This window comes from Coenobita brevimanus, chromosome 62 (genome assembly GCF_032717465.1).
Source record: "Coenobita brevimanus isolate Jiangsu-jjx chromosome 62, ASM3271746v2, whole genome shotgun sequence".
In the NCBI taxonomy this organism is placed as follows: Eukaryota; Metazoa; Arthropoda; class Malacostraca; order Decapoda; family Coenobitidae; genus Coenobita; species Coenobita brevimanus.
The window spans coordinates 24,733,865-24,878,043 of record NC_137015.1 but is presented as its reverse complement, the minus strand read 5'-3'; the positions used below and the strand labels follow the sequence as shown (position 1 = coordinate 24,878,043).

The window sequence follows — 144,179 nt, the reverse complement described above, 5'->3', positions numbered from 1 at the left end:
TATATATATATATATATATATATATATATATATATATATATATATATATATATATATATATATATATATATATATATATATATATATATACATATATATGATCCAAGTTCACGATCCGATCATTTCGAGATGCCTGGATACACTGCGTCTGAAAGACTGGAGATCATAGGCAGCAGGAAATACAGACAGAGAGAGACAGTTCCAGAGTTGACCTGTTGCATAATTAAAGCCTGGGAGTAACAGTTAACTCTCGATTTAAAGATGGAAAGAAAACGGATGAGAAATGATTGCTAGACGGGTGCTTCGTGCCCGCCATAGTGATGGAGGGATGCAAGCAGACAGTTCAGAGGAGCAGTGACCACTGAAGTACCGACAGAAAAAAGATGGAGATGCAACAGTGCCGCAAAGAGACAGAAGGTGAAGGGAGCCAGTAAGAGGAGGAGATTTAATGAGACTAAAGGATTGGACTCTACCTTGTTGAGAAGAGCTGTATATGAGAAGCCTCCCCACTCATGATAGTTGTACTCTACACAGGGGCGAATAAAACCCATGAATGAAGTCAGCAACTGTGCAGGGGTACAGAAGGCACGGAGTCACCTTAGCACACCGAATCTCTTCGAGACATATTTTACAAGAGAGGTTATATTTTCTTTCCAAGATAAATCTCGAGAGAATGAAACCCCAGGTATGTTCAGAGGTGATGAAGAATTGAGCCGGGTATTGTTAAAAATTAGAGGGTACTCCTATAGAAGATTTTACTGGGTTGTTAGATGTAAGAACTAAGATTTTGATGCATAAAAAACAGCAAGATTACATTTACCCACAAAAGAGATATGAGCCAAGTCAGACATTAGGTGTGCCAATGCATCATGCCTTGTTTTTTTTTAAGTAACTGCTGAGATGGCTACTGCACGAAGCTAATGGAAAAGTGAAAAATGAAGTCATCAGCGTATGAGTGGGTAGGGTTAGATGTAGTGTTTAGAAGGTTACTGATGAGTAAAAGGAAGAGTTAGTGATAATGAACCCTGGGGACCACCATTATTGATAGCGGTAGAAGAACAGTGGCTGTCTACAACAGCAGCTATAGAACGACCAGAAAGGAAGCTAGAGACAAAGGCACAGACAGGAGGATAGAAACGGTAATAGGACAGTTATGAAATTTAAGATTTCCACCAGACTAGATTAGACAACTACATGAGGAACGAGGAGGACGAGATTCCCAAACTCAGTGAGGACCACTTGCTTTTTAACTGGCAGATAGTGCTGAAGGGTTGGAAGCTGCTTGAGCAGGTCTCATCCATCAAAACCTTCACGGAACATTTGGACAAACCGTTAGTAGAATGCCAGGACTTTGAACTATGCTGGGTCTTAATGGTGCAAGAAACCATGGAAGTTCAGTTCCCCATTATCTGGCTTGCGAACATGCAAGCCAGAGCAAGGCCTTTCAGGACCAATGCCACAGCCATCATAGACGCCTACAGTGATGCAGTGACTGCCGTACCTTCCACTGAAGAAGACAGCATGGTGCAGCTAATGGCTTCGGAGGACAACACTCTCACCATTGATGGTGACACTTTCCTTTTCCTGGGTCAAATGGGAACTTGACTTGCACGACATTTGGAAAGGGGTGGTTTTCTCAGAGTAGTTCGCCCTCTTATTGTCGCTGGCCTGCTTCCTGTCATATCTGGAGGAGTGGCCTAACTCTCACAAAATTTCCCACAGAGTCATGCCTATCTGATTCCCAGTATCGGTATAGAACAGGGAAACTGCCAGCATTGCTCATCTCTCAGGAGCTTAACTCCCATCACCAAGCTAAGTACTCAGGTTCTGTGCTGGTACGGATGAACATTAGTTCAAAGGACTTGCTAATAATCTGCATTGCAGAGTGTGAAGAAGTGTATTAATGCTAGAAGCATGGCATTCATCACAACGGAACCAGTGGCCAGGGAAGGAATCATCAGGGAGGCTCCCTTTTTTCCTAACCAGGTCCTGGATACATACGTAGAGGAGGCATATGCATGCCTTCCACGCACCATACACTTCCTGCCCTTTAATCAAACCTCTCTCAGGTGGTGAAGGTCGCCTTCTCATCATTACAGGCTCTCCAAGTGTACCAGACTGGACGACAAGGCACCAGCCTGTCGTCACTGAACTTATCCGGCATGACAAAAGGGCACCAAGGCCCCCACTTCTCAAAACTTAACACTAGCAAAAGAGTGTCACACAACAAGCACTGATCCAGAAGGCTTACCAGTCAACATACTGGCCTATCAGTCTTTGCCTAGCTCGTCGTGTCTTCATTAGACCAACAAAGGTGCTGATGCATCATCTGATGTCAGAGGGGATCTACATATTAACCCGTCACGTCCCGAGGTTTTCCGCACCTCCGACATCCCCCAGTCCCGAGGTATTTTCGACAAAAAATTTTTGGGCTAAAACCTTCGCTTTTGGTGAGAAACATCGAAAATTCATAGAGAAATCGCTCACCTGAGGTTTAAAATACCCAATCCAGGTAGGAGTTCCTCCTTACCTGACTGGGTTTTCTAACATGCTGGCACCAAAGAAAACGAGTTCTATGGGAGGGTAACTATTTTATCCACTCATAAACGGTATTTATTTATTTACTTGGTACGAATGTATATGTAGTATGAGAGTATATTGGTTTTCAAGCAGTAATAATGGCATTATAAGCATTGTTTCACTCACTAACTAATCACCATACCTGATCTTTTTTTGCCACATTACCTGATCATTATTTCTGGCTGTTTCTTCTTCTAATGCTATGTAAACATTGTCCTCCAGATTGTCATCGATTGGGGAATCACTCTGGCCCTGAATATCTTTACTAGCCAGGTCACTGGTAACAGGTCCATTGCCGAGACAATGACGTGAGAGGGGGAGGGGGGAGGTTATGCGGTGTAAGGCATTGTCCCTGCTTGGCATCTTCTAGAGGAATAGAGGAAGATGTCCCATGTATACATACGAAAAATCACGCGCGAAAATTGAAAATTGTGCAAATTAGGGACCTTGCAATTGCACGACGTACTGGTACGTCGCCAGGACTGGCAAATGCAAATCGTTGCAACGTACCCATACGTCGACGGGACGGGGCGGGTTAACCCTTTAACCGCGGGCATTGTTTTGCCCCGACTGTCCTCTCCCGCGGGGGTTTCGACCAAAATGTAAACAAACTTTAAACCTTTATAACTCCGCACAGAATAAATCTAGAGCGAAAAATAAGGTACCATTAGAAAGTACTAACCTTCGGCTTTGCAATGATGTAGGTTTCATGATTTCGTTGACTATCACTGGATGGGCAGTGCCATTAGAAGTGAGCGATCTAAAACCACTATTTTTCGCTCACTCACCAATACCTTCGCTCATACACCATTACCAAATGCCAACCTCATTCTGATAATAATACTATAAACATATATGAACACTGCACATACGATAAACACCCACTCTGTGTTCACTGAGGCAGGTAAAAGGCACTGTAATTGCCCGCACTTCACTGCCATATCAGCGGTGTTGTAATCACTATTTTTCGCTCACACACCATTACCAAATGCCAACCTCATTCTGATAATAATACTATAAACATATATGAACACTGCACATACGATAAACACCCACTCTGTGTGGCTGAATCGGTAGAGAGGCGGCTTGCAGTCCTGATGGACCCAGGTTCGAATCCTGGCTGGGGCAGGGGACAGTTTAAGAATTTGAATTTCATTAAAAGCAGACTTTCCTGATCTACCAGATGACCCGCCGACATGTCGTAAAAATACCCCCGCTAATACCAATACACCAGTCCTGTATGAGACAGTCCTAGCATGTATTCAATATGGACGGTGGGTGTTAGCGCCGAAGTGGTGACATGTGGAGGTGTAGGAGGACTACTGGACCTTGGGATAGGCTACTGCCCCCAAGTTATAGGCCCTGAAACCTTTGCCCAGAGTCGGACACATAAAAAAAAAAAAAAAAAAAAAAAAAAAAAAGGAGGCAGGTAAAAGGCACTGTAATTGCCTGCACTTCACTTCCACATCAGCAGTGTTGTCACTCACACAGCTGGACAGATACTGATGCGTGTTTGGTCCGGGGTGGGGTGGGGGGCCCAGGGGGTGGGAGGTGGGGCCCCAGGGGGGAGAGGAGGGAGGTGGGGGTCAGCTGGAGTGAAAGAACTTAATAGCTACTCTCCCTTGAAACAATTGGCGCACGGAAAAAACGCGGGGTATTCAAAATATTCACAAACATTCGAGAATGATACCCGCGGTTTGGTCCAGTTTTTGCAATGTCATTCTGGAATGACACCCGCGGTTAAAGGGTTAATGAATCTCAACGACTGGCTCCTTGCAGCAGCCACCAAGGAGGAGTGTCCTGAAAATACATGCTAAGTAACCAACTCAGCTGCAGAGCTCGGCTTCATAATCAATATGGAAAATGTTTCTTGACCCTTGTGATGCAAATAATTTGGTTAGGTCTGGAGTAGGACACCAGGCGAGTTTGAGTTTGCCTTTCCCTGGACAGTGCATGTTGCCTTCGGAAAAATTTATTTTGTTTAGGACAGTTCATGCCAATCTGAAGTCATGTAGACATTGGGAGTCACTGCTGTGGTCACTGAACTTAGCAACAGATGATATCTTTTCCCTTGGCAGGTTGTGCTATTGCCACCTACCATGGGAGGTAAAGGTGATCCCAGCAGACAGGACGCTGCACTCAAGACATGCTCCATCCAGTCCCTGCCAGCCTCAGGAGACTGCGTTGATTGATGGTGCCAGACCGCCTTAGCTCATAATCGTAACCAATGCCTAAACCTTGGGCTGGGGCATGCCGTCATGAGAGGGGTACCAATATCTGGGGCCTGGACAGAGGCAGTGTGTCAAGCACATAATTGTCAGGGAGCTAAGGGTAGTCCAAAGGAACAACCTACTGGCGATGCATTTCATTGAATAGTATGGCATGTCAGTGTCTGAACTCTTCCTAGTACAGACAAAACAAATCCAGTGGCCCACTCACCATCGCCGATGAAACCTGTCAGCTCGGGATTTTCTGGATAGAAGAACCATAGGGCCAATGCACACCTCAGGTTTACGTTGGCCTCAGTTGAATGAACTCTCTAAAGTGATATATTCAACTCATTTGTTCTCAGGTGGGGCCACTTGCAGGTGGACCTCTTTGCCACTTAATACATGTTGCAGTTATTGCACCACGTATCCAAGATGCACTGTATGCCGGCAAGTGGCCCAGTTGCGTTAGAGGAGGAGGACTGGATGATGTGGTCACTCATATACCTGTTTCTCTGACCTGCATCCAAAGTTCTGCTAAATGTAGTTAGCAAGTTCAATCTTGTTTGGGAGAAATCTGCTCTTAGTACCAGAGTGCTGCAAAGGGTATGCCTCAGCCCATTGCCTTTGAGAAAGGCATGCCTCAACAACCTCTTAAGCTGCAATCAGTAATGAATCTTTATGCATTATATTTCTCTGTCGAGTTCTAATCTCCGCCTAATTTCGTGGAGGATATGCTACAAATATTATGGGCTTCCTTCAACAATCCTTCTGGGCTGCTTTCCTCTGTTTCTGAGTGAAATAGGGAGACCCTTTAATAAAGGAGTCCCTGGTTCTGTAATTTCTATCGAGTTCAGTGCAGAGGAAAGGCAGGATGGGGACTGTCTCAGATTTGTGCACCGTTTCCAGCATGCCTTATCTTTGCACAGGATGGATTGGCGGTGTCCCTGTTGCCATCTCCAAGGACGCTTGCAAAAAAACAAGAAAGAACACTTCAGGCTTGCTTCTTTCACAATCCCAGCCAGTAGGATATGTATTGGCCACCATCCTCTATGCCCAGTAGCAGCGCTTAAGCAGTGCCTGGAAATTTCACTAGGCACGTGAGACACTGTTTTCAAATTTGGGTGCCCCCTTTTTCAGTGAGGGTACTTTCAGCTACAGTGATTCATAACCTGGGGGTAATTACCCCCAAAGGGATAATTTTGCTTTTACAAGGGGGTAATATCGGTAAAACATTACTCGATGATTTTTCAATTTTCCTCGTTTAAGATCATAAAAACATTATGAGAAGGATCTGACCACTTTCTGGATAAAGCTGTATGTAGTTGCCTTTTGTAACTACATACCGCTGTGAAGTGGGCATTTCAATGCTTAAAAAAAAAAAAAAAAAAGTAAGCTTATTGACTATGACATGCGGTGCATATTGTCTGTAACTGAGTCATGCATAGAAGAACTGATGAAAGAAAAAACCAGTTCACCCACCACACCAGAAGTCTAGCCAAGCTTATGTTCCACTGAGAGTCTTAATGTAGTTGAAAACCACATACTGACTTCTTTTTGTAGCTTGTATAATCACTTGGAAAATACATTAACAATACCAATTTGTTTTGCTACTTTTTCTCCAGGTTTAAGTGGGATGAAGTATTAACATCCTATCTTGGTGTGCTAAGGGGAAACAGTGACAAAAAGGTTAAAAACCAATGCTCTACTATCACCCGTGAAACAATAGTGTTAGCAGACTTTTTCTGATGATCCGTGAGCACACGACCTTCTGGGAATAGTGGCACATCTGGCGTTTCTCCACACACACACACACACACACACACACACACACACACACACACACACACACACACTCTCTCTCTCTCTCTCTCTCTCTCTCTCTCTCTCTCTCTCTCACTTGTACAGAGATATGGCCATTGAAGTTTAGCGACAGCCTTCATCATGACATACAAAAATCACGCCCTGGGGGTTACCCCATGAATAGCACTAAGCTTTTTCCCAGGCAGTAACCGAGAAACAACAATGCGGTTCATGCCCTTACAGAAGTAACTCATGCTCACGCTTTCTCTCGCAGTCATACTGCTCCATACCAGCTAGGAGCCGCCCGTGCAGCATGCTCCAATGCCGCAATTGGGTGAGCAGGACAGCAGGCGTATAGGCATCACCAGAGGTAGTGTGGTGCACCCCCCTTATGTTCTCTAGCTCAAGATTGTTTCTCAAATTTATTTGTGATCTTGGCAGCCAAAAAAAAAAATAATAATAATAATAATTGGAAACATATGAAAGTGAAACTATGAAAACAAAATATAGGTGATAGAAAGTGAAATAGTTAATATTAATATGTGCCAACTGGATTTCTCTTGTGTGCTGTGCGATCTATCAGTGTAATCACTTTGCCACAGAACCCTTTACCATGCACATGCCTTGTATCAAACCAGGCACTGAAAAAAAAAAAAAAAAAAAAAAAAAAACTTTTACGAACGTTGTCCACTTGCAAAAATAAAAGGGGGGGGGGGAGGGGAGCCTGCGAGCTACAGTCCGTGATCCTCAGTGTATATGTTCCTGTCAAGCATTAAACCTTTCAAAATGAAATAGTGTTCTTTATTATCTCTTTCCATCCTTTTGGTATGCAGCTAACTAAATGCAAACTCCCCAACCTTGTCATAATACGAGCTTTGGAGATGATGTGAAAAGCCCATTTATGTCAGAGCAAGGGGGGGTGTTCGCATTTATCATATTACCCACCCCGCTTCACATCCTCCCCATAGGTGATGTGGTGTTATGGGAATGACCTGTCTTGCAAGCACCTGCGTTGAGCAAGGGAAGGGCAGAGATGGGGTAAGGGGAATAAGAGTATCGAGAGGATTGTGCACGCGTTTGCCGGTTTTGCCGATGGTTTGGCAAATTCGAGGGTATAACTCGCTGTTACTTCCAGCAAAAGTGAAGAGAGCAAACCCCTCAGCTAACTAATGCGAACACACTTTTTGGCAAAAATAGGTGTTTAGTCTTTAGTTTGAAAGCCAGTATTTACATCAGTGACAGCAATTTGAGGTAAAGGCATTTGTTAACTTGATACAGAGGTGAATTATATGGATATGGATATGAACCTTTACTCTGGATACAATAGCTGTACCTTCAATGCGTTTGGATCCACTTGGAAATGTTTCTTATTGTATTTCCAATGAGAAACGTTTTTTTTTTTTTTTTTCTTTTTTTCACGAACTATACGATAGGTGGGCGTTGCCACCATCCATTTGCTCCATGTGACGCATCCTTCTGGTGACAATCCAAATGGTTTCTTCTAATTCAGGAAAGAAATTACCATGATGGTCAGTAACCATTTAACCAAATCGACGCTTTGTGGTTCAGGCGTTTTAACTGGACGGGAACCATAAAGGGTTTCAGTCTAAAGGTTGTTTGGGGATCATTGCTAAAACGATGCCACTTGGGTTTATCAAGGCTTGTCACCCTTGCCTTAAATGCCGGTACGTAGTATCTTGGCTCAGGACCCCAATCTTACTGATGAGGAGAGGAATATTGCATAATAGATAGGTGAACTTTGTACATAGCTAAACATCTGATTACCCTCACAGATTTTGGACCCAAGAATGATGAAACGTGGTCTACTGCTGATCGTCTTCATTGACGCTGCATATGGTGCAAGGACATCACTTCTTACACCTTTTGCAGGTACAGTTGCTTAACGGACGCACACACATTCAGTGCACACATATATCTATATGCATTTATAGAAATTCTTCCAAGATTATCAGTTAATTGCCACTCACATATAAGCCGGTGTTACGCTATACCTTCTTGGTGTCAGTCAACACGTATCTAATTTTATTGTGAACCTGTGTACTGGATCCTTTTCCCCCATGGCCCTGTTTCCTCAGGAGCTTTTTTCCCTCATGGCCAAATTATCTGACATTTACCGGGACCTATTTTGTGCCACTAACCCATTCTCTACATGGTACTTATACCTCCCCTCATACCAAATCCCTCTCTGGACTAATTTTCGTCATGGAATTACTTCACTTCATGTCCTGATTACTACATAGACCTATTTCTAATCTGTGGAGACACTTTTCCACAGGCTTATTTTTCTTGAATGGACTTTTCTTCCTTCATGGGTGAATTTCCTCGAATAAGTAGGTTTCCACATGAGACTTATATTCCCACAAATCTATTTCCTCTCCATGGAATAATAATAATAATAATAATAATAATAATAATAAATATAATAACAACAATAATAATAATAATAATAATAATAATAATAATAATAATAATAATAATAATAATAACAATAATAAATAATAATAATAATAACAATTAGTAGTAGTAGTAATAGTAGTAGTAAGAAGAAGAAGAAGAAGAACACCATAAAATTTGATGAAAAATTTCCCACAGGCATTGCCGACTAAAAGCCGAACTATAAAGGGGCCATGAGGTCAAGGTCACTGAAATTGTGCTTTTCACCTTAGGCATCACAATTTATTACTAGCTCAAGCTTGGTGGCTGTAGCTCTAATCCTTCATGGAAAATTATGTGACCTGCAGAATAGAAGAAAACGTTCCATTATTTTACCCCAGGCGATCTCAAAGAATAGTCAAATGATTAGAACCATTTTCCTTTCCTGACTGTGTCTGCCTTAAGTCTATGTTACAGTATAATTTTCGCTTTTCCTTAAGCGGTTCTGGAGACAGGGAGGCTGAATCACTCTTCTATGTACAGGGTAACATCCGGAGGTCTGGTTGACTGATTGTCCCCATACTTGGCCAAGAGAAGTGGACAGCTCCTTGGCCAAGTTGACTATGTTGAGATTTTTTTTTTTTTTTTTTTTTTTTTTTAATGTGTCCGACTCTGGGCATAGGCTTCACAGCCTGCTTTCAAGGACCAGTAGTCCCCATACGTACCGCACACTTCTACATGTCACCACTTCGGCGCTAACACCCACTGTCCATACTGAATACATGCTAGGGCTGTCTCATACAGGACTGGTGTATTGGTATTAGCGGGGGTATTTTTGCGACATGTCGGCGGGTCATCTGGTAGATCAGTAAAGTCTGACTTTTATGAAATTCATATCCTTAAACTGTTCCCTGCCCCAGCGGGATTTGAACCTGGGTATATGCCAAACAGCCTTTGAAATATCACTTTTGTATTTACGTAAAAATAAAAATAATAATGGTAGGTTGGGGCGCCCATCATCCACCCACTTCATGTAGTGTTACTCTGTTTTTAAGGTACCTCTACATTAAGTGGCAAGCCAAATGATTTCCTTTAAACCAGGAAAGCATTTACAACGCTGAGTGTTAACCTTATAACCAACCGACACGTGTTCCCTAAATGACAGCAAGTGCATTGACGGAGAGTTAGTGCCCCTCCCCGGAAAAAACCTAACTAAAAATACAAACAAGAAGCCTCGGACCAGGACTGACCAAAAGATGACGACTAAGGACCGAACAAAGGACATGATATGGATGGCGAAGTGAAATGTAAGGGGTGCAAACGATGAGGTGAGAGAGAGAGTCTCCAGGTGCTTGAGGGTGCGAAAGTGGATGTATGTGGATTAAGTGAAACTAAATGGTAGGAGACAGTGTGAGAGAATGGGAGTATGGATGGGGTATATGTGCGGGAGTTGGTGAGAATGAGAGGGCAAAAGAAGGAGTGCGTTTCGTTGTGTGTAACAGATGGAAGGAGAATATAACAGAGTATGGATCAGTTGGCTCAAGGATTGTGTGGGCAAGATTGAAAGTTGGAATACAAGTGTGGGCGATTGTGTGCATGTATGTGCCAATGCAAGATCATGCAAGCAGAGTGAGAGAAGAGTTCTGGACAAATGTGGAAGTATGCATGGAAAAGTTTGAAAGGAATGAGAGAGTGTTTTTGTTTGGTGATATGAATGGTAAAGTAGGGAATGTGAAGGTGGATGGAATAGTTGGTGAGTGGGGTGTGCCTGCTGAGAAAAATGAGAATGGCAGTGCTTTAGTGGACGTTTGTCCCGGGAAGGGATTGGTGATAGCCAATACCCTCTTCAGGCACAAAATAATCACAGGTATACATGGCGAGTGATGACAAGGGTGGGTGGTGAATTGAATGAAAGGAAGGCAATGATTGATTATGTGTGTGTGGATGAAAGGATACGAAGGTGTGTAATGGATGCAGGAGAATATAGAGGTTGGGGGAGTGGACTTTCTGACCACCACCTGGTGGTGGTCAGAATCAAGGTCCAAGTAAAATGGAGAAATAGAAGAAGGGAAGGACGGGAGGAAGTAGATGCAAGGAGAGTGGAAAGGTTACAAGAGGATGAGAAAAAGGCAGAATATAAGAGAGAAGCGGAGGAACGATTGGGTAAATATGGATTGGAGCAGATGGGGGATGTAGAATGTAGGTGAAGATATTCACAGAAGAAATATGTACAGTATGTGAGGTGGTGTGTGGGGTGAAGGGAAAACGAAAGAGGGTGCAAGGAACAGCATGGTAGAATTAAGAGGTGAGACAGGCTGTGTCATAAAAGAAGAAAGCATATCACGAATGGATGAGAAATAGGGGCGTGGAAGAAGTTGAGTGACGGAAGAGAGGGTTATATGTAGAAATGAAGAGAGAGGTGATATTATTAGTATGAGAGAGTAAGAAGAGAGTGGATGAGGAATTTGGAAGGAATTTGAGTGTAAAGTGGAGGGACTGTAAGAAAATATTCTGGAAAGAGGTAAAGAGAGTTAGACAGGGTGGCAATGAAGTAAACGGGGATTGAAAGATAAAAATGGTAGATTAGTAGTGGAGAAGAGAGAAAAAGTGAGCAGATGGAGAGAACACTTTAAGGAATTGTTGAAAATAGAGAATGAAAGTAATGAGTGCATAAGTGGCTTGGGAATGGCTCGGAGAAAGAGGGAGGTGACAAGAGAGGAAGAAATCAGTAGGACTGAAGCTGTGGAAGCAATGAAGAAAGTCAAAATGAGGAAAGCCCCAGGAATTGATGGAGTGTGTGGCGAAATGCTGAAGCATGGGGGAGAGACTAGTAGAATGGATGTGGAAGATCCGCAGATTGGCCTGGGAGGAAAGTAGAGTCCTGGAGGATTGGAAGTTAGGTATAATTATTCCCTTGTACAAAGGAAAATGGGAAAAAGAAGTGTGGGGCAATCCTAGGGGCATTTGTCTTCTTAGTGGAATAGGAAAAGTATATGGTAGGATGCATTTTGACAGAGTTTGGGAAATAACAGAGGAATCAGGTGGAGAAGAACAGGGAGGTTTTAGGAAGGGAAGAGGTTGTGTAGATCAATATTCATTCTTAGATCTTTAGTGAGAGAAGGGAAAGAAGTTGTATGCAGCCTTCATGGATATGGAGAAAGCATATGACAGGGTGGATAGACAAGGATTGTGGAAAGTATTATGAATATATGGAGTAGATAGGAAGTTGTTGAATGCTGTGAAGAGTAGGTATGACGGTGCTATGGCTGTTGTGCATGTGGATAGTAAACTGGGTTAATTTTTCTATCTGAAGGTTGGGTTGAAACAGATATGTGTCATGTCTCCATGGTTGTTCAATCTGTACATGGATGGACTTATAAAAGAGATACAAGGTAGGGCAGTGGATGTTGGAATGGCACTACAGAGAGAGGGCAGTGTTTGGAAACTCCCTGTACTGTTGTCTGCAGATGATACTGTGTTGTTAAGTGAGGACAAAGGGAAGCTGCAAGGCTTGGTGGTTGAGTTTCGGAGACTGTGTAAGAAACGGAATCTAAAGGTGAATGTAGGGAAGCGTAAAGCTATGGTCTTCGAGAGAAGTGAAGTCAGTGAATGTTCAGTGAGGCTGGGTGAGGAGGAAATAGAAAATGTGAGTACGTTAAGTATTTGGGTAGTGTGATAAGTAGGGATGGAAGTATGGAGAGTGAAGTGCTTGAAAGGGTACAACAAGGAAGAAAGGTTGCTGGTTCCTTGAAAGCAGTGATAAGAAACAGGGAAGTGAGCGTGGAAGAGAAAAAGTTACTACATGACAATACTGTGATACCAACTTTGACGTATGGATGTGATGCTTGGACCTTGTTGGAGGAACACAAGTCAAGAGTGAGAGCAGTGGAAATGAGTTATTCGAGAGGTGCATATGGAGTCACATGCAGAGACAGACTGACAAATGAGGAAGTGAAGGAGCGTTGTGGTGTGGACGTGCATGTGACAGAAAGTGTTAGGAGAAACACACTGAGGTGGTTTGGCCATGTAGAAAGGATGGAGAGTGAAAGACTGACGAGGCGAGTGTATGTGAGTGAGGTAGAGGGGGAGGCCAATGATGAGATGGAGGGATGGAGTGGAGAGGTATGTGAGAGAAGGGGGTGTGAGCTGGGAGCATGGCAGTGAAATGGCGGAGGACAGGGCGGCGTGGAGGCAATTTGTTTGAGACCACCACGTATGGGATTGAGGCATCTGGCAATAGATAGATAGATAGAAAACAGAATTTCTCACAGGGATGTGGAAAGTTTTAATAAAAATTATTTGCCACAGGGATCTGTCTTTAGAGTTTTACATATTTGCATTCGCATTTGGGCCTAATTACCTCAAGAACCATTTTCTTCACGGGCCTACTCAAGCGGCGGATCCTTTATCAACGATCCTATTTCCATCTGGGACCGAATTTCACACACACACACACACACACACACACACACACACACACACACACACACAAAAGAGTGGAAGAGAGCAAATGTGGTACCAATTTACAAGGGAGGAAACAGGGAAGAACCCCTGAATTATAGACCAGTGTCTCTAACCAGCATGGTCGCAAAATTGTGTGAGAGAATCCTGAAAGACAGATGGATAAAATATCTGGAAGAGATGAATATTTTGGCTGAATGTCAGTTTGGATTCAGAAGTGGAAGGTCATGTGTTTCAAACTTGTTGAGCTTTTACTCAAGAGCGATTGATGTGGTACAGGAGAGAGATGGTTGGGTGGATTGTGTGTACTTAGACTTAGAGAAGGCCTTTGACAAGGTACCTCATAAGAGACTAATGTGGAAACTAGAATATATAGGAGGACTAAAGGGGAAACTTCTGGAATGGATGACAGACTTTTTGAGAGACAGACAAATGAGGACAGTAATAAAGGAAAAGATGTCTGGATGGAGGGAAGTAACAAGTGGAGTCCCTCAAGGCTCAGTGTTGGCGCCAGTAATGTTCCTGATTTACGTAAATGATATGGTAGATGGAGTGAACAGTTATGCAAGTCTGTTTGCTGATGATGTAAAGATCTTGAGGAAGATAGAGGTTGAGGAGGATTGTAAAATACTGCAGGAGGATTTGGATAGGATACACAATTGGAGCCGGACGTGGGAAATGAAATTTAATGTAAAGAAATGTAAAATATTGGAAATGGGTAAAAGTACCAGGAGACCATCACTGAATTATTTTTGGGGTAATGAATTAATCACAAAAAGGAGAGAAGAGAAATATTTGGGAGTGCTGGTCCAAGATAGTTTGTCAACAGAAAAGCACATTAACAAGATAGTTGGAGAGACTTATAAGCTCTTGACTAACATAAGAGTAGCATTTCATTATATGGATGAGGAAATGATGAAAAAATTGATAGTGGCCATGATCCGCCCCAGGTTAGAATATGCAGCGGTAGTGTGGTCCCCACACAAAAAGAATGATATAAACAAGATTGAGAGAATACAAAGAACAGCAACCAAGATGGTCCCCAGTCTGACAGACCTGTCAGACAGAGAGAGGCTGGAAAAACTGGATTTGCCTTCGTTAGAGGAAAGGAGAAAGAGGGGAGACATGATTGCGGTGTTCAGGACCATGGTGGGAGTAAATAAAATTGACAAAGAAGATCTGTTTGTATGGGATAAGAGAGCAACAAGAGGACATGGAATGAAATTGAAAAAGTCAAGCTGCTTGAAGGATATCAAGAAATATAGCTCTCCTTACAGAAGTATAGACTTATGGAATAGCCTGGACAAAGAGATCGTCCAGTCTAAAAACTTAAACGAGTTTAAAGTTAAATTCGACTTATTGAGAAACAGCGACGGAAACCCACGAGCATAGTACATTCCGTGTATATCACAATTAGGTATATTAGGTAAATACTTAAATATTTGGAACGACTTAGACAAAGAGGTGGTGCATGAGAAAAACATTCATGTGTGTAAAGGTAGACTTGATAAATGTGGATATGGAGACAGGACAACACGAGCATTGCTCAATTCCTGTATACTACAAATAGGTAAATACAAATAGGTAAATACACACACACACACACACACACACACACACACACACACACACACACAAACATAGAGAGAGAGAGAGAGAGAGAGAGAGAGAGAGAGTGAGTGAGTGAGAGAGAGAGAGAGAACCAGATGCCTCAGTCTGGTAAGGGGTTGCCACAAAAAAATTGCCCCTATGTCGCCATGTCCAGCACAATTTCACCACCCTGCTCCCAGCTCACACACCTCACTCTCATAAACCTCTCCACTCCATCCCATACTCGGCCTCCCCCTACCACTCCCCTCCTCCACCGAACTCGCATACACCCTCCTCGTTAGTCTCTTATCCTCTCCACATGGCCGAACTACCTCACTGAATTTCTCCTAACTCTTTGTATCACATCCACATCCACACCACAAAGTACCTTCACTTCCTCATTTGTCAGTTTGTTTCTCCATGTAAAACGTTACATGCTTCTCTCAAATAACTCATATCCACTGCTCTCACTCCTTGACTTGTGTCCTTCCAACAAGGTCCAAGCTTCACTTCCATATATTAGAGTTGGTATCACAGTACCATGATGCAACGACTTTTTTTTAGTTCCATGCTCACTTCTCTGTTCCTTAGCACTGCTTTCAAAGAACAAGGAACCTTTCTTCCCTGTTGTACCCTCTCAAGCACTTCACCCTCTAAACTTCCATCCTTACTCATCACAGTACCCAAGTACTTAACCCGCCCCATCCCGACGTTTTCTGGGCAGTGGTACGCCCCAGTCCCAACATTTTTGGACCTTTTTTTTTTTGGCTCAAACATCCGCTTTTGGTGAGAAACATCGAAAATTCATAGAGAAATCGCTCACCTGAGGTTTAAAATACTCGATCCAGGTAGGAGTACCTCCTTACCTTACAGGGTTTTCTATCAGGCTGGCTGCAAAGAAAACGAGTTCTGTGGGAGGATAACTATTCTACACCACTCATAAACGGTATTTATTTATTTTTTTGGTACGAATTTATATATAGTACGAGAGTATATTGGTTTTCAAACGGTAATATAGGCATTATAAGCATTGTTTCACTCACTAACTCATCACCATTCCTGACCTTTTCTTGCCACATTACCTGATCATCATTTCTGACTGTTTCCTCCTCTAATGTTTGTCTTCCACATTGTCATCGATTGGGGAATCACTCTGGCCCTGAATTTCATACCGTGGTGTGACATGGCTTTACTGGCCAGGTCACTGATAACAGGTGAATTGCTGAGAAAAGGTTATGCAGGGGGGGGGAGGAGGAGGTCATGCTGGGTAAGGCATTGTCCCTGCCTGGCATCTTGTAGAGGAAGGTGTCCCGTGTAAACGTGCCAAAAATCACTTGCGAAAATTGAAAATTGTGCAAATTAGGGACCTTGCAATGTTGCCGCATTAATTTACGTCTCCGGGATATGAGTGCACATCATGTGAGGACGTGAATTCACGTCTCCGGGACAGGACGGGTTAAACACATTAACATTTTCCATTTCCTCCTTATCCAGTTTCACGGTACAATTAGTGGCTTCATCTCTCTCGAAGACCATAACTTTACTCTTCTCTATATTCACCTTTAGATTCCGTTTCTTACACGCTGTCCAAGACTCATTCACCAAGCGTTGCAATTTCCCTTCATCTTCACTTAACAATACAGTCGCTCACGGGAGGACAGTTGCTCACGTGAGGTCAGTCTGTTCAGACGTCTTCTGGCGATCCTGATGTAGCTAGCTGTACCCACCTGTTGTGAGAATTTTCAGTGAGTTTATTACTGTTGTGTTATTCTGTTGTAGTGACCTGTGATAGTGTTGTGCTAGTGACCTGTGACAGTGTCGTGTTAGTGTGTTGTAGTGACCTGTGATACCTTTGTGTGAAATTATGCGTGATGGCTTCCTCTACGGAGAATTGTGTCCCTGCTTTAAGTTTTGAGAAGGATTACCTTGAGATAAAGGAAGAACTTCTCAAACTGAAGCGGGAGGTGCAGGTTCTCAGGTAGAAGTCACAAATGAGGGAATTGTTGGAGGAGCTTTTAGAAGAGAGAGGGAAAAAAGCTGAAGGTTGGACATATGTTCACAAGGGTGCAACAAGGTTCACCCTTAAGAAACAAGCGGAGATAAAAACCACAAATATTTTCGACACATTATGGGACGAATATGAAAGGAAGGCAGAGAGGGAAGTAGAGGAGAAGGATGGTGATAGAACTTCCCATACAAGTATGCTGAGATCAAGAAAGGTAAAAAAATGGTTCTCATTGTTGGAGACCTCCAGGTAAGATATCTAAACAGAGCAATGTATACACCATTCACTAAACTTGTGTATCTTCCGGGGGCCAGCGTGGGTAATGTGATAGAAAAAATTTCAAATATCGTGAAGGATAGTGGAGACAAACCCACAAGGTGCCTCAGTGTAGGAGGCAATGATATTGGTAGGCATAAGAGTGAGGTACTGTGGGAGTGTACAAGGTTATGTTGGAGAAGGTTAGGGAGAGGGTGGGGACCCCAGTACTACTCGGTGTTTTGCCTAGGAGGGGAGTTGGGAGGGAATGGTTGAGCAGGGAGATAGTTTTAATTGCTGCCTTGAAATGTATTGCAAAGATAATGCAATATCTTTCACAGACAGCTGAGATCGGTTTTATGGACGGAGTGCCATGTATAGTTGTGATGAGACTCATCTTAGTAGGCAGGGAGTTACTGTTTTAGATGGAATGATAGAGAGTTAGAGGTTAAGGTAGAGGTTTCGAGCTTAAGAATTGTATGTACAGGAAGTTGAAGCAACTACACTCAGAAATCATTGTCATCAGGTTTGGAGAGATGCATCGAGACTTGCAAAAGTAAGAACAACAGTTTAACCATTCGTGTAGATACATCCACTCAAGCACCTCAAAATGAGCAAGCAATGATAGAGGACAAAACAAGCTATGATAAAGGGGCGATATGTGATAGTACAAAAAATTGTTATATTAGGAAAGAGTTCCCGAGTTGGGAACAAAATAAAAAATAGTAAGTCCCAAAGTAGAGGTATATCTACTCGTAATAACCTGACAGTGTACTACACAAACATCAGGAGTTTACATATTAAAATGTATGAACTGAGGGCTTTAATTTTTACAGAGAATATAGACATTGCCGTTATTAGTGACACTTGGATGAATACAGAGGCTCGAGAATTTTTAGCAGAATATCACCTAAAGGGCTATAATATTTTTGTGTCAAACCGTCTGAGAAGAAAGAGGGGGTAGCTATTTATGTAAATGATTCATTAAAATGTTAAAATAAAACCAACATTAAAGTAAACAGGGACAAAGAAAGTGTCTGGGTTGAAACTAGTAACAATAAGGAGAAATTAGTCTTATGAGCTATTTACAGATCTTCAAAATTAAGTAGACCAGATACTAAATACCTTTGGGAGGAAATTAGGAAAGCGTCACGGTTCAGCTTATTAATAATTGTAGGGGACATTAATCTGCAAAGGATAGATTAGCGACATCAGACAGGGGATGCAGAGCCAGAGGAATTTCTAGAGGTAGTACAGGATAATTTCCTTTATCAGTATATCAGGGAGCCCACCAGATATGATAATATACTAGATTTGGTTTTAGCTAATAAAGAAAGTGCCATTAGTAATCCAGAGGTTGGTGGACGACTTGGTAATAGGGATTATGAAGAAATTAAGTTCAAATTTATTTGGAATGTCTGTTCAACTGAAAATCCCTCCACCGTTCCCAATATTCGTCTAGATTTTGATGGATTGAGCAGATGGGGGACTTGGAAGTTGTGTGCAGGATATTTACAGAAGAAATATGTGCAGCATGTGATGTGGTGTGTGGGAGGAAGAGAAGACGGAGGGGGGTACAAGGAACAGTGTGGTGGAATGAAGAGGTGAGACAGGCTGTGGCACAAAAGAAGAAAGCATACAATGAATGGATGAGAAATACAGGTGTGGAAGAAGTTGAGAGGCGAACGAGAGAGTTATATGTTGAAAGAAAGAGAGAGGTGAAAAGATTAGTAAGAGAGAGTAAGAAGAGAGTGGATGAGGAATTTGGAAGGAATTTGAGTGTAAAGTGGAGGGACTGTAAAAAAATGTTCTGGAAAGAGGTGAAGAGAGTAAGACAGGGTGGAAGTGAGGTTAACAGGGGAGTGAGAGATAAAAATGGTAGATTACTAGTGGAGAAGGGAGAAAAAGTGAGCAGATGGAGAGAACACTTCAAGGAATTGTTGAACATACAGGATGGAAGTAATGCGAGTGTAAATGGCTGGGGAATGACTGGGAGAAGAAGGGAGGTGAGAAGACAGGAAGAAATCAGTAGGATAGAAGTTGTGGAAGCAATGAGGAAAGTTAAATTGGGGAAAGCCCCGGGAATTGATGGAGTGTGTGGTGAAATGCTGAAGCATGGGGGAGAGATTGTAGTAGAATGGATGTGGAAGATGTGTAGATTGGCCTGGGAGGAAGGTAGAGTCCCGGAGGATTGGAAGTCAGGTATAATTATTCCCTTGTACAAAGGAAAAGGGGAAAAAGAAGTGTGTGGTAATCATAGGGGCATTTGTCTTCTTAGTATAATAGGAAAAGTGTATGGTAGGATACTTATTGACAGAGTTAGAGAAAGAACAGAGGAATTAGTTGGAGAAGAACAGAGAGGTTTTAGGAAGGGAAGAGGTTGTGTAGATCAGATATTCATTCTTAGATCTTTAGTGAAAAAGTTTCTAGAGAAGGGAAAGAAGTTGTATACGGCTTTCATGGATTTGAAGAAAGCATAGGACAGGGTGGATAGACAAGGATTGTGGAAAGTATTAAGAATATATGGAGTAGATGGGAAGTTGCTGAATGCTGTGAAGAGTATGTATGATAGTGCTAAGGCTGCAGTGCGTGTGGATGGTGAACTAAGTGAATTTTTCTCTTTGAAGGTTGGGTTGAAACAGGGATGTGTCATGTCTCCATGGTTGTTCAATCTGTACATGGATGGGGTAATAAAAGAGGTACAAGGTAGGGTAGTGGATGTTGGAGTGGCCCTGGTGAGAGAGGATAGTGTTTGGAAACTCCCTGTACTGTTATTTGCAGATGATACTGTGTTGTTGAGTGAAGACGAAGGGGAGCTGCAAGGCTTGGTGGATGAGTTTAGGAGAGTGTGTAAGAAACGGAATCTAAAGGTGAATGTAGGGAAGAGTAAAGTGATGGTCTTTGAGAAAGGTGAAGTCAGTGAATGTACAGCGAGGTTGGATGGTGAGGAATTGGAGAATGTGAGTAAGTTTAAGTACTTGAGTAGTGTGATGAGTAACGAAGGAGGTTTGGAAGGTGAAGTGCTTGAAAGTGTACAGCAGGGAAGAAAGGTTGCTGGTTCTTTGATAGCAGTGATAAGAAACAGGGAAGTGAGCATGGAAGTGAAAACGTTACTACATGACAGTATTGTGATACCAACTCTAACGTATGGAAGTGAAGCTTGGACGTTGTTGGAAAGACACAAATCAAGAGTGAGAGCAGTGGAAATGAGTTATTTAAGAGGAGCCTGTGGGGTCACATGGAGAGACAGGCTGACGAATGAGGATATAAAGGAGCGTTGTGGTGTTGATGTGGATGTGATAGGACGCGTTATGAGGAACACACTGAAGTGGTTTGGCCATGTGGAGAGGATGGAGGGTGAAAGACTGACGAAGAGAGTGTATGTGAGTGAGGTGGAGGGGGGAAGAGGGAGGGGGAGGCCGAGGATGAGATGGAGGGATGGGGTGGAGAGGTATATGAGAGAGGGGTGTGTGAGTTGGGAGCAGGGCAGTGAAATCGCGGAGGACAGGGTGACGTGGAGGCGTTTTGTTTGTGGCCACCCCAAACGGGATTGAGGCATCTGGCAATAGATAGATAGATTGAGAACTTATTTTAGAACGGTATTCCATGAAGAGACTAGCTACTTTAGGGAAAGTCATGTCAGTGGGAAATCCCAGGTGTGGGGCAGGAAATGGGTAAGACTGTGCCCCAGGTCTCTGGAGAGGGTCAGGTCATAAGTGGAGTGTAGTTCAGGTTACGGGGATTAACTCAGGTCCAGTACTAAGCCGTTTGGGGAGTGAGAAATATATTGATTTAGTAAATATAATACACAGAGGCCAAGATAGATATATCCCTTCAAAACAGTTTAAACGAATAATTCAGAACCAAGATGGTTAAGCAACATATTAAAATCTCTCATAGGCCAAATAAAAGGAATATATAGGAAAATAAAACGTGGAGAGGAACACTTACGTAACCGGTACGCGATTTTGAATAGAGAAGTAAAAAGGGAGATACAAAAAGCAAAGAGAAGTTATGAAATTAAGCTTGCTAGTGAATCGAAAACTCCAAAGGTTTTTATCATATATACCGTGCGAAAAATAAAGATAGGATAGGACCACTCAGCACAGAATCAGGTGACATTACCAGACTAGTGAAGATTAGGAAATGTGCTCCATCCTAAATAATTATTTCATATCAGTATTTACGAAGGAAAATCTAGACATGGTCCCTCATGCATCAAATATTTACGATGATAATATTGAAAATATTCTTAGTAAAATAACCCTGGGTAACGAGGACGAGTTGAAATTAATGAGTTCATTCCTCAAAAATCGCCAGGTATGGACGATATACCTGTATATGCAAAAATTATAAAAGAAACCAAAGATAAATTAAGTCAGTCACTTTTAACGTTATTTAATGACTTTAATTTCAGGAGAAGTTCCAGAGGCGTGGAAGACCACAAAAGTATTGCCCATTTTAAAAAATGAGATAAAGCAGCTGTGCCTAATTATCGTCCGATAAGTCTAACGTCAATATTAGGAAAAAATGCTAGAGTCAGTTTTGGAAATAAGATTAGAGAACACTTAGAAAGATTTATTCTTATAAATGAAAGTCAGCACGGATTCATGCAAGGACGATCCTGCCTCACAAACTTCTCATTCTTCTCGGAGGTCTATGAGGCCTCCGAGAAGAATGACAAGTTTACAAAATTATAGATAAAGCTTACAAAATTATCAGTGTTGGGCAGGTGCACTGTTGCGCTCTGGTGAATATCGTTTGCGCATTGCTCACTGCACGAGACCATGCGCAATATTGCGCTTTCGCACGAACCTGTCCTGTGGATTGTGCACTGCGCAATCCAAGGGACACGTGGTCTTGAGAGCTTCCTGTATGTCTGGACAAGGGATGGGGGAGGCTCGGGCGGGTCGCGAGGGTTCTGCTGAGGGGAGGCGGGAGGGACGGAGGATAGTAGCATTTCTTAAAATGCTTCAACAGAGATAATGTATTTTAATATTTTTTTAAATTATTATTATTAGTAAATATTAATAAATTAAAAATACATTGTTAAGAGTAGCATATGCAATTCCTTACAAAAATCATTTACCATATTACTTAAATAGCCACAGCCTAATAATTTATTAGGCGGTGGATATTTGATTTAAATAATACATTTTAATGTTTTTGTAAGGAATTACACATGCTGTTGTATATCTATATTAAGTTATTAAATAAAACGTCTTGCGAAAATGCAGATAAAAATAAAACTGGCAACATCACAGCCTTTGTTTCCCTGTCCCTCCGTTCCGTAGCCCCCTCACTCCTCTGTTTGAACTTCCATGAGTGAAAAAGTTACTACATGACAGTATTGTGATACCAACACTAATGTATGGAAGTGAAGATTTGACTTTGTTGGAGAGACAGAAGTCAAGAGTGAGTGCTGTGGAAATAAATGAGTTATTTGAGAGGAGCATATGGAGTTACATGGAGAGACAGACTGACAACTGGGGAAGTGAAGGATCGTTGTGGTGTGGATGTGATGGGAAGCGTTAAGGAGAAACACACTGAGGTGGTTTGGTCATATGGAGAGAATGGAGAGTGAGAGACTAACGAGGAGAGTGTATGTGAGTGAGATGGAAGAGGGGAGAGAGAGGGGGAGGCCAAGGATGAGATGGAGGGATGGAGTGGAAAAGTATATGAGAGTCGGGGGTGTGAACTGGGAGCAGGGCAGTGATATGGCAGGGGTCAGGGTGACATGGAGGCGATTTGTTGCTTGCTTGTGGCCAGTGGCCACCCCTTACGGGATTAAGGCGTCTGGCAATAGATAGATAGATAGAATAATAATAAATAAAAGTATGTATGCTAATTTATTTAAATATCTCAATATTTTACAGTAATTCCCACAAATATATGCAAATGGTTTGCACTAGCACTTAGCGACATTGCGCAACCTAAGTATTAGATTGTGCACTTGTACAAATTACAAATAATAGAGAATTATAATAATAAATAACAGTAAGTACGCTACTTTATTTGAATATCTCATTATTTTACAGTAATTCCCACAAACATATGCAAATGGTCTGCGCTTGCGCTTTGCAACATTGCGCAAGCTAAATATTTGTCAGATTGCCACTTGCCTTGCGCAAGGTAGTGAACTGTGGATTGCGCATTGTGCTTGCACAAGGTCCTTCTTCGTTTGCGCTGACCACCACTGGAAATTATGTATCTTGACATTAGTACAGCTTTTGATTGGGTCCCACATGAAAGGTTAGTTAGAAAGGTTCGAGCACACGGTATAGACGGTGATTGTCGCAAACTACCCAATCACCAAGTGGACAGGGTGCACGGCCTGAGTAAAACCACGATAGAATGGTAATTAAGTACGACAAGACCATATTGTACTACTTAGATCTCGAGTTACTTTAGCGTATGAACATTTAAGGAGAGTCAAAACACCACGTACAAAATTAACATAATCTATTACACTACCTTAACTTACAACCAATACAGTGGGAAAACAAAACACAAAACATCACCCTGCCTACTGGACAAGAGCATAAACTTGCTAAAGTCCATCCTACATCCCTAACCAAGGACATACACCAACCTTAAACCTGGACGACCCAGAGATAGCCGGCGTCACTGACAGGGAAAAAGAGAGAGAGAAAGAGAGAGAGAGAGAGCTCCGAGCCTCTGCGCCTGGGCTCATATGCAGGCCTACCACAACTTCATTGGGTCGCCAGTTCGTTAATTTAGTAACACCTTAACTAGCTAGTTATACACGTGGCGCGAAGGGGAACAATTAACTACACAAAATATGCGTCCACGTGACACCTCCCCCCCAAAAAAAGAACTTTTTACCAAGCCGGAAAAAGTTACTCTAACATGTACAAACATTAGAGGTACAAAAGTAGGTTTACTTCAATATTACAAAAATTCCTTAACCCTAAAAACATAGAACGGGTAAATAACATGGGAACCTACACTCTGTTCACACTCTTGACAATGTATCTGCAATGGTATTGTCCTTGCCACGAATATGCTGCAGTTTTACATTATACAGTTGCAAGGCTAGAGCCCATCTCAGCACTCGAGCATTCTTAAACTTGACCTCTTCAATAAACACAAGGGGGTTGTGGTCTGTGAACACTGTGATGGGGAATGCGCTACTAGACAGAAATACTTAAAATTTTTCTATTACCACGACAATTCCAAGAGCCTCCTTTTCAATGGTGGCATAAGCCTTTTGATAAACCTTAAACTTATGGGAAAAGTAGCATACGGGATGTAACACTTCACAATATTCTTGCAAGAGCACTGCCCCCACCCCTGCATCACTTGCATCGACTCTAATGATGAAGGGCCGATGCGGGTCCGGGGTTCGGAGCACAGGAGCACAAGCCAGGAGGGCCTTCAAACCCTCAAATGCCCGCTGACATTCATTTGTCAAATGGAACGTCTTCTTGGAGCTAAGTTGATCCGTGAGGGGAGCAGCGACCTGGGCAAAGTTCCTGCAGAAACGACGATAGTAACCCACCATCCCAAGGAACCTCATGGTAGACTTTCGGTCAGCTGGTGGTGGGTATTGTAAAATGGCATCCACCTTTGCATCAACAGGGGCTAGCTGGCCCTGCCTGACCACATGCCCCAAGAACATGACGTGGGCATGCCCAAACTCACTCTTGGCGAGGTTCACAGTGAGATTGACCTCCTCCAGGACATCAAAGAGCTTTCGCAGCCTCTCAAGGTGTTCCTCCCAATTGTCACTCCAGAAAACTAATTCATCTAGGTACACACGGACGCCAGGCAACTCTGCAATCAAATTGTTCATTAGTCTTTGGAATGTGGCCGGGGCATTCCACATGCCAAAGGGAAGAACTAGAAATTCTCAAAGGCCGCTTGGAGTGACAAAGGCAGAGATTGACTTGGCTTGCTCTGTCAAAGGCACTTGGTAATACCCTTGGAGGAGATCAAGCTTAGTGACGTAGCAGGCCACGCCTAGGTCATCAGTAATGTCATCCATTCTGGGTAGTGGAAAGGAGTCGGGCAGGGTAACAGCATTGACTTTCCTATAATCTACACAAAGGCGGTAACTTCCTCCAGCCTTGGGGACTAATACTACAGGTGAGGCCCAGGGACTCATACTTGGACGGATCAAACCTTGCTCTTTTAGTCTCTGCACCTCGGACTGCAGGAATTCCCTCTTCTCGGCACTGAGACGGTATTGAGCTTGTCGGATCGGAGGGGCTCCTCGAACATCCACATCATGAGGCAGCAGGGTACGGAACCGAGGGGTGTCACCAAAGAGGTCTGGATGCTCCTGTAGAAGACAGTCAATATCGCTTGCCTGGGTGGGGGGCAGATGCTCTAATTTACTCATGAGATTTGTTAGAATTTCACGATTTGACAGCTTACTGCCTACGAATGGTGTAGGGTCATTTTCCTCTGACTTTTCCACTACTCTAGTTCCTGTTATGGTGACCTGTTCCACTTCCCCTCCTTGTGATTGGTCACGAGAGTGATACATTTTCAACAAATTGACATGGATACTTCGCCTTTTCTTCCGCCTCTCTGGCGTAGCAATGATAAAATTAAGGTCTCCAACCCGCTCGCTTCAAAACATGATATGCCCAGAGTACCGAGACTGAAGAGGCTGCTTTGGTACTGGTAGCAGAGCTAAAACTTGATCACCAACATGAAAAATGCGGGATTGTGCCTTGTGAATTTTGTCATGATTATCTTTCATTCATACTTGAGCATGACTGAGATTAGAATGGACAAACTTTAAGGCACGCTGCAAGTTGGAGCGGAACTGAGTTACATATGCAGCAATCGGTACAGTACTCTCGTCATTCAACCAGCATTCTTTCAAGACTTTGAGAGGACCACGGACCTGGTGTCCATAAATGAGTTGAAACGGGTGAAGCCTAGACCATCATTTACACTATCTCTAATTGAAAACAATAAAAGATCAAAGGCCTCATCTCAATCCTGACCCATTTCCAAACAATAAGTACGTATCATAGTCTTAATGGTAGAATGGAAACGTTCCAGGTCTCCTTGACTCTGGGGATGGTAAGCGGTTGACTTACACTGACGGACTCCCAGGTCCCTCATCACTTGCTGAAACAGCCTGGAGGTGAAATAAGACCCTTGGTCGGACTGCACGATGGCAGGTAACCCAACCTGTGTGAAGAACTTGATCAGGACCCTGACAACATTCCTACTAGTGATACTACGGAGAGTTATGGCCTCAGGGTAATGAGTGGCAACATCCATTATGGTTAATAAATACTGATTCCCACGTTTGCTCCTTGGGAGAGGGCCCACACAATCAACAGTTACCTTACTAAAGGGCTCCTCTATGACAGGAATGGGCTTAAGGGGTGCAGGATTGACTTCAGTGCCTGGTTTACCACTAATCTGACACACATGACAGGTATGGCAATAGGTACTAACATCTTTCATCGACTTCGGCCAGTAAAAATGAGACAAAATCTTGTGGTAAGTCTTACGGACTCCCAGGTGTCCACCCACCCCATCATGTGCCACCTTCAATATCTCAATACGTAGAGATTTTGGGACGACGATCTGATGGACTGTCTCCCACGTGTGATTGGCAGGAGCCTTAGGTGGTCTGAATTTACGCATCAACACACCCAAATTGAGATAAAAACAGCATGGAACCTCATCTATTTCATTACCTTTAGTAAGCTGTGCAAGAAACAACTTACATTCGGGGTCACTAGACTGTTCCTGAATTAATCTCTCCCTTGTGATAGGGGTGCTACCAAAGTCAAGGAGACCAGAACTAGACTTACTGAGTGTATCATCAAACAATTCCGCAAGGGAAACATCTCCCTTGGGTGTGTTTTCCTCTGGCTCTACAGCAGGGGTATGTGCATCCAACAACCTCTGGCTCTGACTACGAGTAACAGCACAAGTTGGGCAGAGATTAGGGTGCTTCAGCTCTAGGTCAGTAGTGTTGTTGATATCAACAGGTTTGTCTGAAATGATGGGGTTAGCAGTAACCTGGGAACCAGCTAAATCATTGCCGATTAATGCTGAAATGTTCCTAACGGGGGGGTGATCTACTACAGCTAGTGTTACTGGGCCTGTGACAAACACAGACCGAAGATACACTGAGCAAAGGGGATATCTAGCCTCTCCTGGCAGACCAGACACTAGTACAGTCTCACCTGTATAACAATCAAAACTGGGAACATCTTCCTTTAAAATGAAAGATAGATCAGATCCAGTGACACGCAACACAACAACAGGAGCCGAGAATCTACTGGTCTCATGTTTTGATACTACTCCTCTTGAGCAGAATGGTTTAAATGATGGGGGTACTTCAAGGGAATCACCTGAATGTTCACATGGCCCCAAAACAAGTAAATCACTAACCTGTGGGTCACTCACCTCCACTGGTTGGGTGAGTGCACTGGCATGGAGAACTGCATTGCCCTGGGTGGGGCTGTGCTTACTGGCCAACTTCCTACAGTCTTTTATGATGTGGCCAGGCTTCTTACAGTACCTACAGAAGAGAGACCTCCTCACGTCTTGGTTAGTAACTCCACGAGTCTCCTCACCAGCGCACTCACCAGTGGGATCAAGCTTAAAGGAAGGTCCCTGGGACTCCGTTAGCTTCTTATTCAGGGGCCTTTCACTCTGTGAAGTGCTGGCTGGCTTATGCTGGGGAGCAGTCAACATGTACTTGTGGAAGAGATCACTATTAGTTAGGGAGAAATGATCGGCAGCAATGCCAGCCTCAGACAACGTACATAACTCTTTTTCCTCCACATGTGACCTTACTCCAGCTGGGAGGCAAGATTTCACTTCCTCCAGCACAAACAACTCCAGCAAGCCCTAAACTGTCAAACTAGTCAACTTTTTACAAAGTCGTTGTTTGCGGCGGATAAATTCTACATAAGTCTGTCCCTCTGTCTTACAGCAATGGCGGAACTGTTGCCGATAAGCTTCGGGCACTTTCTTGTATGCATGCAATACAGTTTTTTTTTTACAAAATAATAATCCTCAATTTGAGTGGCATCCAGTGGGTAAACACTTCCTGAGCTCTACCAGTAAATGAGCTATGTATTAGCAACACCCACTTATCCTGGGGCCAAGAATGGAGTGCAGCCGACTTCTCAAAATGGGTGAAAAAATCTTCTGGATCCTCCTCATTGAATTTAGGAACAAACTTTAATGCTGCAGCAATTTTGAAGGAATCTGGCTCACACTCAGGCGATGTGGGACTACGAGAGAGACGGATTCTATCATTGTCCGCTTTCATCCTCTCAACCTCAAGCCTTTTTTCCTCCAGCTCAATTTTCCTCAAAGCCATGAAATCACCAGGATGTTCCAACATTTTCACTTCTTCCTCACTGAAAATTTCCTCCCTCACCATGTGTGCAAGTACTAACTGCTTTATATCATCTTTCTTCAACCTAGGACGAAGCTCAAGCTTATAATAAGCTGCCAGCGCTTCCCACTGAACCTTACTCGTAGTTAACCTAGAAAGGGCAGTCACTGTAGGATTAGAAACAAAATCTTCCAACACAAACATGATGGCGGCGAGAAGGGAAGGACAACGAAAATAAGCTAGCTAGCTAGATAGTGTAATCACTCAAATATCAGTAAACCACTTCACCTAGTGGGACAATAAACCTTCCACCACACACGGGAACGTAGCACGCACACACACACACTACAAAAATTACGTGGGGAATACAATGTCACCAGTAAAGTGGGAGTACTAATCTCTGCTGTACGTGGGTATGTAATAATCTCCTAATAGATCCAAGTAAAACAACTGGTATAGTAAATATAACCATAGTGGTGTGTATGGAGCTAAGACAACAAAACACTCCGCAAAACACTATACGCCACACTATCAAATAATACAGATCATACAATATACATGACCCATATGCCCAAACAGTGGAACAAATAAGAGTTGTAAAGCAACAACACTCTAGGAACAGTTTCGTGAACGGAACACAGCTCTTGAATGAGGTAACTGAGCAGGAATTAGCTACACGCGTATACACTAGTGCACACAATTAGGACTACCAGAGAGAACACTTGTTTCATAAAGCAAACTCAAATATGAGGGAAACAGATGTTGCTAAAGGCTGAATTGCAATGCACAGGGAGTACACACAGGAACGTGTAATGTAGCTAAATATACAGGCTAATATACATATTCAATCCCGGTCAGGCCCCCATTTGTTGCAAACTACCCAATCACCAAGTGGACAGGGTGCACGGCCTGAGTAAAACCAGGATAGAATGATGATTCAGTGTACGACAAGACCATATTGTACTACTTAGATCTCGAGTTACTTTAGCGTATGAACATTTAAGGAGAGTCAAAACACCACGTACAAAATTAACATAATCTATTACACTACCTTAACTTACAACCAATACAGTGGGAAAACAAAACACAAAACATCACCCTGCCTACTGGACAAGAGCATAAACTTGCTAAAGTCCATCCTACATCCCTAACCAAGGACATACACCAACCTTAAACCTGGACGACCCAGAGATAGCCGGCGTCACTGACAGGGAAAAAGAGAGAGAGAAAGAGAGAGAGAGAGAGAGAGAGAGAGAGAGAGAGAGAGAGAGAGAGAGAGAGAGATCCGAGCTTTTTTTTTTTTTTTTTTTCCTGGCCTATCAACCACTGGGGCCGAAGTCCCTGGTTATTAAGGCCTAATATATATCTATGTATATACATTTAAACATATATACATATATATAAACATACACACACACACACACACACTCACACACACACACACACACACACACACACACACACACACACACACACACACACACACACACACTTCCATGCATACATACAGACACACTTTCATGCAAACGTACATATAAATATATATATATATATATATATATATATATATATATATATATATATATATATATATATATATAAATATAATAATTTTAATTTTATTTATTTTTTTGTATTTTTATTTATTTATTTTTTTTTTTGGTTTTATATTTTTTATACCTTATATTATAAAGACAAACTAATCTAAAGACCCTAAAACTAATCATCTAACATACAAATCGCTAACTTATACTAAATCATACAGAGACAAATAGCTAGACTTACACTAATGGTAAAAATGCCTCGACTAACAGAACACCATCGACTGCAGTTATGTAATGCCTTTCTACATGACATACCTGCACTCATCACCTGGTGACTGTCAGTCGAGGCACAACCTAATATAGGGGACATCAATATATGAAAGGGAACCAGACGAGTCAGGAACATTTCCATATACGTCAGCTGTCGGCCCTAATTAGAATAACTTAAGCAAGATGGTATAATGTATTTACATAATTTGTACAAAAAATGAAGAACCTCGCCCAACAGATCACCATCGACTGCAAGTGCCCAATACCTTTCTATATTGAACACTTACACTAATCAGCTGGTGACTGTTAGTCGAGGAACGGGGTTTAATGTAGGGGACATCAATATTAGAAACAGATTAGTGGGTGGACGAACTATTTCAAATACGTCAACTGTCAACCCTAATTAACAGAACTAGATATACATATTTACAGGTGATAAAAACTATAACCATACAGTAAAAAAGTCACATAACTCTGATCAGTCCACTCTCTCTCAGGAAAGCCATCAATTTATCAGTCATAACAATGTCCCCATCACCCAGGATGGTGGAAAGGGCGAAGGGGACGTCTGCTGCACCGCAGTAATTTATAAGTGAAGCACGTTCACGAATATATCGCCGACAGCGCAGGATGATATGGCTGATAGATAACACCGCATTACAGTTGTCACAGTGCGGTGTGAAGCGTCTTTCCATATATGGTTTCATGTGAGTTATAATGGTGGCATTAACCCTTTATCCACGGGTGTCATTCCAGAATGACATCGACAAAACTGGATCAAACTGCGGGTGTCATTCTGGAATGTTCGTGAATATTTTGAATAACGCGCGTTTTTCCTGTGCGCAAATTGTTTCACTCAAGAGTAGCTGTCGAGTTCTTTCACGCCAGCCCTCCCACACCTCCCTCCTCCCACCCCCCAGGGGCCCCCCCACCCCTGCCCTGACACGCATCAGTCGGTATCTATCCAGCTCTGTGCATGATAATGGCGCTCCGTCCCGAGTCATCGTTGCTCGCTTCCTCCTTGGAAATTATTAGTGCTAGTGTGTCTTCGACCTCTACACCGAGGAAGGAACTGCCGACGGCGAGGCAGAAGGGGTTGAGCACCCCAGAAATTAGGACAGAACTGGATAAAACTGTAAGTACAACTCTGGATTGTGGCAGTGAGAGTGATACACTTACAGCAAGTAATAGTGACGACTATGCAGTGATTGGTGGTGAACCGTTTAGGACTGACAGTGACAGTGATGAAAGTGAACATGTTGTTTCCCCCCCACCGCCCCCAACTTACTCTGGGAAAGGGAAGGCGCCTATGGGGAAAATCGGTGTAGCACGTGGGAAGGGAGTGAAGCGTAAACTTACGTCTCCTACACCAGGCCCTAGCAAGCATTTCCCACCACTTTCCCATTCCCCTAACCCTATTGCCCTCACATCATCTTCATCTTCTGCCGTGCCCTCTCCTCGGTCTACATCATCTGAGGAATATGAATTCCCAGAGCCTGCACAGCGAGGGAAGGCAGGCCGTGCAGGCCGTGCAGGCAGGGTAAGCAGGGCAGGCCGGCCTAGAACAAAGGGGATGCGTGGCAGTAGGAGGGCAAAGCGGGGTGATAAGCGAGGTGATAAGCGGGGAAGAAAGGGTCAGATTTCACTACACACCAGGTCAGTAACCCCCCCGCCTGCCCCCCGCCCAGCTCCCTCACCCTCGCCACCCCCCCACTCACCCCCCCACTCACCCCCCTCACCCTCACCTCCTGCCTCACCCATTGCCTCACCCATTGCCTTCACCTCAGCTCCTTCTCACGGGGAAACGAGTGCAATGCGACCTGCCACTGCCTCTGAACCATGCACCGGGAAAGTGGATGCATTTGTTTGGTCTGACGGTGCTGATTTTCAGCCACACAGTCCGCCGTTTGACATGACAAATGCGGGAATACAGCCTGCCTTCCCATGCAACGAAGGAGATGACTTTGTTGACTACTTCCTGGCCTTCATGGATGACGAAATCGTGCAGTTTGTCAGCGATGAGACCAATAGGTATGCAGCTCAGTGTGCAACAGAAGGGCTGGGACCTATTGGCTCACCAAAGCAAGTGTCGTGGTTGCCTGTCGGGATCAGAGAGCTGTATGTGTTCTTTGCTCTCATGTTCTTGATGCCCCATATCAAGAGATATGAGTTGGAGGAGTACTGGCCGGTTGATGACATCACTTCAATCCCAACATTCGGCAAGTACATGTCACGAGATCGGTTCCGACAGCTGCTAGGATACCTGCACTTTGCTGACAATGGAAACCCGTCCCAAACTGACCCTTTGTGGAAAGTGAGGGATTTCCTCAACAGGATTAGGGATCGATTTATGCGATTTTTCCGTCCTATGCAAAAAGTTGTCATAGATGAATCCCTGGTATGTTCAGAGGATGTCTCAAATTCATGCAGTACATCCCCAGCAAACGCCACCGCTTTGGGATAAAGTTCTTTGTGCTGTGTGACTGTGAGACGGGATATATCCTTGATTTCGTGATCTACTCTGCAAGTACAATGGACGTGGACAGGAAAGACCCCCTTGGCTTCTCTGGCTCCGTTGTAAAAGTGTGATGGAGAGGTATTTTGGTGGGAATCATGTGCTGTACACAGACAATTACTACACAGCACCGAAACTCGCCAAATACCTGGCTGAACATGGCATCGGCACTGTTGGCACTGTACGGAGCCATAGGAAAGAATGGCCAAGTTTCCCTGAAGCATCATCATCATCCAAGGGAGATGTGCACCTGAAGAAGTCTGACAAGCTTCTGGCGATCAGGGGGCACGACAAGAAGGTCGTGAATATGCTCAGCACCATCCACAAGGGGGAATTGCAGAGAACTGGGAAGGTCAGCTACAGGATGGGAGAGCCAATCATGAAGCCCGATGCCGTCATTGACTATAATATCAACATGAGACTTGTTGATAAGTCTGACATGATGATTGGCGAGATAGACTGTCTCAGGAGAAACACCCGATGGTACAGGAAGGCTTGCCTCCATATGCTCGATATGTGCATGCTCAACGCCTTCCTCCTCTACAAGACACAAGTTGGGGGCATAAGGCAACCATCACTGAGACAGTTCTCCAAGACTGTCGTGCAGCAGCTGCTTGCATGATTTGGTCAGGTGACGGCATTGGTCCCGAGGCGACACTCTGACACACAACCTGACCGTCTTGAGTGCCGCAATTACATGAGCCGGCACCAGCTTGTGAAATTGCCTCTCACCGCAGGTGGCAGGTTGTCACAGGGCCGCTGCAGAGTGTGTCATAACACCACACAGAGGCCTTGGACGAGAAAAATGAGCACACACCTGTGCCAGGAATGCCAAGTCGCTCTCTGTGTGACTCTGTGCTTTGCCGAGTACCACTCTCTGAGTAAATACTGACAGTGACAGTGATATACAGTGATGCGACAGTGACGTGCTTTACCAATAATTGTATAAGGGATAATGTAGTAATAAGGGATATTTTGACTAGAAAACAATGTAAATATTGATCAGTATAATAAGTGATATTGTAAGAAGAAATTCTGTGGCACTGCTGTGATTGTGATTTGACATTGACGTGCTTTACCAGTAATTGTATAATATAGTAATAAGAGATATTTTACCTAGAAAATTATGTAAATATGGCCAGTATATAAGTGATATGGTAATAAGAAAATCTGTGGCACTGCTGTAATTCTGTGATGCGACAGTGACGCAATATAGTAATAAGTGCAGTGTAAATATAATGTATATTGCCCAGATTATATGTAAAATAGTAATAGAAGTTAGAAATAATGAAAACATCGCCGCTAACCAAACGTCAGTGAGCGTGTGGTGCTGCAGTGAAGTGCGGGCAATTACAGTGCCTTTTACCTACCTCAGTGAACACAGAGTGGGTGTTTATCGTATGTGCAGTGTTCATATATGTTTATGGTACTATTATCAGAGAGTGGTTGGCATTTGGTACTGGTGTGTGGGGCGTAAAATAGTGATTTTACACCCCTCACTTCTAACGGCACTGCCCGTCCTGTGAAAGTCCACAAAGTCATGAAATCTACATCACTGCAAAGCTGAACGTTAGTACTTTCTAATGGTACCTAATTTTTTTTCTCTAGCTTTATTCTGTGCAGAGTTATTAAGGTTTAAAGGTTTGTTTACATTTGGCTGGAACCCCCGCGGGAGAGGCCAGTCGGGGTAAAACAATGCCCGCGGTTAAAGGGTTAAGCCGTAGCCATGCTAATACTTTTTCCTCCAGGCGACTAGGGCGGTTGGCGGTATCCCAGTCGCCTAGGTGCGGCTTACAAGTTGGAATATTTAGTCTGGTCCACTGACCTTGCCACAGAAGATTTATTGATTTCTTTCCGAGAGATAGACTCGACCGTAGATCACGAGGAACGTCCCAAGTCTCCTCGAGCTCTACAGCCGACTTTACAAGTAAGTCAACCTGCTCATTGCCGTAGATACGACAATGACCAGGCACCCAGATCAGTGTGAATGACTTGTTGCATGAATGCAACTTATTAACGATGCGGCCCTGGATCTCGTGAGAGTCCGTAGTACAAGATGCAATTGCCTGAAGGGCTGATTTTGAATCAGAAAATACAACAAATGAGTCATGCCTAGAATTGAGAGCATAGTCTATGGCTTTGTCAATAGCAAAAATTTCGGAGGTAAACACAAATGTATGAGTCGGCAACCGATACCTAAGTGCACACTCAGTCGACCACACACTTGCACCCACACATTCACTCGACTTGGAGCCTTCGGTGTACAATTGATGGGACCCCAAGTGACGAACAATGATGTTACGAAACAAGTGGTGGACCTCCGCCTCAGGCGCCTTGGCCTTTGGTGCTGGGAGCCATGAGACATGCACTGTAAAGCTGGGTGGCTCCCAAGGCGCTATATTTTTAAACACCAACTTGTCACAGTCACTGGGGCCCACACCAAGCTCCTGAGTCAGTAAGTGGAGGCGAACGGCAAGTGGCCGACACACCCCCCACAGAAGGTGGTGATATCGATGCAGGGGGGTACAGGCCACATTGCCAATATTACTTTTCCTAAATGTCCTTACGACGTAGGACAAGGCCAGGTGGTCATGGCGAATATGGAGGGGAGGCACATTCGCCTCCACTTCCATTCGAGCCACACGGGTACACCGGACGGCTCCAAGACATATTCGCAAACATTTATTCTGTAGCACATCCAATCCTTTCAGCGTGGCATCGGATGCCGCGCAATACACCTGTGCGTCATAGTCTAGCTTCGATCGAATATGGGACTTATATACCATTAATAAAGATTTTCTGTCGGAACCCCATGTAGTACCTGCTAGGTACTTGAGGACATTTAACGGTTTATCACAACGAGCAAGCAAAGTATTAACGTGAAGTTTAAAATTCATTCTACGATCAAAATGTATTCCTAAAAATTTTACAGAATTTTGAAAAGGTACCGCCTGATTATCCAAAGTTAAGCACAAATTAGGTACGTTACGATTAGTGAAGACTATAGCGGCACACTTACGGACGGAAAACTTAAATCCCAACTGCAAGGCCCATTGGTGGACGGAGTCAAGGGCTGCTTGAATCCGCCCAGCCAAAAATTGTGCATTACGGGAAGAGTGCCATATTGCACAATCGTCAGCGTAGAGCGAGTATTTAAGATTCCTCGGGATGGGAACTGATGACAGAATATCATTGAACATAATACTAAATAAAGTAGGACTAAGCACACTTCCCTGTGGCACCCCGTTCTCCTGGATAAATATATCCGATGTTACGTTACAGGGCAATTTGACAGAGAAAGTTCTGTCCCTTAAGAAATTTGAAATAAAAATAGGCAGATTTCCTCTTAAACCATAAGCATAGAGCTTCATTAGTATACTGTGTCGCCATGTCATGTCATAGGCTTTATGGATGTCCAAGAACACCCCTATCATGAATTCTTTATTGGCAAATGCTTCTGAAATACAATGCTCCAAATTCATTAAATGATCTAGTGAATGTCTGTATTTACGGAAGCCACATTGTTGATCATTTAACAAATTCTTCTACTCTAAAACAAAAAGAAGCCTATTGTTTACCATACGTTCCATGACCTTACATAGACAAGAAGTCAACACAATAGGACGAAATGAAGTGGGATTCATAAGACGACCAGCCTCTTTGGGTATCGGTATGACGTGTGCAAAGTGCCATGAGTTTGGGAACGTTCGAGACGCCTAAATCTCATTGTACAATGCTAACATCTTAATCAGGTTGTCCTGATTAAGATGCTGGATCATACCGTACGTGATGGTGTCTGGTCCAGGGCTGGTGTCTTTACAGGATTTAAGGGCAAGGAGCAGTTCATCTAGCGTAAACTCTTGGTTGCACAGGGAGTCTACGTCTTCTGTGACAAAGTCTAATATCTGTAGCTCAGCCGTGCGTTTATGGTGTTGAAAACGCGGGTCATAATTGGCTGAGCTACTTACATGAGAAAAACTCCTGGTGAGGATGTTAGCTACGTCCACGGACTCGTCATAGGTGGTGTTATTTACCTGCAGGGTAGTCACAGGGAAGTATGGGCGTTCATTATTTAATATTCTTATAGTGGACAAGACTTTATGTAATGGTGTTGTACGAGTCACTGTGGACACAAAGGACTGCCAGGAGTCATGTTTAGCCCTTCTTATTATTCTCCCTGCCTCAGCCCGTGCCTGTTTGTATGCAATAAAATTTTCCTCAGTGGGCTGACTATCAAAAATCCTGTATCTCCTGTTGCGTTTTCTTAATGCTTGTCGGCAATCCGGCGTCCACCAATATGCTGTATGCTTCGCATGAACTGTAGAATAGCAGCCTCAGCTGCGTGTAATATGGAAGTAGACACATTTTCGACCTTAACATCTACAGTCTCCCCAGATATATCTAAATTGGCAATCCTTGAGAAGGATCCCCAATCTGCTTTCTTATAGTTATATTTTGGAGGTGGAGAGTCCAAAATGATGTCGCATGTATCAGAATGACAGATGGGTAAATGATCACTTCCCAAGGAGTCGTCGTAAGGGTCCCATGAGAAATCTTGATGTATACCAGGGGAGGCCAAAGATTAGTCAATGGCCGAAAAGTTACCAGTACGATCATCTACACGAGTCGTTCTACCATCGTTCAGAAGACAGAGGTTGGACTGTAGTATTAGGTCGGCTACTTGCTCCACATGACCATCAATCCTCAAGCTACCCCATTGATAGTGATGGGCGTTAAAATCGCCCAACACTAAATTATTTCCAGGAAGGTGTTTAAAAATTGAATTTAAAGGATAACTATCAATGAGGCCATGTGGAGGACAGTACAGAGAGCAAATAGACAGATACGTGTTATTAAATTTTACTCTGCACACGACCACTTCCAGAGTAGAATTTAGAATCCCTTCCGTTTGTGGGTGTGATTTGTGTGTGCATATGGCTACTCCGTGACCTTCATATCTTCTATACGGGTGGTAGTGTTTTAACTGTGGAGGATCCGGATGATCCTCCAGGCGTGTCTCCTGTAAACAAACAACGTCTGGCCTGTGTATAGAAAGCAAGATTGCTATATCTTGTTATTTTTTCCCAATACCTCTACAATTCCACTGTAATATAGTGAATGCAGTGGTTTAAGATTTACGTTGGGGGCCAGTATGCTTAGGCTTTTTTTGCCGCCCACCAGCAGGCGAGCGACTACCGGCAGACCTATCCCGGTGCTTGGCGATGGAAACCTCCATGTTTTCGTCAATAACTAGGGTCCCAGATTCCACCACGGAAGAGCTCCCTTTTCTCTCCCTCACTGGGCCAGGACCAGGAAGAACATGAGGTCGTGACTTGGTGAGGGTGGCCATATTTTTCTAACTAGAGTTGTCAGGCTTCGGCTTAGGCTTGACTGACTGAAAGGCAGCAGCACCCTGAGAGTAGGAAGGTGCAACAGGAGTGTCAGTTTGAGAGGTGGATTGGACAGGAGGCTCAGATGGAGAGGTAAAGTGTGAGGCAAGAGGAACAGGTTCAGGGTCAGTCTGTGTTTCCACGGTGCACATAACGGGACGGGACATTACCGCCGAAGCATAGGACCTACTCGGCGTAGGAGTTGCATGCAACTCTTTCACCTTTTTCCTAGCTTCGTAGTAGGAAATGCCCTCAGTTGCTTTCACTGCACAGACCTCCTTCTCCTCCTTCCACTTGGGACAATCCCTAGAGGAAGTGGAGTGTGCGCCCTTGCAGTGAAAACAACGTACCGTCTCCGATGTGCAGTGTTCGGCATCATGTCCCTGTGTTTCGCATTTGCCACATACTGACTGGGAAGCCCGACAAGTCTTATCACCGTGCCCATACAATTGGCACCTTAAGCAACGAAGTGGATTAGGGATATAACACCTGACGTTAACAATTTCATATCCAACTTTAACATGGTCTGGGAGTGACACTTTTCTAAAAGTCAAGACAATGGTGGCAGTCTTTGTCCTCACGCCTTCGGAAAATCTAGTGATAAACCGGGCACCGATTACGTCATGCTGGGCAAGTTCCCATATGATCTTGTCCTCTTCCATAACCATGAGATCCCTGCAGGTGATGACACCCTTGCAGGAATTCATGGCGTGCGGGATCTTCGGCTCGACATCATATGAATGGAATTTACTCAGTTTCATCAAGTGTTTTACCTGGGATGAGTTTTCTTTTTTGATGAGCAGGGCTCCATTACCAAGTTTTTTTACTTGTTCCACCTCCCCAGCACAGTAATCAATTACTTTCTTAATGAGGAAAGGATTGAGGCTGCTCAAGGGAGTAGAACCTAGAGCACGTAGGGTCACATATTGGGCATTATTTACAGGGATGTCCAAGAGATGTGTGTGGGGCCGTTCAGTCTGCGGGCGGTCAGTCCGTGAATCTGTCGGGGTATCGTCAGGATCACCTCCCCCTCTGAAGGGGGGGGGGAGGCAGTAGGGTTGTCCGCCATAGGAACCATTTCCCCCTAACGGGGGAAGTGGGAAGGAGGAGGAAAAACGAACAAGGGACAAACAACCGGGGACCACACACCTAAGGCTGAAATTGCCCTCTCAAACCACTCCAGGGAGGCCCGACCGTGTTAATTCACGCACCAGAGTGATCAGTGGGGGGAACCCTCCTTGGGCGATAAGCAAAGGTAATCTCAGTAAATAGGAACAGACACCTACTGTTCCAAACTAATAGGGAGGGGTGGAAAGTTAGAAACTAGCTAACCTATACGTCACCAGAAGGGTGAAAAAAAAAAAAAGCTAATTGCCGGTGAGGCAGCCCTGAAAGCTAGAGAAGAGAGCAGATGGAAAACACGTCTGCACTCCTCACGACCATGCATCAAAGTCCTGCTCCGAGCCTCTACGACTGGGCTTATATGCAGGCCTACCACACCTTCATTGGATCGCCAGTTCGTTAATTTAGTAACACCTTAACTAGCTAGTTATACACGTGGCGCGAAGGGGAACAATTAACTACACAAAATATGCGTCCACGTGAAAGTGATATCTTAAAAATGGATAGAATCCTGGTTGAAGGGATGAAAGACGAGAGAATTAATAAATGGAACTAAGCAAGATTGAGGATTAACAACTAGCAGTTTACCACAGGGGTCAGTACTCGGTCCCTTATTATTTACTATATATATAATAGTCTAGCATTTGGAATCACTAGCAGTATTTGCAGATTTGCCGATGACACAAAAATAGGGCGAATCACTGACTCGACTAACGATTGCCATAACTTACAAAAGGACCTCTATACATTGTCCAATTGGTCTAAAACTTGGCAAATGGAATTTAACGCTCAAAAATGTAAAGTCCTTAACGTAGGCAAGACCACTGGAGATACTAAATACAGCTTAGATAAAGAAATTAGTAAATCAGAACGCGATAGAGATCTAGGAGTTATCGTTAGTAAAGACCTCAAACCAAAGCAACAGAGTATTAATGCAAAAAATAAAGCAAATAGGGTCCTAGGATTTATTTCGAGAAGCATGAGCAATAGGTTATCAAAAGTAATATTGCAAAAATATCCAGTGTTAGTAAGGCCACATTTAGACTACGCCGTACAATTTTCGTGTCCTTACTAGAGAGTGAATATAAACTCGTTAGAAAATGTACAAAGAAGAATGATAAAAGTGATACATGATGTTCGGAGCCTGTCATATGGAGACAGACTAAAAAGACTAAGTCTGCACTCACTAGAGAGGCTTAGAGTAAAGGGAGACTTAACTGAGGTATGAAGGGAATAAATAAGGAAGATATTAGTAAGGTACTTAAAGTGAGCATACAGAATAGAACGAGAAGTAATGGTTTTAAACTAGAAAAATTCCGCTTCGGTAAGGAAATAGGCAAAAATTGGTTTGGTAATAGAGTAGTGGACGAGTGGAATAAGTTACCTAGTAAAGTAGTTGCTGCCTCATCCACTGAGAGTTTCAAACATAGGCTAGATAAACATATGACAAACAAGGGGTGGGTATAGAAAAAAATAAAATCTAATAACCAATATTTATTCCTTTCCAGGTTACACTGTGATAGTCTCTTTTTGTCCTTTCACACTTTCCTATAAAATGTCAAGGCCAGTTTTTCTACAGCATACTGCGTGGTATTCTTTTTTACTTTTCCTGTCGGCTTTGGCTGGAGGGTTTGGAGGGCGGGGGAGAGCCTTTTTCTTTGCTATCCTTACCTTACCTCATTCTAGTTCTTCAGTTAGTCTTCTAGGAGCTGCCTAGCATGGGCCAACCGGCCGACTGCAGTTATCCTCTCTTCTTATGTTCATATGTTGTTTTTATCTGCAAGCAACAGTACGGGGAGTTTCCAAACACTGCCCTCTCCCTTTAGGTCCGCTCCAACATCCACTGCTCTACCTTGTACCTTTTTTTATAATCCCATCCATATACAGTTTGAACAACCATGGGGACATGACACATCCCTGTTTCAATCCAACATTCAAATACAAAAATCTTTCAGTTCACTATCCTCACGCACTGAAGTCTTAGCCCCCTCATACGTACTCTTCAGAGCATTCAACAACTTCCCATTACTCCATATGTTCTTGATACATTCCACATTCCCTGTCTATCCACCCTGTCATATGCTTGCTCCAAATCCACGAAGGCCGCATAAAACTTCTCTAGAAGCTATTCCATTGAAGACCTAAGAATGAATATCTGATCAACACAACCTCTTCCCTTCCAAAAACCTCCCTGTTCTTCTCCAACCAATTTCTTTCCTATTTGCCAAACTTTGTCAGTATGTACCCTATCATATACTTTTCCTATTGCACTAAGAAGACAATTACCCCTGTATTACCACTCACTTCATTTTCCCTTTTTCCTTTGTATGGGAATACTTATACCTGACTTCGGATCCTCCGGGATTCTACATTCCTCCTAGGCCAGTCTACACATCTTCCATATCCTTTCTACTACTATCTCTCCCCCATGCTTCAGCATTTCACCACACACTCCATCAATTCCTGGGGCTTTCCCCATTTTGACTTTCTTCATTAGTTCCTCTACTTCCACCACACCGATTTCTTTCTCTCTTTTCACATCCCTCTTTCTCCCAGCCAAACTCCAGCCACTTATACTCGCATAACTTTCATTCTCTATGCTCAACAATTCCTTAAAGTTTTCACTCCATCTGCGCACTTTTTCTCCCATCTCCTTTAGCAATCTACCATTTTATCTTTCACTCCCCGACTTACTTCTTTATCACCCTGTCAAACTCTACCTGTTTCCAAAACATTTTCTTACATTCCCTCCACTTTACACTCAAATTCCTTCCAAGTTCGTCATCGTTTTTCTTCATACTCTCTCTCTTTTGCTATTCCATGCATCTCTTTCTTCGTCTCTACACAACTCTCACTTCTGTCTCTCAACTTCCTCCACGTCCTTGTTCCTCATCCACACAGTATACTATAGTGAGTGAATAGGTTTTCTTCTTTTGACCCACAGCCGGTCGCACCTCTTCATTCCATCATGCTGTTCCTTGCAGCCTCTTTCATCTACTCTTCACCCCACACACCACCTCGTATGCCGCATAGATTTCTTCTGTATCTTGCACACACCTTCCACGTCCACCAACTATCCCATATTATATTTACCCAGTCGCCCCTCGACTTTTCTGTAATATTCTGCCTTCTCCCATCCTCTTGTAACCTCTCTACTCTCCTTGTATGGAGTACTTCCTCCTGTCCTTCCCTTCTCTTACTCCTTCATTTCATTTGAACGTTGACTTTCACCACCATCATGTGGTGGTCAGAATGTCCACTCCCCCAACCTCTGTGTGCTCTTACATCCATTACACAGCTCATTCTATCATCCACACACACATAATCCATCATTGCCTTCTGTCCATTCAGTTCACCACCTCCTTCTCATCACCTACCACATATACCTGTGGATAATTTGGTGTCCAGAGAGGGTATTGGCTATCACCAACCCCCTCCTTGCATAAATGTTCACTAGAGCACTGCCATTTTCATCCACTTCTTCAGGCATACCCCACTTTCCAACTATTCCATCGGCCTTCACGTTCCCTACTTTTCCATTTATAACTCCAGTCAAAAACATTCTCACATTCCTTTCAAACTTTTCCTGGCACGCTTCCACATTTGTGCAGAACTCCTCTTTCACACTACCTGCACGATCTTGCATTGGCGCATACACACACACAATCTCCCAAATTTGTAGTCCAACTTTAAATCTTAATCACACAATCCTTGAGCCGATATATTCTTCTTCCATCTCTTGCACAGAACAATACGAACTCCTTCGTTTGCCCTCTCATTCTCACCTTCTCCCACACTTATACCTCATGCATACTCCCATTCTCCCACAGCCTCACCTCACAATTTTTTCTCAGTTATTCCACATACATACACTTCTGCATCCTCTAACACCTGGACAATCTTTCTCTCATTCACTTCATCATTTGCACCCCTTACATTCCATGTAGCTATCCGTACCATGCCTTTTGTTCGGTCTTTAGTCGTCACCAGTTGGTCAGTCCTTGGTCCGGGGATTCTTGTTCGTATTTTTGGTAGTTGTTTTCCGGGGAAGGGCATTAACCCTCCGCTAACGCACTTGTCACGTGTTGGTTGGTTAGTAGGTTACCACCCGTATAGATACATATACCGGTATCTATCTATCTATCTATCTATCCATCTGTCTATCTATCTAGATAGATAGATACTGATATCCTCAAGGAAAAGGAAACACGATATATCCCGAGCGCTTTCGTGTATTCACATCTTCAAGGGAGAGCAAAGTGAAGGAGTAGGAGTACAATCTTCCATTGAGAGTTTCAAGCATAGGCTAGATAAACGTATGACAAATAAGGGGTGGATATAGAAAGAAATAAAACAAAATCTGATAACCAGTACCAACTCTTTTACCTTTTCAGATTACACTATGATAGTCTCTTTTTCTCCTTTCACACTTTCCAATAACATGTCCATGCCAGTTTTTCTATACTGCGTGGTGTTCTTTCTTTTTCCTGCCGGCTTCGGCTGGAGGGTTTGGAGGGCGAGGGAGAACCTTCTTCTTTGCTATCCTTATCCCATTCTAGTAGCTCAGTTAATCTTCCGGGAGCTGCCTAGCATGGGCCATCCGGCCTACTGCGGTTGTCCTCTCTTCTTAGTGGCTGAATCGGTAGAGAGGCGGCCTGCAGTCCTAATGGACCCAGGTTCGAATCCCGGCTGGGGCAGGGAACAGTTTCAGGATTTGAATCGCTGATCTACCAGATGACCCGCTGACATGTCATAGAAGTACCTCTGCTAATACCAGCACACAAGTCCTGTATGCGACAGCTCTAGCATGTATTCAATATGGATGGTGGGTGTTAGTGCCGAGGTGGTGACATGTGGAGATGTAGGAGGACTACTGGGCCCCAACGAGGACTGCTGGGACTTGGGAATAGGCAATGAAGCCTTTGCCCAGGGTCGGGCACATTAAAAAACAAATGTTCTTATGTTCATACATTTGTCATTTTTATACAGAAAGAGGGAAAGGAAAGTCCCAAGGGAGCTTACTATGTCGCTGACACATACTAGTGTTCTAAACCTATGAGTAGATCCGTATTTCTAGTTAAATAAATACACTAGTAACCCCTTAGTTCCCAGAGTTGCTGTGCGAGGGATTTGCTGGAAAGGTGCTAGGCGTACCACCCTTCGCCTGTCGCCTCATAGTCGCGAAACTCATAGGTCCCTACCCTGGGGTTCCCTTCTTTATTAATTTTTGAAAACGCCCAGGTTCGTCCCATATTGAGGAGGTGGGGCGCAAAGAGGTTAAAATTATTAATATTACATACATAAAACATAATTCTTAATAATACAATCTTGTGGATAACAGTGAATTATATAGAGCACGGTATTCATAACTGAGGAGTGTCTTAGATTTTAAGTTCTTAAAGGATTACTAGGGTGTGGGGAGGGGATTATCAAGCATGGGCCTCTTGACATACCCAGATTTCTCTCTCTCTCTCTCTCTCTCTCTCTCTCTCTCTCTCTCTCTCTCTCTCTCTCTCATAATTTTGCGAATTAAACACAGTCATGTTTAATGGACTACTACACATTTTTTTTTTAATGTGAAGAAGAAGGAACCAAAGGCCATGAGCCCGCAAAATTATTCCTTCCAAGAGAAAAACAAAATACAGTAAATAATGTCATTAAACATATGCGTGTGCATCATAGGTACATGAATACTGATTCACGTAAAAAACAAGAAAAACTACTTATATAAATACTTACCCACTCGCATACTGTATATGTATATGAACACAGCTACATATATACCGTACCTACATAAGCATGTACAAACGTAAACATATTTAAATGAGAGCAAATATACATAGACAAAAAATATATTATCATTTATACATTGAGTATAACCCATTCTTTACAACCAGAATTGCATATGCATACATACCCTTGTACAAATCCCGTCAGGTACAGTTGTGTACATATATAATAAGGGGAAAATACAAGCGAGGTCAAACTAAGTGATGTTAACTAGGGTACGTAATTTTTCTTCCCTGTGATGAAGTTATCTAACTTGTACATCCCGTTGTTCAGGTTCATATTATCAGACTCTGTGTTCTTGATTACACTGGAGTAAACGATTATCCTATTAACAGCAGATTTGCAAGACAAAATTGAGAGGCATTATCCCAGTCTATACAGTGATTCTCATCTCTCATATGTACAAATAATGCTTTGGATGTTTGTCCTGACCTAACACTATGCTTATGTTGTTTGATTCTAGCATCAAGTTCTTTTCCTGTCTGGCCTACATAAAACTTGTTGCACTCTTTATATGGCATTTTGTAAATGTAGTCCATTATTATCAGGTGAATTCTTAATCAACTTCTTCACTGTACAAGAAGTATTGATTTTACATTCCACCTTTTCATCAGTTAAGGAACTGTGGAAAATTTCTCACTGTACGGTAAAATTAGGAGATTCGTTTTGTCATGAGAAGGCAATCGGATGGTCCTATAGTAGGTTTTCATTGCTTGGTTGAAATTTATCTATGAAGGTTTGGGGGTACTTTAATTGGGCTGCAATATCGTAGATATTTCCAAGTTCCTCATCCATGAATTCCGGGATACAGATTCGAAGGGCACATAGAAACATAGAAAAAAACACTGACAGTTTGACTTTATCCTGAGGAGCAGAATAAAAATGAATATACGAACGAACATTAGCGGGCTTTCTGTAGATACTGAACCTAAATCCATTCCTTGCTCTGTGAACAATGCGGTCTAAGAATAGCAATTTTCCTTCATTTCCATGTTCCACTGTGAATTTTATGGAAGATGCTAAATTGTTCAGTTGAATAAGGAAAATATCAAGGCCTTCACTACATGGCCAGAGACATAATATATCATCTGCATATCTAAACCACACTGCATCCTTAGGCAGAATGTTACTAAGCAATCTTTTCTCAAAGATTTCCATATAAAGATTACTGAGAACAGGTGAAAGGGGGTTGCCTATTATCATACCAAATTTCGTCGGTAGTATCCTCCATTAAATTCGAATTTACGGTCTTTGATACAAAGATTTCTCAACTCAATAAATGTTGTCCCTAAGACAGGCAAAGAAAGATAATTTAATGAAACTTTCAAATATTGTAGCAGATCATCAACAGGAACCTTGGTGAACAATGATGTTACATCAAAGCTTACAAGCTTAAAATCACAATTTTTTTTTTTTTAATGCGAGGAAGAAGGAACCAAAGGCTGAGCCAACAAAACAGTTCCAAAAACAAAAACGATACAAAAGAGAGCCAAATTCAAGATCCGTTCATTTCGAGATGCCTGGACACGCTGCGTTTGAAAGACTGGAGATCAAAGGAAGTAGAAAATACAGACAGAAGGAGACAGTTCCAGACTTGACCTGTTGCATAAATGAAAGACTGGGAGTAACGGTTAACTCTTGCATTAGAGAGTTGGAATGAAAAGAGATGAGAGTTTGTTGCTAGACGCACCCGTCTTAGAGGTGGAGGGATGCAAGCAGACAGCACTGGAATCGTCTAATGTGGAATTGGAGAAGGTCTGATTGATGAGATCTGCTTTATCAGTAGAAGAAATAGCTGCAAAGCCATCAGAGTCGAAAAGAAGAGGGAAGGATGATGAGGTAAAGTTGTTAGAAAGGTTTTTGGCAAGGTGCCAGAAGGAGTGGGAAGAACTCGAGTTGGAGAGTTGAGAGCATTTAGTATGGATGAAATTATTTTTAGCAGTGCGAAGAACAGATCTAGCGTGATTCCAGGAAGAAACATAAAATACGATGTGATTCAGGGGTAGGTTGGCTCCGGTTGCTTTTATAGACCCCCTCCTTGTTGCAGACAGCATTAGAACAAGCATGATTAACCCCGTACCGACTAATTTATTACAAAATCCATCCTCAAAACCCGACAAATTTTCAACTTATTCTTTTTTGGCTGAAACCTCCGCATTTTATGAGAAACATCGAAAATTCATAAAGAAATCGCTCACCTGAGGTTTAAAATCCTGCCACAGGTAACAATATCCTCACCTGGCTCTGTTTTCAATGGAGGCTGGCTCCAGAGAAAACGTATTCAACGGGAGGGGTAACTAATCCAAACCATTCGTATTTTTTTTTTTTTTTTTGGTAGGAATTTATACGTAGTACAAGAGTTTTTAGGTTTTCATACAGTAATACAGGCAATATGAGCTTTGTTTCACTCACCGAACACATCAACATACTGAACCTTTTTTGGTGACATTACCTCATCATCATTTCTGACTGTTTCTTCCTCTAACACTACAAAAACTTTGTTCTCCACATTGCCATCGATTGAGGAATCACTCTGGCCTTGAACTTCGTACTGTGGCGCAACATGTCTTTACTGGCCAGGTCACTGGTAACAGGTGAGTTGCCAAGACAATGGCGTCAGGGGGGGAGGAGGTAACCCGGGGTAAGGCATTTCCCCACATGGCATCGGGTAGAGGAAGGTGTTCTGTGTATACATACCAAAAATCACGCGCAAAATTTGAAGAATGTGCAAACAACGGACCTTGCAATAGCAAAATGTTCATCGTACGTTGTGGGGACTGAGCGTGAAAAAAAGTTGCAATGTGCATCCTACGTGTGAGTACAGGGCGGGTTAAACCAAGATTTTCTTGCATTAGTCATAGGATATGAGAAAGGAATGTATGCTTCCATGCCCGAGAGAATAACCTCCGTAATGTGCAAGGCACACTCAGATGGCTCTCGGCCATTAAAGCAATAATCATTCCAGGACATTAAGTTTGTCCACAAGATGCACATTATTTTTTATATTTGAGTCACAGATAGTACCACCAAGTGGACTTAGTAATGAAACTAAGTATCTGGATAGCTTGTAGGAAGCCTAACCTACTGAGCTAATTATGGGTCTAGCGGGATTGATATGCTTGTGAGTTCTAATGAGACCGTACATGTATGATAAGCATCTTTTAGTCCTTCAAGACCTTAGGTTTAAGAATTTAATGCTACGACGCTCCTCAGTTATGAACTGTACACTATGTAATTCATAGTTATCCACAAGTCTGTATGTAAAGAATAACTAGTACGTTTTATGTATGTAATATTATTTATTTTAATACTGTATTTATTTTACTAGAAATAGGGAAGTAATATTAGAAGACTAGTATTTGTCAGCGACTTAGTAAGCTCCATTGGGACTTTCCCCTCCCTCGTTGTGTGTATAAATGGCAGGTGTACACCAACTCCTTCACTCTGCTCTCCCCTGAAGATGTAGATACACAAAAGCGCTTGGGATATATCGTGTTTCCTTTTCCATCTCGATATCAGCATATCTGTGAATCTTGTGTTATTACGGGAATTAAAATGCACACACACACACACACACACACACACACACACACACACACACACATATATATATATATATATATATATATATATATATATATATATATATATATATATATATATATATATACTGCCAGACGCCTTAATTCCGAACGGAGTGGCCACAAATAAATTGCCTCCACGTCGCCCTGTCCCCCACCATTTCACTGCCCTGCTCCCAACTCACACCCCCCTCTCTCATATACCTTTCCACTCCATCCCTTCATCTCATCCTCGGTCTTCCCCTCCCTTTCCCCCCTCCACCTCACTCACATACACTCTCCTCGTCAGTCTTTCACCCTCCATCCTCTCCAAATGGCCAAACCACCTCAGTGTGTTCCTCCTAACGTTTCCTATCACATCCACATCCACACCACTACAGTCCTTTTTATCCTCATTTATCAACCTCTCTCTCCATGTAATTCCACAGGCTCCTCTTAAATAACTCATTTCCACTGCTCTCACTCTTGACTTGTGTCCTTCCAACAACGTCCAAGCTTCACTTCCGTACGTCAGAGTTGGTATCACAATACTGTCACGTAGTAACTTTTTCACTTCTATGCTCACTTCCCTGTTTCTTATCACTGCTTTCAAGCAACCAGCAACCTTTCTTCCTTGTTGTACCCTTTCAAGCACTTCACCCTCCAAACTTCCATCCTTACTCATCACACTCCCCAAGTACTTAAACGTACTCACATTTTCCATTTCCTCACTATCCAACCTCACTGTACATTCACTGACTTCACCTCTCTCAAAGACCATCACTTTACTCGTCCCTACATTCACCTTTAGATTCCGTTTTTTACACACTCTCCCAAACTCATCCACCAAGCCTTGCAGCTCCTCTTTGTTTTCACTTGACAACACAGTATCATCTGCAGACAACAGTACAGGGAGTTTCCAAACACTACTCTCCCTCACTAGGGCCACTCCAACATCCACTGCCCTACCTTGTATCTCTTTTGTTACCCCATTCATGTACAGATTGAACAACCACGGAGACATGACACATCCCTATTTCAACTCTACCTTCTAAGAGAAAAATTCACTTAGTTCACCATCCACACACACTACAGCCTTAGCACCATCATACATACTCTTCACAGTATTCAACAACTTCCCATCTACTCCATATATTCTTAATACTTTCCACAATCCTTGTCTATCCACCATGTCATATGCTTCATCGAAATCCATGAAGGCCGCATACAACTTCTTTCCCTTCTCTTGAAACTTTTCCACTAAAGATCTAAGAATGAATATCTGATCTACACAACCTCTTCCCTTCCTAAAGTCTCCCTGTTGTTTTCCAACTAATTCCTCTGTTTTTTCCCTAACTCTGTGAATAAGTATCCTACCATACACTTTTCCTATCACACTAAGAAGACAAATGGCCCTATGATTACCACACACTTCTTTTTCCCTTTTTCCATTGTAGAAAGGAATAATTATACCTGACTTCCGATCCTCCGGGACTCTACCTTCCTCCCAGGCCAATCTCCACATCTTCCACATCCATTCTACTACAATCTCTCCCCCATGCTTCAGCATTTCACCACATACTCCATCAATTCCTGGGGCTTTCCCCCAATTTGAATTTCTTCATTGCTTCCACAACTTCTATCCTACTGATTTCTTCCTGTCTTTTCACCTCCCTCCTTCTCCCAGCCATTCTCTAGCCACTTATACTCGCATTACTTCCATTCTCTCGTTTCGTTTCGTTTTCGTTTCGTTTTTAAAGGCTCCAACATGCTTGCATGCGTCTCCCTTGGTCACCTAATGGCGGCTCTCCATGCTGCACGATCCATTGCAGCCTCCCTGTTCAGTCCCTTAACCCTGAGGTCACACTTAATGACCTCGTCCCATTTTTTTCTCAGTCTGCCCCTCATAACCCCACCCCCAATATTAACAATTCTCACCTTCCTCACCCAATTATTATCCCCCATCCTCTCCACGTGTCCAAACCATCTCAATCTACCTCTCCTCATCGCAGCACTAATACACTCCAGTCCCATCCTACCTCTCAACTCTTCCATCGTGAACCCAGCCCCCCCAGACCTTGGACGCAGGGGCGCACTACACATCCACATAATCATTGTCATTTCTGTATGTCAGAGCCGGCAAATATCCTCCTCCTTCACTGCCCAGGTCTCACTACCATACAGCATTACACTCCTAACACATGCTGCATACAAAGACCCCTTAGCACGTAGGGAGAGTCCTCTCAATGTTAGGAGAGGTGAGAACTCTCTGAACTTCATCCAACCACTTCTCACTCTAGCCACAGAGCTAGCTCCAGCCCCACCTCCAACACACAACATGTCTCCCAAAGCACAAAACTCTTCTACACACTCAAGAGATTCACCAGCAAGTTCAATTCTTTCACATCTGACAAAATCCACCTGCTCTCCCCGACACGCCCTACACATAAAATCAGCATTATCTCGCAGTCTGCCTCTGATACCACTACATCTCTTATGCACCCATTTATCACAAACACCGCACAAGATGGAATTACTTCCCACGCCCTTGTGGCAAAATGCACATGGCCACTCTCCCTCGTCTTTGACAGTACCGCCACCAACCCTAGATATCATCACTTTTGTTTTATCTGCATTTACCCTTAAGCCCTTGTGCCCCATACCATCTCTCCACTTCCTAAACCTTTCCTGCATTACACATCTCTATGTTCAACAATTCCTTAAAGTGTTCCGTCCATCTACTCACTTTTTCTCCCTTCTCCATTAGTAATCTACCATTTTTCTCTTTCACTCCCCTACTAACTTCACTGCCACCCTCTCTTACTCTCTTCACCTCTTTCCAGAACATTTTTTTACAGTCCCTCCACTTTACACTCAAATTCTTTCCAAATTCCTCATCCACTCTCTTCTTACTCTCTCTTATTAATATTTTCACCTCTCTCCTCCTTTCTACATATAACTCTCTCTTCCGCCTCTCAACTTCTTCCACGCCCCTATTTCTCATCCATTCACTTTATGTTTTCTTCTTTTGTGGCACAGCCTGTTTCACCTCTTCATTCCATCATGCTGTTCCTTGCACCCTCTTTCGTCTTCTCTTCACCCCACACACCACATCACATATTGCACATATTTCTTCTGTGATTATCTTGCACACACCTTCCACGTCCCCCATCTGCTCCAATTCATATTTACCCAATCATTCCTCCAATTCTCTCTTATATTTTGCCTTCTTCTGATCTTCTTGTAACCTTTCCACTCTCCTTGCAACTACTCCTTCCTCCCGTCCTTCTCTTCTTCTATTTCTCCATCTTACTTGGATCTTGATTCTGGCCACCACCAAGTAGTGGTCAGAAAGTCCACTTCCTCAACCTCTATAAGCTGTTGCATCCATTACACATCATCGCATCCTATCATCCACACACACACATAATCAATCATTGCCTTCCTTTCATTCAGTTCACCACCCACCCATCTCATCACTCGCCATGTATACCTGTGGATCATCTTGTGCCTGAAGAGGGTATTGGCTATCACCAACCCCTCCCCCCCCCAGCACAAATGTCCACTAAAGCACTGCCATTCTCATTTATCTCAGCAGGCACACCCTGCTCACCAACTATTCCATCCACCTTCACATTCCCTACTTTACCATTCATATCACCAATCAAAAACACTCTCTCATTCCTTCCAAATTTTTCCATGCACACTTCCACATTTAAACTCTTCTCTCACTCTGCTTGCACGATCTTGCGTTGGCGCATACACACACGCACAATCACCCACATTTGTATTCCAACTTTCAATCTTACCCACACAATCCTTGAGCCAACTGATCCATATTGTCCTATGTTCTTCTTCCATCTTTTACATCAATATACACTCCTTCTTTTGCCCTCTCATTCTCACCTACTCCTGCACTTATACCCCATCCACACTTCCATTCTCTCACACTCACTCCTCTCCATTTTGTTTCAGTTACTCCACATACATCCACTAGCGCACCCTCAAGTACCTGGACACACACACACACACACACACACACACACACACACACACACACATATATATATATATATATATATATATATATATATATATATATATATATATATATATATATATATATATACAGAAATGTTTAACATGAGAATAATGAAAACATTCTTTCACAAAAGAACAGGGAGAAAGTGGAGCTGGAGAAGCCCAAATGGAGAAACAAAGAATGAAATCGACTTCATTATAGCAAGTAAGAATAACACGATCACAAACGTCACAGTTATCAACAAAGTAAATATTGGAAGTGACCATAGAATGGTGGGCTGCACAGCAAGATTCAATTTCAAAAGTGAAAGAAAGAAGATGATTAAAGACAAAAAGATATGCCCAATAAAAGTCAGCGAAAACAAAGCAGTTTTTCAGTTGGAATTAAGGAACAGATTTCAGGCTCTCAGTTGTGCTGAATGTGACATTGATGAGTTGAATGACAGACTAACAAAAGTGCTAAAAGAATCAGCGGAGGTAGTAGGAAAACCTAATACAACCAAAGCCGGGAAGTATTCAGAGAAGACACTTGAGCTTATGAAAAAAAGAAAGGTAATGAAAGTAAAAACAAAGAAACATGAAATCGAACGAACGGAATTTAATAAGCTTATCAACAAAAGACAAAGAGAAGAAAAAAGAAAGAGAAACATGGATCAAATCAAAGAAACCATCAAAAAAGGAAAAAGTCTGAAACAGGTCCGAAATAAAATGGCACTTGGAAAGCAACAAATTACATCACTAAAAGACAAAAACGGTGAAGCCATTAAATGCAGAGATATGATGCTGAAGAGAGTTGAAGAATTTTACAAAGAACTGTATACATCAAAGACAGTAGTACCAATAGCTAACTTTTCTGTTGACACAAGTGAAATACTTGAGATAACACCTGACGAAGTAAATATTTCTCTTAAAAATATGAAAAGAGGGAAGGCCCCGGAAGAAGATGGAAGAGTAGCAGATTTACTGTTGGATGCAGGAGCAGAAGTACAAAGTAGGCTTGCTCACTTATTTACCCAATGTATAAAACAGAAGAAAATTCCCAAAACATGGTGTAATGCAATTGTTATTCTACTTTATAAAAAAGGCGACTCAAAAGACCTTAATAACTATCGACCCATTAGCTTGCTGTCAGTCATTTACAAACTTTTCACTAAAGTCCTTACAAACAGAATAGCTACAAATCTGGAGGAAAACCAACCTCGTGAACAGGCAGGATTCCGATGCTGGTATTCGACCACTGATCATCTGCACACAATGAATCAGCTAATTGAGAAAACTACAGAATATAATAAACCACTGTGCTTTGGTTTTGTTGATTACGAAAAGGCTTTCGACTCAGTGGAGCACATAGCAATTATAAATTCATTGCGAGAACAAGGAGTGAATGAGAACATTGTAAAACTGCTCGAAAACATATATAAAGAGGGAACCGCTACAATTAAATTACATAAGTCTCTGAGAAAATTAAGACTGAGAAGGGCATGCGTCAGGGAGATACAATTTCACCAAAGTTATTTACAGCATGCCTAGAAAGTATTTTCAGAAAGCTAGACTGGGAAAACAAAGGAGTAAACATAGATGGAGAAAAGCTAAACCATTTAAGATTTGCAGATGACATTGTCCTAATCTCAGAAACAGTAGAGACATTGCAAGAAATGTTAAATGACCTGAACAGAGAAAGTCTCAAAGTAGGGCTAAAGATGAACCGGAGTAAAACTAAAGTAATGTTTAATCCTCAAACACCAAAGAGCGTCATAAGAATAAGTGGAGAAATTCTTGAAGAAGTTGAGGAGTACAATTACCTGGGACAAATACTAAAATTAACGAAAGATAATGATAGCGAAATGAATAGACGCATTACAATTGGATGGAAAGCTTTCGGTAAACATAGAGACATTATCAAAAGTAGCTTGCCAGTTTGTATGAAACGAAAAGTATATAACGAATGTATAATTCCAGCTATGACGTATGGTTGTGAGACTTGGAAACTGACAAAATCGATGGAAAATAAATTAATTCGTTCTCAGAGAGCAATGGAAAGGTCAATGTTGGGAATATCTTTAAGAGACAGGAAAAGGTCAACTTGGGTGAGAGAGCAGACTAAAGTCAAAGATATTATAGAAGTTATAAAATAACAGAAATGGAGGTGTGCAGGCCATGTAGCAAGAACAAGGGATAATCGATGGAGCAAGAGGTTGACTGACTGGACACCAAGAGATGGTAAGCATAGCAGAGAAAGGCCAGACAGGAGGTGGAGGGATGAGATAGAGAAATTTGCAGGGAAAACGTGGCAAAGATTGGCTCAGCCAAGGAATTCGTGGAAAAGGTTGGGGGAGGCCTTTGTTCAGCAGTGGACTTATAATGGCTGATGATGATGATGAAGATATATATATATATATATATATATATATATATATATATATATATATATTTGGAGAGAGAGAGAGAGAGAGAGAGAGAGAGAGAGAGAGAGAGAGAGAGAGAGTAATTATGTCATTGCAGATTCTAGAGATCATCTGTGGGAATCGATACCGTTGGTTGGTTCAGTGTTGGAAACTTGGCTACGAGGCAGTTGTTTTCCAATGCTGTTCACGGACAGCTTAGTAGCAAACAGCACCATAATAAAGGTATTTGGAAAGAATACGTTAATGGATGTTAAAAAAAAAAGCACTATAACTGGATATCATTATCTTGATATCTCAGTTCATTACCACAACGTTGGTCCCAAAGCTAGAATTGACTTTTAACACTGAAAGTTTCCTATAGTACTCAGTAATACACAGATAACAGTTTATTCTTTTATCAAAGACATTGGACTTTGATGCATGGTTGCGAGGAGTGTAGACGTGTTTTTCGTTGTGCTGTTCTCTAGTTTTCAGGGCTGCCTCACCGGCATTAGCTTTTTTTTTTTCACCCTTCTGGTGACGTTAGGCTAGTTAGTTTCTAACTTTCCTCCCCTCCCTATTAGTTTGGAACAGTAGGTGTCTGTTCTAATAAACTGAGTTTATCTTTGCTTATCGCCCAGGGAGGGTCCCCCCCACTGATCGCTCTGGGGAGTGAATAAACATGGTCGGGCCTCCCTGAAGTGGTTTGAGAGGGCAACCTTAGACATAGGTGTGTGGTCCCCGGTTCTTTGTCCCTTGATCGTTTTCTCTCCTTCTTCCCACTTCCCCCGTTAGGGGGGAGTGGTACTATGGAGGACGCCCCTACTGCCTTCCCCCCCTCAGGGGGGGAGGTAGTCCTGACCGACCCCCGACTACTACACAGACTGACAGCCCCCAGACAGAACGGCCCCAGACGCGTTTTCCCCGTGACATCCCTATAAATAATGCTGAGTTTGTAATTATCACTGCTCTAGGTCCCACTCCCTTGAGCAGTCTCAGTCCGTTCATGATCAAGAAGGTCATTGATGGCTGTGCTGGGGAGGTGGAACAAGTCAAAAAACTTGGAAACGGAGACCTCCTCATTAACCCCTTAACCACGGGGTGTCACTTTTGTGACGCTCGGGCGCAATGGATCATACCACAGGGCGTCACTTTTGTGATTCTGTGTTATTTTGAATTATCCCGCTCTTTCATGTGGTGGCTTGTATCATCTATCAGTACTGCCAATGTCCAACACTACTCAGCACTCCAAATCTCATCTGTACTCCTATCCATTGTTGACATTTTAGCGATTTTCCCCCCTTCCTGACTCCCCTCCCTACCTGCCCTCCATTACCCTGTCCTCTCACTTCCCAGGCCGTGCTGCCCTAAGCAAATCTCCCCCAAATTTTTTCACAGATTTCATCCATTGAAATAAGCCCTATGCCCTATACTTATACAAAATAATATATACCAAAAAAAAATAAGGTAAGTGATAGTGTTATACACCAGGAATTGGCTAATTATCACCTGACAACACCTCACGTGCATTCATTCGCTACATTACCACGGTAATTTCCCCTTTGAATTATGCCTTGTAATATATGTCTGTAATAAATATATATATCAGAAAGGAAGGGAGAAGCCTAAATGACATTTACATTCACCTGGAACTACCTATTTCTTTATGTATTGCCGAGATTTTCTACCAATAATTTATTAGCATGTAAATTAGCAACTGTCAGCCTCAGTGTCATTGTCAACCCTTGCCTTCTCAGATAAGCCGCGGCATTTAGTTCCTTGTCCTCCGCTGTGGTCAAACCATGTCACACTCATGCCCCGCCATTTCTGCTGCTTCTGCGCCCATTGCAAAGGGCCCCGTGACCTCTACACCCATAAAAAGTCGTGAGGGAAGCAGAAAAGGACTTAGTGACTCTGCAGTGGCACGTGAACTAGCAGAATTGTCTATTGTGATGATGGATAGTGATTTTGACCCTTCAGGTGAATCGTGTGATGAGCCAGGTGAGGAAATCGTGCCAGAAAGTGCTAGTATGAGTGCTTCAGTGTCGGAAGTTATCCCTAGCTCCAAGGGAAAGGAGCCGTTAGTGCAGCAAGGGAAGGACTTTGGGAAGGGAGTGAAAAGGTGGCGTGTTAGCCCCAGAACAATGGCCCCGCGTGACCCAGCCCGCCATGAGTCCCGAGTTGATTCACCTCCCCGTTCCCCAAGCCCCACTTCACTCATTTCTTCCTCTTCGTCTGCTGAATTATCTCCGGAGTCTTCGTCATCGGTGTCACCACCAGCATCAACAGTGAAGGCAGGCCATAGAGGAAGAGGTAAATCCCGGACAAGTATAAGTAGAGTTGGTACTAGAGTAAGGGCTGCTAGTGCTGTACGGCAACCCAGGGTCAGTGCGAGTGACCTTGAACCTGATAAATCTGCCTCACAGCCACCCACCACCCTCACCCACCCAACACCGCCACAACAGGGAATCCTGGACGCCTTCGCGTGGATGGAAGGGTCCGATTTTGTGCCAGAACATTTAGTTTTTGATGAGAGCTCCTCAGGAGTCCAGCCTGCCTTCACCTTTGACGATAATGCTGAGTGTGTGGACTACCTTTTGACCTTCCTAGATGACGAAGTCATGCAGCACATATGTGATGAGACCAACAGGTATGAATCACAACGAGCTGCAAGTGGTACAGGTGCAGCCAAGATGCAACAGTGGTCCATGCTGGGAGTGCAGGAGCTGTATGTGTTCTTTGCCCTCATGCTTCTCATGCCACACTCCAAGAAGCATGAGTTGGAAGAATACTGGTCCATGGACCCCTTACTACCCTCACCCACCTTCAATAAGTACATGGCCAGAGATCACTTCCAGAACATCATGGGAAACCTGCACTTTGCCGACAGTGATGTACCTTCCCAAACCGATCCACTCTGGAAGATCCGGGAAATTCTGAGCAGAATGAAGGATAAGTTTATGTCATTCTTCCACCCATTTCAGAAGGTTGTCATTGACGAATCCTTGGTTTTGTTCAGAGGACGTCTTCGGTTTGTACAGTACATTCCAAGCAAACGCCATCGCTTTGGAATCAAGTTCTTTGTACTGTGCGACTGTAAGATGGGGTACATCCTTGACTTCGTCATTTATTTAGCCAGCACTGTCGATCTGGATAAAACACACCCCCTTGGCTTCTCAGGCTGTGTAGTGAAAGTGCTCCTTGAAAAGTATTTTGGTGGGAATCATGTGCTGTATACAGACAACTATTATACAGCACCGAAACTTGCCAAATACCTTTCAGAGCACGGCTTTGGCTCCTGCAGCACTGTCAAAAGTAATCGTGCCCACTTCCTTAAATTCACAGAGGCGGGAACCTCACAGCGAGGAGACGTGCACCTAAGCAAGTCTGAGAAGATGCTGGCAATACGGTGGCATGACAAGAGGGTCGTGCACATGCTCACCACCGTACATAAGGGGGAAATGACAGACAGTGGGAAGGTCGACCGAAGGACAGGCGAACCTGTGATGAAATCAGATGCTGTGTTAGACTACAATATCAACATGTGGCTGGTGGACAAGTCCGACATGATGATTGGTGAGATCGACTGCCTCAGGAAGAATACTAGGTGGTACAGGAAAGTTTTTCTGCATCTCATAGATATGACGATGCTGAACGCCTTCATCCTGTACAAGATGAAGGTCAAGCCACCCAAGTCCTTCTCCCTGAGGTTGTTCGCCAGGACTTGTGTTCAGTAGCTGCTGGAAAGATATGGTAGGGTGACAGCAGCAACCCCAAGGCCCCATCCCGACCGACTTGAGCAGAGGGCGTATATGGATCGGGACAGACTGGAGCTAATGCCTGCCACAGGTAAAAGGAAGGCTGCGATCTGCAGGTGTCAGGTGTGTGCACATACCACCCGCCGCGCACCTGAGCACAAACGCACCTCTTGGCAGTGCATTGAGTGCCAGGTTCCCCTCTGTGTTACCTGCTTCTTTGTTTACCACAGCCAGAAGCAGTTCTAAAAGTGCAAGTGGGAAAGGAGAGTAATGTGGAAATAATGTGGAAATAATGTGTAAATAATGTGTAAATAGCAAGTGAAAGCAATGGATGTTCAGTACATATGATTGAACAGTGTATTATAGTTTTATCTTACTGAAAGTGACAGTGACTAACATAGTGTAAGTGAAATAGAAGGGTAAATATTGAAAATACAATAGAAAATGTAAATAGTAATGTAAGTAATTAGTAATATAAGAATATGAGTACAAATACTTTATGTTATAACAGTGAAAGTGAATCCGTGGCTCTCTACGTATTTTACTGAATGAAAAATTGAATGACTTCAGTGACAATAAAACTAATACTACTGAGGGAAACTTATGGAGAAAAACTCCAGATATATATAAGTGTGATATAGTAATAGAAATATAAAGTGTGAGGGGTTTTATGAATAATAAATGACAGAGTACCAAGAGTGAACTAGCGCAAGTGCGACGGTCATACGCGCTTGTAATTTTCATTGCTTTCACAGTGTTTTTTTTTTTGGAGTATGGATCCCTAACTACTTGAAAATCATAGAGTAGTGTTTATAGTGTTAATATCTGGCTGTGGTAATCATATTACGGGTTGTCGGGAAGTGTAAAGTGGAGACTTCGTTACCCAACTTCAGAGGTGTCCACAAGTCCTACGGTAACAGACGAAGGCTCAACAAACATTCCAGGAGAAAGCTGAAGGTATGTGCCATAAACATATATAATTTTAATATTCTAGGACTAATAACTGATTTTTGGCAAATATTTTTTGAGAGCCTGTCGGAGCCCGAATAACCCCGCAGGACGCGCAAAACATTGGTAAACATGCCCGCGGTGTAGGGGTTAAGACTTGTACCTCATCTCAAGTAAAGGACTTGTTGAAGTTGCACAAGTTTCACTGCTATGATGTCGAAGCCAAGATCCCAACTTCCATGAATTCCTGCAAGGGGGTTATCACTTGCAGGGATCTCATGGTGATGAGTGAGGAAGAGCTCATAGAGGAACTTGCTTAACAAGATGTCATTGATGCTAAATTCATAACAAGATTTTCAGACGGTGTCAGGACAAAGACTGCGACTATCATTTTGCTTCTGGTAAAGTGTCATTGCCTAGCCAAGCAAAAATCGGTTATGAAATTGTTCATGTGCGGCCATATATTCCCAACCCTTTCTGTTGCTTGAAATGCCAGTTGTATGGGCATGGTTGCAAGACTTGTTGGGCTTCCCAGCCAGTGTGTGGCAAGTGTACAAGCCAAGGTCATGATGCGGAACATTGCATATCTGAGACTGTCTGTTGCTTCCACTGCAAGGGCGCTCACTCCACTTCCTCTAGGGATTGTCCCAAGTGGAAGGAGGAGAAGGAGGTCTGCACAGTGAAGGCAACGGAGGGCATTTCCTACTACGAAGCTAGGAAAAAGGTGAAGGAGTTGCATGCAACTCCCACGCTGAATAGGTCCTATGCTTCGGCGGTAATGTCCCGTCCTGTGATGTGCTCTGTAGAGACGCAGCCTGATCTTGTCCTTCTCCGTTCTGCCACTCACAGTACCTCTCCATCTCAGCCTCCCGTCCGCTCCAGCTCTCTCACTGATATCCCTAAGGTTTCAACCTATTCTCAGGCTGCTGCTGCCTCTCCATCAGTACGGCCTAAAGCGAAGCCAGACAAGTCTAGTAAAAGTAACATGACCACCCTCACAAAACAGTCTCATCCTCATGTTCTTCCAGTTCCCACTCCAGCGAGGGAGAGGAAGGTTAGCTCTTCCTCAGGGGAGTCAGGGAACCTCGTAATTGACGACAATATGGAGGTTTCCGTGAACAAGCACCGGGATAGGTTCCCCAGTAGTCGCTCACCTGCCAGCAGGTGACAGAAAAAGACAGAGCACACTGGCCCACAACGTAAACCTTAAACCGCCGCATTCACTATATTTCAGTGGAATTGTAGAGGTATTGGGAATAAATTACAAGATATAGCAATCTTGCTTTCTATACACAGGCCAGACGTTGTTTACAGGAGACGCGTCTGGAGGATCATCCGGATCCTCCACAGTTAAAACACTACCACCCGTATAGAAGATATGAAGGTCACGGAGTAGCCATATACACACACAAATCACACCCACAAACGAAGTGATTCTAAATTCTACTCTGGAAGCAGTCGCGTGCAGAGTAAAATTTAATAACACGTATCTGTCTATTTGCTCTCTGTACTGTCCTCCACATGGCCTCATTGATAGTGATGCTTTAAATTCACTAGTTGAACATCTCCCTGGAAATAAGTTAGTGTTGGGCGATTTTAACGCCCATCACTATCAATGGGGTAGTTTGAGGATTGATGGTCGTGGGGAGCAAGTAGCTGACCTAATACTACAGTCCAACCTCTGTCTTCTGAACGATGGTAGAGCGACTCGTGTAGATGATCGTACTGGTAACTTTTCGGCCATTGACTTATCTTTGGCCTCCCCTGGTAAACATCAAGATTTTTTATGGAATCCTTATGACGACTCCTTGGGAAGTGATCACTTACACATCTGTCTTTCTTATACACGCGACATCGTTTCGGACCCTCCACCTCCAAAATTTAACTATAAGAAAGCAGATTGGGGATCCTTCTCAAGGATTGACAATTTAGATATATCTGGGGAGACCATGGATCTTAAGGTCGAAAATATAACCCAATCCATATTACACGCAGCTGAGGCTGCTATTCCCAAGACTTCTACAGTTCATGCAAAGCATAGAGCACATTGGTGGACGCCGGATTGCTGACAAGCATTAAGAAAACGTAATAGGAGATACAGGATTTTTGATGGTCAGCCCACTGAGGAAAATTTTATTGCGTACAAACAGGCACGGGCTGAGGCAAGGAGAATAATAAGAAGGGCCAAACGTGACTCCTGGTGGTCCTTTGTGTCCACGGTGACTTGTACAACACTATTACATAAAGTCTGGTCCACTATAAGAATATTAAATAATAAAGGCCCATATTTCCCGATCACCACCCTTCAGGTTAATAATAACATATATGATGAGCCCGTGGACGTTGCTAACATCCTCGCCAGGAGTTTTTCTCATATAAGTAGCTCAGCCAATTATGACCCGTGTTTTCAACACCATAAACGCACGGCTGAGCTACAGATATTGGACTTTGCCACAGAAGACGTAGACTCCCCGTACAACCAAGAGTTTACATTAGATGAACTGCTCCTTGCCCTTAAATCCTGTAAAGACACCAGCATTGTACAATGAGATTTGGGCGTCTCGAACGTTCCCAAACTCATGGGACTTTGCGCACGTCATATCGATACCCAAAGAGGCTGGTCGTCTTATGAATCCCACTTCATTTCGTCCTATTGTGTTGACTTCTTGTCTATGTAAGGTCATGGAACGTATGGTAAACAGTAGGCTTCTTTTTGTTTTAGAGTCGAAGAATTTGTTAAATGATCAACAATGTGGCTTCCGTAAATACAGAAGTTCACTAGATCATTTAATGAATTTGGAGCATTGTATTTCAGAAGCATTTGTCAATAAAGAATTCATGATAGGGATGTTCTTGGACATCCATAAAGCCTATGACATGACATGGCGACACGGTATACTAATGAAGCTCTATGCTTATGGTTTAAGAGGAAATTTGCCTATTTTTATTTCAAATTTCTTACGGGACAGAACTTTCTCTGTCATATTGCCCCGTAACGTAACATCGGATATATTTATCCAGGAAAACGGGGTCCCACAGGGAAGTGTGCTTAGTCCTACTTTATTTAGTATTATGATCAATGATATTCTGTCATCAGCTCCCATCCCGAGGAATCTTAAATACTCGCTCTACACTGACGATTGTGCAATATGGCACTCTTCCCGTAATGCACAATTTTCGGCTGGGCGGATTCAAGCAGCCCTTGACTCCGTCCACCAATGGGCCTTGCAGTGGGGATTTAAGTTTTCCGTCCGTAAGTGTGCCGCTGTAGTCTTCACTAATCGTACCCTACCTAATTTGTGCTTAACACTGGTTAATCAGGCGGTACCTTTTCAAAATTCTGTAAAGTTTTTTGTAATACATTTTGATCGTAGAATGAATTTTAAACTTCACGTTAATACTTTGCTTGCTCGTTGTGATAAACCGTTAAATGTCCTCAAGTACCTAGTGGATACTACCTGGGGTGCCAACAGAAAATCTTTATTAATGGTGTATAAGTCCCTTATTCAATCGAAGCTAGACTATGGCGCGCAGGAGTATGGCTCGGCATCAGATGCCATGCTGAAAGGATTGGATGTGCTACGGAATAAATGTTTGCGAATGTGTCTTGGAGCCGTATGGTGTACCTGTGTAGCTCGTATGGAAGTGGAGGCGAATGTGCCTCCCCTCCGTATTCGCCGTGACCACCTGGCTTGGTCCTATGGCCTTCGAACATATAGGAAAAGTAATATCGGCAATGTGGCCTGCACCCCCCCTGCGTCAATACCACCACCTTCTGCGGGGGGTGCGTCGGCCACTTGCCGTTCGCCTCCATTTACTGACTCAGGAGCTTGGTGTGGACCCCAGTGACTGTGACAAGTTGGTGTTAAAAAATATAGCGCCTTGGGAGCCACCCAGCTTTACTGTTGATGTTACATGGCTCCCAGCCCCAAAGGCCAAGGCGCCGGAGGCGGAGGTCCACCACTTGTTTCGTAACATCATAATTCGTCACTTGGGGTCCCATCACTTGTACACCGACGGCTCCAAGTCGAGTGAATGTGTGGGTGCAAGTGTGTGGTCGACTGAATGTGCCCTCAGGTATCGTTTGCTGACTCATACATCTGTGTTTACCTCCGAACATTTTGCTATTAACAAAGCCATAGACTATGCTCTAAATTCTAAGCATGACTCATTTGTCGTATTTTCAGACTCGAAATCAGTCCTTCAGGCAATTGCTTCTTGCACTACGGACTCGCACGAGATCCAGGGCCTCATTGTTAATAAGCTGCATTCATGCAACAAGTCATTCACGCTGATCTGGGTGCCTGGTCATTGTCGTATCTACGGCAATGAGCAGGCTGACTTACTTGCAAAGTCGGCTGTAGAGCTCGAGGAGACTTGGGACGTTCCTCGTGATCTACAGTCGAGTCTCTCTCTCGGAAAGAAATCAATAAATCTTCTGTGGCAAGGTCAGTGGACCAGACTAAATATTCCAACTTGTAAGCCGTACCTGGGCGACTGGGACACTGCCAACCGTCCCAGTCGCCTGGAAGAAAAAGTGTTGGCACGGTTACGGCTCAATGCCACCATTTTAACTCACATGAAACCATATATGGAAAGACGCTTCCCACCGCACTGTGACATCTGTGATGCGGTGTTATCTATCAGTCATATCATCCTGCGCTGTCGCCGATTTATTCGTGAACGTGCTTCACTTATAAATTACTGCGGCGCAGCAGACGTCCCCTTCACCCTTTCCACCATCCTGGGTGATGGGGACATTGTTATGACTGATAAATTGATGGCTTTCTTGAGAGAGACCGGACTGATCAGAGTGATGTGACTTTTTTACTATGTGGTTATGGTTTTTATCAACGGTAAATATGTATATATTGTAATATTAATTAGGGTTGACAGTTGACATATTTGAAATAGATCCTCCTCCCACTTATCTATTTCTAATATTGATGTCCCCTACATTAACCCCGTTCCTCGACTGACAGTCACCAGCTGATGAGTGCAAGTGTGTAATATAGGAAGGTATTGGGCACTTGCAGTCGATGGTGGTCTGCTGGGCGAGGTTCTTCACTTTTTGTATAAATTATGTAATTACATTATACCATCTTGCTTAAGTTATTCTAATTAGGGACGACAGCTGACGTATATGGAAATGTTCCTGACTCGTCTGGTTCCCTTTCATATACTGATGTCCCCTATATTAGGTTGTGCCTCGACTGACAGTCACCAGGAGATAAGTGCAGGTATGTAATGTAGAAAGGCATTACATATCTGCAGTCGATGGTGTTCTCTTGGTCGAGGCTTTTTTTACCATTAGTGTAGGTCTAGTTATTTGTCTCTTAGGACTTAGTATAGGGTTAGCGATTTGTCTGTTAGGTGATTAGTTTTAGGGTCTTTATATTAGGCACCTTTGTTTATAAGTAATATAAGGTTAAAAATATAAAAAATTACAAAAAAAGAATTAAAAAAATATATATATATAATAAAAAATAAAATAAAATAAAAATTAATATTTATATATGTACGTGTGCATGAAAGTGTGTATGTTCATATGCATGGATGTGTGTATGTATGTATGTATGTATATATATATATATATATATATATATATATATATATATATATATATATATATATATATATATTTGTTCGTATATATATGTATATATGCGGTAATGTATATACATATATATAATTTTGCCTTAATGATCAGGGGCTCCGGCCTCAATGGTCGATAGGCAAAAAAAAAAAAAAAGACATTGCTATACTGTAATAAATACCTTGATATTTTGGAAGAAGGTAAAGAGACATAGGGTGAAAAAGGTAAAAGGAATTGAAAGATAAAAATGGTAGATTGCTGGTGAAGAAGGGAGAATAAGAGCAGACTGAGAGAACTCTTAAAACAACTGTTAACCATTGGGAATGAAAGTAGTGCAAGTATAAATGGCTGGGGAGTGGCTGGGATGAGGAGAGAGAGAAACTGATCAGTAGGGTGGAAGTAGTGGAAGCAATAAAAAAAGTCAAAATGGGGAAAGCCCTAGGAATTGATGGAGTTTGTGGTGAATGCTGATGCATGGGTGCATGATATTATTGGAGTGGATATGGAAGATGTGCATACAAGTCTGGAAGGAGCAGAGTTGCAGAGGATTGGAAGTCAGGTACAAATATTCTCTTGTATAAAGGAAAAGGGAAAAACGAAATGTGTGGTAATCAGAGGGGCATCTGTCTTCTTAGTGTAACAGGAAAAGTATATGGTAGGATACTTATTGGCAGAGTTAAAGAAATAACTGAGGACTTAGTTGGAGAAGAACAGGGAGGTTTTAGGAAGGGAAGAGTTTCGGTAGATCAGATATTTATCCTGAGATCTTCAGTGGAAAAGTTTCTACAAAACAGAAAGGAGATTTATGCGGCCTTCATGGATTTGAAGAAAGCATATGACAGAGTTCATATACTAGGAAAGTGGAAAATACTTGTAATATATGTGGTAAGTGGGAAGTTGTTGACTGCCGTGAAGAATATGCATGAGGGCGCTAAGGCTGCAGTGTCTGTGGTTAGTGAACTGAGTGAATTTTTCTCTTTGAATGCTGGATTGAAACATATATCATGTATCCATGATTGTTCAGTCTGCATATGGATGGAGTTATGAAAGAGATACAAGGAATGGCAGTGGATTTTGGAGCAGTCCTAACGAAAGAGTGCAGCTTTTGAAAACTTCCTATTTTGTTGTTTGGAGATGATACTGTTAAAAGTGGACGAAGAGGAACTGCAAGGTGTGGTTAATGAGTTTGCAAGAGCGTGTAAGAGACGGCTTCTAAAGGTGAATTGCAAGGAACAGGAAAGTGATGGTCTTCCAGAGAAATGAAATCAGTGAAAGCACAGTGAGGCTGGATGATGTGGAAATGGAAAATGCGAGTTCATAAAAGTACTGGTTAGTGTGATGAGTAAGTAATAGGAAAGTAATAGGGAAGTGAACATGGAAAAAAAAAAAAAGACGCTGCATGATAGGATTGCGATATCAAATCTAAGGTATGGAAGTGAAGCTTGGACCTTGTTGGAAGGGTACAAGTCAAGAGTGAGAGCAGTGGAAATGGATCATTTGAGATGAGCATGTGGAATTTCATGGAGAGACAAACGGACACATGAGGAAATGAAGGAGCATTGTGGTGTGGCTGTAGATGTGATTGAAAGTGTTAGAAGAAATGCATTAAGATGGTCTGGCCAAGTGGAAAGGATGAAGAGCGAGTGACTAAACAGGAGGGTGTATGTGAGTAAGATGGAGGCGGGAAAGAAGGGGGAGACAGATGATGATATGAAGAGGTATATGTGAGGGGAGGTTTGAGCATGGGGAAGGCAGCAAAATGGCTGGGGACATAGCGACATGCAGCCGATTTGTCTGTTGCCTCCCGATATGGGACTAAGTCATCTGGCTATAGATAGATAGATAATTAGGAATAAATTTTAAATTAATAATACGCTTTCCTTGCCTGTCTCTCAACCCTATGAAAACTAGTTTACTCTGCACAATTATATACTGATGTTTATCAGAGTATTGACGATGTTGGAGTGGCATGGGGTGTGGGTGTATTCGAGGTGGGTGTGGACAGCAAGGATGCTAACGTGACGCAGGCACATCTCTCCTGGGTGGTCAGCCAGGCTCGTCAGGTAGGTCACCCTCCCATTTCTGCTCAGGTGGGATTGTCGCTCTGTCAGTACTATTGCAACGGGTAGGTCACTCTCACATTCATGCTGAGATGGGTAGGTCACTCTTACAGTACTGTTGAGGCAGTCAGGTATTCTGTCATTACTACTGAGTTGGGCTCATCACTCTTACATTTCTGTTTAAGTGGGCAGTTCACGTTTGCATTAATGATGTGGCGGGTAGGTCATTCTCACATTACTAGTGAGGCTTATAGGTCACATTCACATTAGTGCAAAGGCGGCTTGGTCACTCTCACGGCACTGTTGAAGTGGGTAGGTTATTCTCACATTAAATGCTGAGGTGGGTTGGTCAGTCTCACGTTACTGCTCAGGCAGGTAGGTAACACAGCTAACTTTTACCATGATGATGTCAACAGCTGCGGCAGGTATCATGGTGTGTGATGGTGGTGGTGGTGAGTGACAACCCAGCCTTCCTCACTGCCTTCGCCGATTGGTCCCTCAATGGCCGTCTCTTGGTGTGGTCGACGAGGCTGCTGGTGGTCACTCGACTGCCCAGGAAAGACCTCGGGCCTCTACTCATTTCCCACTGGACGTTTTCCATGATGAACACCTTGGTGATCAATGCTGAAACCTCAGCATCTGACAAACGGTAATCTATTCAGCAACCAAGAACATACCTTTAATGCCAAAAGTTTGTAGCATGCCAAGTATTTGAAAGTGGCATGTGCTTACTTTTCTTTATTTGCTTTAACCCACCGCATCCTGACCGATTTTTCACCACTGACCTCCACCAATCCCAGCGGATTTTTTTTTTTTTTTTTTTGCTAAAATCTCCGCTGTTTATGAGAAACATTGGAAAATGCCCCCCAAAGCGCTCGCCTCAGCTTAGAAGTGGTCTAAACAGGTGACCCTTTAAACACCTGGTACTGTGTTCTCGGAGCCGCACTGTGGATTTTGCATTTTCTCTGTAGTGGTAACTATTGCAAACCACTCAGGATAGGTAGATATTTGTTCATTTGGTACGAATTTATATGTAGTGCAAGAATATATTGGTTTTCACACAATAATTTAGGCAATATAAGCATTGTTTCATTCACTGAACACATCAGTTTACTGCACCTTCTTTGGTGACGTTACCTCCTCATCACTTCTGCCCGTTTCATCTCCTGGCACCACGTAATCTTTGTCCTCCACATCGTCATCGACTGGGGAATCACTCTCACCTTGAATTTCGTACCGTGGCACAACACATCTATACTGGCCAGGTCACTGCTAACAGGTGAGTTGCCATGCGGGGAGGGGGGAGGTCACGCAGGGTAAGGCAATGTCCCTGCCTGGCAGCAGGTAGAGGAAGGTGTCCTGCATCTACGTACCAAAAATCATGCGCGAAATTTGAAAATTTTGGAAATGATGGACCTTGCAATTGCAATATGTATGGATACGTTATCAGGATTCACCGTGACAGAACGTTGCAATGTATCCATATGTTATCGGGATGCCTCGTGTTAAAAATTTTGACCTTGTGTACAGCACCCACCCTTCTTTAACACTTGATCATTCTAGTATTTTCTGTTCATTTGTCTCTGCTCACACACCCGATTTTGGTTTTCATTGCCTTACAAAGAAAATTTCTTCAAAATCTTATATGCAGTGCCAGCGCCACCTGTCCTACAGTACCAGTCTACAAAAAGTGTAGATCTGCTCAAGTCCTGTGAATGCGGTTTCAGTCACCATCAGTACCACTCTTGTTCATTATCAATCTCGAACAGCTTCAGAATGTAATTCATCAATCATTATGCTCACTTCAATCTTAACCTCTAAACCTTGGGGGTCGTACAAGGCAAGCCCTTCTCGTATGCTTTTTTTTTTTTTTCTTGAAAGTTGGCTTTTTCAACCAGTCATAGTGTCGATAGGTAGACTGGTAGGTATGTGGGTGGGTAGCTAGTAAGGTAGGTGCCACCAGTGCAAATAATATAGATGATGTAGAAAATCGTTACCACAGGTGTCGGTATCGTAGAGTATTGCATATTACTGCTGCTGCCAAATGTAGATAACAGTCTTAGCTTAGGAGGTAGTGATTGTAGTTGTTGATTGGTGAGGCACCTCTGTCACCAGTATAGGCTGCTGCCAATGTAAAGTCATGAGGTGTTGGAAAACGTAGGTCTTCCTTTGTCTTACTCCCCTCTTGTCTACCGTGTATCATAAGCAAAGGTGAGGTGAAAACACTGGGGTTAAGGGGTATTATTGTGCCACAGTTATATCATTCACTGCCTACCCCTGCACGTGTAATGATGGACAGAGTGGTATGGTACCACTGACTGTCAGAGTGACAGTTAATCTCTTCACTCTACTACCTCCTACTCTCCCGAATCTCCTGATCTCCTAGTCCTTCTGACTCTCACATCTGATTTTCTGGGTATATACTACTGCCAAACTTCCGGCTGGCTGGCGTGCGTGTGTATAGTGTCTAGCATGCTTCCATCACGTGGCTAACTGGCTTTCGTGAGTGTATTTGACAACATCATATGTTTTGACATTCTTGATAGTCTAGGACCATGGGATGGTAGTGTTTTCCTGATGCACCAGGCACCTGCTTATAATGTTCTGTGCTATTATTACATTAATGCCTGTATATACCTCAGTTACACCAAACTGTCATGCCTACAACCTATCTTTGCAGAGGAATATGTTATGAGGCAATTTATCTACCTGTTAAAAAATTAAGTTAAATACTAATGTAAATATGTGGTATTCATCACAATATTGTAAAAACTGAATGTAGTAACATAATTGTACACTATAAGAATGATATATATCTATATATTTATACAACACCAGTACAATGGCAATACAGTGGCAGGTCTACAGTACTCAGTAGTATCAAGAATTGGCCATTACTTATGTACTTGCTATGTATTAATATGAAACATAGTAACATACATATTATAACATGGATACATTTTTATTGGTTTCCTTCTATTGCACAATTTATATTAAAATAAATACTATAATATATATATATATATATATATATATATATATATATATATATATATATATATATATATATATATATATATATATATATATATATATATATATACATATATATATATATATATATATATATATATATATATATATATATATATATATATATATATATATATATATATATACACACTTAGGCTGCTTCCCCCAAGAAAAGGGAGTTACTCAAGACAGGACGATACACTCCCAATTTACTCATCCATTCAAACATATTCATTCGCATCTTAGCCCCAAAGGGGAGAAGGAACAGATCCTTACCGCACCACACTGCAAGAGTCAACTGCGCAGTGCAATCAGTGACATCCGCAGCAGGACCCGACAGCAGAGATTATTTACCCCTGCCACATCATAATAGACCCATCCCCTTACCCGCATATGACCTGATTTAGCTGATCAGACCAAATGCGGGAGAATATCCCCTCAGGGCTGCGTCATCATTTATTCATTCACAATTTCTCTCCCTTTATTTCTCTCATGCACAGCCACTCTTCCTTGCTCAACAGACATCCCTCTCACATCCAGCGCTCTCTTCACACTGCCCATCCATCTTATTCTTGGTCTCCCTCTCAGCCTTACGCCTCTCATATCAGATCTAGTTATCTTTATCTCCAATTGCTCATTATCCATTCTCTCCATATGTCCAAACCATCGCAACACCCCCCGCTCAACTCAATCAGCCATCTCCCGAACAATTCCAGTTCTCCTTTGAACTTCATCATTTCTCACTCGATTCGTACATGACACTCCACACATACTTCTCAGACACCTCATCTCCATTACATTCAAACTTTTCCTCTCTGCTACACCCATATTCCATGTTTCAGCCCCATATAACGCAGTTGGTACCACAACACCCTCATACAGCCGTCTCTTTACATCCATTCTAAACAAACGACATCTAAACACTTTTTCATTCCTCCCAGCACCTTTTCTACTTCATTCATTCTAAACTTCACTTCTGAATCTATTCTTCCATCCATAGCAACATGTGACCCTAAATACTTACAACACTACCTTCTCAAGCAACTCATCATGCAAAACTATATTCATCCTCCTACCATCTACCGACCTCATACACTTCATCACTTTACTCTTATTCTCATTTACTTTCAATTTCCTCCTTTCACACACCCTTCCAAACTCTTCTATCTACTGTCTCAATCTCTCCTCTGAATCAGTCACCAGTGCAGTATCATCTGTAAACAGCAGCTGCTTTAGTTTCCACTCTCTACCATCAACATTCACCAGATTCAGACCTCTACCTAAAACTCTTGCATTCACCTCCCTTACAACTCCATCCATATAAATATTAAACAAACAAGGTGACATCACACATCCCTGCCGCAGCCCCACTCTCATGGGAAACCAATCACTCACAGTATTTCTAACTCTTACACACGCTCTACTATTTACATACAAACTTTTCACCCATTTTAGTAACCTATCATCCAGTCCATACAATCTTTAAAGAGTCCACAAAGCCTCCCTATCAATTCTATCATACACTTTCCCTAAATCCATGAATGCCCAAAACACATCCTTGACTTTCGCTCAATACTTTTCACACACTTGTCTCACAGCAAACATATGATCCATGCATCCCCTCCCTCTCCTAAAGCCACACTGCTCATCACCAATCACTCCCTCTGTACCCTCTCTAACTCTCTTAATTAACACTCTACCATACACCTTACCTACAACATTCAAGAGACTTATACCCTTAAAGCTAGTATATTCATACTTATCACCCTTGCCTTTATACAGCTGAACCACACAAGCACTTGCCCAGTCAATTGGAACCATACCTTTTACAAAGCACACATTCAACAATCTTACTAACCAACCAACAATAGTCACTCCACCACCATTCAGGCATTCCACAGCACACCCATCCATACCTGCAGCTTTCCCTTTTTTCATCTCCTTTACTGCCTCCTGCACTTCCTCCTTCGTGATCAAAGAATCATTCAACTCTCCCAACACATTCCTTGCACCTTTCCATCCGCCACAATCTCAGCCACCCTTTCCCCCTCTACATTTAACAGTCTTTCAAAATACTCTGCCAATCTCTTGCTTACTGCATCCATCTCAATTAACATCCTTCCATCCTCTGCTTTTACTCGCTTTTCCTTCGCAGACTCTTCCTTTTGCACCCTTTTCACCTCCTTCCAGAACATTTTCTTATTCTGTTGAAAATTCTCAGTCAACCACCTACCCGACCTCTCATCTGCTGCCACTTTACCATCACGCACAGCCCTTCTCGCCCTATTCCTCTTTTCCTTATACCTCCCATATGACATCTCATCCTTCCTCTGCAACCAACTTCGTATGCTTGTCTCTTCTTAGCCACAGCCATACTTACTTCCGCACACCACCATTCACTTCCCTTTCTTACACCACCACCCACACGTCTCACACCACACACCTCTTCTGCATGCCCTCCACAGCACTCTTAAACAACTGCCATTCCTCCTCCACACTGCCATTTTCCTGATCTTTCACTGAGTTCCACTCATCTTTCAATTTCTCCTGATACTCTATCGTTTTCCCTCTTTTATCCAACTCACTTTCAAAACCTCCCTGCCACATCTAACTCTCCTAGCTCTCACTCATCTCTTACCTACTCTTAACTTTCCCTCCACCAGGTAGTGGTCAGACATACCTCCACCCTCCTCTCTCAGAACTCTCACATCCAGCAATCTTCCTATTACATTCCTGGAGACAAACACAGTCCATCAATGCTCTGTCAACAACCCTTCCACCCTCCTGTCTCACCCATGTATACTTATAAATATCTTTCTTCTCAAACAGAGTATTTCCAATCACCATCTCTCGCTCAGCACACATCGCTATCATTCGTTCCCCATTTTCATTTCTTCCAGGCACACGATGCATACCAACTAAACCTTCAACTGCTACATTTCCCACTCTAGTATTCAGATCTCCCATCATTACCATATTCACATTCGCTCCAAAACACTCAAGATCATTCCAGAAGGACTCCCTCTCTTCTTCATCCCTTTCACTACCAGGCCCATATGCACTCACAAACACCCACAACTCACATTCAAATTTCGCTTTCACCTACATCAGTCTCGATGACACCTCCTTCCATTCAATCACACACTGCTGTACTTCCGGACTCACTAACAAGGCCACACCTTCTCTTGCCCTTCCTCTATCGACACATGACAATCTTCCATTCACACTTCCAAACATAGACTCACCCTTCCCTTTCATCTCCGTTTCACTCAAAGCTAACACATCCAACTTTCTTCTCACAAACATTCTCCCAATCTCCTCCCTTTTAGCCTCAATCATACTACATCCACGCACATTCATAGACCCAATCTCCAGGGTACGGGGATAACTCAATCCCCCATCCCTTTCCCTGGCCTGTCTCTTTTTAGGAACTAAAAAAACAGAGGAGGGGATCCCTAGTCCCCTCACCCCGCCCCTTTTAGTAGCCTTTTACGACACGCAGGGAATACGGTGGCAGTATTCTTCCTAACACAACTTGGCCGCAGAGTAGTAGTACCACCCCATAGTGCAGCCAGATTGTGTCCCCCCCCCTCCACAGGGGCCCTATAATATATGTAATCCCATATTTTTGCTATTTTTACTTTATATATATATATATATATATATATATATATATATATATATATATATATATATATATTTTACAATAATTACACAGTTGGTCTCATTTGTAATGCATGGCCTTTACAAATTGTTTCCAAGTTCTCAATCCTTGCTTGCATTCTGTGCTGAGTCAGCATTAACCCCTAACCTCGGAGGAACGGTATATGCTGCGTCATTTTGGGGTGGCCAAGGGCCCACGGGTGCTGGGTATACCCACATTTGTCTTCCTGCCACGATTTGAACTGGCCGCCGTTTCATCTTGGCACCAAAGGGTAGGGAGGGAGTCCTTCCATAGCACACAAGTATGAGTCAGTCTTTCTCGTGCTTTGCCAGGTGTGCAATGATGTCCTCAGGTTCTCATTCATCTGAATCCGTCCCAGCTGCCTGTGGCTAATTGCATCATCCACCCATGCCAAGCCCCTTTCCAAGGAAAGAGCTCAATGATAGTGCCATACGGTGTGCTTTGGATGTAACTGTGTCTAGTTTATTTACTGAGAAGTTATCACACTGAGAGCAGAGCCAAAAATTAGTGCCATGTGCACACACACAAATACAGCCTGCCTTGCGGCCAAAATTAACGTATATTCTTCATGTCCTTACTCATCAACGCGACCACCTACAGATCTGGGGATGGTTTCATTCGCAAGAAGAAGAGTTGTTGGGTAATATGGTCTTAAATTTGTTTCCCTAACTGCTATACTTTTCGAGTTATGAAGGTTTGAAAACAGGCTATCTGGGGGAAAATGCCCATAAGGAGAGCGCACCTGCCTCAAAATATTACCGGTGTGGGGGCTTAAAATAGCAAATATGATGGAGAAAACTGTAAGGCTGACTAGTGCTGTGCTATGAACATAAATTATTTTGGACTGAACATACTCCTGCTACAACATATTCCTCCCAATAGTGCATTGCTTAACTGATCAGTTGTACGGTTCCAAACTTAAGTGAAGTTAACTTAATATGTGTAATCAAATTCAAATTCATTGTAGATAATGGCTGGAAGAACTTATATGTGTGGTTTAAAATAGGGTGTAATTTCTAGTGGGTAAGGTGGACAATGAAGGTGTTAGTGCTGAACAGTAATCTGGTGATATGTATAAACCAGATGCTGATGGATGGGTTGGTGTGTCAGGGCAAGTTACGAAAACTGATGTATTTTGAATGACACCGACTCATTACATATTGTGCTAGTTTTTCATTTTGAGCTATGATCATATGAACCTGTGGACTGTGCAATTACCTTTTTTTATCCCACCCTGTGGTGTGCAAAACATGAAGATTTTTTTCTTTTGGTTTTTGCTTATTGTAAACTTGAAGATGAACATCCAGGACGTCATCTGGTGAAAAAAAATAATAATAATAATCACTCTCCGTCTTTGCGTAGGGTTATGCGTAAGTTTTCATTGGGGAGTAGTGAAAAAAAAAATGTTATTATAAACTTGAATATAAACATCCAGGGCATAATCTGGTGAAAAGAGAAAAATCTCTCTCTTTCTCCATCTTTGCGTGGCACCATGCGTAAGTTTGTGTAGGGGTGGAGTGGTTAGCAGTGATGCACGGCCAGCACAGCCTGAACTGTGGCTTGCAGCGTGACGCTACCCAGCGTGAGCTGTGGCTCGCAGTCCATGGGTTAATGCTTGTAATAGCTATATAATTACAACACACTGGACATTCAATTAAAGTCATGATTATTCATTTATCCATCATCTCTCTGTTGCTAGTGTCCACATGTCTGCTGTATGTGGAGGCATTGTGAAAGTTGGAGATGATGAATGGAGAAATTTGGGGAGTCACGAAAGGCTGCGTTCGTACAGGGGCAAGTTGGTAGTTCCAGCCCACAGCCCTCACACCACCCTGGGACGAAGAGGGATTCTGTGCTCGCATACTTATGCTCCCCTTTGCCCCACTGGATCTTAACACTCCTCTTGACTGTCCCCTGCCATTGCCACATGAATGATTCATCACCCCTTGTACATTTGGCTGATTCAGTTTATTTGCCCAATTTTTCCGGCCTATCAAGAGTGACTGTGCATTACATTGTCTTGGATGGGAGAGAGAAAAGAAATTCCAAGGTTCACTACACATGACATGCAATTACGATTACTTTTACACGTTCTGCGGGTACGTTTTGTGTCGCTTAAGATCACTTGAGCTATCACTGTGGTCATGTCCACTTCTGACACGTGGTTTACTCTTTTTTTTTTTTTTTTCTAAAGCAATTATTTGGCTAAGTTCTTACTGCACGAGAGGAACTGCACACACACACACACACACACACACACACACACACACACACACACACACACACACACAAATGCTAGTTTGCCATCACTACAAACCGTTTTTTCATATGTTGCACTGTTGTACAGCCATTTCTTTTTTCTTTATGTAAGAAAAAGAAAATAAACACTAGAAGGTTTCCAATTGCTCCCTCTAAGCAAAAATAACTACACGAAAATAGAGAGTCAAATTCAAGCTCTGTTCATTTCAAGACTCTTGGACACAATGCATTGAAAAGACTGGAGGTTGTAGGCAGTAGAAAATACAGACAAAAATAGACAGTTCCAGAGCTGACATGCTGCACACATAATGGTTTGGCATTAACAGTTAACTCTAGCTTTAGAGAGATGGACATAAAAGGAATAAGAGTTTGCTACTAGACAGGTGATTCGTGCCTGCCATAGCGGTTGATGGATAAAAGCAGATAATTCAGAGGAGCAGTGATCATTGACCTAACGACAAAAAATATATAAAGATACAACAGCGTGACAAAGAGATAGAGATTGAAGGGAGCCAGGAAGAGGAAGAGAGTTAATGTGATGAAAAGTCTTTGACTTCACCTTGCTGAGAAGAACTGTATGTGGGGAACCTCCCCACATATAAGAGTACTAGTCTACACTGGGACAAAGAAACACCTACTGAAAGTAAGTAACTGTGCAGGGGTAAAGACGATACAAAGTTAATTTAGCACACGTAATCTCTTGGACCAGATTTTATAATAGAGGTAGTATGATCTTTTCCAACATAAATCCTGAGAGAATGAAACCTCAAATATGTTAAAAATTGATGCAGGATTAAGTTGGATATTGTTAATAATCAAGGGATGTCTCTGGGGTAGATTCTGATGTGTTGAAAGATGTTAGAACTGAGTTTTGGATGCATAAACAACAAAATTACTTTACCCAAATCAGAGATATGACCCAAGTGAGACATTAAGTTTGTTGCAGTAAGTGCTGAGATGGAAGCAGCCAGTGTCAGTAGGTAGATGGGCAAGTAGTGAGGTACCTACCTAGGTTGGTAAGTGCCACCATTGCTAGAATTGTGGATATGCAGAAAAAAATAGTTGAAATCAGTGTCTGGTATCGTGAAGTATTGTAGACTACTGCTGCTACCAAATGTAGATAATGGTTGTAGCTTAGGAGGCTGAGACTGTAGTTGTAGATTAGCTAGGCACGCATGTCACCAGTATGCACTGCTGTCAATCATGAGGCACTGGATAGTGTGGAGATTGAGGGTTTTATTTCTCTAGTCTCACGGTAGGTCTTTCTTTGCCTCATCCCCCCCCCCCCGTCTATCTTGTATCATTAGGGATGTTGAGGTAGAGACACTTTAGGGTTAAGTGGTTTTATTGTAAAACAGTAATATTGTTCACTGCGGTTGACTGAGAATTTTCAACAGAATAAGAAAATGTTTTGGAAGGAGGTGATAAGGATGCAAAAGGGAGAGTCAGGGAAGGAAGAGCAAGTAAAAGCAGAGGATGGAAGGATGTTAACTTAGATGGATGCAGTAAGGAAGAGACGGGCAGAGTATTTTGAAAGATTGTTAATTGTAGAGGAGGAAAGTGTGGCTGAGATTGTGGCGGATGGAAGGGTGCAAGGATTAATGTATTGGGAGAGTTGAATGATTCTTTGATCACAATGGAGAAAGTGCAGGAGGCAGTAAAGATGAAAACAGGGAAAGCTGCAGGTATGGGTGGGTCTGCTGTGGTATGCCTGAAAGGTGGTGGAGCGACTATTGTTGACTGGTTAGGAAGATTGTTGAATGTGTGTTTTGTGAGTGGTACGGTGCCAACTGACTGGGCAACTGCTTGTGTGGTCCCGTTGCATAAAGGTAAGGGTGATAAGTATGCATGTACTAGCTTTAGGGGTATAAGTCTGTTGAGTGTTGTAGGTAAGGTGTATGGAAAAGTGTTAATTAAATGAGTTTGAGAGGGTACAGAGGGAGTGATTGGTGATGAGCAGTGTGACTTTAGGAGAGGGAGATGTGTGGATCAGGTGTTAGCTGTGAGACAGGTGTGTGAAAAGTATTTAGTGAAAGGCATGGATGTGTTTGGGGGGTTCATGGATTTAGAGAAAGTGTATGATAGAATTGATAGGGAGGCTTTGTGGACTTTTTAAAGATTGTATGGGCTGGATGGTAGGTTGCTAAAAAGATTGAAAACTTTTTATGTAAATAGTAGAGTGCGTGCAAGAGTGGGAAATACTGTGAGTGATTGGTTTCCCATGAGAGTGGGGCAGCAACAGGGATGTGTCATGTCCCCTTGGTTATTTAATATTTATATGGACTGTGTTGTAAGGGAGGTGACTGCAAAAGTGATAGGTGGAAGTCTGAATTTGGTGAATGTTGATGGTAGAGAGTGGAATCTAAAGCAGCTGCTGTTTGTGGATGATAATGCACTGGTGACTGATTCAGAGGAGAGATTGAGACAGTTGATAGAGGAGTTTGGAAGGGTGTGTGAAAGAGGATTTTGAAAGCAAATGAGAATAAGAGTAAAGTGATGAAAAGCACGAGGTAAATGGTTGGAATGAATATAGCTTTGAATTGTGAGTTGCTTGAGGAGGTAGAGTGTTTTAAGTATTTAGGGTGACATGTTGCTGTGGATGGAAGAATAGATGCAGAAGTGAAGTTTAGAATGAATGAAGTGGGAAAGGTGCTGGGAGGAATGAAAAAAGTGTTTAGATGTTATTTGCTTGGAAAAAATGAACAGAGAAGGCTGTATGAGGGTGTTGTGGTACAGACTGCATTATATGGGGATGAAATATGGAATATGGGTGTAGCAGAGAGGAAAAATTTGAATGTAATGGAGATGAGGTATCTGAGGAGTACTCATATGTGTGGAGTGACGCGTATGGATCGAGTGAGAAATTATGAAGTGCGAAGGAGAACTGGAGTTGTGTAGGAGATGGGTGATTGAGATGAGAAGAGGGTGTTGTGATGGTTTGGGCATATGGAGAGAATGGATAATGAAAAAGATAACTAGATCTGATGTGAGAGGTGTAGGGCTGAGAGGAAGACCACGAATAGGATGGATGGACAATGCGAAGGGAGCATTGGATGTGAGAGAGATGTCTGTTGAGCAAGGAAGAGCGGGGGGGGGGGGGAAATGACTGGAGAGAAATTTTGGATGAATAAATGATGACACAGCCCTTGGAAGATATTCTCCCGCATTTGGTCTGATCAGCTGATCAGGTCAGCTGCGGGTAAGGGGTTGGGTCTATTATGATGTGGCAGGGGTAAACTATCCCTGCTGTCAGACCCTGCTGCAGATTTCGCTGATTGCACTGTGCAGTTGACACTCGTGCAGTGTGGTGCAGTGAGGATCTGTCCTTTCTCCTCTTGGGGTTAAGATGCGAATGAACGTGTCTGAGTGGATGAGTAAATTGGGAGTGTGTCGTCCTGTCTCGGCTACATCCCTTTCCCTGGGGGAAGCAGCCTAGTTGTATAGATAGATAGCACACCCCTGCACTTGTGTGATGTGACCCACTGATTATAAGAGTGACAGCTATTCTCTTACTAGCTGCATATCCCTAATCTCCTGCTTCCTTCTGGCTCCTACCTGGTTTCTGACTGGCAGACGTGTGTGTGTACCGCGTCTATCACGGTTCCATCATGTGTTTTTTTTTTTTTTTTTTTTTTTTATGTGACCGACTCTGGGCATAGGCTTCACAGCCTGCTTTCAAGGCCCAGTAGTCCTCCTACGTACCGCACACCTCTACATGTCACCACTTCGGCGCTAACACCCACCGTCCATATTGAATACATGCTAGGGCTGTCTCATACAGGACTGGTGTATTGGTATTAGCGGGGGTATTTTTACGACATGTCGGCGGGCCTTCTGGTAGATCAGTAAAGTCTGACATACATCCTGTGTTTGACATTCTTGAATGTCTGGTCCACGGGATGTTTACCAGACCTATGCATCTGCTTAATACACATTGTTCTAGTGTTAGCCTACATATGGGGCAGTGATTATATTAATGCCTATGAGAAGAAATCGGTAGGATTGAAGTTGAGGACGGAATTAAGGAAGTCAAAATGCAGAAAGCCCAAGGAATTGATGGAGTGTGTGGTGAAATGCTGAAGCATGGGGGAGAGATAGTAGTAGAATGGATGTGGAATATGTGCAGATTGGCCTGGGAGGAAAGTAGAGTCCCGGAGGGTTGGAAGTCAGGTACTGTAAAATTATTCCCCTGTACAATGGAAAAGGGCAAAAAGAAATGTGTGGTAATCATACGGGCATTTGTTTTCTTATTGTAGTAGGAAAAGAATATGGTAGGTTACTTATTGACAGAGTTAGAGAACTAACAGAGATATTAGTAGGAGAAGAACAGGGAGGTTTTAGGAAGGGAAGAGGTTGTGTAGATAAAAAAATTCATTCTTAGATCTTTGGTGCAAAATATTCTAGAGAAGAGAAAGAAGTTGAATACGGCCTTCATGGATTTCGATAAAACATATGACAGGGTGGATAGACAAGAATTGTGGAAAGAATTAAGAATATATGGAGCAGATGGGAAGCTGTTGAATGCCGTGAAAAGTATGTATGAGGGGATAAGGCTGCAGTGCGTTTGGATAGGAAACTGAGTGATATTTTCTATTTGAAGGTTGGATTGAAGCAGGGATGTGTCATGTCTCCATGGTTGTTCAATCTGTATATGGATGGGGTTATAAAAGAGATACAGGGTAAGGCAGTTGATGTTGGAGCGTCCCTTATGAGCGAGGGCAGCGTTTGGAAACTCCGTGTACTGTTGTTTGCAGATGATACTGTGTTCTCCAGTGAAGACGAAGCGAAGCTTCAAGGCTTGGTGGATGAGTTTGGGAGAGTGTGTAAGAAACGGAATCTAAAGGTGAATGTAGGGAAAAGTAAAGTTATGGTCTTGGGGAGAAATGAAGTTAGTGAATGTACTGTATAATGATGTTGGACGAGGAAGAAATGGAAAATGTGAGTGCACCGAAGTACTTGGATACTGTGATGAGTAAGGATGAAAATTTAGAGGGTGAAGTGCTTGAAAGGGTACAACAAGGAAAAAAAGGTTGCTGGTTCCTGGAAAGCAGAGATAAGAAACAGGGAAGTGAGCATGGATGTGAAAAAGTTACTACATGACAGTACTGTGATACAAACTCTGACGTATGGAATTAAGTGAAGCTTGGACCTTGTTGGGTGGACACAGGTTAAGAGTGAGAGCAGTGCAGATGAGTTATTTGAAAGGAGCATGTGGAATCCCATGGAGAGGCAGACTGACAAATGAGGAAGTGAAGGAGCGTTTTGTTGTGGATGTGAATGTGTTTGGAACCGTTAGGAGAAACACACTGAGGTGGTTTTGCCACGTGGAGAGGATGGAGAGAGAGAGAGAGAGAGAGAGAGAGAGAGAGAGAGAGAGACTGACGAGGAAAGTGTATGTGAGTGAGGTGGAGTGGGGGAGAGGGAGGGGGAGGCCAAGGATGAGATGGAGGGGTGAAGTGGACAGGTATATGAGAGAGAGGGGTGTGAGCTGGGAGCAGGGCAGTAAAATGGCGGGGGACAGGGCGACGTGGAGGCGATTTGCTTGTAGTCACCCCTTACGGAATTACGGCATCTGGCAATTGATAGATAGAACTATTACTGTACATATTGTTTTATGACTATTTTAATGCATATAACCATTACATATTGTGCTATGACTGTATTAATGCCTATATATCGCTCAGTCACGCCAAACTGTTGTACTGACGTCCTGTCTTTGTATAACAATCAACACTGTTTACAAGAATATGTCAAAATGCAGTTTATCTACTTGCCAAACAATTAAGTTAAATCTATCTATCTATATACCTAGGCTGCTTCCCCCAAGGAAAGGGAGGTAGCCGAGACAGGACGACACACTCTCCATTAGTTAAATACTAATATAAATACATGGTATTCATCATAATATTGCAAAAATTTTATGTAACATAATTGTACAGTATAACAGAGACATATATCTACGTATATTTATACAATAGCAGTATAATGGCAAGTCTACATTAGTCAGTCATAACAAGAATCGGCCATCTTTCCTATACTTGCTATCTCTTTATATGAAACATAGTAATATGGTTACATGTTATTAAGTGGATACATTTATGCTGGTTTCCTAATGTTCTTTAGTTTGTATTCAAATAAATAGTATATGTAACCCCCATATTATTGTTATTTTTATATAAATTATGTATACAATATTTACAGTAGTTGCGCAGTTAGTCTCACTTGTCATTAATAGCTTTTGCATATTGCTTACAAGTTTTTAATCCTAGCTTGCAATTCGTGCATAGACAATATTAATATAGCAAATATGATGGAGAAAATTATGAGGGTGGCTGGAGCTGGGCTATAATCATAATATGACTTGAACATAATCCTGCTATATTGCTCCCAAGGTTGCACTGTTTGATTGATCAGTTGCATAGTTTAAACTTAAGTGAAGTTAACTTAATATGTGTACTCAGATTTAAATTAATCATGGGATTGGAAGAATTTATGTGTGTGGTTTAGAATAGCATAGTGGTTTCTAGTACGTAAGGTGGATAATGAAGGGATTAGTACTGAACAATAATCTGGTGATATGTATAAACCAGATGCTGATGTATGGGTTGGAGGTGTGTCTGGGTAAATTATGAAAACTGATGTATTTTGATTGAAACAGAAAAGTGCGAATGTCCAATGCGATGATGATGGATGAGTTTATCCGGAGCAAATGTGAAGTTGCAATGATGATGGATGTTGTGATTCTTTATGATAGCCATGTCACACGGTTCTGTCTCAGCTGGCTGAAACCGGAAGATACACGCAAGACAAAGGTGAAAGAATGCAATGATGTATGACATTTATGTTCAATTATTGTTTCGCTAGCGAAGGTGACAGTGTCCTATTTACTGGACACCATGATGACGTTTGTTTTGGTGTTGATGGTGACTCATGAGTCATCTTTTTTAGAAGGAAAAGAGTATTATTTGACAGACCGTCAAAAAATCATGTTATGAATGGGACGTGAACTGCTATTGATACTGGTGGAGTGTTGCTTCTAAGTATGGATAATATCGCATCAGATTCTTTTTCTTCAGCAAAGGCTTGTAACCATGCTTATTTTCGCCTTGACTGATTATTTGATGTAGATTGTGAATGGGAAGTAAATTAATGGTGATCCTACCATTACCACCATTAGCAATGCCATTCATGAAGGCTTGATGAACTCTTGTATTGTCTAACTGAAGCATTAGTATGTCAGTATGTTCTATTACCACTGAGAAGTGCTGGAAAAGTGCCATATTCCCTTCTAGTGCATTTAATTTCTCCACAATTTCTTGAGTGGATTTCTCTGTATTTCGAGGGTTCTTTACAATCGTCATCATTTCAGTGGTCTGGGTATCAGCTAGCTTATTTGATATGAGAAAATTTGTGCAATCTTGTTAAATTTTTTATTTATTTCTGCAAGATAATTTTCTGAAGCCAATCCAGAAATGTTACCTAGAATTGTTCCACCTATATGAAGGAAACTACGTTTGTCACGTGTATTTGTGACGTTTGTTTCCCTTATTGTGTCAGTCCAACCTAATGGGATGGCCTGGATCATGGTGAGCATAATGGTATTAGCTTGTTCTAGCTTCCAGTCTGCTAACTTAATATTCTCAGCCATTTCTTGTGTTGGATGAGTATACGAGGAAGAGCCTCTAAAAACTGGCTTCTAGAGCTCTAATGGTCTTGCTATATTCTGCAACATGACGAGTAGGTTGTATAGTATGTCCAAACTAATTTCATTACTCACTGTGTCTTGCACAACAGCAATAGAGGTGGTTGGTGTGACAAGGCAACCTTGTCTTACTACATGTCGAGTGTAAGTGAGGAGTTCCTCTTGCTATTAGCATAAACAACAGAATACGTGAAATAATTTCCCCCATCTTTACTGACCGAGAGAATAAGTTTACTAGGTACCTAACCCAATCATGTTACCAAGTCAAGCTAAGGATGATGATACTGATGATGAACCTTTCAGTTATCTTGACTCTAATCTGGCTCTTGGAGAAAAATGAGTCTGCTCAAAATTGCTCAACGTATTACCAGTTAAAGAAGTCTGAATCAATTCCTAGGTCATATGAATCCCTTGTTATTGTAATTACTGCATTTAGTTACAACATTGTATGTTTGGTATGCGATCGTTATTTCAGTATGTATTAATTTCTTTCTGTTTATTTCCATCGTAATTACTAGGTCTTTCGGTTATATCCGATGTTTTATAATTGCAAGCTAAATTTCTTGAGACCCTTTTTAAATGATCAGTATGAACCTGCTTCTCTTCAGTCACTCGATAGTGACTAAAACTTATTGGCTGTTCTCTTAATTACCCTGTATGGGCCTTCAAATTTCCCTAACAGGTTATTGTCACTAGTGTGAATGATGCCATAGACATGTTGATATTTGATTCTTTTGTCTTCTTAGTAAATTATTCCGTCATTTCTTCCATGGACATCATTAACTGTTTCTTTAACTTTGTGTGTATCTCTTGGAATTCATGTAAACGAAGATTAGGATAATCTTCATAACTGCATATAGGCATTTGCTCGCCTTCCAGTATCTCGTATGGGAGACGTTTGTCTGTCCCGTAAATAATAAAATAAGGTGTGTCTCCTATAAACTTGTTAGTTGCACAATTAAGTGATGCTTCAGCCCTAGGGATGCAGTCATCTCAGTGCCTAATTCTCATAGAGAATATGACATAGCACATCTAGGAGTTTTATTTTCTCTCTCCACCAATCCATTGGAAGCTGGATGATAGGCTAAAACATCAACCTTTTTTATACTGCTTTGTTTACATATTTCTTGTAAGACTTCAGAGTTAAGTTGTCCTCCATTGTCACTTATTAGCACCTTTGGTGTGGTGAACCTGCAGACAAAATTATCTATGATTACCCTCACAACTGTTTCTGCTGTGTTATCCTTAATTGGGACCAAAATTACATACCGTGAGAAATGATCAGTACCAACAAAAAAGATATTGACCATGATTATTAGATAAGGGTTGCTTAAGTATGTCAACTGCGACAATGTCCCACACTTGTTTAGGCACAGGATATTTTCCCAAGGGTGCTGGCGTTAAAGTATAACCTTTGTGCTTTGCACATGATTCATATCTGTCACTGTGATCATGTATGTCTTTGCATAATGAAGGCTAATAATATGACATCCTAATAATATGACATCCGGGCCTGCCCGACTTTCCTATCTTTGCCAGGGTAACCTGCATGTGGACTATCGTGTAGTATCCTTGAAATGTGAGGTATCATTTTATTAACAATGACTTACTGCCTGATATATCTTTTATGATCTGGTTGTCCCTGATTTACCCTTTATAAGGTATTGTTTACTATTGTGAATTGTTTAATTGGTACATGCAATTTCGGTAATGATATATCATCACCTGATTCTAAATGATATATAACTTTAGACCATACTAGGCCATCTTTGTGCCCGAGAGATTTCTTCATTGTTGGGGAGCATTTCTCCTAGACTAACTGTAGTGACATTATTGTGGTAAAGCATCTGCTGCCATATTTATTTTACCTTTTATATTTACACTGTAATTTTGGACTGTTCATTTCCGTTATGTTCTCCTGAAAAATGCCTAGGAGAGGTGAATTTCGTAACCTCATACAAGATCACGAAATTTTTGTAGCACAAATATCACTGTTACAGCCTCTGGGTCTGTAGTACAATAATTCTATTCTCTGCTCCTTTAGTTCATCTGTTGGGAAATGCATTTGGTTGGTATTTTCCATGTTTATCTTTTTGCATCAGTACGGCTCCTAAGCCTTTAAGTGAGGCATCTGTGCAAATTATGAATGGTTTATTAAAGTTTGGATATGCCAAGCAGGGTGCACATGTAAGTTTACCTTTTAAATCACTAAATGCTATCTTCTGTTATCAACCCACTAATAGATGGCTTGTTTTTTCCAGTAGATGGAATAATGGGTCTGCTATATTAGAAAACCCTTGTATAGAAGCTCTAATATCCTGCTAGTCCTAGAAACTGTCGTACTTCATCCACATTTGTGGGGTCATGGAAATCTCTTACTGCTTTTTTTGTGTGTGTGTGTGTGTGAGGTGTGGATGCCCTCTGCATCCAGCCAATGGCCAAGGAATTTAATTTCTTTAAAGCAAAATTTACATTTAGACAGCTTAATTTTTAATCCAGCATTGGCTAACTTGTTTAGGAGTTGGTTTAAAATCTGTAAATACTCTTCTATTGTTTATATTGCAATTATAATGTCGTCCAGATAAACAATAATGCCATCACCTAGCATTCCTGATAACAAACTATTCATTAATCATTGGACGGTGCCTAGAGCCGCACGAAGCCCCATTGGCATTCTGCAGTTCTGAAACTGACTACTGTATGAGGAAAATACTATTTATTTGCATCATTCCTTACCTAAGTTTATCTGGTACTAGCTACTTAGAAAATCAGTTGTTGAAGACATGTGGTTTTCTGGTCCAACGTTTTGTAAGACGTCACTTAACAATGGCATGAGAAAACGATTAGGAATCATTTGCTGATTTAGTCTGCGATAATCAATGACTGCCCGCATTTCACCATTTTGTTTAGGTACAAAGAAAAGTGGTGTATTCCATGGGGTCACTGAAGGTTCACTGATACCCAAACTTTGCATTTCATCCACATATTGTTTAGCTGTTGCACGGTGTGAGTGTGCAACTCTATATGCTGGAACGTAGATAGGATGTGTGTCAGGTTTCAGGTTAATTGTGTGTTGTATTAATTTTATAGAACCTAATTTTCCACCAGGTAATGCGAACTATCTGTCGGAGTTTTTGTAGTGAATCCACTAGGTCTTTCTCTAAAATAAAATATTCTGATTGAATCAAATGCTCTTCTATCCACTCTCTGTCTGTCATTTAATTTTGCCTGTTGTTCCCATTATCAATACTTCACATACAGGAGCTAGATAAGTCTCAATTACATATACAAGTTCCTTTATTGGTCTGTACATCTCCATTCATCGGGTTAACTAGGAAAACACTGTTTTCTTCTTTTCCATTTATCCAACATAGAGCACTGTCTATTGATAGACTTTCACTCTGCAGCATTCTTTGAATACAATAACACTACAACTCTTCAATTTACTCTTCATCGTGACTTTCATAAATGATCTTGGTAGTAAGGTTGTGTCATAGTTGATGAAAGATGGGTGAGTGGTTGTTTGACCTTGGGCCTTGCGTGTATTGCGAGAGAGTGGGTCAGACTGTTCATTTTCTCTGAGAGAGTGTAGGTCATACTTTTCATTTCTTGTTTTGTGTTTAATCGCTCTTGTTACTTTGGATTTTCTACAGAAGTATCTGGAGAAGAAATTTGTCTATGAATTCATCATCAAACTGTATACTGTTAAAATGTGTCATCAGTAAAATATTTCCTTCTCTCATCGTACAAAGGCCAAGAAGCATATTTGCTTTAATTGATAAATTCTCTGCTATGTAGAATATAGCAGTGATTGTTTTGGTAGTCCCTGTAAATTTGATGTCTAACTCAGTCATATCTGTTACAGGTTTCTTAACCATCTACACTGAATAAATCTATGTTTGGTTCCTCCATAAATGTTATTTTTCTTCTGTTTATAAAAATTCATTCTAATTCATCTTGTGTTATTAGTTTGACTGATGAGCCTAAATCCAAATATACTGTAATGAAATATTTTCATCTTCACAAAAAGCGGAAACCAGAATGGTTTTGTTTCCATCTATGATTGGTATTTTTACTCTTGGTTTCTTTGATTGTTTACCTTGCTTTATGTATTGTTCTCTTTTGTGCTGATGTAGTCGTCCCCCGAACTGTAGACACCTACTAATTTTTGCCACCATTTTACACTCTCTGGTCCAGTGCCTGACAGGTTTGTGTTTCCTACTGCAGGGTTCAAACCCTTTTGATTTGTCTCTTCTTTAATTTTGATGTTACATTCAGGGCTAATGTGGCCTGGATTTGCACAGTAGAGACATAGTCTGTCTTTCGAATTTGACCTACGAGGTGATTTAACTTATTTTGATCAGTCTGTGGCATGATGCCTCCTAGGGCTACGCCTGAATTTCTGAGCCTTCCTATTTGTAGATGTTCGTGTGAGAGACCTTGAGTTCTACTGAAAATCTGTTTGTTTTCTCCCTGGACGAGACTTTCCTTGGTCTTTAATTGGACTAGATTTATTTATCACTGCAACAGTCTCTGCTACCCTCATCCCTGTTTTATTGCTTTGTGACTTTCACCATTCAGTCACTCAATGTAGTGCTGCTCTCGGGTGTCTGCCCTGTCCTCTCCTCCATCCTTCTTTCCTTTCATCTTCTATCTTTCTTTCCTTCATTCTCTCCTCGTCCTTCTGCCTACGGGTGACTTTATACTCCCTCTTCTGTCTTTCATTCCTTCATTTTTTCCTCTTTCTTCTGCCTATGGGTGACTCTACATTGAGTGACAAGCCAAATGGTTTCCTGTACACCAGGAAACTATTTACTACGATGGGTGGTAACCATATAACCAAATTTTGGCGCCTGGTGGTTTAGTGGGTAATTATTGTGCTCCAGTCGGATTGAGCCGGTGAAGGTTTATATCCAAGGGGTGGTTGGGGTTTATTGCTCACGTAATGCCACTCAGGGATGAGTGAGGTTGGTCACTCTCACCTTATATGTCAGGACCAACTGCCTAGCCCCGGGCTTCTACGCTCCTCATGGGGCAACGTAGGATTGGATGATGGATGGATGGATGGACGGATATTTCAGTCACACCAGCCTTATTTCACTGTAATTCTATCTCATATACATATTCTAGTAAACACATTCCTGGACTATAAGATATCGTCTTTGCGATTTTTAGAAATATTTCATGCAATTTACATTGTACATTTATATATCCAGTTATGCCAACGACATGTGTAGGTGCCATAATACCATCATCTACACCCCATTCTTAATTTTCTGTGCTAGCTAACAGAGTTCTTTAAATGGTGGACACGTCAGGTGTTATATCACCCAAATCTGAGTTGGAATTTGTTTGTTTTGGTAGGGCTACAGTCTTACGTAATTCTGCTGCTATACCAACTAAAAAATGTTTCTACCTCCAGAGAATTTCTCAGAAATTATTTCTTAATTTCATCATACGTTTTAGCTCACAAAGCTTGTATGACATAAACAAATTGCCAGCCGAGCAATGTTTCTGATTTATTCTTGGTAAAAAAAAAAAAAAAAAAAAAAAAAAAAAAAAAAAACTTTTTTCCTTCTTATCTCTACTGTTTATCTTAAGAAAATGTTGTGTAACTTTGTCTAACACTGTCTGTACATCTACTCTGTCCTTATCATTACCTGAAATTTTGTAAGAATTCTGTCCTCTCGATGAACATACACTGGTACAGAATTTTTGTAGTGATGTTGTGGTGAATGTAATGCACTGGACCTTGCTTTATTTGTCTTGCTATTGTCTGTTTGTGCATTCATTTTTACTGGAATTTCCTTGCAGATGCAATATGAAAGTAATTTTTATTTGTTTCCTGACCTGTGTTCTCTTTTGCTTAGATGATTTGAATTTAGGGGACAGCAGTAATGGTTTGGACAGTTGGATGGCTCGGAGAGTGCATTTCCTAACAAAGGTATGGGACTAGGGCCGCGATGTCTTATGTGAAAGTGAGAGAGTTTGTTTGCCTCTACCACACGAAACTACCAAGCTACAAACGCCTCACTTTGTGATGCAGGTCATTTTTTTTTTCACCTCCTATGTTATAATTTGAGGGTATATCATAAGCTCTACCGGCATGAATGTGTCAAGCAACGAACTGTCCATTATCTTGATGAATCTGTGTTTCATGTAGAATATAATGCATAAATATAAAAAGGAATGTTAAACTCTCTCATGTGAAATTCGGGAGTACCCCTCAGTTAAATATATAGATCCTGGATGATTCGGACAATTGAGGAGGGGAATGGTTTGTCAGTGTCCTAAGTATCCCTGGCTACAATATGCATTAAAAATCTTAAGTCACACAGTCAGAAATTGGGAAATAAATAGATACTGAGAGATTAAGTTTCATTGGCAATCTGAAATAGAGGCCCAGAAAGTGTATAGTCAATATTACAGAGAGAGAAAGAGAGAGGGTGGGGGGGGGGATGGCGCCAATTATGCATCTTTTAAGCAGAGTAAGAGGTTAAGCCAGTCATCCATAATTTTGATGAATTCAAAATCAGTTTAAACAAAATATGTCTTTGAACAATTATTAAGTGATTATTATGGATAATAGAGTCAAATTTATGCCTGAGAGAGAGAGAGAGAGTTTGTATTAAAATCTGGCGGTGCAACTGCCAAGATCATATGCTGCCAGACAACAAGCTAAAAGACACAGCAAATAAAAGTGCATATTCAAAATAAAGTTAATAACTGTTATTAGAAATAATACATTGAAAATAATAAAAGAATAGTTAATAAAATATCAATTACCTATAAAGGTGGAAGGAGGCTCGCTTCCTGAAGAAAATTAAGACCATCAGTAAAATCGCTAGAGGCTCCACCAAGCATCGAGGAGAGACAATAGGCACCTTCTACCCCTCTATGCCTATGGAGGAATCTCTGATGTAGGTCCCCCAAACTCGGACACTCGACCAGCAAGTGACAGACAGTAAGGGAAACAAGGCAATCATCACAGTACAGTTGAGTCCCACCACTCATGAGAAACCCATCATGTGTAAGCCGAGAGTGCCCAATTTGAAGCCTAGCAACAGCCACCTCCAATCGCCGAGACATGGAGGGGAGAACCGTTGGCACAACCACTCTATGAGCAACACCATCTCAGTGTCTCTGCAAACATGTGCGAATTCTGGACCGCAAGTAAAGTGTTACATCAGAAGCAGGAAGCGGGTAGTCAGTTAGGGGCTGTTGAGAAGCCGCAGCTTTAGCTAATGTATCTGCCCTTTCATTGCCTGCCACACCAACATGTATGGAAACCTAGCAGGACCACGAATGAGGGACGATCACTCCAAAACAGATAAAACTATAGGATGGGAAGAGATAAAGGAGTCAAGGGCCAAAACTGCCACTTGAGAAGAGTCACTAAAAATAGTAAAATAATGGTCATGGTGAAGACACCAACTTCAGGGCTAAAACGATAGCTGACAACTCTGCAGTAAAAACTGATGCAGCCAAAGGAAGACTACCTCCACGGCTAAAATTGGGAAATACCACTCTAAAACCAACACCCGAGGAAGATTTAGAGCCATCAGTATACACAGGCACAGACCCACCATGATTAAAAGAATGTTCTAAAAATAACTGTACAAGAGACTGAGGAGTAACAGAATGCTTTGAGCCTGCAAAAGACCTGCAGAAAGTTATCTTGGGCAAGATCCATGGCGCAAGCCTCAGAATCCAAACAGGACTGACAGGTACTGCCGATAAACTAAACTCCTCCATGATATCCCGAACCCTATAGCCAAACGGACGAGGCATGTAAGTTTGTCTACCGTAATACAAAAAACAAGACTGTTGCATCACACACTCACAGAGAAGTGAGTCTGGCAGGCAATGAATCCGGAGCCAGCACCGTGCTGCAATAGACTGATGCAGTAGATCTAAGGGAGGTACACCAGCTTCCACCAGCAAGCTGGACATCAGAGATGACCGAAAAGCCCCAGTTGCAAGGTGAAGACGAGCATGATAGACAGCATCTAGAGTTTCTGGACTCTATGGCAGAGGAGTAGACCTCGCAGCCATATGACAGCTTGGATGTTACTAAAACCTGAAACAGATGCAAGAGTATCCTTCAATCAGCACCCCAAGAGGTATGGGACGGAACCCTCAATATACTGAGAGCCTTCATACATGATGCTTTAAGATTTGCCAAGTGTGAAACCCAAGACAAACGGCTGTCAAATGTCAGGCCCCCAAATTTCGTCTCTTCCACACAACGGAGTCTCCTGCCACAAAGCTGGAGATCAGGGTCCAGGTGTACCCCTCTCATCTTACAAAAGTGCACATCCACAGTCTTAGAAGGGGAAAACCGAAAACCCATGGAAGTGGCCCAGGCAGAAATCTTGTCCAAGGCAAGCTGCATATGCTGATCAATAGCAGACATGCAGGACCCAGAAAACCATATAGCCACAGTAATTCATCCACATAAAGGGATGAAGATACCCCAGCAGACACAGTGTCAGGGATACCATTGATGGCCACTGCAAACAGGGAAACAACCCCAAAAGTACTAGTTGGATTGATCAATCCTTTTCCAGAATTTCGCTTGATGCTTAATAGGATCGATAGAGGAGCCTTTGTAAATAAACTGTGGACACTAGGCTTCGGCCTGAATGTGATGTAAGTCGATGTAAACCAATAAGAAATAAGTCCTGAGTAAGGAGGGGGGAGGATCCGAGTCCCTACCCATGGTGGTGGGGGTCATTCCCCCACCACCCTCTCGCCACCTACCTCTATCCCAAACCTATTGTTCCCTCTCCCCTTCCCTCGCTTGCGACTGGACTCACAGCTCCTCCTACCAACTCTATAAAGCTGATTTTTCCATGTCACACTCCTCCCCACCATCCTCCCTCTACCTTCCTCCCTCATTCTCCCCCTTCCACCCCTTCATACTCCCACCACCCCTTCATACTCCCTCCACCTCCAGCTGCTACTTTCTTGCTGTGGTTATGTGATAAACATTTGACATATGAGAATGATATATACATTTTCTGGTGTGTAAAATCAAGATCTTTCATTCTATAATACCAAAATTAATGTTGGTGCATTTTTTTTTTCTCTCCCTATATGCAAGGGTTGCCAGTGTCAATTTTTGACGATCTTTGATAGCCTATAGCTCAGTAACCAGTTGGTCTAGAATGCTCTGGTTTGCGGCATAAGGTGTGTAAATTCAAGCTATAAACCTTGGGCATAACACTTTTTACTTCTGTAAGAGTGGAAAAATTGGCTCCATATACAGTTCATGCTTTCACGGAAGTTCAACAGATTGAATTGCGTACCCTAGGGGTTAAGACACTCCCCTGTGGGACACCTTCCTCCTGGCACAGTGGCGCAGAGAGGGTAGAACCCACACGGACCCGAAACACACGATCAGTTAAGAAGTCTCCAAGCAACACAGGCAGGCAACCATGTAAACCATAGAAATGATATTGCTTGAGAATGCCATGGTGCCAGGCAGTATCATAAGCATTCTCAAGGTCAAAGAACACAGCCATAAGTTGTTGCTTAGAGGCAAAAGCTTCACAGATCGACACCTCAAGCCTGATAAGGTTGTCCAAAGTACACCATAATTTACCGAAGCCACTCTGCAAAGGGGAGAGAAAGCAACCCGTCTCTAGAAACCATACAAGCCTGACACTGACCATCTTTTCGAATAGCATGCACATGCAAGATGTTAAAGTAACAGGGCTATAGCTGGAGGGATGGGAATGGTCCTTACCTGGCTTGGGAATGGGGAGGGCAATACCCAACTTCCAACTCTAGGGAATACAGCCCTCACTCCAAACCCTGTTAAAAAGGTCCAATAAAAACTGATTTGAATCAGTCAGCAGATGACGGAGCAGAGCATATAGAATTTCCTCAGGCCCAGAGCAGTGTCCCCACACTCTGAGAGGGCAGCATGCAGCTCATGGAGGTTAAAGTCTAAATTATACGGCTCTCTGCCACGAGAGTGAAAGTCAAGACCCAGCCTCTCCTGATTCCTACGAAAGCTAGGACACGGCTTAGAAGGATCCTTTTTGAGACAGCACAAAACTGATTTGCAAAAGCAGAGGCTACTGCATCTGGTGCAGACAGAAGATCTCCCTGAAGTCGCAACACTTGTGGGGAGGGGGGCGAGAACCTACAAGAAATCTTGTGCACCTTTTCCCACACCATAGGCACTGGCGTATAGGACATAACTGTAGAAACATACAACCTCCAAGAGTTGCAGCGAGCATTCTTCGTAACCCATCTATAGTGAGCATTGCTTTGTGAAACTGGATTTTTAGAAAAGCCACATCATGATTGGCAAAATACCAATGGGAAGCCACTTTGTAACCTCCATTTGCTATAGAGCAGTTATCATTCCACCATGGCACAGGTGTCCAGAGAAAAACATCAGAAGTCCGTGGGATGGAATGAACCCCTACCAAGAAAATGGTCTTAGTAAAATAACATTCGGCATCATCGACAGATGAAAAATCAGTAATCCCCTTGGCAAATACACATGGTTCCTCAAAGAGAGACCAATCAGCCCTATCCAGACACCAGCACGGCATATGGGCTGCAGGAACAGAGCAAGTAGACTGGACCAACACAGGATAATGGTCACTACCACGTAGATCATCCAAAACCTTCCAAGAAAAATCAAGGGCACAGTCAGAGGAGGAGATGGTAAGGTCAATAACAGAATGCGTGCCAGTCTGAACATGAAAATGGGTTGGCCTCCCATCGTTTAGGGCAACCAAATCTAAATCCCCAACCAAAGAGGCAAGAAGATCACCCCGGGGATTTGAAAGTGAGTCACCCCACAAAGGATGGCAGTCATTAAGGTCACCAAGGAGTAGAAATGGGGGTGAAAGTTGACTGATAAGCGTTTCCAGAACAGTATGCATAACAGGAGCGGAAGGTGGAAGGTATAGATAACAAATGGTATAGCACCTCCCAACGTGCATCTGTACCACTAGAACTTGAAGGGGAGACTGTATCACAAAGAAAATAAAGGGGACATCAGAACGGCACAAAATGGCACAGTCACCTCTGTGACTGCCAGGAGGAGATGCATGGAAGATCTCATACCCCCTGATAGAATGGAACTCTCTATTCCCCACCACTGTCTCCTGGAGACAGACACAGAACAGGCTCAGAGCAGAGTAATAACTGCAATTCCTCCCAATTTGTCATGACACCTCTATGATTCCATTCAAGACAAATTGGTAATGATTAAGCCATACTGATTACTATTAAATAATATGAAATGAGAAACACCAAGGCTACAGTATGTAGCAACCTCACTGGGAAGGGTGTGAAAGTCCTTCTTCCTAGACATGGAGCTCTGCCTAACCAACAGAGAAGACAGTGAAGATTTAGAGTTTCCATGGGTGAAAGGACCCTTACCCCGAGACCCGTCCTGCCCATTGCCAGAATGATCCTGAGGCACAGAGACCTTCTTGAAAGACCCACTCGCTTCTTCCGCATCCCGACATGGGGGTCCAGCTGGCACGTTGGGGCCAACCGGACCCTCCCCAACCAAATCAACCAAGGGTTGGCTGCCGGGTGACTGATCAGAGGAGCAGGCAACCGCGCCCTTTGAGAATCTAAAGACCCAGACCCCGACACACCTGAGCAACAGGCAGGGACTGGAATCCTAGAAAGACCATCACAATCACCCATGGACTTAGATGCCACCCCTGCCCAGGTTGCCGAGTGAAGAACCCCCTCAGAATCCTCATGTGGTGCTGATGTTTGAACCTTAGAAGGAGGGGAATCACCCAAAGACTCCTCACTCCTCACCTGTTTGAGGTTGGCAGACACAGCCTCCATCTCTACACCAGAACTTGAGGACACACTAGAAAATGTAGAGGCACACTGTAGGAAACACTGAACACCAGTAGCAGAGTGAGCAGATGGTACAGGAGCAGCAGCCGGTACAGAAGTAGCAGCCAATACAGGAGTATCACCCAGTACAAGAGTAGCAGCAGGTGCAGGAACAGCAGCCAGACGAGATGCAGACTGCAAAGTACCTGAGTCTCTGGGAGACAGCGAGGAGTAGGACATTCGGTATCGGACAAGGATGAGGAGAAAGGTTAGTGAGAGGAGGAGCCTCACAACAGTGCACAGCAGACTTTGACCTACGGAGAATAGAAGCAAAGGACACACCAGGGCGTATATGTACACAACGACCTATCTTGTTCTTGTGTTCCTGAACTCGATTCTTCTGAATTCTCTACACTCTGGCTTCGGCTTTCCTGTCATTCTCTGACTAAATATATCTGCACTGTTTACTTATCTCCTAATTCTACTGACTATCAAAAATTCTTTGACTATCTTACTTCTATGATGGAACACATTCTATCCATTTCTCCTTTTTCTGAAATCTCCTTTCTAGATTTCAATGTTCACCACCACCTTTGGCTCTCCTCTCCTTTCACTGATCCATCTGGTGAACTAGCCTACACCTTTTCTATCCTTAATGACCTAGAACAGCTTGTACAGCACCCTACCTGTATCCCTGACCGCGTTGGAGAGAGCTCCAAAATACGTGACTTCTTCCTTACTACTAATCCTTCTGCTTACACTGTTAACCTTTTCTCTCTGTTGGGCTCCTCCGATCACAACCTTATCACCTAATCCTGTCCTATTGCTCAAGTACGGCCTGTGGACCTCCAAAGAAACGACGTCTTTGGCACTTTGGAGCTGCGGACTGGGAGGCCCTCAGGCAGTACTTCTTTGATTTTCCCTGGAATGATTATTGCTTCCATGGCCGGGAGCCATCTGGGTGTGCCTTGCGCATTACGGAGGTTATTCTCTCAGGCATGGAAGCATACATTCCTTTCTAATATCCTCTGACTAATGAAAGAAAGCCTTGGTTTAATCACGCTTGTTCTAATGCTGTCCACAACAAGGAGAGGGCCTATAAAAGGTACCAGAGCCAACCCACCCCTGAATCACATCTTTTATACGTTTCTGCCCGGAATCGTGCTAAGTTTGTTCTTCACTCTGCTAAAAATAATTTCATCCGTACAAAATGCTCTCAACTCTCTAACTCGAATTCTTCCCTTTCCTTCTGGCACCTTGCCAAAAACCTTTCTCACAACTTTACCTCATCATCCCTCCCTCCTCTTTTCTACTCTGATGGCTCTGTAGCTATTTCTTCTACTGATAAAGCAGATCTCTTAGCTCAGACTTTCTCCTCCAATTCCATCTTAGACGATTCTGGTGCTGTTCCTCCATCATTTCCTCCCCTCTGACTTCCTCATGGCTGACATTAAAATTTCTTCAGCTGATGTATTTTCTGCCATCACTGGCCTCAATACTAACAAGGCATATGGGCCTGATGGAGTCCCTCCTGTTGTTCTCAAGAACTGTGCTTCTGTGCTTACACCCTGCCTAGGCAAACTCTTTCACCTTTGTCTATCAATTTATACCTTTCCTTCTTGATGGAAGTTTGCTTTTATTCAGCCAGTCCCAAAGAAGGGTGACAATAGACGAGTTTCCGGTCAAAATTTTTTTTGAAGTTAGATACTTGTATGGGTAAAAGATACTCAGAAAATAACTATGTCAACCATTATTTCCAATAAAAATGTGCAGAAACATGAAAAAATAATAGATAAAGTAGCCGAAAAATCACGTGATACTGAAGCGGCCTGTGATTGGTCGTGACGTCACTACTCACACTGAGGCAGCATAGTCTGCTTTGTTAATATTTAGCCAAGATACACTGTGCTTATTTCTGACCTCTAAGAATGTCCAGTGACAAGAGGAATAATTGCTAATGTTTCGTTCCAATGTGTAAGTGCACTGACAAAAGTACAGTAGGGAAATTATTCCTCTGCATACCAGCCAATAACAATAAACGAAAACAGTGGTCGCTAGCTGCTCGTCGGAAGTTCCCAGTGCTGTAATGCAGTCTTTACTGTTGTGAAAATATTATATTCTTCACCATATAGGTTCATACACACCTAATTATCTGAAATTCAGTAAAAAAAAAAAAAAAAAACTATGCTTTATTAAATTATTAATAGAATATTAGGAGTCAGAGCGAAAACGTGCTAAGGTTAGCGGGTATTTCTACTTTGGATCGCCAACATGCCTTGACAGACTTCTGTTTTGCACAGATAGTGAATTAAAGTGCAAATAAGTGCATTTGTATGTTAAATTAATAATTATACAAAGCAGAAGTCTGCCAAGGCAAGCTGTTCAGCTAAAGGAGAAACACTTCCGCTAATTTTAGCCCGTTTTCACTGTGAATCCGGATTTTTTACAAGGTAAAATTAAATACAAAAATTTTACCAGATTTCGAATAATTATGTGAGTATGAACCTCCATGGCGATAAAATCTATAACACTTACCAATTAAAAAGTCCCAATTCGGTGTTGATTCGATAAATGACCGCCGATTCTGTATTTCGTCACACTCCCCTGAAGTACTGTAGATGAGTCACTGAAACTTTTTTTTTCCTTCAGAAAACTAATAATGAAGAGGTCAAATATTAAATATGAGTATAATACCATCATAAACTCATGCAACTGATACTGTACGGCATACATTTAACACTTCCCACCTCATGAGGTACGAGCACCGCTCGGGAATGGTGGAGCCTGTAAGCTACTTCTGGTCGATTTCACCACAATTTACTTACCTAACAGGTACCATCCATTTACACCATGCAAAATATTCCTTCACAACATACCTGAAGGGGGTAGTTTGGATCTACGGTGGCCATGTAGGTACAACTATCATCTCTGTTACTGGTAAAGTATTGCATGATGGATTGCAGCGTCGTCTGCAGTGTGAATGCTGACGTCATTGCCAACATGGCGGCTCCTTCTCTCCAGCCGCAAAGAATTAAAGTTATCACGTCTTGTTCAGTGCAAATGATAAATTAAATTAAAAGATACATATACCGTAAGTTTTTAAGTACATGGCAGAGTACACTGGCCATGTTTACCCAGAACCGACAACTCGTCTATTCCCAACCCTCTAACTATCGTCCAATTGCTTTAACATCCTGTATCTCAAAAGTTTTCGAGTCAGTTCTTAACAGAAAAATTTTAACCCGCCCCGTCCCGACGACGTATGGGTACGTCACCACGATTTGCATTTGCCAGTCCCGGCGACGTACCAGTACGTCGTGCAATTGCAAGGTACCTAATTTGCACAATTTTCAATTTTCGCACGTGATTTTTCGTATGTATACACGGGACACCTTCCTCTATTCCTGTACAAGATACCAAGCAGGGACAATGCCTTACACTGCATAACCTCCCCCCTCCCCCCCTCACGCCATTGTCTTGGCAAAGGACCTGTTACCAGTGACCTGGCTAGTAAAGTTATTCAGGGCCAGAGTGATTCCCCAATCGATGACAATGTGGAGGACAATGTTTACATAGCATTAGAAGAAGAAACAGCCAGAAATAATGATCAGGTAGTGTGGCAAAAATAGGTCAGGTATGGTGATTAGTTAGTGAGTGAAACAATGCTTATAATGCCTTTATTACTGCTTGAAAACCAATATACTGTCATACTACATATACATTCGTACCAAGTAAATAAATAAATACCGTTTATGAGTGGATAAAATAGTTACCCTCCCATAGAACTCGTTTTCTTTGGTGCCAGCATGTTAGAAAACCCACTCAGGTAAGGAGGAACTCCTACCTGGATTGGGCACTTTAAACCTCAGGTGAGCGATTTCTCTATGAATTTTCGATGTTTCTCACCAAAAGCGAAGGTTTTAGCCAAAAAAAAAAATTTCGAAAATACCTCGGGACTGGGGGATGTCAGAGGTGCGGAAAACCTCGGGACGTGACGGGTTAAAGCATCTTTCCTATCACAACCTTCTTTCTGATCGTCAGTATGGGTTCCGTCAGGGACACTCCACTGGCGATCTTCTCACCTACCTTTCGGACTCCTGGTCATCCTCCTTTCAGGACTTTGGCGAAAGCTTTGCCATTGCGCTTGACATCTCAAAGGCTTTCGGTCGAGTCTGGCATAAATCTTTAATTTCCAAACTGCTTTCTTACGGTTTCTATCCTTCCATCTGTGCCTTCATCTCTAGCTTCCTTTCTGGTCGTTCTATAGCCGCTATTGTAGACAACCATCTTTCTTCGACTAGATCTATCAACAGTGGTGTTCCTCAGGGCTCTGTCCTATCACCAACTCTCTTCCTTTTATTCATCAATGACCTTCTAAGCTGTACATCTAACCCTATCCACTCATATGTTGATGACTCCACCTTTCACCTATCCATTCGGTTCCTGCAAAGTCCATCTCAGCAGTTACTTCAACAAACAAGGGAAGAGGCTATGGCACACCTAATGTCTGACTTGGCTCGTGGCTCTGACTGGGGTAAAAATAATGTTTTTTTTTTTTTTATGCATCAAAAACTCAGTTTTTACACCTATCAACACAACAAAATATTCGGCAGGTATACCCACTAATGTTTAATAATATTCAGCTTAATCCTGCCACATCGTTGAACATGCTTGGGGTTTCATTTACTCGGGACTAATCTTGGAAAGATCATATTACATCTTTTGTAAAATCTGCTTCCAAGAGATTGGGTGTGCTAAGCCGACTCCGTTCCTTCTTTACCCCTGCACAATTGTTGACTCTATACAGAGGTTTCATCTGCCCCTGTGTGAAGTACAACTCTCATGTGTGGGGAGGCTCCCCACATACAGCTCTTCTCAATGGGGTGGAGTCAAAGGCTTTTTGTCTCATTAACTCTCCTCCTCTTACTGACTCCCTTCAACCTCTGTCTCTTCGTTGCACTGTTGCATCTTTATCTCTTTTCTATCACTACTTCAATGGTCATTGCTGCCCTCTGAACTGTCTTCATGCATTCCTTCACCTCTACGATGGGCGCATAGCACCCGTCTAGCAGCAAGCTCTCATCCCTTTTTTGTCCAAGTCTCTAAAGCAAGAGTTAACCGTTACTCCCAGTCTTTCATTTATGCAACAGGTCAGCTCTGGAACTGTCTCCCTCTGTCTGTATTTCCTGCTTCCTATGATCTCCAGTCTTTCAAATGCAGTGTGTCCAGGCATCTCAAAATGATTGGATCATGAATTTGGCTCTCTCTTGTATTTGGTTTTTCTCTTGGAAGGAACAATAATTGCAGGCTTGCAGCCTTTGGTTCCTTCTTCCTTGCATAAAAAAAAAACATAGACATGACACAATCCTTAGCTTCGGTAAAACTCAGCCTCTCCGTGGCTCTGAGAGACAAAATTTCGTGCTCCATTTTGTAACGATCACAAGATTTAGAAGAAGGAGCGCGTTCACCACCACAATTGACACAAAATATAGGACCAGGGCATTCCACACCCTCATGAACATCTAAACCACATGACACACAGACTGCTGGAAGGACCAGGGCAAGGCACCTACAAGTTTGGCCAATATGACCCAAACACTACCAGTGGAAACATCTACGAGGCATACTCTGTACTGGTACCATGCAGCATTAAGAACAGCAGGGGGGCTCAATGACTCAAAACTCACAATCAAGGATGGACTTGGCACAAGGTTGCCATTTATCTTCTTTTTAATCCTCTCAACCTTTGTTACATTCTGGGCAGACAACTCTTCAACACAGCATACCACAGTGTAAAACAGTAGTTCCTTAGCACAGACAATGCCACAAGAATGATTCAATGAAGTATGAGGGGAGCATGTAACTGACTGACCAGAAAGCATGGATAAAGACAGAACAGTTGCACTCTGAGAAGGGTCAGACACCTCTACCAACAAGCTGCCATCAGCCTGTGGAACCACTTTAGGGGCCGCTCCACAAGCTGCAACCAGTTCTCGATGTGTTTTTAAAATATCACACTTTCTGATGTCTACCCCAGCAGGGCCATGAACGACTAAGAACTTGACAAAAGGTGCAGGGGGAGGAGCTATCAAAATATCCGAATCTCTAACATGGGGGCCCTGAGGGCTGGATACACTCCTTGACCCTCGCCTGCGATCCCTGCTATAGATGCTACTGGACTGGGGAGGCAAGGCAGGGGCAGGGGAGGCCGAATCCCCTGTGGAGTCACGTGAAACCTGGAAGGGCTCCAGAGTGGCTACTAGTGAAGGCTGAGAAAAATCCATGGGTGCGCTGAGGTCTGGGAGAGAGGCAGGTCGAGGCACATAAGTGTACGACATGACACAAAACTTAAAAAATTTATTCCCCCCCCACCCACCATGGAGTCCAACAAGGGGAGGCCATATGACACAGGCGACCTCAGGGGTAGCAAGGGAGTATATGCAGGTAACCACTGGGGGGGCCGAGGGAAGGGTAACCCCAGGACGATAGGAACCACCAGGCCCCTCAAGTGTCCACTTGACCCTAGCCAATGCATGACCAGCCGATTGACTTGGTCAGGCCCAACCAGGCCACCCATCTAGCTAGAATAAGGGATCAAAGAGGTGTATTGCTAGCTGCAGGGATCACTCAACGCCCAGGACTCCCATCTCCCAGCATTACAGGATGCCATGCACAGCAAGCACGTGGGGAGGCAACAGTCCCACCCTAGATGGCAAATGGGCAGGGACTAACATCACCAGTAGGCCTTCTCTGCCAGTGATGTGGGGGTGCTTGGTCCATGAGGCTGACAATTACTGAACCCTACAAAGGTAGGCATGCCGTTCTAGTAGGTGGCACTGTAAGCCACGCTTCAAGCCCCGCCACCTCGTCAAGGTGACCCCCCCTCAGTGGGGGAGAGAGAGAGAGACAGACAGACAGAGAGACAGACAGACAGACAGGCAGAGAGAGAGAGAGAGAGAGAAATGGGGCTAATTGCATGTCGTTTTTAACCAGAGAGTAGGAGGCTAATTTAAATATCCATAATTCTGGTGAAGCTTATTTCAATTTTAAAATATTATTCTTTAACAAATATGAACAGGTTTATTTGGATTCTGAAGTGTAATTTTGTACTTCAAGAAAATAAAACGTCTTTGACTTGATAAAATTTGTTTTTAAGCCAAAGTCCCATAATTTTAAGAATGTGCGAACAATCCCACCCTTCTGTCTGAACCATCACCACTGGTAGGGGATGGCTCGGACTATTCAGAAACTTGTGTTTTGTAATCTATAGGTCAAAACTGAAAAGAGCTAAGGGTTTGATATTATCAGGCTGAAGACCCAAATGATGAGACAACATTTTAAAATCAACACGATTACATTATTGCTTAAACCTGAATATCTGGAAATACTGTATATTTTTTTAAATGTCCAAACCATTGCCACCCTCCCCTACTAGATTATTGTCAGTATACATGAAAATTCTAAAATTCTCACTGTCTGTGTCTGATTACTCTGACTATTCATCATTATTATAAGTGACTCTTTGGTCTTGTAATATGTAAGTCTTGAGTTTTGGTTAAAGTTATTGTACTAATCGAAGAGCAGGAGGAGTTAAAGATGAATACAGGGAGTTGATCTTGATTTATTATCTTCAAAGAAAGTCTAAGTTGAGCAGAGTATGTAGTACATAGGGACATAATTTACTATGTGTCGTCGGACCCCTCTTCTTATTTGCTCTCTCCACTACCTGTTGGTTCTCTGGCTAACCCCTTTCTGATCTCTGATTCCTACATTATCGTTTAGCAGGGGTCGTGTCACGTGGGCTATACTGTCGTGGAAGCTTCTACAGTAGAACTCTGTATGTCTGTGTGTATGTACTGCTTCGAGTGCACTTCTAGCATTCCTTCACTTAAGAGATGCAAACTCATTTCCTTTTGGTTGATTCTCGCTGACACACTTCCTATCTCACACCCTGGCTTGGTGCTTCTATCTATCTGTCTATCTATCTATCTATCTATGAATTGTATTATTATAATATGGAGTCCTGACATCGCTCGGTCATGCCAGCTGGCGGTCCTCTGACAGCAATTATAACTGACATATGCTAATCTGTTAATAAATAACATTGATTATGATATTGCCTAGATATAATATTCATGTTAATATTGCAATAATCCAGTAATATTACATTTTAAACAATTTGTATACATAACTGAACAAATGCAATATGGTTAAATTGGTTATTGTATGACATATTGTAAGATGTGTATGTATAACAATCATATGCATATATGCAAAAAAAAAATAGTTCAAAGTTAAGGTTATGGTAGGAGCTATTAAACCTCTCGCGCACGATAAGTTTGGTAAGTTTTCTGGTGCACGATTTTATCCGCCTGGCCGCCCAGCCTGCCTGCCCGTGCACAGCAAATAACACGTATTCTCTCCTTATTTTCGCCACTTAAACATTAATATACTGCCATGAAACCTATCTTATATTATTTGTCGATCTTTGTTCTACCTGATAAGCACCTCAAAAAAACAGGAAAACACAAATAAAACAACAGTAAGCGGCCGTGAATAAACATTTCATTACGTCACTTTCACTTCCCAGCATCACCATTCGAATGCTTTCCATCATGCAGGATTTAGAGGTCTTGATGGAGAATTTCATCAGCTTTCCAAAAAGACAAGTCCGGTTGTGATACGATTAGAAGTTTTTGAGAAAATAGCCAGAATCTGAAAGCCATTTTTGAAAAAAATTCAAGGAGCTCTCATTCTGAACCTTTCTTGCACACCTTATGTTTTTATTGCATAATATTATGCAGAATTTCACGAGTTTTCTAATGAGCACCAGTTGGTTTCGATAGGCCTCATAGTTTTCGAGTAAATCGCCAAAAACGACTGGGAACTCACGTCTGTGCATCACTTTCGTGATGCGTGCACAGCATAGGCTATAATCCCGCCTACGTAACAAATTCTTATCATAGATATTACATTGTTATGTCTTGTACATACGTAGAATTTATTGCTCTTTATCATGGTTCTTACAGGAAATCGATATGTCCAATAGTTGTCAAGTAATTGGCCGACCAAGTGAGATTATTCCTCAGAGCGCTTTCGACTTTTACCTCAAGCAAGGAAAAAACATAGGCCCTAGTCTGTTCCCTTGCCTTTTCCTACAAAAAAAAAAAAAAATGCTCCCAAAGGCTTATATTCTGGTAAAAAACATATGTAGAATTTACTGCACTTTTATCATGGTTCTTACAGGAAATCGATACGTCCAATAGTTTTCGAGCAAATGGCCGACCAAGTGAGATTATTCCTCCAAGTGCTTTCGACTTTTACCCAAAGCGAGGAAAAAAACATAGTCTGTTCCCCTGCCTTTTCCTACAAAAAAAATGCTCACAAAGGCTTATATTCTGGTAATGAACATACGTAGAATTTACTGCGCTTTATATTTGACACCTGTAGATGCTAAAGTCTTTTCCAAAATCTTGTTGAACAGAATAAAGCCAGTAATTGATAAAATTTTAAAAGATGAACAAGCGGGATTTAGAAAGGGTCGAGGTTGTAAAGTCAAATTTCTGACATTTTTGGTGCCCCCGGCGAGTGAGGAGAGCAGATGTGTGCCGAAGCACTGAATGTGTTTAAAGTTGCTTTTGTGCCTACTACCACTTTTGGTTGAAGAGGATGACGTGGAAATACATATATACCGAGCTCCGGGTGGAAGGGCAAGTTCCTTCTCCGACAATGAAAGGCTGAATGCCGTATTAGATTGGGAGCATGACCGTAATATCCTTTTCCTGGGAGAGAACGATTTCCATAAAGAATTGGAAATTTAGTGTGGGGATAAATTATAACACTAGAGGTTTAACAACCCAGGGGGATAGGCTTGATATTATGGACCTAATCCCTATGTTCTTCAAAATTTAAAATAATTAGATAATTACTAAGCTGGGATAAATTTGTGGTTGAAATTAATGGTTAAATTATTAAAACAGAAATCAGTCAACATGTCTGTTTCCTTGTTGCAGAGATCTTCTAACAGTAAGGCAGGATAGGTAACAAGAGCCATAAATGATTGCAAACAATCGTTAGATGAAATACCCTTGTCCAGGGAGAAATTAAATGGTCTCCTAAATATATTGAAAAACCGATGGACTAAGTATGAAGAAAGTTATATAAATTTAGAAGCGGCTATAATATAGGCTGATGATAAAGATCTCTTAGAGTCAGAGACTACGAAATTTGAAGGTAAATTAGAAGAATATTTAACCGTAGTAAAGTCATCAGAGTCAAAATTAGCTGAGACTGCCGCGGAAGCACAAGTTGTGGAACAGCAGAGTAGAGCTGTACTACCACAAATAACGCTTCTGGAGTTTGATGGGGAGCAGAGTTGGAAATCCTTTTGGGATCAGTTCATATACTTAGTTCTTGATAGAACCGATATCTCTAAGGTGAGTAAACTCACATATCTCTTAGGACAGGTCAAAGGAACAAAAGGAATACCAGTAGAAGAAAATAATTATGAGGTGACCTTGACTATTCTTAGACAAAACTATGAAGACAGGGAACAAGATATCAGCCAATTATTGAAGGCTCTAACTGCATTACCCATACCTAAACACGATTTTGATTTCTTGCAAAATTTTAGAATTGCAATGAGTTGTAAGTTAAAGGCCTTAGATACTTACGAGGATATTAAGACATCAGATTGGGTGCTTTCAAGACCTGTGTCCTTAAAGCTTCTACCAAAAACCAAGGATGCCTTGTATGGTACGAACCAAAAGGATAATTTCTCCTGCGAAGAGATTGAGGAAGGCTTGATGCAACTCTGTAAACATTTGCAAGGAACAGTAAAACCTACTGAGATTAAACAGAAGACTGAAATAAAGAAAAAACCTACTAATCAACTGGTTGGGAAACTTAAGTCAGAGAAGACTAAGTATGTGCCTAAGGAAGAGATAGGTACTTTCCTTAGTTCCTTCAAGGCTGAGGATAAAGCATTAAAGACAATGAACAGACAAGCTGATAAAATTGAGGAAGTAAAACCTTCCATGGTAAGGAACAGGAAAGTTTGTGTATTTTGTGGTGAACAACATTCCAGTGCATCTTGTCAATATTATCCTGATTATGCTTCTTCAGTAGGAAAGCTTCAGGAACTGAGATGTTGTTTGGTCCATATGAATTCCGAACACACTTCCGCGGACTGCAAGACTAAATTAAATCTTTGTTTTAAATGCAAAAGGGATCATCATCATAGTGCTTTATGGCCGAGGTTTGAAAACTGAGGTTCCTAAACCTTCAAGCGTTAATATGACAGTTGCAAGGAAGAATGCTCCAATAGTAATGCCTGCTGCAGTTCCAATAGCAGATGTGAAAGTATTGATTGAGAATAGAAACATATTAGTATGTACCCATTTTGATACGGGAGCTCAGAAAACCTTCAATCCTGCAGACATTGTGAAGAAATTAAAGTTACCTATTATTGTCAGGGTAAATATAGCCATTACAGGATTCTTTACAACCTAGAAGGCTCAGTCTTTTGGTTTAGTTGGACCTGTAATACAATTAGGCAGATATAAATGCCGCATAACAGCAGCTGTGCTGGATAATATGGAGACAAGTATATATATATATATATATATATATATATATATATATATATATATATATATATATATATATATATATATATATATATATATATATATATATTATAAAAGGACTGAAGGAAACCTCTGATCATCTACAAAGATCAAGGATAAAGTTGGCTAAACGTAAGTGGAATCAGATACTGTGGGTCCCATCAAAATGATAATTGGTTCTGATTACTGTGGGAGATTCCTACACACGACTTTCAAGAAGAATGAAGTACAGATGTTCAAGAGTCCATGAGGTAGCCTTATTATGGGTCAGTTGCCTTTCCAAAACAAGTTAAAGGAATGGCCAAACTAGTAGACTCAGTCTTTGTTACCCACACACAGTCATTGATGGCAGCTAGAATAGGTGCAGAACTAGAACCTACTCAGATAAATGACTTACTGGATGAAAATATTGAACCTGTACACAAGTTGTGGGACCTAGAAAGTGTAGGAATACACTCTGAGAAACCAAGCCCTGAAGATAAAATAACTTTGGATTTGTATAACTAGTCTGTGGAACTTAAGGATGGACAGTTTTGGGTAGGATTACCATGGAAACTAAACCATTCGGAGTTACCAACATATTACCAAGCAGCTAAGGCTCAGTTAAGTTGACAACTAAGGAAGTTGAGAGACAAACCAGAACATCTAACCATATATGATAATATTATAAAAGCTCAATTGAAGAACAAATTGATAGAAGAGGTAGAATTCCCTGTTAACCACAAAGAAGGACATTACTTACCACATCATGCTGTAAGCAAGGATTCAGCAACTACTCGTACTCTCATAAGGATAGTTTTCAATTGTTGTAGTAAAGCGTCCAAAGGATCAGCTAGCTTGAACGATTTCCTATACTCTGGACCTACACTAACAGAGAACTTAGGGAATGTGTTACTAAGATTTAGGGAGAAACCTTATGCTTATACAGCAGACATTAGTAAGGCTTTTCCCAGAACGGGATTGAGAGAGGAGGATAGGAAATTTACAAATATCCTCTGGCCTTATGATCCTCAAAATGAGGATAGTCCATTGAAAACTTACTGTTTCCGATCGGAGCCTTTTGGCTCTTGTGCTAGTCCTTTCCTACTTTGCAACACTTTAAAGCATCATTTTGAAAATGCCAAATGCCCAGAAATAGGGCAGGCTTTTTACATGGATAATTTGCAAGGTGTTGCTGATACAGTGTCGGAAGCATTGAAGGCTTATGAAGTAGCCAACTCCGAATGTGGGAAGGTAAATTTGCCGTTACAGAGCTGGAATACAAATTCGCCGCTTTTGAGGAATAAAATACGAGAGGACTATCCAGATTCTGACATTCCCAAAATTCAAAATGTGTTGGGTCTTAACTGGGATACAACAGCTGATGTAATAAGTTTGAAACCAATTTAGTTCTCAGATGTCACTCTCACCAAGAGGTCCATGTTAAGTCAGGTCTCCACATTATTTGACCCATTAGGATTGGTCAGTCCTATAGCTATTAGGGGAAAATGTTTAGTGCAGGAGGCTTGGCGAGAAAGGTTAGACTGGGACACTGAATTGGGTGAGACATATGTGGAACAATTGGAACAGATTAGAAGGGAGTTTGAGACCACATCAAGCATATGTATTCCCAGGAAAATAAACAGTAATGACAAGTCGCACTTACACATACTTTGTGATGCTTCTCAAAGGGCTTCTGGAACAGTAGCTTACTGCGCAACAGGAGAGGATAGTGAGATTATTATGTCCAAAGCCAGAGTTGCGCCAATTATAGGAAGAACCCTACCTCAAATGGAACTGGCTTCCATAGAGGTAGGAACTAAATTGGCCAGGTATATAACCACTACTCTTGATACTCAGTTTGAGGATATTTACATATGGACTGACAGTGAGATTTGTCTTTATTGGATATGAAAGGAAGACAGTAAAATTCCTTTCGTCCACAATAGAGTGAAGACTATTAAAGCGTTGTCTTCCAAATTTAAATTCCTGCATGTATCCTCTAAACAAAAACCAGCTGATCTGCTCTCGAGAGGTTCGACTGTAAAGAGACTAATCAAAGATAACTTGTGCTTTACAGGTTCTAAATGGTTACTCACTAAAGATTAGCCTGGGCAGAAACAGTAAAGTATTGCTGAGGTGGTAACCATATAACCAAATTATGGCACCTGGTGGTTTAGTGGGCAATTAAGGCACTCCAATTGGATTGAGCCTGTGCAGGTTTTTATCCAGTGGGTGGTTGGGGTTTATTGCTCACGCAATGCCACTCAGGTATAAGAAAAGCTGGTCACTCTCATCATAAATGTCAGAACCAACTTGCCTAGCCCTGGGCTCCTACGGCAACAAAGGATTAGATGATGATTTTGATGAATATATATATATATATATATATATATATATATATATATATATATATATATATATATATATATATATATATATATATATATATATATATATATGCATGTATGTGTGTGTGTGTGTGTGTGTGTGTGTGTGTGTGTGTGTAACTGTTAGTTATTGTTAGTACAATATGTTGATATTACTTTACTAATGATAATGGATTAATGTTAGTATATTATTTTATGTAAGTATTTGTAAGTTATGTATGTTTATAAATGATGAAGTGCATAGTAAATAATGCAACCTTGAAAAGAATAAATCTTTATCTCACTGTAGGTAATTACGGTAGGAATGTTTGAGATCGATGGTGGTAGTGGTGGTGGTGATGGTGGTGGTGGTGGAGGTGGTTGTTTAGTCAGGGGTGGTTATGTTTCCGTCAGCTGCTGATGTCCCCACTGCATTCCTGCTGGGTCCTAGGTAGGTGTGGTAGATGTGGTAGTAGTTGTGGTAGCTGTGGTAGTTGTGGTAGAGCTGGTTGTTGAGGTTGGAGGTCAGATGTTATTGTGCTTACTTCAGCTGCTTGCGTCAAAACTCTATTCACTTCTAGGTCAACACAGCTCAGACGTGCACATACCACTTCCTTCTTCATTCTTACTTCTATTACTTCAATTTCTTGTTTCTTCTTCCTCTTTATCTTCTGCTTCGTCTTGTAATTAAATTGTAGAGGTTGTTACCTGATACTTTTTGTTGTTGATTATAAATTTGTAAATCATAGAGTTGCGTCGTTGATACTTGCTGTAGTTGATTGTGGAATTGTGAATCGTAGAGCTGCATCGTAGATGATTTGTTGTAGCTGATCGTAGTGTTGTAAATTGTAGAGTTCTGTCGTAGACAGTTTTTGTAGCTTTTTTACCGCTTCTTCTTTACCGCTGCAGCCAGTGTTAATAGGTAGATAGATAGGTAGGTAGGTATCTATTATTTTTTTTTTTAAATAACATAACATAGGAAGGAAAACCAAATGAATAAAAAAATAATAATCCATACACCAGATTACTGATGTCCTCTGTTCATAAAATATCTGTAACAGTTAGACTTGAACAGCTGTAGGTTGAAGTTTGGAGGGAAACAACTCTGGGGAAGTGAGTTCCAGGGAGATGCAGTTCGGGGAATGAAAGAATTCTGATAGGCAGAAGTCCTGCAATATGGCTGAGTGACATTCCAGGTAGGGAAGTGCCACCAGTGCCAATAATGTGGATAAAGTAGAGAATCATTGCGACCAGTGTCGACTATCGTAGAGTATCGTAGATTACTGCTGCTGCTGCAAGATGCAGACAATAGCTGTAGCTTAGGAGGTTGGGATTGTAGTTGTAGACTGGCGAGGCACCTATGTCTGCAGTATGGGCTGCTACCAATTGTAAAGAGTCGTAAGGCGTTGGACAGCATGGAGATTGTGGGGTTTTATCTCTCTTGTCTCAAAGTAGGTCTTTCTCTGTCTCATTCCCCCATCTGTATATCTTGCATCGTAAGTGAAGGTGAGGTAGGGACACTCTGGGGTTAAGGGATTTTATTGTGACACAGCTGCATTGTTCACTGGCTACCCCTGCACTTCTGTGACGTGACACACTGATCATCAGAGTGACAGCTATTTCATATTGGCTGCCTGTCCCTACTCTCCTCAGTGTCCTTTTGCCGCCTTCTGACCTCTACACCTGATTTCTGGGTATACATTACTGCCTGGTTTCCGGCTGACTGACATGTGTGTGTGTATGTGTGTGTGCACAGTGCCTAGCATGCTTCTGTCACATGGCTAAGTGGCTTCGTGAGTGTGTTTGACATTTTTGGTAGTCTGGGCCAGAGGATGTTTATCAGACCTGTCCACCTGATTATTAAATACTGTGCTAGTGTTACATATTTTGATGTGATTATATTAACGCCTACACCTTTTGCATATTGAACTATGACTTTATTAATGCCTATAACTATTTCATATCGTGCTATGACAATATTAATGCCTATGCGGTTAGTGGATGGAAAGGTGAAGGGGGGAGTCATCAGTGTATGAGTGAATAGGGTTAGATGTAAATCATAGCAGGTCATTGTTGAAATGAAGGAGGAGAGTTGGTGACAGGCCAGAGCCCTGAGGAACACAGTTATTTATAGCCCAAGGAGAAAAACTGGCAGTCTATAACAGCAGCTATAGAATGACTAGAGATAAAGGCACAGATAGGTCAGAAACCATAAGAGGGCCGGAAATCAAAAATTTTTGCCAGACTCGGTCGCAAGCCTTTGAGACGTCAAGTGCAATGACAAATCTTTCTCCAAAGCTCTGAAAGAAGGATGATCAGGAGTTTTAAAGGAAAGTGAGAAGACTGCTGGCAAAGCATCCCTGCCTGAATCCATACTATCAGAAAGTAGGAAAGATGCTTTATTTGTTTTTATTAAAGATTATACTTTAAAACAATACAGATACAGGATGTCAGTTTCACCCTTAGCCGCCGGAGGTTCCCGGCCGCCGCCCATTCCTCCCTACAGGGAGATTTCCGAGATTTTGGAAAAAATATCCTTACTTCAATCCCTAATATACTATAATAGCTATAGAACTATAATAGCTAGAAGATCAAATAAAAGTTCATAAGACTCACAAACTCTTCTATTTTCCAATGAAGGTATCCCGAGCCCGTCGATGAGTAAGGATGAGTTGAAGACCAGTGGTTTTTCACGTTTTGGCGGGCGGCTCCGAGCGCGCGCCACTGGCCGTGGCCTTGGTCTCCGTGGCTAGTATTGGCAGCACTGACTGGAGTGGTGATTGTAACACTGCCAGTGCGTCCTTGGATGGAATGCCGAAGATTCCACTCGTTTTTCCTATTTCTCCTTACTCACCGCTGTGAGAATGAGTCATCACCCGGTCCATGTGGCTCACCCAAGGATTTACCGCCAGTTCCATCATGCCACTATGCCCCGTATGTGTGTGGGAAAGGAAATATCTCTTCGTTTTTCTGTCCTCACTTCTTCCATAAATAATCATATTTTCCCTTTAGTTAGACACTTAGAATTGCACTTTACATCACGATTACGAGTAATTGCACTTTGACAAGTAAATGTTGTTGCTCTTTCACGCATTATCGTAGAGTACGAGGTAATTATTTGTACTGTAATTCAGACTGCTTTGTACTAATCAGAGTTATAGTGAAAATCATATAAATGTTTTACACAACTAACATTATTTGTATTTCACATCACAGATACTATGATGCTTATATTTGCCACAATTCCCTTGAGTATTGGGTGAAATAACTTAGTTACAGCCAAGCAGGTAATTTTCTTTCTGACCCGCCCACAAGTGGTTTTCTTTCAGGTAACAGGTAGGCAAACTCAAGGTATTTCCAATAAACTTCTAACAAATATCCAATAAATAGTATCAATATCTGTATTGCACTTACTATAAATCACTTACATGCACTTGTAGAACTTATTATAAAAGACTTACAGCACTTACTATGAATCACTTATAATATCACACATTTCACTCATTTATGAAAATACACAAACATGAGCATTGCTGCACACTATATACACTTCCCCACACACCTGCTCAGTACCCATGCTCGGAGTGATAGTCCAAGAAGCATTTGGGGCATAGGGGGACCTTGCATTCTGCACATTGGTACGAGGTCTCTTTTCGTGCTGGGAGACGACGTTTGGTTGTGCAGCAGACGTGCCACCGCATGTGTGCCAGACAACCTGCCATGGTTCTCCCGATCTCCATAAGCTTGTGCTGCCGGAAATACTCATCACAGTTGAGCCTGTCCACTGGAGCCGCTGTCCCCCGCCTAGCACCTGTCACCTGAGCAGTTGAATATTGCTCAAGTTCACGCGCCAGCCCTCTATCAGACTCTCGTAGAGATAGAGGTTTCCTGACAAGCTCCTTGAACAGTATGAAACTGTTCAGGACGGCGATATCAAGGTGTAAGAACGCTTTCTTGTACTACCTGCAGGACTTGAGTGGGTAATTGACCTCAGCACGTTGCATGTCCGATTTATCAACCAGCAGCATGTTGATACTGTAATCGTTGACTGCAACTGGCTTTGTCACGGGTTCCCTGGTCCTGTAGTCTGTTTTCCCACTTTCCTCCAACACACCCTTATGAACTGTAGACATGTTAACCCGTCTCTTTTCATGCCAGAGAAGGGCTAACATGTTTTTCTTTCTGTTGGTCCTAACAGTTCCACAGGTCCCAGTACCCAGTACCATGGTCAAGCAAATACTTTGTCAGTGCCAGAGCTGTGTAATAATTGTTGGTATACAGGATGCGGTGCCTGTTGAAATGCCATTCCATCAGCACTTTCACTACTGACGCAGAGAACCCATGAGGATCATCGCTATGTATATCAACATCTGTTGCTGAGTAAGCTATTACATCCAGCACATATCCAGTTTTACAGTCACAAAGCACAAAGAATTTGAGGCCAACTCTGTGTCGTTTTGATGGCACATACTGAATAAATGCCAGCCTGCCCCTGAATAACACAAGTGACTCGTCAATAACCTCTTTCTGGAACGGTTGGAAAACCCTGGAGAATGACTCCTTTAACATAGTAAGGATTGGTCTTATTTTCCACATCCGGTCATTTGAGGCAAGCCCGTAATTTCGGTTGAAGTGTAGGAACCTTAGGATGGCCAGGTACCTATCACGGGCTATGTACTTGCTGAAGACAGGTGTGTCCACGAGTTCATCCACCGACCAATAGTCGTGGAGCACATGTTTTCTAACGTGCTTCATCAGCAAGGTCAGGGCAAGCCACACAAACATCTCCCCCACGTGGAGAGGTATCCAATCACACATGTGCGTGCTCTTGCTGGGAGCCACGTCCAGCCAAAGCACACTCATGGCCTGGTGGAAATTTATTTCATCCACCAGGTACTGCATTTTTGCAGTCGTGAAAATAGCTTTGAAAAGACTGCTAATAGCCCAGGGCCTGGGGGGAAGCTCATCCTCCTGCACACCTGCACCCAACTCATCAAATGCCAGCACAGATGTCTCAAAGCAGGCACCATCATCCCACACAAATGTGTCAACTCTACCCACACGGGGTAGAGCTGGCTGGCTGGCAGTTGTAGTATGTTTTTTCATCATTCGTGCACGGCCATGGGCACGGGGTGGTGGGGAAGGAGAGGGAGAGGTGTGGTAGGTGGGGGAGTAAGCTGGTGATGACCCACCTGATGTGGAAATTTCCTTGAGAGATGCTCGGCGCTGCATATCAGCACGTGGGGCTCGTCTTGGAAATACCACTCCCAAAGGGCATGGTTGTGGAGATTCTGCCCTTGAGGTGGTAGGCTGAGGTGTGGGGGAGCACTGGAGGACAATATGTTGGCGAGCAGGCGGCAAGAGTGTGGGGGGAAACAGCTCTGCAGTGTTTATTCTGCAGATGACCACCAGGTCCGTGGCCACTTTCCTGATGTCCTGGGTCATCTATCATCTCATCACCGAAATCGTCCCTCTCGTAGGCTGTCCCTTCCTCCTGAAGAAGTCAGAGAGCCCTCTCTGGCATCGGAGAGCAAGTAGGGGTTGGAACATAAGAACATAAGAAGAGAGGATAACTGCAGTAGGCCGGTTGGCCCATGCTAGGCAGCTCCTAGAAGAGTAACTGAACTGCTAGAATGAGATAAGGACAGCAAAGAAGAAGGCTCTCCCCCGCCCTCCAAACCCTCCAGCCGAAGCCGGCAGGAAAAAGTCAGAAAGAACACCACGCCGTATAGAAAAACTGGCGTGGACATTTTACAGGAAAGTGTGAAAGGAGAATAGAGACTATCATAGTGTAACCTGAAAAGATATTTTTTTTGAATTAGTATTGGTTATAAGATTTTCTTTATTCTATATCCACCCCTTATTTGTCATATGCTTATCTAGCCTATGCTTGAAACTCTCAATGGAAGAGGCAGCAACTACTTTACTAGGTAGCTTATTCCATTCGTCTACTACTCTATTACCAAACCAATTTCTACCGATTTCCTTACTGAAACGGAATTTTTCTAGTTTGAAACCATTATTTCTAGTTCTATCCTGTATGCTCACTTTAAGTACCTTGCTAATATCTCCCTTATTTATACCATTCATCCACTTAAACATCTCAATTAAGTCTCCCCTTACTCTACGCCTCTCTAGCGAATGCAGACTTAGTCTTTTCAGTCTGTCTTCATATGACAGGTTCCGGACGTCATGTATCATTTTAGTCATTCTTCTCTGTACATTTTCTAACGAATTAATATCTATTCTATAGTAAGGACACCAGAATTGTACTGCGTAGTCTAAATGTGGCCTTACTAATGCTAGATAAAGTTTTAGTATTACTTTAGATGATCTATTGCTCACGCTTCTCGAAATAAATCCTAGGACCCTATTTGCTTTATTTCTCGCATTAATACACTGTTGCCTAGGTTTAAGGTCGTTACTAATCATAACTCCTAGATCTCTCTCGCATTCCGATTTGCTAATTTCTTTGTTATCTAAGCTGTATTTAGTAGCTCTCCACGTGGTAGCTCTTCTTCTCCTCTGAGGATGTATTCTCTCTAAGTGTACGAGAGGATACAGTGTCGTCGAGGGCAAGTCCAATGGCACTATTGCTTAGCCCTTTCCTTGGCACTAAGGGCTGAACTTTCGTGGGGGTTGATGAGGCGATCAGCCCTTCATGTAGTGAGAGGGAATCGGACGATGACAAGGAAGATGACATGGCTCCTCACGCTAACACTGCTGAGTACAGACTGAACTGCACAACCACCGGGTACTTGAGGGTCCTACCTACCCGGTAGGTATCATAGAAAATGGTCCCACACTCAAAGTGGCGCGAAGGTGAGTGAGGTATATTAAGTCAACTGGCGGCGCTCCACACCCTGAATCCTGATGTCCATACACATCAGCAGGTGGTCAGGGGTTAACTGGGAAGGGTGGGAATTATCATCCTTCAGTGAGAGCAATATTCCAGCAAGAAGGAAATGTACAACCCAACAGACAAAGGGGAAAGAGTTTACCTATGCAGGGTGTAAGCACAGAAGCACGTTTTTTGAGAACAGCTGCAGGGATCCCATCAGGCCCATATACCTAGATAGTATTGGTGAGAAGCAGGATTTGGTAGTAAGGCAGTCTGGAAGTTTATCACTGTTTCCTGGTGTTTTTCGTACCGTACTTCCGTTACGAGCCAGAGTTGCCAGGTAGCCTGCTGTTGTGAGCGTAGTTAATTCGTAAGTTGTGCATTAGTGCTCTTTTTCTCTATAATGTTTTATTCATGTGATTGTTAAATTATGTAATTTAAGGTTGTATGCTAAAAAATTTACAGTTATATAATGTAAGAAAACTCTGGCATGTTTTGGATATCTCCGAGTTGGCAACAATATCTCCGAGTTGGCAACTGTTGCATCTCCGAGAATTTAGATCATTTAAGAACAATGCAAGCTTATATAAGGATGGAGAAGAGACTAGAGCAGTTAGTAAGTTTTCAGTTCAGTTTGAGTGTAGTGCAGTGTCAGTGAAGTATGTATATCATCGGTACTTGTGAAAATAGTGAAGCGTTGTTGGCAAACAGTGAAGTGTTAATGAAGTTTGTATATCTTCAGTATTTGTGAAAATAATGAAGTGTTGTTGTCAAGCATTAAGTGTAATTGCAGTTAGTAAAGTCTGTATAGCTCCAGTGATTGTGAAAACACTGAAGTAAAGTTGGAAAGCATTAAGTGTAGTTAGCTGGAAAATAGAGACAGTGAACTTAAGAAGCCAGTGTGTATGATGCCTGAGCTGATCTTGTGTGCTGTACACCAAAAGATTGACCATAGGAAGAACAACTCACTGGGCAAAGTCCTTCTTATACTGTACTACTGCTGCTAGAGCCTGTGGCAGTTTGGGAGGGAAGTAACACTGGTGTCAGGAGTGGGATTAAGTGCTGCAGTGAGTTAAATCTTCGACATGGAGCAAGTAGGTGTGCAGATAAGGTCCTGAGTTGGGCAGGAAGAGGAAGTGTCCCTGGCAGCAATCATGAGGCTATTACAAGTTCTTTCTGTCCCAAAGAACTCGAAGAACAATTATAGGCACAGAATGAAGGTCAGAAAGAACACAAAGATCAATTACAGGCAGAGAATGAAAGACAGAAAGAACTCAAAGAACAGTTACAAGCACAAAGTGTACAAGTATGGGTACAGAATGAAGAAATTAAAGAAAAATTACAGGTGCAAAGTGAAGAACAGAAAGAACGATATGAACAGTTTCAAGAGGCATTACAGGATCAACGGATGAGGATGCAAGGACAGCTAGATGCATTCATGGGGGAACAGGAAAAACTGAAGGAGGAAGTCTATGCTGAGCTACAGTACGGCAGCAGAACTATGAGGTAAGCAATAATATGACGGAGTGCAAACAGCATATAGATGACCAGTTGAAGTCAATTAGTGAGGAAACAGTGACGGAGTACGGACAGCATGTAGATAACCAGTTGAAGAATGTAGTCGGCCATGTGAAGATAATCAGTGAGAAAACTGAGGCTGTAGAGAAACTGCACTGTTGAGCCTCAGGTTAGTGTCCAAGGAGCATTGGAAGAGACTGGACAGTGTATGGTGAATCATAATGGATCCTAAGCATCCAAAGGTAGCATTACAGGGTTGAATATTCAGAATGCAGAAGTTTTAAGTCCTGGACTTAAGATGCCACAGTTTTTAGGTCCAAAACCAGTGATGTGCATGGCTATAATGAGGGTCCAATTAAAAAGAAACCTCAGGAATTTGATGGGAGAATATCATGGGAAGATTACCGTGCACAGTTTGAGTTATCTGCTGATCAGAATGGTTGGGATGACAGGTAGAGGGCAGTGCAACTTACTACTAGCCTTAAACCCTCCATGGCCATAAGTCTGGAATTTTACTTGCACCTCAGGCCGATGCTGGGACCATTTTCTGAAGCTTTGAAAACTGATTTTTTTTTCTTGCAATATTGAAGAGAAAGTTCAGACGCACCTAACACTGCAAAGCCCAGCTTCCTAGATCCATTCTGTGGCTTACAATGGAGTGCGAAAGTTGCAGAAATATTGGCAACCGATACCCGCCGCCTCGAGGTGCTGCCGCACTGCAACATCGCACGTTATCATTTTTTTTTTTCCTCCCAAAACAATATGAATGGTGCTGAAATGCGCGCATATATTAGATATGATGATGTCGAATGATTTCAGTACATAATAGGATTGGCTGAAAAAAATTATTATGAATATTTTTTCACCTTTTTGATATAAAATATGTTTACGGTAGTGTCGAGATATTATTTTATGTTATTGTTGTGCCCATGCTTGGAATAGGGAGTGAATGGGTTGAATTTTCAGTCCTAAATAAGAAAATTGCCTGTCTCCCGAGGCTAGGCTCTCCCACAGGAGATGAAAGTGGAGGGTCAGATCCGACTAGGGATAGGGGAGCTGAGTCGCAGCTTGCCTCTCCCACACCACTTGCATGGCTAAAAATAGAATCATAATGCAGTTTCAAAAATACAAATAAGTCTAATTATTACGAATAAAGAGACAAAGCAGAAATAAATACGTTTACAAACGGAGAAAAATTTATTTTTTCCATAATAACATGTTCACCTTTATCATCTTACCTTCTTATTTCCGCTATGTATGTTGCTGTCTCTGTCCTGAGTGTGGGAAAGTATGATATTTTCTGCCTGGGTAAGGAAAAATGGTACAGTTGGGTGTTTCCCAACACTTTACGCTGTCAGAATTGTGAGACGACCTGTAATTCACATCTCATACAAGCTGATTAGCTGGAAGGGAAGGAAGTTCTTTCCACCCACGAAAGCATCACGTGAACACAGAAAACTTTCCTGTTATGCTTGTATATGCAAAGAATATGTAAAATGATTCAAAACAGTGCAACAAACCTGAACAATTATGTAAAGATACCAAATAAAAAATAATTTTTATTTTATTTTCATATCTTTTTTGTTTATGCCTGTGTTTATTTATAATCGTAAACAGGGTGGTTGTGTGTGTTTTGCAAGGGAGGAAAAAGATGATATTTTCTGTCTGGGTTGAGATAATGGGTGTAACTATGTCTGTGTTTAGGCATGACCACGAGCGAAAAAATCATTCATTCACTCATCACGGCAGCAGGTGGTATCACTCATCACGGCAGCAGGTGGTGAACCGACAAATGAGGTGAGAGAGCGTGAAGTGAAGGTCAGATGTTCGTTCACTTCCCGAAAATTTTAACTGTTTTCTATAAGTCGCACTGCATCGAATGATCCAAACCAGTACAACAAACCTAAGCAAATAGGTAAAGATACCAAAACAAGAATGTATTTTTCTCTCATTATTATGTCTCTTTTGTTTGTGCCTGTATTAATTCATAACCGTAAACAGGTGCTTGTGTGTATTTTGTAAGACAGGACAAAGATGATTTTTTTGCAAGGGTCGAAATAATGGGTGTAGTTTTGCTTGTTTACACATGGCCAGGAGAAAAAAAATCGAAGGTCCACTCATCACAGCAGCAGGCTCTGAACTGCTTGATGAGGTGTGAGTATAATGTAGGTCGGTCTGAAGATGTTCAGAACGTTCGTTCACTTCCCAAAAATTTTTGCCGTTTTTTTTATAGGCTGCGCTCAAACGACTACTGCGGCCATTTATCGGCTAAACGTCATTGGACACCGGCGGCCACGGAGGGGTTAAGGGTGCCACGGTGGAAATTCTGGGTCAGATGTCAGTGATGGGGAGGAACAGTTATCGGTCTCTACTAAAAGAGCAAGAACACAGATAAGGGACCATGTACCAGACTGAGATTTACAGAGCAAGATTCCAGAGGCACGTAAAGGCTCGAGGAGAATCCCTACAGCACCTTGCTCATGACCTGGAGAGTATGGCATACAAGGCATACCCTGGAGCAGCACCTAACCAGCTGGCTACTCTTTTGAGGGACCAGTTCATCGATGCTCTTGATAGTGCAGAGTTGAACATGCAAGTGAAGCAGGCACAACCAAGAAGCATGCAAGAAGCAATAGCCAGGGCTCTAGAATCTGAGTCCTACGTCAGGTCCAGTACATCCACCTTTCAGGCCGGTTGTAGTGCAGGATTCAAGGTAAGAAAGGGGCAGGTACTTGAAGTTTAAGAATTCGGAGGAAGTTGCTGGTATTGTGAGAAGCCAGGATATCAGAGAGTGGACTGCAACAAGTGGAAGAAAGAACAGAAGATCAGAGGAGGTTGCTGGTTCTGTGGCAGGCTGGGACACAAGAAGGTGGATTGTTACAAATGGAAGAAGAAGCAAGAACGGAGCAGTGCAAGGAAATCCCTGATTGCTACAAACGGGTGTTGGACATTTTGTGAGGTGGAATACTTCAATTATGAGTGTCCAAATGAGTAGGATGTGGGTAAATTAGTGAAGACTGGTGATGAAAGGGAACAACCAACTGGTTTTTCCCCAGAAGCCCCAACACTGAGGAAATTCAGGAGAACCATGATGAATAGTGTGTGAGAAGACTAAGGAACAGACAGCAAGCAGTGCAGTAGGAATGGGAATTTTGGAAAGAAATTCCACTGTACTATTGTGACAGGGCCAGCATCAGATGAAGACCTGAAAAGGATGCAGATGGAGGATGCAGATTTACAACCAGTGCTAGAATGGCTGGAGCAGAGTAAAGTGCGACCATCTTGGGAAGAGGTTTCGAGATTCAGCCCTGTGATGAAGAGCTACTGGAGTCAGTGGGACCTTCTTGGTTTCAACAATGGACTTCTGGAGCATCAGTGGGATACACCCAATGGCCTCAACAAGTAGTGGCAACTTGTGGTTCTGAAGAAAATAAGGCCTGTGATCTTGGATGAGTCTCATAACCAGATCACCAGTGGGCACCTGGGAGTGACGAAAACTCTAAGTTGTCTGCGACAGAGGTTCTACTGGACTGATATGTGTCAGGACGTTGAAGAGTGGTGTCAGGCCTGTGATGTATGTTGTGCCAAGAAGGGACCAGAGAAGAGTGGTTGCACCCCCTCTCCAACTGTACCAAGTGGGTGCACCGATGGAAAGGGTTGCAGTGGACATTGCTGGACCTCTGCCTCACTGAAAGAGGAAAATTGTATATATGTGTTGCCATGGACTATTTCACAAAGTGGCCAGCAGCCTATGCCATTCCCGATCAAGAGGCCACGACTGTTGCTTAGGTGTTGGTTGACCAGTTTTTCTGTTATTTTGGGATGCCACAGGAGCCACATTCAGACCAGGGCCACAGTCAGATGGGATGGTAGAGAAATTCAACTGGACCCTAGGACAAGAACTGGCTAAGTACTGCGAGGGACAAACAAAACGGGACCAGAAATTACCTGCGTTGCTGATGGCATATCGGTCCCCATCCCATAAGTCTACCGGCTACACCTCTGCAACACTGATATTAGACCACGTATAACACTTACCTGTTGACTTGTTAATGGGAAGACCACCTGGTGAACAGCTGCCTACAAACGCCTCCAGCTATGCATACTATGTTCAGGAAAGGCTGGCTGAGGTAGATCATCAGGTGCGAGGAACCCTTAAGTTTTCAGAAGTGATGAAGTGTATGTTTGATGCCTAAGCAAGTGAGGTAAGCTTCAAGGATGGTGACCAAGTTTGGTTATACAATCCTCACTAGAAGAAGAGACAGTCACTGAAGCTGCAGAGCCCCTGGGACGGGTCTTAAATTGTGTTGGACCACCTATCAGACATAAAGTATTGGATTTGGGGAGACAGGAAGTCTCGCCCAAGGGTGGTACACTTGAACCATCTGTGGCAGTACCATGGGCCAATATCGTACAGCTGGGACGTCTCTGAGGAATCGTGATCTCCCTCAACAGAGGATGTTGATGAGGACCAAGGAGCTGAAGTGCAAGAGGACGGTGGCAGTTTCCCAAGAGAAGAAGTGAATCCGGGAGAGGACCAAGACCTTCCAGAAGAAGCAGACTCTGTGGAGGAACAAGGACATCATCAGAAGCAGCACAGAAGAAGACCTGATAGGTTGAAGGATTATTTTGTGTACGAGGAGTAGACTGTAGCACCAGTCGAGCAGGGGAGTACCCCAAGATGGATGGAAAGCTGATGACAGGGAGAGCTGGAGCTCCCATTTCATTAGCCCTCAGGACTAGTTCCTGACAATCCCCCTTTGCTGAACTTTTTCAGTGTTTCAGTAACACAGAGAATAGGCAAGCATGCTCCCCAGTACAAGCTTCTCTAACTGTCAACACCAAACTACATGCACAGTACACACTACACTACCTTTTCAAAAAAAAAAAAAAATGAAAAATGGTGTTAATAAATCATGCCTCGGAGTCCCCAGGGGGGGGAGGACATAAATTCCCTCACCATCCGCCCCTCTCCCGGTGACGACTCTGAGAGATCCCTGGAACCATTGTTTGACTTACTTCTTCACTTCTGCAACATTTGCGGCCTTTCCTCTAACTTTCTTTCTGTCAAACACCACCTCTCCTCTTCTAAACCTCACCTTCTCTTCTTGACAGAGACTCAGCTGTCTGAGGCAACAGACAGCAAACCCTTATTTGTTTCCTCCTACTTTCTCTATACTCATTTCAAAGCCAAAGGTGGCAGTTGTGTATATGTACACAACGACCTATCTTGCTCTAGTGTTCCCGAACTTGATTCTTCTGAATTCTCTACACTCTGGCTTCGGCTATCCTGTCATTCTTCAACTAAATATATCTGCACTATTTATTTATCTCCTAATTCTACTGACTATCAGAAATTCTTCAACTATCTTACTTTCCACAATGGAACACATTCTGTCCATTTCTACTTTCCCTGAAATCTCCATTCTAGGAGATTTCAATGTTCACCACCACCTTTGGCTTTCCTCTCCTTTCACTGATCCACCTGGTGAACAAACCTTCATCTTTTCTATCCTTACTGACCTAGAGCAGCTTGTACAGCATCCTACCCGTATCCCTTACTGCCTTGGAGAGAGCTCCAACATACTTGACCTTTTCCTTACAACTAATCTTTCTGCTTACACTGTTAATCTTTCCTCTCCTTTGGGCTCATCCGATCACAACCTTATTACCTTAACCTGTCCTATCGCTGCAGTATGGCCTGCAGACCCTACAAAGAAATGTCGTCTGTGGCACTTTGAAGCTGCAGATTGGGAGGCCCTCAGGCAGTGCTTCTTTGATTTACCCTGGAATGATTATTGCTTCCATGGAATGGAGCCATCTGAGTGTGCCTTGTGCATTACAGAGGTTATTCTCTCGGGGATGGAAGCATACATTCTCTTCTCATATCCTCTGACTAATGCAAGAAAGCCTTGGTTTAATCACGCTTGTTCTAATGCTGTCCGCAGCAAGGAAAGGGCTTATACAAAGTACCGTAGCCAACCTGTCCCTGAGTCACATCTTGTTTATGTTTCTTCCCGGAATCTTGCTAAATCTGTTCTTCGCTCTGCTAAAAATAATTTCATCCATACTAAATGCTCTCAACTCTCCAACTGAAATTCTTCCCGCTTCTTCTGGCACCTTGCCAAAAACCTTTCTAACAACTTTATATCATCATCCTTCCCTCCACTTTTCTATTCTCATGGCTCCGTAGCTATTTCTTCTACTGATAAAGCAGATCTCTTCGCTCAGACTTTCTCCTCCAATTCCACCTTAGACGATTCCAGTGCTGTTCCTCCAACACTTCCTCCCTCAGACTTCCTCATGGCTGACATTAAAATTTCTTCAGCTGATGTATTTCCTGCCATCACTGGCCTCAATACTAACAAGGCATATGGGCCTAATGGAGTCCCTTCTATTGTCCTCAAGAACTGTGCTTCAGTGCTTACACCCTGCCTAGGTAAACTCTTTCGCCTTTGTCTGTCAACTTCTACCTTTCCTTCTTGCTGGAAGTAGGTCTCATTCAGCCAGTCCCAAAGAAGGGTGACCATTCCCAACCCTCTAACTATCGTCCTGTTGCTTTGACATCCTGTGTCTCAAAAGTTTTCGAGTCAATTCTTAACAGAAAAATTTTAAAGCATCTTTCCTATCATAACCTTCTTTCTGATTGTCAGTATGGGTTCTGTCAGGGGCATTCCACTGGCAATCTTCTCATCTACCTTACAGACTCCTGGTCATCCTCCTTTCGGGACTTTGGCGACAGCTTTGCCATAGTACTTGACATCTCAAAGGCTTTCGATCGAATCTGGCATAAATCTTTAACTTCCAAACTACCCTCTTACGGTTTCTATCCTTGTATCTGTGCCTTCATCTATAGCTTCCTTTCTGGTCGTTCCATAGCCACTGTTGTAGATGGCCATCGTTCTTCTAGATCTATCAACAGTGGTGTTCCTCAGGGTTCTGTCCTATCACCAACTCTCTTCCTTTTATTCATCAGTGACCTTCTAAGCTGTACATCTAACCATATCCATTCGTACACTGATGATTCCATCCTTCACCTTTCCATACGATTCCAGTAAAGTCCATCTCAGCAGTTTCTTCAACAAACAAGGGATGAGGCTATGTCACACCTAATGTCTGACTTGGCTCGTATCTCTAACTGGGGTAAAAATAATCTTGTTGTTTTTAATGCATCAAAAACTCAGTTTTTACACCTGTTAACTCGACACAATCTTCCACAGGAGTACCCACTAATGTTAAATAATATTCAGCTTAATCCTGCATCATCCTTGAACATGCTTGGGGTTTCATTTACTCGGGACTTGTCTTGGAAAGATTATATTGCATCTCTTGTAAAATCTGCTTCCAGGAGATTAGGTGTGCAAAGCCAACTCCGTAACTTCTTAACCCCTACACAGTTGTTGACTTTATACACGGGTTTTATTCGTCCCTGTTTAGAGTACAACTCTCATGTGTGGGGAGGCTCCCCACATACAGCTCTTCTCAATAGGGTGGAGTCAAAAGCTTTTCGTCTCATCAACTCTCCTCCTCTTACTGGCTCCCTTCAACCTGTCTCTTTGCCGCACTGTTGCATCTTTATCTCTTTTCTATCACTACTTCAATGGTCACTTCTCCTCTGAACTGTCTACTTGCATCCCTCCACCAGTACGATGGTGCGTAGCACCTGTCTAGCAGCAAACTCTCATCCATTTTCTGTCCAACTCTCTAATGCAAGAGTTAACGGTACTCCCAGTCCTTCATTTATGCAACAGGTCAACTCTGGAACTGTCTCCCTCTGTCTGTATTTCCTACTTCTTATGATCTCCAGTTTTTCAAATGCAGTGTGTCCAGACATCTCGAAATGAACGGATCTTGATTTTGGCTCTCCTTTGTATTGTTTTTGTTTTTTCTCGGAGGGAACGGTTTGTGGGCTCCAGCCTTTAGTTCCTTCTTTCTTGCATTAAAAAAAATAGATGTTTCATTATGATTAATTATGTTTGTATATACCGTGTAGTTTTGTAGGGATGACAAAGGACTAGTGATGGGGTAGTGTTGAGAAGCAGGATTTGGTAGTTACATAGTCCCGACGTTTCTCATTGTTTCCCGATGTTTCTCGTACCATAGTTCTGTTACGAGTCAGAGTTGCCAGTTAGCCTGCTATTGTAAGCGTAGTTTTTATGTAAGTTGTACATTAATTTTTTTGCTCTTTTTCTCTGTAATGTTTTATCCATGTGTTTGTCAATCTATATATCTATCTATTACCAGACGCATTAATCCCGTAAGGGGTGGCTACAAACAAATCGCCTCCATGTCGCTCTGTCCCCCGCCATTTCACTGCCCTGCTCCCAGCTTTCATCCCCTTCTCTCATATACCTCTCCACTCCATCCCTCCATCTCATCTCATGATTGTTAAATTATGTAATTTAAGTTTGTAGCTAGATAATTTACAGTTATTTAATGTATGACAACTCTGGCATGCATTGGATATTTCCAAGTTGGCAACTGTTGCTACTCCAAGAATGTAGATCACTCTTTTGCCGAGCACTAACCCTGGAAGATAACTTCTCCATAATAATTGTTTTTCTATGAGCTACCTCACTAACGAGTATATCACACTCTTGAGGGGTGAAGTTGTCTTTCCTCTGGTGATAAATCACTTTCCTTTCCATGCTGGTGTTTTATGTAGCGCCTGATGAACAATTACCGAGTGGCGATGTATGTACAATGTTTTCAAAGCGCGTTTTGCTCGTGACGTCATCACTGGATTCGCGGTGAATGGTCAGTTCTAACTCATGATGTCAAGTAGAAACCATGTGATTGGCCAGATTATGGCGCATGCGCATTCAAACTTTCGCCCTTACGGCTGATCAGCTGAGCTTACACTCTGCTTTGTGAATATCATCTAGCGCGGGCAGCACTGGAGGGTGTAAGGAGACACGAGTGGCAAGCGTAGTCGCTTGGCGTAGTATCAGTGTTAGTGAATCCCGCGCCTGACGTCTCATTTGTTGGCCACAGGACACAGTATGTCCAGGGCCTGTACATATACGTGTTCCGTAGTTTAAGGGGGGAAGTTTGAGAACTCCGCAGAGGTGACTCGAGGCTACGTGAGCCTGAGTTTGCACAAGGATTCTCAGCTCCCCGATATTAATATAAGTACCGTAGTTTAAGGGGGGAAGTTTGAGAACTCTGCAGAGGCGACTCGAGGCTACGTGAGCCCGAGTTTGCATAAGGATTCTCAACTTGCCGACACTAATCGTAATTGTAGAGTTAAGTTTAACCAGTAAACTACACGAGTCCTCGAGACAACGGCGTCCAGGGACTACATTTCCTGGTTAATAATCTACCTAATAAATTAATGGCGACCTCAAATGTACGAAGCTTAGGCTGTCACTCGTATTTTTCAGCTAGAGCGTACCTTTCGTAGCATGTACTGACTGCTAGGCAGAGAGAGTAATTGTAACGTAATAAGAATTTTTGTCTCATTGACGCTTTTGATGCTCCACCTTAATTGATTTTGCAGGTACAGCAATGGGTGTAGCAGTTTTGCTGTGCGGGCCAGCTGATCGTCTGCCGCACGCTGCCGCCTCTTCTCCTCTGCCTTCGTCGTTGCCATATTATTAATATTACTGTGTCATTTTACACATAGGTACAGTTACACTACAACTGTCACACCTACACCGTGTATTACATACACCACGCTACACAACAATTAGTTGTCAGTGTAAATGTAGCGAACTTTCGCTCAGTTTGACCTGAGTACAGGATTTTCACCGTCGCCACAGAGTTTTTTCCCTCAAGCTTGCCTCTATTAACGTAAATACGAGGTTTTTACGCTCATTGGCGATAGTGATTTTCTCCTGTAGCAGGATAGCACACACACCACAGTGTGAATCTTGTGTGACTGAGTTAGGATGTGTACATATATATATATATATATATATATATATATATATATATATATATATATATATATATATATATATATATATCCACAAATTTTTTCCCATAAGGAAAAAATTCATTTTGTAGGGGCGTAATGTCACGAATCAAATTCGCGACATTTTCCTTTTGTGAGAAACCACGAACTATTAGTGGAAAACTCACTGTGTATCGCTCAGTTAACCGTTTCTCTCTCCATTTCAGTGGTATACTTTTCAAAACATTCGTCACTGTTTCAAAAGTGACCGATCTAATGCACGTCATTAAGTGCTCTACTGAGCGATATTATTGTTTCTTTATTGTTCGCCCCTGCCTGCCTCGACCGTTAAAAAAAATGCGGCCATAACGCTCCCTTTCTTTCCCACGAGTTAGTCAGTCAAGTGTCTGTCGTGACGGAGTGAGGTTCTGTGCTCCAGCAGTGAGAGAGTGAGAGTTCAGCTAGCACCCAGACTCCACTAGACTACAGTTCTCCAGGCTCCCACCCTTCTTGGTGATACACCACATTCATTGACCAGTATTTCCTTTTCGTTTTCCTAGACTTAAGAGTTTAGTTAAGGTGCTTTTCCTAGGCGTTAGAACTTAGCTCTTGAGTGAGTGAGTGAGTACGATCTCTTTATTTGAATTCATTTTGAGATGTAACGTTATATTTATTTTTGTAATCAATAAATTTAACAGTTCTTTTTCTTGAGCTTAATGTAATGTAAACTCGTGTTTCATTTCTCCACAATTAAGCTTATTTCCCTTATAGCTCCTTGCTTGCATAAACGTTTGCCATTCATAACTGGTACTTAGGCCAGTCTTGTTGTATTAAACTTAAAATCCGTTGTGCCTTCTAGGAGTTACGTATCAGCAAGAACCTGATATTATTAATAGTATTAGTTATTTATTGTCAGGGGTGAAGTAACTTTCTCCAGAGGCTAACAGTACTAATAAACAGCAATTGAGTAATTAGTCTCTGCTGTGTACTGTTGAGAGAGTTTTCAAATTCTCGTTCTTAGAGAATCATGCGAAGCAAGCCAGAGTAAAGTAATCATTGCTTGATTTAGCAAGACAATTTTTGTTCCTGCTGTTCAGTATTATTGAACATTATCATTTAATAATTGCATTTATTTAAAAAACCCCGTGACATGATTGTTCCCACACTTGGTTGATGGGAACTAGGGCAATGGGCACGTGCACCACGTACACCACATCCACAGACATGCGTTAATCTCTGTTATTATTTAGGAGTCCATATTCCCTTCCGTAATTTAAGTGTAGTGTCATTTGTGTCGACCCCCATTGCCTTAGAAAGTAGGTTGATTCTTTTTCATTACTAATTTTTCGTGGGACACCTTCTTATGCTCTTGAGTGTCATTTATATAGCTTTAACAACGGCTTATACGTAATTATTGACGAGATATTTACACCTTCAAAACCATATCATCTCATAAATTTTAATCACGAGTAAAACCAAAGAATTTAACTTGAGTTTTGGAAGGAGTTTTCACTGTGAAAGATTTGATGAAGGCTATATTTCACCCATGTATTTAAAGACATCTCCAAAGTTGAATATAATCTTCTAGTGCAAGGGTTCCCAACCTTTATTTACCCATTACCCCATTTTCCACACCTCCCTTCACTCATTACCCCTCATTGCTTATGTTTCCACAATTGCAGTTTAGCTGCTTAACATTTTGATGCCTAGATTTTAGTTTGAATGTAGGACTTAATTAAAGGTTAGGCTAAAACCAAGAGAGTTATTGCAAGGAGTAATTTATTTTTATTATTAACACTGATACCAAATAAACATGACTTTAAACATTCATCTCTGAATTTTAGTATAGGTCTGAAAGTCTATCAAAACTGGTATGATTTTTTAGATTTTTTTTTTTTGTTACCTCCCCCATTACCCTTCACAAAAGACCAAATTACCCCACTTGGGATAATTTACCCCAGGTTGGGAACCCCTGATCTAGTGGTTGTAAGAATCCCTCCCCCCTCACCCTTCCAGAAAAAAAGGATCCTGTAAAATTTATATAGAAAAGAAGGCAGTTTAATACAGAATTTGTCATAGTGGACCGCTAGAGGAAGAACAGGCAGTGGTAGACCAAGGGAGACCTGGTTGAGGACAATGAAAAGAGAAGCAGGAGAGGAGTGTTGGTGGAACCTGAAGGAGATGGCAGGAGATAAATAAGGTGGAGAGAGTTCATCGAGGCCCTATGCATCTCGTGGGGTGCTCCAGGATGTGACTGATTGATTGAATATTTACGTGGCTAATATATACGAGTACTTTTGATCAATAGTATTTGCCAACTCTAATTTTCCCAACAAGTTTAAGGAACTCGTAGCCAGAGTTTCACATTGAATAAAATCCTGCTGTCCAATGCAGCGTTGGTGGTTCAAAGCTTTATTGGACTAAAGAGATACCAATGCACAGCGATATATTACTTGTTCAGTCTGTATTGGCATTTTCTTTCTTTCATTTTAACTTATCCCAGATTTTTTCTCCTTTTGCATCTTATTTCACACAGCTAAGTGGCAGAATAACAATATGAGTATTGTGGCTATACTTCCTTTCTATGACACTTTTCTAGACCAGCAACGTATCATAATGCTGATATCTAGTTACAGCTTAGCATTCAAGATGGAGAGGTGATAATATTAGGCCAAGTTAAATTGGACAGAGTAGAGTAAGTGGTCTTTTTCCGTGAGAATATCTGGCTACGACTTTGTTTCGACGAGAGAAAATGGAGAGTATGTAGAACCAATGGCTACCATAGGAAGCAGTTTACTGGACAAGATTTATTACCAGAGAACATCCAAGGCAACAAAAAGATGGCCCTACGTGATGAACAGAGTATAAGTGGAATTAATATTTTTTTTTCATTCGTTCTTGCTACAGAAAATTTCAATCGTAAGACAATTTTCAGACTGAGGAGTTAGTCATAACTTTCCTTATCGATGGGGTTAAATAATAGCATCGACTAGATACAACTTTCACCACAAGAGTCCTTCCAAAGACTACGTAAAACTGTCCCACCATTAGATACAGGAGGTAATAAATTACACCCTTGTCGAGTCGAACGAATAGAGATATTTCTTTCTGCCTGAAAACTATAAACTTACTGTGCAGGTACAGCATGTTGGTTCACTTGCCGTACAGTCCTGACGGTGCCCGGGTGCTGCAAGTGGCTTCCTGGACCCCCACATCAGGTCTACGCTATCTCACACCTCCCACCCTTTTCCCGGAGAAATACACCAAGTAATGTGTACAGATTATTGGCCATTTCAGAACTGGAGTATCTTATGTACTCTCTTGAAATTACTGGACATTACAAAACTTAAAAAAATAAAAAATAAAAAAAAATAAACGTATCCAAATTACTGATGGGTATAGACTGGCCTATACTCATTTTATTCTAACGTGACCTAAAATTGTCACCTGTTCATTTTCAATGCTTAGGATTAACAAGAGGTCAACACTAGAATATGGTGCTAGTCATGAGAGTGTGTTATGAGAAGTGAAGCAGAGCCATAGCTTTGTATTTTTCTGCATCTGAGGTATGTGGAATATATTGTGAAAGGTTGAAAATCTAGTGCAGAATAATGTAAAACAGGTATAACTTGTATGAGACAGCCCTAGCACTTATTCAATATGGACGGTGGGTGTTAGCGCCGAAGTGGTGACATGTAGAGGTGTATGGATATGTAGGAGGACTACTGGGCCTTGAGAGCAGGCTGTGAAGCCTATGCCCAGAGTCGGACACATAGAGGAAAAAAAGAAGATAAACAATTACTTAAATGAAATTAAAAGTAGCAGTCAACTAGTAAACAATTATAAAAATTTGTCATGGCGTATCTTTACTTGTTTTGAATTTTATACAATTGTCTTTATCTCTACAGGATTATCATAGACTGAATAAAAAGTCACTTCCACTCTAATGCAACTTCCTTACAATCAGAATATACATTATTTTTGGCAGTTTCCATGGCGCAATGATAAACGTGACGGCGTTTACATATGAACCCTACTGGAGAGAGTCTATCGAGGGCAACACCACCAGGTACTCAGGCACTGACTACAACCAGCTGGTTGCGGTTGGCCAGACCCTCAATTTTACTTTCCTTGTCCTTCAATCACGCAGCTGGATCGAGGTGAGAACTGTGTACTTACATACGTTTAAACGTTTACTGTTACTATTTATTTTTGTGGTAATTAATGTTACTATTACATCCGAATATTATATCAGCATCTTCTTGCAATATTAAGTACCCCACTCATTTTCATGTGTGATATGTTAGTGATTGAAATGCGATCTCTACGGAAACTACATTTTTTCTCAAAATTCATGTTCTGAAAGTATTCATTGCAAGAGTTAGGATTTAATCTCATTTTCATGGCTGCTTCAGTTAGATACCTTATTTCAAACCCCATATTATCTCATTTAAGGTATTATTCAAACTCGGTGAAATGTGTAATCTTATTGAAACAGCATTTTAACCTCTTCATTGTCCTCAGTGATGATCGATGTTGATCAATGAAAGGTACAAACTGTCGCTGGCATCGGTCTCGCCAGTGCCACCTAAAACTGCATGATAATCCACAGGGACATCTTTCTGTTACAGTGTTTTACAATTTGTAGGTACAAACACAACCTGGTAATAATAACAAGAAAAGTTCCTATACCATGAGATTTCCCCAGACGGAGACAGTACAATATTAATGCAATAAAAAAAACAAGCGAAAACTAGTAAGAATAATGTAAGTACAACTAAAAAACATTGTTGCAAGAAAAAAAAACAGCGTTGCAATTACAAGGAATAACTTGATTGACACTGTAAATCTATCTATCTATCTATCTATCTATCTATAGCCCGACGCCCGTTTAATCCCGCAAAGGGTGGCCGCAGACAAAACGCCTCCAAGTCTCTCTTGTCACCCACCATTTGACTATCCTCCCCCCAACTCACTCCCCCCTCCCTCATATACCTCTCAACTCCATCCCTCCACCTCATCCTCGGTCTTCCCCTCCTTCTCCCTCTCTCCACTTCACCTACATACACCCTCTTAGTCATTCTCTCATTCTCCATTCTCTCCACATGTCCAAACCACCTGAGTGTATTTCTCCTAATGTTCTCAACCACATCCACTTCCAAACCACAACGTTCCTTCACTTCTTCATTCGTCAACCTGTCCCTCCACGTCACTCCACATGCTTCTCTCAAGTAACTCATTTCTACTGCTCTCACTCTTGACTTTTTCCCCTCTAGCAAGGTCCATGTCTCTCTTCTATACATCAGGGTAGGGATCACAATACTATCATGCAGTGACTTCTTAACTTCCATACTCACCTCCCTATTCCTCATCACTGCTTTCAGTGTACCAACAACCTTCTTTCCCTGCCGTACCCTTTTAAGCACGTCATCCCTTCATCCCCAGAAGTTCCATCCTTACTCATCACACTACCCACGTACTTGAATGTACTCACATTCTCCATATCCTCACCATCCAACCTCACTGTGCATTCTGTGACTTCATTCCTCTCAAACACCATAACTTTATTATTGTTTACATTAACTTTCAGATTCCTCTTCCTACACACTCTCCCAAATTCATTCACCAAACCTTGCAACTCCCATTCATCTTCACTTAACAATACTGTATTATCAGCAAACAGCAACACCGGAATCTTCAAAATCTCACCCTCATTCATTAGCGCCACCCCCACATCCACTGCCCTACCTTGCACCTCCTTTACAACCCCATCCATGTATATATTAAACAGCCATGGAGACATCACACAACCCTGTTTCAGTCCCACATTGCGATCAAAGAACTCACTCAGCTCACCATCCACTCGCACCGTAGCCCTAGCTCCTTCGTATATACTCTTCACAGCACTCAACAATTTCCCCTCCACTCCATATATTCTTACTACCATCCACATACCTTGCCTATCTATTCTGTTATAAGCCTTCTCCAGGTCCGTGAAGGCAGCATACACTTTCTTTCCCTTTTCTAGATACTTTTTCACTAAACATCTTAGAACAAATATCTGATCTACACACCCTCTTCCCTTCCAAAATCCCCCTTGTTCTTTTCCAACTAGCTCCTCCGTTTTATGCCTAACCCTGTCAATGAGTATTTTACCGTATATTTTTCCAGTAAATAATGAAGAACAAAAGCCACAGACAGCGCTCTTAGCGATGTTCACAGGCTGTGGACGAGACTTGGAACCACTACTGTCAGCAAACACACTGGCTGTGAACGGCGCCACACAGGTGTGTTGTGAGCACTTGGTAACCAAATCCCGCTCATGTTTCAGCCAAGCCCATCACATCTGTTCAATATTTTGAGTATCATACTCTTCCAATATTTTTTCAAATGCGGGTTGAGCACACTTTGGTCGAAAATGGTGTTTGTTCTCATGGCTTTCCAGCCTTGCGGTCAGTGGTGTTTCATAACATCCACCACCTCCACATGAAAGTACATACTTTGAGGGACTGTGGGATAGCATTATCTTGATTTTTAGAGGAATGGCGCTTATGTATCATACTCAGCACAGGTCCTAATTTTATCTGTGTTTCGATACATATCGCATTGTTTCCAAGCTGTTATATAATTTCAAACATTTTGGTACTGAAAGCAGTGATTTATTATTTCATTCTGGGTAATTATTCCCCGATTGATGAAATTTTAGAATAAAAGGAAAATTGCCTTAGCTCGTCCATTACCTCTGGGCAGTTTGCTGGCTTTGTCCAAGTGATATTTTTGACTCTAAGGAGTTCTGTTCTCTCTCTCTCTCTCTCTCTCTCTCTCTCTCTCTCTCTCTCTCTCTCTCTCTCTCTCTCACTTTAAATACCATGGAGATGAAAGAACAACTTCTCGCCATCCCCCCTCTTCTTTGAGGCTTCCTACTCATCGCACTTCACTGCAGCGCTGCATATCCTTCCTTAATTTACTGGCATTTCAGAGATCATTACTCTTCTGATGTGAATGTCTCTGTCCCTCCCCAGTTACGGAAGCCATATAGCATCTACTATCCCCTTTACTGTCCAGCCCTTTCTTGCAGGAGTTACCGGGTTTTCTCATCATTCTTGTATACAATTGATCAACTAAGGAACTGTCTTCGTCATACTGCATTTCCCTCTGTCTGTGCCTTCCAAACATTTAAACTATGTATCCAATCCAGACATCTCGAAATAAACGTGACAATGTTTTATTAGTTTTTCTTAGGAAGAACAATACATTTTATACTTGGAGCCATTGGTTCGTACTTTATTTTGCACTATAATTATCAGTTTCCATCAAAATGGGAAGGACATCTTGCTGGAAAGATTTAAGGAATGCAACAACCTAACTTTTTGTTTGAAACGTTTGTCTGGAGGAGTTTATTGCAAATATGACATGACAATATATATATATATATATATATATATATATATATATATATATATATATATATATATATATATATATATATATAAAATCAGTTGGAGTCTTCATATCTTTACTTTAATGTTGCAAATATGACATGACAATATATATATATATATATATATATATATATATATATATATATATATATATATATATATATATATATATATATTTATATTCAGTTGGAGCCTTCATATCTTTATTTTAATGTTATATTTACTTGTAGGTGACAGATCAGGTTGAGGTTCGTAAATCATTCATGGCAACAGTGTTATATGGTGTTATTCCACAACAACTAGAGAGGTGAGATTCAAGCTAAGGTTAACCTTTGCACTGCGGTGTTCACTGTAACTGATAATGCGGTTTAATTGCAGATGGTTTTATGCAGGAAAGAAAAGCTATACACTGTCAAAAGATACAGATAGCATAAATTATCTAATCTGAATCTGCCTATGTCTTTTTAATCATATACAGTATAACGTAAGTGATGAGGAAAGTAATTTCTTTTTTTTTTTCTTTTTTTACTTGCTAAAGTGGAGTAACTAGACAATGAACCTGTCAGTGCACAAAAGTCAAGAGCATTCTTCTACTGACTACCTACAAATGTGGAACTGAGTTCTGCGCATATTGCCTCCTTTTGCTTGTTCAAAATAATGACATTTCTTTTGGATCACTTATGTTACTAAGGAACATTAGTAAGCCTAAGAAAGTCCATCCCATAATGAAAGGGTTAAAAGCTCAGCTACTAAAAAGAACTTCCTTTTAGCCGAGGGGGAAAAAAGTGTGTCAGTACCAACATGTTATATTCTGGCAGTGCATCCAAGAAGGACTATATATTCATCTACGAATAAAATATATTACCCTTGCCTAATTCTTGTTTTTTTTCGTCTTCCCCAGCATAAAAAGCAGCACTGGGAAGGATAGACGGATGAGAAGATGATGATGTTGTTAATAATATACTCTCGCTTCTTGCAGTCTGCTCGATATCAAACGAAATTGTGTGGATGGTATGCATGGAACTAGGAAATGATGATGAAGCTGGAAATTTAAAAAATCTGTATTTCGGCATTGTTTCCAGATGGGATTTGACTTTCAGCGGTAATATAATAATAATAATAATAATTATTATTATTATTATTATTATTATTATTATGACGTGGAATGTAAGGGGACCGAATGATGAGGTGAAAGAGAAAAAGATTGTCCAGGTGCTTGAGGGTGCGAAAGTGGATGTATGTGGAATAACTGAAACAAAATGGAGAGGAGAAAGTGTGAGAGAATGGGAGTATGGATGGGGTATATGTGCAGGAGTAGGTGAGAATGAGAGGGCAAAGGAAGGAGTATGTATAGTTGTGAGTACAAGATGGAAGAGGAGCATAAGACAGTATGGATCAGTTGGGTCAAGGATTGTGTGGGTAAAGTTGAAAGTTGGAATACAAATGTGGGCGATTGTGGGTGTGTATGCGCCAACGCAAGATCGTGCTAGAAGAGTGAGAGAAGAGTTCTGGACAAATGTAGAAGTGTGCATGGAAAAGTTTGGAAGGAATGAGTGTTTTTGATTAGTGATATGAATGGTAAAGTTAGGAATGTGAAGGTGGATGGAATAGTTGGTGAGTGGGGTGTGCCTGCTGAGATAGATGAGAATGGGAGTGTGTTAGTGGACATTTGTGCTGGGAGGGGGTTCGTGATAGCCAATACCCTCTTCAGGCATAAAATGATCCACAGGTATACATGGCGAGTGATGAGAAGGGTGGGTGGTGAACTGAATGAAAGGAAGGCAATGATTGATTATGTGTGTGTGGATGAAAGGATGCGAAGATGTGTAATGGATGCAGGAGTTTATAGAGGTTGGGGGAGTAGACTTTCTGGCCACTACTTGGTGGTGGCCAGAATTAGAATTCAAGTAAGATGGAGGAATAGAAGAAGGGAAAGACGAGAGGAAGGAGTAGTTGCAAGGAGAGTGGAAAGGTTACAAGAGGATGAGAAAAAGGCGGAGTATAAGAGATAAGTGGAGGAACGACTGGGCAAATATGAATTGGAGCAGATGGGAGACGTGGAAGGTGTGTGTAGGATATTTACAGAAGAAATATGTGCAGCATGTGATGTGGTGTGTGGAAGAAAGAGAAGACGGAGGGGGGTGCAAGGAACAGCGTGGTGGACTGAAGAGGTAAAACAGGCTGTGGCACAAAAGAAGAAAGCATACAATGAATGGATGAGAAGTAGAGGCGTGGAAGAAGTTGAGAGGCGGAAGAGAGAGTTATATGTAGAAAGAAAGAGAGAGGTGAAAAGATTAGTAAGAGAGAGTAAGAAGAGAGTGGATGAGGAATTTGGAAGGAATTTGAGTGTAAAGTGGAGGGACTGTAAGAAAATGTTCTGGAAAGTTGTGAAGAGAGTAAGACAGGGTGGAAGTGAGGTTAGCAGGGAAGTGAAAGAAAAAAATGGTAGATTACTAGTGAAAAAGGGAGAAAAAGTGAGCTGATGGAGAGAACACTTCAAGGAATTGTTGAACATACAGGATGGCAGTAATGCGAGTATAAGTGGCTGGGGAATGGCTGGGAGAAGGAGGGAGGTGAGAAGACAGGAAGAAATCAGTAGGATAGAACTTGTGGAAGCAATGAAGAAAGTTATATTGGGGAAAGCCCCAGGTATTAATGGAGTGTGTGGTGAAATGCTGAAGCATGGGGGAGAGATAGTAGTAGAATGGATGTGGAAGATGTGCAGATTGGCCTGGGAGGAAGGTAGAGTTCCGGAGGATTGGAATTCAGGTATAATTATTCCCTTGTACAAAGGAAAAGGGGAAAAAGAAGTGTGTGGTAATCATAGGGGTATTTGTCTTCTTAGTTTAATGGGAAAAGTGTATGGTAGGATACTTATTGACAGAGTTAGAGAAAGAACAGAGGAATTAGTTGGAGAAGAACAGGGAGGCTTTAGGAAGGGAAGAGGTTGTGTACATCAGATATTCATTCTTAGATCTTTAGTGGAAAAGTTTCTAGAGAAGGGAAAGAAGTTGTATGCGGCTTTCATGGATTTGGAGAAAGCATATGACATGGTGGATAGACAAGGATTGTGGAAAGTGTTAAGAATATATGGAGTAGATGGGAAGTTGTTGAATGCTGTGAAGAGTATATACGATGATGCGAAGGCTGCAGTGTGTGTGGATGGAGAACTAAGTGAATTTTTCTCTTTGAAAGTTGGGTTGAAACAGGGATGTGTCATGTCTCCATGGTTGTTCAATCTGTACATGGGTGGGGTAATAAAAGAGGTACAAGGTAGGGTAGTGGATGTTGGAGTGGCCCTGGTGCGAGAGGATAGTGTTTGGAAACTCCCTGTACTGTTGTTTGCAGATGATACCGTGTTGTTGAGTGAAGACGAAGGGGAGCTGCAGGGCTTGGTGGATGAGTTTGGGAGAATGTGTAAGAAACGGAATCTAAAGGTGAATGTAGGGAAGAGTAAAGTGATGGTCTTTGAGAGAGGTGAAGTCAGTGAATGTACAGCGAGGTTGGATGGTGAGGAATTGGAAAATGTGAGTACGTTTAAGTACTTGGATAGTGTGATGAGTAAGGATGGAGGTTTGGAGGGAGAGGTGCTTGAAAGGGTACAGCAGGGAAGAAAGGTTGGTGGTTCTTTGAAAGCAGTGATATGAAACAGGGAAGTGAGCATGGAAGTGAAAAAGTTACTAAATGACAGTATTGTGATACCAACTCTAACGTACGGAAGTGAAGCTTGGACGTTGTTGGAAGGACACAAGTCAAGAGTGAGAGTAGTGGAAATGAGTTATTTAAGAGGAGCCTGTGGAGTCACATGGAGAGACAGACTGACGAATGAGGATATAAAGGAGCGTTGTGGTGTGGATGTGGATGTGATAGGAAGCGTTATAAGGAACACACTGAGGTGGTTTGGCCATGTGGAGAGGATGGAGGGTGAAAGACTGACAAAGAGAGTGTATGTGAGTGAGGTGGAGGGGGAAAGAGGGAGGGGGAGGCCGAGGATGAGATGGAAGGATGGGGTGGAGAGGTATATGAGAGAGAGGGATGTGAGTTGGGAGCAGGGCAGTGAAATGGCGGGGGACAGGGCGACTTGGAGGCGATTTGTTTGTGGCCACCCCAAACGGGATTAAGGCGTCTGCCAATAGATAGATAGATAGATAGATAGATAGACTATTATTATGATTATTATTATTATTTTTTTTTCCTTATTCGAGAAAACATTCTTTCCTAAGGTTAGATGGAACAAATGGCTATAACATCTACAAACGTAGCCTCTTTAATTATACCAATGTTTCCAGATGGGATTTCACTTTCCCCTATGATCAAACTGCTTCTAATTTCGCCATGGCCACGCCGGTCATAACACCCAGTTGGCTGAGTTTCTACTACCCTTTGAGTGGCCAAGTGTGGATCGGTGTCTTGGCTTGTACGCTGACTGTCTGCTTTACACTTGTCAAGGTAAACATGCAAGCGGTCAGGCACGGGTGCATCCAGTATTAGGAATAACAGGCAGCAGACAACGGTTCCTTATATTATTATTATTGTTATTTTCATCAGAATTTATTTAGACGTCGGACATTTTCTAGCAGCAGCCAGGGGCCGTCTTCCAGTCTTAGTTACAGACGTAAATATATTTCACATGGCTGGTGCTTCTGTTTAGCTCCTTCAGGATTTTTACACAAACGTGCTTTACTCCAGCGAAGCACAATATGGTTCTTCATTTCAGCGAAGGCCCGTATGGTGCGACGTCTATTGCCATTGTTCTTTACTGTTTTTAACCTACCAAGGATAATGATGCATTTAACCCTCTCATGGTCGCTGTCCGTTCTCCCCTTGGGGCTAAGATGCGAATGAATGTGTTTGAATGGATGAGTAAATGGGGAGTGTGTCGTCCTGTCTCGGCTACCTCCCTTTCCTTGGGGGAAGCAGCCTAGGTATATAGAATAGATAGAATGGTCGCGTTGTCATGTTCCTTCCTTGTACATAACATGAGCCAACAGTATATGATTTTTATTCAGGAAAGTGAGTCAGTATAGACAAGTGTTCATTCTGGTACTGTTAACCATCTCTTGGTCAGGTTAATTCTGTTATCTTTTCCAGTTAACTCCTGACGATATATTTAAGTGAGTGTTTAACATGAGACTCAGGTGAAAATCAGAGTGAGAGATAAAGAAATATAATAGAAAAATATTAGTTTCATTTGCAGCTCTAAGTACAGCGACTCTTCTTGGATGATGTCACATTCATTCAGGAAGAAAGTAAAGAATATATATTGCTGTTTTTATACAACATATTCTTAACGCTCTACTGCCACACATATTTATGGTATAGATGAGTAAATGGAAGGTTCGGATTGTAACTTCTCACCCCCATCCCCCACTTCACCCAACACCGTCACGTCAGTGGTAGGCTGCTGCGCACTTGTTGAATTCTTGAAGCCACAGCATGGCATTGTTAATGAATTGTGCTTTCAGACAGTTATATTACAGTCTCTTTCTCGACGAACAAAGAACTTTATCCATTCCTAATAAAATGAACTCTAACAAAATGAATAATCATCATACCTTCAGGTGATGGGTGGGGGCGCTCATCATTCACCTACATAGTGTAGAGGTACTCTCTAGCTCTACACTGAGTGGCAAGCCAAATGAGGTCCTGTAAACCAGGAAAGCATTTATAATGCTGGGTGGTAACCTTATAGTCAACCAACACGTGTTCCCTACGTGACAACAAGTAGGTTGGCGGAGGGTTAGTGCCGGGAAAACAACTAACTAAAAATACGAACAAGATGCCTCCGACCAGGACTGACTAAAAAGTAACGACTAAGGACCGAACAATGGACAAAATACGGATGGCGACTTGGAATGTAAGGGGTGCAAATGATGAGGTGAGAGAGAGAGAGAGAGAGAGAGAGAGAGAGAGAGAGAGAGAGAGAGAGAGAGATTGTCCAGGTGCTTGAGGGTGCAAAAGTGGATGTATGGGGGTTAACTGAAACTAAAATGCGAGGTGAGAGTGTGAGAGAATGGGAGTATGGATGAGTTGTATGCGCGGGAGTAGGTAAGAATGAGAGGGCAAAAGAAGGAGTGTGTGTTGTGGTGAGTAACAGATGGAAGGAGAATAGCATATGGATCGGTTAGCTCAAGGATTGTGTGGGTAAGATTGAAAGTTGGCCTACAAATGTGGGCAACTGTGAGCATGTATGCGCCAACGCAAGATCGTGCAAGCAGAGTGAGAGAAGAGTTCTGGACAAATGTGGAAGCGTGCATGGAAAAGTTTGAAAGGAATGAAAGAGTGTTTTTGATTGGTGACATGAATGGTAAAGTAGGGAAAGTGAAGTCGGTGAATGGAGTGTGCCTGCTGAGAGAGATGAGAATGGCAGTGCTTTAGTGGACATTTGTGCCGCGAGGGGTTTGATGATAGCTATTACCCTTTTCAGGCACACAATGATCCATAGGTATACATGGCGAGTGATGAGAAGAGTGAGTGGTGAACGGAATGGACGGAAGGTTATGACTGATTATGTGTGTGTGGATGAAAGGATGCGATGGTGTGTAATGGATAAAAGAGCGTGTAGAGGTTGGGGGAGTGGACTTTCTAATCATCACGTGGTGATGGTTAGAATCAAGGTACAATTGAAATGGAGAAATAGAAGGAGGGAAGGGGAGGAAGTAGTATATGCAAGAAGAGTGGAAAGGTTACAAGAGGATGAGAAACAGGCAGAATATAAGAGAGAAATGGAGGATTGATTGGGTAAATATGTTTTGGAGCAGATGGCGGACGTGGAAGGTGTGTGCAAGATATTCACAAAAGAAATCTGTGCAGCATGTGAAATGGTGTGTGGGGTGAAGAGAAGACGAAAGGGGATGCAAGGAACAGCATGGTCGAATGAAGAGGTGAGACAGGCTGTGGCACAAAAGAAGGAAGCATATAATGTGTGGATGAGAAACAGGGGCGTCAATGAAGCTGAAAGACGGAAGAGAGATATATGTAGAGAGGAAGAAGGAGATGAAAAGATTAGTAAGAGAGAAAGAAGAGAGTGGATGAGGAATTTGAAAGGAATCTGAGTGTAAAGTGGACGGAATGTATGAAAATATTCTGGAAAGAGGTAAAGAGAGTTAGACAAGGTGACAATCAAGTTAGCCAGGGAGTGAAAGATAAAAATGGTAGATTACTAGTGGAGAAGAGAATAAAAAAGTGAGCAGATGGAGAGAATACTTTAAGGAATTGCTGAACATAGAGAATGAAAGTAATGCGAGTATAAGTGGGTGGAGAATGGCTGGGAGAAGGAGGGATGTGAGAAGAGAGGAAGAAATCAGTAGGATGGAGGTTGTGGAAGCAATGAAGAAAGTCAAAATGTGGAAAGTCCCAGGAATTGATGGAGTGTGTGGTGAAATGCTGAAGCATGGAGGAGAGATAGTAGTAGAATGGTTGTGGAAGATGTGCAGATTGACCTGGGAGGAAGGCAGAGTCCCGAAGGACTGGAAGTCAGGTATAATTATCCCCTTGTACAAGGGTAAAGGGGAAAAAGAATCGTGTGGTAATCATAGGGGCATTTGTCTTCTTACTGTAATAGGAAAAATATATGGTAGGATACTTATTGAAAGAGTTAGGAAAATAACAGAGAAATTAGTTGAAGAACAGGGAGGTTTTGGGAAGGGAAGAGGTTGTGTAGATCAGATATTCATTCTTAGATCTTTAGCGGAAAAGTTTCTAGAGAAGGGAAAGAAGTTGTATGTGGCCTTCATGGATTTGGAGAAAGCATATGACAGGGTGGATAGACAAAGGATTTTGGAAAGTATTAAGAATATATGGAGTAGATAGGAAGTTGTTGAATATCGTGAAGAGTATGTATGAGGGTGCTAAGGTTGCAGTACATGTGAATAGTGAACTGGGTGAATTTTTCTGTTTGAAGGTTGGATTGAAACAGGGATGTGTCATGTCTCCATGGCTATTCAATCTGTATATGGATAGGGTTGTAAAACAGATACAAGGTAGGGCAATGGATGTTGGAGTGAACCTTATGAGAGAGGGCAGTGTTTGGAAACTCCTGTACTGTTGTTTGCAGATGATACTGTGTTGTTAAGTGAAGACAAAGGGGAGCTGCAAGGCATGGTAGATGAGTTTGGGAGTGTGCGTAAGAAACGGAGTCTATAGGTGATTGTTGGGAAGAGTAAAGTTATGGTCTTTGTGAGAAGCGAAGTCAATGAATGTACACGGAGGTTGGATGAGGAGGAAATGGAAAATGTGTGTTTAAGTATTTGGGTAGTGTGATTAGTAAGGATGGAAGTTTGGAAGGTGAAGTGCTTGAAAGGTACAACGAGGAAGAAAGGTTGCTGGTTCCCTGAAAGCTGCGATAAGAAACAGGGAAGTGAGCATGGAAGTGAAA

At 42.2% G+C, this 144,179-nt stretch overlaps 1 protein-coding gene across 1 annotated transcript; it reads left to right on the top strand.

Moving 5' to 3' along the window:
• The first annotated feature begins 39,805 nt into the window (after positions 1 to 39,805).
• LOC145404010 (uncharacterized) lies at positions 39,806 to 131,631 on the top strand. The gene is made up of 4 exons (XM_080275614.1): positions 39,806 to 39,880; positions 67,510 to 67,626; positions 68,040 to 68,272; positions 131,499 to 131,631. Exons 1-4 carry the CDS (start codon positions 39,806 to 39,808, stop codon positions 131,629 to 131,631), a joined length of 558 nt encoding a protein of 185 aa, XP_080131740.1.
• The last annotated feature ends 12,548 nt before the right edge of the window (positions 131,632 to 144,179 follow it).

Bases quoted from the DNA above. Each gene is read 5' to 3' on its own strand.
- LOC145404010 (XM_080275614.1), top strand. From the start codon at position 39,806: ATGCATCAAAGTCCTGCTCCGAGCCTCTACGACTGGGCTTATATGCAG. The intron at 39,881-67,509 runs GTTCGTTAATTT...GATGTTTATCAG, and splicing joins ACACCTTCATTGGATCGCCA to AGTATTGACGATGTTGGAGT. The intron at 67,627-68,039 runs GTAGGTCACCCT...TGATGTCAACAG, and splicing joins TGGTCAGCCAGGCTCGTCAG to CTGCGGCAGGTATCATGGTG.